The sequence below is a fragment of the Hippopotamus amphibius genome, chromosome 15 (assembly GCF_030028045.1).
Source record: "Hippopotamus amphibius kiboko isolate mHipAmp2 chromosome 15, mHipAmp2.hap2, whole genome shotgun sequence".
Classification (NCBI taxonomy): Eukaryota; Metazoa; Chordata; class Mammalia; order Artiodactyla; family Hippopotamidae; genus Hippopotamus; species Hippopotamus amphibius.
In genome coordinates, this window is record NC_080200.1 from 18,174,363 (window position 1) to 18,296,258 (window position 121,896).

Below are 121,896 nucleotides of genomic sequence, written 5' to 3' on the forward strand. Positions count from 1 at the left end.
CAATGTTTTGAGGTGAAGAAGAGGAGATACAAATAATTGAAGCTTTGCTGCTTGGAGGAGGAAGAAGGGAGGCCAGGGAAGGCGACGTGAGGGATGTGACATCCGAGAGCCGGGGGTTGCAGGGAGAGGTTGGATTTCAACAGGTGCAGGAGAGGGGGTGGGGCTCAAGCACAGACAGACCAGAGGGTGTGGCTGGGCAGGTGGCTTTCCCTGGCCTTGGGGTGTGAGAGAGAAAGAGGCTGGAGGGGTGCAGGACTTTGAAAGCCAGTCCAAGTGGCTGAGGGTTGACCTGGTGAACAATGAAGAGCCATGGACAGCGCTTGAGCAGGGGAGAAGCCCCCTGTGAGTTGGTTTATTTGGGGTCTTTTTGATCTTTTGCAGGGTGGGGGGGGAGTGCTGCACCAGGTGGCTTTTGGAATTTTAGTTCCCTGACCAGGGATTGAACCCAGGCCCTCGGCAGTGAGAGCATGGAGTCCTAACCACTGGACCACCAGGGAATTCCCTGTTGATTGGAGCACACTGGAGCTTACTTATTTATTTTTTAGGGACGTGGAGCGTGTCCACATTGGTGACTGTCTGGATGTGGGTTTCTAGTGAACAGAGGCGGAGAGGAGAGGGTGTTAGCCCAGCTTCTCTGCCCGTAGAGTGATGGAGACAAGGAAGGAGGAGCAAGATGAGGGGCCTGGGGGTGGGGAATCACTGAGAGTAGGCTTCCCGGCCATGCAAACTTGGGCAAGTGATGTGACCCCTGTGGGCCTCCATTCCCAACAGATAAAATGGAGGAGGTGACCATGAGATGAGATGCTGTTTGCAGTGTGCTCAGCCCCGTGCTTGGCACAGAGCATGGGCTGCACAAACGTCAGCACTTCAAGTCTTTGGTTTGATTTGGGCTATCCCAGCAGTTCTCAGCTGGGGCAGATCGTCCCCTCAGAGGACATTTGGCAACTTTTGGTTGTCACGCTATGGAATAGGAGGTGCTACAGGCATCTTTGGGGTGGAGGCCAGGGATGTTGCTCAATATGCTAAAATGTACAGGGCGGCCTCCACTGCAGAGAATGATCCAGCCACGATTGTCAACAGTGCCAAGGCTGAGAAACTCTGGGTTACCTTGGATCTAAAAGACCAGTGGGCCATTCAGGGAGACACCCAGGAAGGGGCTAGGCCCATCAGAAGAACTGTGTCTGTGAGTCACCTGTATTGGGAAGACAGTGGGTGCCAGCAGAGTGAGTCAGTGATGTTACTCCAGGAGTTGGACTGAGAAGAGGATGGGAAGACAAACGTGTTGATCACAGTTGCATTTAGAAAGAGGACAGGCATAGGCATAGAGCTGGAGGTGGAGATGGGTCACATCTGGGAGGTTGAGAAAGTGTGGTAATAAGTACCATCACTTGTGCCCATGGTCAAGGAGCTCAGGCTCTAGCAAGACATGAGACTGTGTGGTTACAAAGTCACTAGAGTCCTCAGCCTGGCCCAATAGACGGAGGTCAGAGTGAAAGGAGAGGAAGTGGAGGCAGTGGCCAGACAAGGGAGATGCACAGGATGGCCTTCTTTCTCCTAGGGAGAAAGACATCTGGAAGTGGGTAAAGGTGGAGTGCGGCATGGGTGTGGGGAAGGGTTTTTCCTGGGGCTCCAGAAACTCACAGCAGACTTTAAGGGGCAAAGATGAGAAGAGCGCTCCCCTCATATACTGTTGATGGAGATGTAAAATGGTACAGCCACCATGGAAAAACATTTTGGTGGTTCCTTTTTTGAGGAACAGAATTACCAAATGAACTTTCTAAGTTCCACTGCTAAATATATACCCAAAAGAACTGAAAACAGGGACTCAAACTCATACATGAACACACATGTTTATAGAAGCATTATTCACAATAGCCAGGAGGTGGAAACAGCATAAGTGTCCATCAATGGACGAATGAATAGACAATTATGGTGTATTTGTTCAATGGAACATCACTCAGCTATAAAGAATAAAGCACTGATTCATCAACAACATGATGAACCTTGAAACCATGATGCTGAACGAAAGGAGCCAGACACGGAAGGTGACACATTTTGTGATTTGACTTACATGAAATGTCCAAGAATAGGTAAATCCATAGAGACAGAAAGAAGATTAGTGATTACTAGGGACTGGTGGAGGGGCAATATGGAGCCTATACCCAGGGGGAATGGATATGAGATCTCCTTTTGGGGTGATGAAAAAATTTTGGAACTAGATTGAAGTGATGGTTGCACAGCAGTTGTGAATATACTAAAAGCCACTGAATTGTACACTTTAAAATGGTTAACTTTATATTTCATGAATTTAACTTCAATCTTAAAAAAAGAGAGCGTTCTGGCAGCAATCAGAGCAGTCAAATGGGGTGATATGAAAGGGGTTTGATAAAAGCACTATTTTCAAAGGGATAGTGCAGCACCCCAGGAGCTAGTGACAGCCAGGAACTATCACCACCCCAGAGACCTGGAACCTGGGGCCAAGGGGATAAGTGGTTCCTGGGACGCGGACCAGATGGTGCTATGTGGAGAGGATTGCCTGGCAGGAGCTGTGAACCTTTGCTCAAGAGACACGGCCAGCCTGCATGGACCACATAGGAAAGGGGATGTGGTATTAATACCCCGACCTCACTCTCCTGCCTCCCTCCCACGCCTGCTGTGGCTCCCCATTGGTTGAATCCAACTGCAAGCCACAAGGCAAAAGAGCCTCTTGAGCGGTCCATACAAGTCAGCCTCCCAGAACACAAAATGGGGGGCAGATGGGTAGAGAAGAGACCGGCAGAGATTTGAAGCAATGACAAGAGCAGTTCAGGAGTGCTGAATGAATGGGGTGGGGGTGGGGGGGCAAATGGGGGGCAAAATCCCCTTTCCAACTCATCACTCACCACTCTCTTGCTCACAGTCCACACACCAGCCACTTGAGACCATTTTTGCCAAATGGTCTCTCTCCCATTTCAAATTCTGTTCCCTCTCACCTGCTCAGCTAACTCCTACTTACCCTTCAGGACTCAGCTCAAAGACCATTTTTTTTCATAGGGCTTCCCCCGCTTCTGTTCTCAGTTCAAGACCATACTCAAGGCAGCCACAGCCCCTGTGCATCCTCAGTCACAACAAAATTACTCTTGAAATGATTTGTTTAGCAACTGTCTCCCCTTTGACAGGGCTGTGAGCTCCAATCAGGTAGATAGGGTCTTTTTCATTCCCTGCCTTTTCCCCAGCCCCAGCTGGCAGAGAGCACATGTTCATTCAACAAACAAGTTCCAGGGACTTCCCTGGTGGCACAGTGGTTAAGAATCCGCCTGCCAATGAAGGGGACACAGGTTCGATCCCTGGTCTGGGAAGATCCCACATGCTGCAGAGCAACTAAGCCCGTGCTTCCCAACTACTGAGCCTGCATTCTATAGCCCTCAAGCCACAACTACTGAGCCCACGCACTGCAACTACTGAAGCCCACACACTCTAGGGCCCACGTGCCACAGCTGCTGAAGCCTGCATACCTAGAGCCCATGCTCTGCAACAAGAGAAGCCACCGTAATGAGAAGCCTATGCACCACAATGAAGAGTAGCCCCTGCTCTCCACAACTAGAGAAAGCCCATGCGCAGCAATGAAGACCCAATGCAGAAAAAAAAAAGTTCCCAGAGAGTACCAGGTGTTGTTCTACAGTGAGCAAAACAGAGCACATTCCTGATCTCTGGATGTTATATAAAGCATGTGTTAAGAAACAGATCATTTAAGAAGGTATCCTATGTGATATGTTTCCTACGGAGGAAAAATCTGGTGAGGCAAGGAAAGGAGGAAGTAAGGAAAGGAAGAAGGCCTCTCTAAGGAGGTGACGTTTAAGCAGGGGCCAGAAGGGAGGAGGAAGATATCTGGAGGAAGAGCATTCCAGGTAGAGGGGACAGTCTGTGCAAAGGTCCTGAGGCTGGACTGTGTCTTAAGGAACAGCCAAGAGACCAATGGGGCTAGAGCAGGGTGAATGAGGGGGAGAGTTGGAGGAGAAGAGGGTTGGGAGCTGACAGCACAGATTATGTATGTCCTGGTGGGTCACCTGGGAGAACTTAGGTTTTTACTATGAGAAAGGTGGGAGCCATGGAGGGTTCTGAGTAGAGGAGGATAAGGCCTGACTTAAGTTTTAACTGGCTCCCTGTGCTGTGACTACAGGCCAACTAAAGGGGGGTCTGAAGGGATTTGCTGGATGTGGTGTGAGAGGAGAAAGTCACAGGTAACTCCAAAGTTTTTGACCTGGGCCACCTTTAGACTGGAATTTTCAACAGAGAATAAGAAAGAAGGTTTTTACAGTTTCAGTTCTTACATTTAGGTCTTAAACCACTTTTAGTTTATTTTTGTATGTGGTGTGAGGGAATGTTCTAATCCCATTCTCTTACGTGTAGCTGTCCAGTTTTCCCAGCACCACTTGTTGAAGATATTGTCTTCTCCATTGCATATTCTTGCCTCCTTTGTTGTAGATTAATTGGCCATAGGTATGTGGGTTTCTTTCTGAGCTTTCTATTCTGTTCCACTGATCTATGGGTCTGTTCTACCATGCTGTTTTGATTACTGTAGCTTTGTGGTATCATCTGAAGTCTGGGAGGGTTGTACCTCCAAGTTTATTCTTTTTTCTCAAGATTGCTTTGACAATTCTGGGTCTTTTGTGGTTCCATATAAATTTTAGAATTATTTGTTTTAGTTCTGTGAAAGATGTCATGGGTATTTTGATAGGGATTGCATTAAATCTGTAGATTACTTTGGGTAGTATGGACATTTTAACAATATTAATTCTTCCAATACAAGAGCATGGGATATCTTTCCATTTCTTTACATCATCTTCAATTTCCTTCATCAATGTTTTATAGTTCTCAGAGTATAGGTCTTTCACTTCCTTGGTTAAGTTTATTCCTAGGTTTGGCAGGGTGGGGATGGGGGGGATTGATGCAATTTTAAATTGGATTTTTTTTTAACTTTCTCTTTCTGATACTTCATTATCAGTGTATAGAAACAACACATTTCTGTGTGTTAATCTTGTATCCTGCCACCTTGCTGAATTTGTTTATTAGTTCTAAAAGTTTTTGGGTGGAGACTTTAGAGTTCTCTATAGAGAGTATCATGCTTTCCACAAATAGTGACAGTTTTACCTCTTCCCTTTCAATCTGGATACATTTTATGTCTTTTTCTTGTTTCTGATTTCTGTGGCTTGGACTTCCAATACTATGTTAAACAGAAGCAGCAAGAGTAGGCATCCTTGTCTTGTTCCTGAAATTTTCATCATTGAGCATTGTGTTGGATGTGGGTTTGTCATAAATGGCCTTTATTATGTTGAGGTATGTTCACGCTATACACACTTCAATGAGTGTTTTTGTCATGAATGGATGTTGAATTTTGTAAATGCTTTTTCTTCACCTATTGAAATGATTGTGTGATGTTTATCTTTCCTTTTGTTAACATGGTGTATCACATTGATTGATTTGAATGTTGAACCATTCTTGTGACCCTGGAATAAATCCAACTTGATCATGTTATATGATCCTTTTTACAAATTGTCAGACTTGGTTTGCTAATATTTTGTTGAGGATTTTTGCATGCTATATTCATCAAAGATATTGACCTGTAATTATCAGAGAATGCAAATCAAAACTACAATGAGGTACATCTCACACCAGTCAGAATGGCATCATTAAAAAGTCTATAAATAACAAATGCTGGAGAGGGTGTGGAGAAAAGAAAACACTTCTACACTGTTGATGGGAATGTAAGTTGGTGCAGCCACTGTGGAAAACAGCATGGAGTATCCCCAGAAAACTAAAACAAAATTACCATATGACCCAACAATCCCACTCCTGGGCATGTATCCAGATAAAATTATAGTTCAAAAAGATACATGCACCCCTATGTTCATAGCAGCAGCACTATTCACAATAGCCAAGACATGGAAACAACCTAAATGTCCATTGACAGATGAATGGATAAAGAAAATGTGGTACATATATACAGTGGAATACTACCCAACCATGAAAAAGAATGAAATAATGCTATTTGCAGCAACATGGATGCAACTAGAGGTTATCATACTAAGTGAAGTACGTCTGACAGAGAAGACAAATACCATATGATATCACATATATGGAATCTAAAATATGGCACAAATGAAACTATCTACAAAACAGAAACAGAATCACGGACATAGAGAACAGACTAGAGGTCACCAAGGGGGATGGGGTTGGGGGGAGGGATGGAGTGAGAGATTAGTGTTAGCAGATGTAAGCTTTTTAAATATAGCATGGATAAACAAGAAGGTCCTACTGTATAGCACAGAGAACTATAATCAGTATCCTATGACAAACCATAATGGAAAAGAACATTTTTTTTTTCGGAAAAGAATATTTTTTAAAAAGAATGTATATATATATATACATGCATATGTGTATATATTTATATATACTTGAGTATATGTATGTATAACTGAATCACTTTGTTGTATGGTAGAAATTAACACAACATTGTAAATCAACTATACATCAATTTTTAAAATATTGACAAAAAACAAAACAACAACCAAAACAAAAAGATATTGCCCTGTAATTTCTTTTGTCTTTTTTTTTTTTTTTTTTTTTGTCTTTGGTTTTGGTATCAGGGTAATGGTGGCCTCCTAAAATTTCCTGTGAAGCTGTCCAGTCCTGGACTTGTGTTTGCTGGGAGTTTTTTTATTTATTACAGATTCAATTTAACTTCTGGTGATCAGTCTGTTCAAATTGTCTGTTTCTTATTGAGTCAGTCTTGGCAGGGTGTATGTTTCAGAAAGAGGGATGGATGAAAGAGAAAGAACTTCCCAGGGAGGAGAAGGACTATAGCAATAAAGACCCAGGTGGAGATGCTTGCAGGGGGCGGGGGGGGGGGGGTGGAGGGAGGAGAAGCCCTGGTCCTCAGAAACTAGAGAAGTTGGAGAACATGTTCCCCCACAAATAGGGGTGCTGCTGGGAATGGTGGTCGGCTCAGAGGACCAAGGTGCGAGGACTTCACCCTCTGGGGGTAGGGGGTGATTCCTCTCCCACCTGGGCAGAATCTTAGTAATCCAGTTACTCTGGAGAAGGTGAAATGAGCAGTAGGGGAAAAGGTGTCCTTTCTGGCCTTTGCATAGAGTGACCCAGCCCCCTCCCTTCCTCCACACATATCTGTCTCCATTTCCCCATAGTTCAGGGAGTTAATCTCCACCTCCCTGTACCAGGGCCTAGGAATACAGGATTTGTGAAACAGAGGGTAAATGACGCTGCTGACATCAGCGGATACTTCATTCTGACCTCCTCTAAGTCAATCGGAGTCTATCCTCCTACACCTTAGCCAATTAAATGCTCTCCTATCTCTCAGCTGATCAAACTCCAATCTCCTGTTTCTCATCCAGTTAGATTCCACTGCCTCCCCCCCACTGCCCAGCCCTCAGCCAATCAGACTCTGCCCTCCCTGTCTTCAGCCAATCAGACACTCTCCTGCTTCTTAGACACTGAGACTCCACCTTCCTGCTCATTAGCTAATTAAAATATTCACCTAATCCTCAACCAGTCAGACTCCCTATCCTACTTCCCACCAATTAGACCTTTCCTGTCTGCCCACCTAACCAATTATTTCCATCTTCCTGTCCCTCAGCTAATCTGGCTCAGCACCCCCCTCCCCATCTCAGCCTATCAGAAATGACCTTTTTGTCCCTCAATCAATAGGAATGTCCCTTTAGATGAAGCCCCGCAGTAGACCTGGCTCTGCCAATTACCATCTCTGTGGACTGGAGTGCTCTTCTTAGCATTCTTCTCAACTGTAAAACGAGGGCAGTCATCTCCTTCCCTGTAGAGGTGTCCTGAGACTCCAACCTGAAAAGTGGACTCTCTCTTATATGTTGTATAAATGTGTATTATTATTGTTTCTCCTCCTTCCCTCAACTTCTCTAAAGCTGTTCCCTCTGCTGGAATACCTTTTCCTGCCAGACCAACTTCTATTCATCCTTCAAAACCCAGCTGCAGCAGCACTTCCTCCAGGAGCCTTTCTTTGCTCCTTTCCCAGGTGATACTCAAGTTTCCACTGTGGGCTCTCCTAGATAGCCCAGGACTAGCACTATGATTCTGGGAGATTCTCCCAGAATCTCCCAGCATGAAGCAGGGCACAGACTATTGGTGCCATTTGAATAGCTGCTGACCAACTGAGTCCATGAACAAATCAATTTTAATATTGATTATCTGGAGAGGAAACCCAGAATTGTACTTTGGGGGAATCATTAAACCCCTTAAAATCATGTATCAAATCACAAGTTCATTTTTTTCAGGGGAGGCTGGAAGCCACACCTTTCCCCAGATTTTGAAAAAAGAAGAGGGGGGAGGGACTTCCCTGGTGGCACAGTGGTTAAGAATCCACCTGCCAATGCAGGGGACACGGGTTTGATCCCTGCCCCAGGAAGATACCACATGCTGCGGAGTAACTAAGCCTGTGTGCCACAACTATTGAGCCTGCACTCAGAGCCCATGAGCAACAACTGTTGAGCCCATGTGGCACAACTACTGAAGCCCACGCGCCTAGAGCCCATGCTCTGCAACGAGAGGCCACTGCAATGAGAAGCCCCCGCTTGACGCAACTAGAGAAAGCCCCTGTGCAGCAACAAAGACCTAACACAGCCAATAAAATAAATAAATAAATAAATTTATAAAAAAAGAAAAAAGAAAGGGGGGTTAAGGACTTTGTTTTACAAATTGGAGGCCCACAGAGGGCCAGTGACTTGCCCAAAGTGACACAGCCTGGTGGTGAGGACAGAGTCAGGATTTTAATTTCTGTGACCCATCACAGAGTTCCGGAACTTGGATGCCACGTGTGAAAAAGGCCTTCACACTCATCATCCAATTTAGGAGGAAAGAAAATTCATATTTATAATAAAGAGCCAACTGGTCACTCAGTTGACAGACATTTATTGAATACCTGAATGCTGTGTGCAAGGCACTGGTCTCAGCCCTGGGGATGCAGCACTGAGCATGATAGGTCCCTGCCTTCCTGGAGTTTCCATCCAAGTGGGGAAGACAGCAATAAATAAACAAATGAATAAGACAATGTCTGGTGAGGATCTTATTAAGTAGGATGTGCTCACAGGGAAGGATGAGGAAACTAGTTTAGACAAGGTGGTCAGAGCTAGGCCTCTAGGAGGAAGTGTTGTTTGAATGATCCCTGAATGATAGGAAGACATGAAGAAGAGCATTCCAAGCAAAGCGAACAGCAAGTGCAAAGGCCCTGGGGCTGAATCAGTGTAGCATCCCCAAGGAGCAAGAGGCCAGTGGGCTGGAGTGGGGAACCCACTAGGAGAGGAGATCAGAGGAGGGGAAGAAGCCGATTGTGAATATTCTAGTGTATGAAAGGCAGAAATGAGAGGGAAGGGGGATGGGCACCTCAAGGCAGAGGGACCAGCAGGAGCCAATGTCTAGAGGCAAGGAAGTCCCTGGCCCATGCCTGTTTGGGGCACCGGAAGTCACCCTGCCTTTGGCTGTGCTGATATAAACTGTAGAGCAGGAAAAAAGAGTAAACAGTTTGGGGCAAAGGTGACCTCCTCCAGGGAACCAGTTGTTGTTCATGACCACAGGCCACCCCAGGCTGATTCAGCAAGATTCTGTGTTGTCAAAGGTCGGCTACCCAAAGAACAAAGCAACACAGCAGCAAACCCCTCCCCACAAAAGGACCTGCCTTATGGATCTCACCTCACTAGCTTCCAAAGGGGTTGCACTTCAGGAAACCTCAAAAATACTTGCAGGCTGGATCTAGCCAACCACTGCTACGTGACTTTTGGCAAATTACTCCACCCCTTTGAGCCTGAGTCGACCCCTTTTTGGTTTGATTCATCTCTAAATCGAAGGCTTAATACAGCCTTCATCGTCTGCCTACATTACCACGCTCATTTTCCACATGAAGGTAGGGACTCAGATTATAAAGAGAGATGGAGGTTCAGAGTGTAATTTGCCCACGTTGGGAGTGAACCCAGATCTGTGAGATTCCAGGGATGGTGAGGCTATGGGTGTCCAGCCCTAAGGTCCTCCTCAGGAAGTGTCTGGCACCCAGCGGTCACTAAGCAGATGGGAGCTCTCCTGTGATTTTTAACCTCAGGGTGATGTGGCACCACCTCTCCCAGCCTCAGTTTCCTTGGCTGCAAAACCGCGACTTGGAATTCTCTCCTCACTGGCTTCGGGAGGCATCAGAGTTACCAAGTGTGTAAAAATAAGTGGTGGGGTTTGGTGACATCTCAAAAAGCTAAACACAGAGTTACTCCCATGACCCAGCAATTCTACTCCTAGATATAGACCCCAAAGAACTGAAAACTGTACTCAAACAAGTGCATGTGCACACGTGTTCATAATAGCACTATTCGCAGTAGCTGAAAGAGGAAACAATCCAAAACCCCATCAAATGATGACTAGATAAACAAAATATTAAATATCTGTAGATTAGAATATTATTCGGCCATAAAAAGGAATGAAGCCCTGACACACCCTACAACGTGGATGAAACTCAAAAAGCAATACGCTGGGACTTCCTAGGTGGCGCAGTGGTTAAGAATCCGCCTGCCAATGCGGGGGACACAGGTTTGAGCCCTGCTCCAGGAAGATCTCACATGCCATGGAGCCACTAAGCCTGTGTGCCACAACTATTGAGCCTGCGCTCTAGAGCCCATGAGCCTCAACTATTGAGCCTGTGTGCCACAACTACTGAAGCCTGCATACCTAGAGCCAGTGCTCCACAACAAGAGAAGCCACCTTGATGAGGAGCCCATGCACTGCAATGAAGAGTAGCCCCAGCTCACTGCAGCTAGAGAAAGCCCTCGCACAGCAAAGAAGACCCAACTCAGCTAATAAATAAATAAATTTATTTTTTAAAAAAAGCAATACCCTGAGTGAAAGAAGCCAGACACAAAAGGTCACATAATGTATGATTCCATTTATATGAAATGTCCAGAGTAGGTAATTCTTAGAGACAGGAAGCAGATTGGTGGTTGCCAGAGGCTGGGGAGGGGGGAGGAGGAAATGGGGAGTGATTACTTAATCGGTATGAGGTTTCCGTCTACGGTGACGAAAATGTTTTGGAACTAGACAGAGATGATAGTTGCACAATATTGTGAATGTACTAAATGCCACTGAATCGTTCACTTTAAAATGATTAATTTGGGACTTCCCTGGTGGCGCAGTGGTTGGGAGTCCGCGTGCCAATGTGAGGGACATGGGTTCAATCCCTTGTCCTGGAAGATCCCACATGCCGCAGAGCAACTAAGCCCAAGCGCCACAACTACTGAGCCCGCACTCTACAGTCCGTGAGCCACAACTATTGAGCCCACGTGGCACAACTACTGAAGCCCACGTGCCTAGAGCCTGAGCTCCGCAACAAGAGAAGCCACCACAATGAGAAGCCCACTCACCACAACAGAGAGTAACCCCTACTCGTGGCAACTAGAGTAAGCCGTCATGCAGCAACGAAGACCCAATGCAGCCAATAAATAAATAACATTATTAATAATTTTATGGTACATGAATTTCACCTCAATAATAAATCAATTAGATATCAAAGGTGGGAAGCAGGTTGATGTGATTTTGTATCACCCATACCTATGCTACAAGCATAAGATAGAAACATTATTATTCTCATTTTAGAGATGGAAAAATCAAGGCACAGAGAGAGGAGGTGCTCTACCCAGGGAGTGGGGAAGCCTGAATTGGACCTAAGGTCTCTCTGGCCTCAAGTAGGTTCCACACCTCTGTCTAGGAGCCATGCAGGTGACAGACACCCAGAGTGAGATCATCACCCTGGGAGCACAGGTGATTCAGCAAGAGGGCAAACAGAAGAACCCAGGATACTGGCTAGCTTGACATGGTTCTTTTCCTCTGGGCCAAGAGAACCAAGCCAGGGAGGCCCAGAGCTAAGGGGCTGTCCTTTGTTCAGGCAGAAAACCATCTGCTATTGTCACCACTCTGATCCCAGAACTGTGCTGAATGCCCCAAGAAGACTCATCCCTGGGGCCAGCACTCAAGGAGCTCCCAGTCTGGAGAGTGGAGTTTGACACAGACACTCTCAGCCTCTCGGTGTCAGGGCTGAACCAGAGAAAGGACTCTGGAGCTGGGAAAGGCAAGAAGAGAAAGCCTGAGGAGAAAGGAAGGCTTCCTGGATATTGGGGATGGGTTTTGAAGTATGTATAGGAGTCCGTTGGGTCAAATGAAAAAGCTTGTGAGTATTTTACACACTCACATACTTTACTAGGGAGAAGGCAACGTGATATAAGCTGTGGAGAGGGGAAATTAGTAAATATCTGGCAAAATTGTATATGTATTTATCCACTTAGAGGAATATATCCCAATGATTTTCTTACAAAAATGAGAAAAGATGAATGAACAAGGCTTTTCATAGCAGCACCACTTAAACTTCAAAAGACTGGAAATGTCCATATGTCCAACAGCACGGAATGGCTGAATAAACCATGGCACAGCCACATGATGGAGTACTATGTAGCTGTAAAAAGGAATGAGGAAGAGCTCTGTAAACCAGTATGGAAAGATATCCAGGAAACATATATATATATGTCAAAAATTATCCACACTGTGGCTGTAGAATTTATAGAAGTCTTAATACAACCAGAATGCAGATAATTTTTGACTCACCCTCGTGTGTGTGTGTGTGTGTGTGTGTGTGTGTGTGTCTGTGTGTGTGTCTGTGCGTGTGTGTGTAGAGAGAGAGAGAGCAAACCATGAAACAATTGCAAATTGTTACCTGAGAGGAAGAGAAAGAACATGATGGAGAGTACAGGAATAGAAGCTAGATGTCTCTCTATATATCTTTTTTTTTTTTTTCTGCATTGGGTCTTTTTGCTGCACACAGGCTTTCTCTAGTTGCAGTGAGCAGAGGGCTACTCTTTGTTGCAGTGCATGGGCTTCTCATTGCAGTGGCTTCTCTTGTTGCAGAGCACTGGCTCTAGGCACATGGGCTTCAGTAGTTGCAGCACGCGGGCACAGTTGTGGCTCACAGGCTCTAGAACACAGGCTCAGCAGTTGTGGTGCCCGGGCTTAGTTGCTCCACGGCGTGTGGGATCTTCCCAGACCAGGGATCAAACCCGTGTCCCCTGCATTGGCAGGTGGATTCTTAGCCAATGCACCAACAGGGAAGTCCCTCTCTATATATCTTATTCTATAGATTTGACTTTGGAACAATTTAAGTATTTTACATAATTCTAAAATAACATTAGATTTAAAAAGTAACTTCCTCCCTTCACTCCCATTAGGATAGTTAATATAAACAAAGAAAATACGTGTTGGTGAGGATGTGGAGAAATTGGAACCCAGTGCACTGTTGGTAGAATGTAAAATGGTGCAGCCACTGTGGGAAACAGTATGGAGTTTGCTCAAAAAAGTGAACATACAATTACCACATGATCCAGCAATTCCACTTCTGGGTATACACCCAAAAGAAATGAAAGCAGGAACATAAATAGGTATTTGTATACACATGCTCATAGCAGAACTATTCACAATAGTCATAAGTGGAAACAACCCAAATGTCCATCAACAAATGAATAGATAAACAAAGTGTGGTATATCCATACAATGGAACATTATTCAGTCCTAAACTGGAAGGAAATTGTGGCATATGCTGCAACAGTGACGAACCTTAAAGACATTTTGCGAAGTGAAATAAGCCTGTCACAAAAGACAAATATTATATAATTCCGCTTCTACGAGGTCCCTAGAGTGGTCAAATTCACAGGGAAAGAAAATAGAATGGTGGGTGCCAAGGGCTGGGAGAAAGTGGAATGGGGAGTTAGTGTTTAATGGGGCAGAATTTCAATTGGGGAAGATGAAAAAGTTCTGAAGATGGATGTGGTGATGATGGTTGTACAACAATGTGAATGTACTTAATGTCACTGAACTGTACACTTAAAAATGGTTAAAATTGTAAATTCCATGTCATGTATATTTTACCACAATAAAAATAAAAAGGTAATGTGGCATTACCTTATTTGAATGACCCAGTTAGTCTAAGTTATATTTGTTATAGTACAATATTCAGAGATATTTTTAAATGGGGATGGTGGAATAGTGAGGTGAATTTTTCAATAACAGTAGCAGTTAATAATGATCATGATAATATAAATCCTATTTGAGATGTTTTCTGATCCCACATTATTTCTGGTCGCATAATTATAGCACACAATCTTATCATGTGGTGTTGTTTTTAATGTTATTACGGTTTTAAGAAAATAAAAACTTTCTGTCCTTAAAAATAAACTTCCTAAAAATCAAAAGCTTCAGGTTAGGGACATAACTGTGCAAAATGAAACTATTTCAAGTGACATTTTTTTTGAGGTACACCAAGTTCAATCATCTGTATTTATACACATATCCCTGTATTCCCTCCCTCCCTCGACTCCCCCCCACCCTCCCCGTCCCAGTCCTCTAAGGCATCATCCATCCTCGACTTGAACTCCCTTTGTTATACAGCAGCTTCCCACTGGCTATTTTACAGTTGGTAGTATATATATGTCTATGCTATCAAGTGACATTCTGGGACAGTAATTTGATGGCTCATTTCCAATGGAATATACCCAAAGGGGGAAAAAAAACAGAAAAAATTCTTAAATGGATTTTCAATAATCATATTGTTTAAGATACTGTTGGGACTTCCCTGGTGGCACAGTGGTTAAGAATCTTCCTGCCAAGGCAGGGGACGCGGGTTTGATCCCTGGTCCAGGAAGATCCCACATGTCACGGAGCAGCTAAGCCCATGAGCCACAACTACTGAGCCCGCGCACCACAACTAATGAAGCCTGCGTGCCCTAGAGCCTGCTTGCCACAACTATTGAGTCCAAGTGCCATAACTAGTGAAGCCCGAGTGCTCTAAGTCCCATGCTCCACAGCAAGAGAAGCCACCGCACTGAGAAGCCCACGCACTGCAATGAAAAGTAGCCCCCACTCGCCACAACTAGAGAAAGCCCACACACAGTAACGAAGACTGAATGCAGCCAAAAAATAAATGAATGAATGAATGAATGAATAAATAAATAAAAAAGATACCGTTGTTATATTATTCTGAGATGATAAGTGTGTATTGTGGAATAAAGGAAATATCTGTGTCATTGAGAATTTGAATGTTGAGTGTGGGGAAAAAACTACAGGTATAAGATTTATCTGGCTAAGTAAAAGCCATGTAACCCTAAAGATGAATTGGAAGTATCAGTATAAATTCATGATGTGTTTTACTTTTTAAAAGGTAGTGAGGAATTTCCTATTTCTGTCCAATGAAAAGACCTAGAAACAACAAATAACCCACTAGCCATAAGCACCCTTGATTGTGGTCTGTAGCCCACTAGGGCTCCTTGGAGAAATAGTTGATCCCAGGCTTGTGGCAGGAAATGTACAAGGTGTTCCTTATCTTGTTACATCATAAAGCAAGAAAGCTAAGTAAGAGTCCTGTCCAAAAGAACTCAGGAGTCAATGTGAAAAGCCTCCCACTAGCCAAAGAAGGGATAGTGATTTGATTATCAGTAATGATAAAAACTGCAATATATTTGACACATTTCAATAATTTAAATCCATACGTTTAAAAATATATAGGAAAAAAATCTCACTATTTACCTTTGGAGAAGGTTAAGGAGCCTAGTAATTCTTTTGAAAACTAGGAAAGGAAAAAAAAATCTAGCATTCATCTTGCCTTTTTCATGTGAAACGTACCACTGGATAACCACATGGTAAATGAGAGGATGTTTTTCTTTCCAGAGATATTCTGGTTAATAAATGAAGAAGGAATGATATCATTCCAATTTCACTCTATTATAACTGCTAATGAATTAATAGATCTAGGCAATGATCCTCAATGTCAGATAACATTGCAGATGAGGGACAGTAGGTGGAGACAATAGAAGAAATAAGATCCCTCATGAGTTGACACATGTCAGCTGGATGATGGACATTCACGGGGGTTCATTACACAATTCTCTCTACTTTTGCATATGTTTGAAATGTTCCATTTCGGAAAAAAAAAAAAAAAAAACATTAAAAAGCCCTATGCCGGGACTTCCCTGGTGGTGCAGTGGTTAAGACTCCAGGCTCCCAATGCAGGGGGCCTGGGTTCAATCCCTGGTCAGGGAACTAGAGCCCACATGCATGATGCAACTAAGAGTTCACATGCCACAACTAAGAGAAGCCCGCCTGCTGCAACTAACACCCGATGCAACCAAATAAATAAAAAAAAAAAAAAAAAAAAAAAAAAAAAGCCCTATGCCATGTGTCATTCTCTCAAAGCAGGGTGATGACAGCTAGGAGCCCATAGGTGCTGGGTAATGTTTCCCCCAAAGTGCCAACATCTGGCCCATTTACCACACACTCATTCTTGGCCTCTAGCATACCACCAAGGGCTGAGCTCACAATTTCACTGCAATATCCAGTGTCTTCAGTTGCAAAACTCTTTCATCTCCAATTTCAGGTGCTGAGAGATTAAATCTCATCTCTACTCCCCCAGAAAGATGCAACTGAAGGCAACTTCTGTCCACTAGGGAGTGTAGAATAGCACCAGCTGGATGCTGTGAGGTCGATCGTTCACACCATGAGTTGCTTTTCCCGGTGAAATAGGTCCAACCAATTCTTGGGGCTGGCCTGCCCTGGATTTAACGATTTGGCTGTGATTCCAGACTGGCTCCAGGCCCGGCCCTAAGGCCCAGCTGGCTACTGGGGGGCTGGGGCCAGTAGGGAAGCCTTGACTTGGACAAGTGCCCTAGATGCAGAAGTAATAAATGACTGTGAGTCTGGACTCATTCAGGACATGGGAGTCTGGCCATAATAATTATACTGTGGGCTGACCCTCTGCTGGGGAGGCTGAGGCAGTCGGGAGGGTGAGCAGAAATGACTCTACTTATCGAATGCTTCCCACACACTGGCACAGTCCTAAGCATTTTACATGTACCGCCTCATTTAACTCTCACAAAGCCCTGTGAGGTTGGTACTCTTCTCCCATTTCAGAGATGGACAAAATGGGGGCTCAAGACTAAGGCTCTTTCTCTAGCTAGTAAGAAACAGAGTGAGAATAGGAATGGGGCGGGAGAGGGCTGGCTCAGCAGGTGTCAGCAAACTTTATTTAAAAGTTTGAATTCGAACGAAGTGAAATCACTACCTCCTGAAAAGGTATCTGCACCTGATGTTCATTGACGCATTATTTACAATAGCCAAGACAGGGAAACAACCTAAGTCCCCCTCAATGGATAAAGAAAATGTGATATAGATAGATAGATATAAATATAAATATAAATATAAATGCAGTTCAGCAATAAAAAATAAGATAACTCTGCCATTTGCAACAACATCAATGGAAGTTGATGGCATTATGCTATGTAAAATAAGTCAGATAGAGAAAGACAAACACTGTATGGTCTTGCTTACATGTGGACTCTAAAAAAGAAAAAAAAATGAACACGTAGAAGCAGAGTAGAATGGTGGTTGCCAAGAGCTGGAGTTGGGGCAAATGGGGAGATGTTGGTCAAAGGGTATAGACTTTTAGTTATAAGTTCTGAGAATCTAACATACAGCATGGTGACTATAGGTAACAATTTTGTGTACTTGAAAGTTGCTAAGAAAGTAGATCTTACAAGTTCTTACCACGCACACACACACACAAAATAACTGTGGAATCGTACTCAGCCATAAAAAGGAATAAAATTGGGACATTTGTAGAGACATGGATGGACCTAGAGACTGCCACACAGAGTGAAGTGAGTCAGAAAGAGAAAAACAAATATAGTATATTAATGCATACATGCAGAATCTAGAAAAATGGTACAGATCAACCCGTCTGCAAGGCAGAAATAGAGACACAGATGTAGAGAACAAACATATGGACACAAACGGGGGGAAGCCGGGGGTTGGGGGTTGGGGTGGGATGAAGTGGGAGATTGGGATTGCCAGATATATATTACTAATAAGAAAAAATATCAAATTGTACACTTGAAATATATGCAGTTTATTGTATGTCAATTATATCTCAATTTCTTAAAAAATATGTGAGGTGAGGTGATGCATGTTAAGTACGCTTACCATGGTAATCACTGTGCGATATAGACATATATAAAATCATCACATTGCACACCTTAAACTTACATGATGTTATACGTCAATTATATCTCAATAAAGCTGGAGGTGGCGGATGCACATAGTAAGTATTTTCAACTTTTCAGGACAAATGGTCTCCATCACAAGGACTCAACTCTGCTGTAAGAGCATGAAAATAATCATAGACAATATGTAAACAAATGGGAGAGGATGCGTTCCAATTAACCTTCATTTTACATAAACAAATTGTGCTACATCCATAGAATGGAATATTATTCAGCCACATAAAGGAATGATTCATAATAAAATGCATTGATTCATGCTACAATGTGAATGAAACTTGAAAACACTATGCTTAATGGAAAAAAAGCCAGACACAAAAAGTCACATATTGCATGACTCTGTTTATATGAAACGTCCAGAACAGGTAAATCCACAGAGACAGGAAACAGATTGGCAATTGCCAGGGGCTGGTAGATGACAAGAAGTGACTGCTTAATGGATAGAGGGTTTTATTTTGAGTTGATGAAAATTTTGGAACTAGATTAGGTAGAGATGATGGTTGCACAAAATTGTAAATGTACTAAATGCCACAGAATTGTACTTTTAAATGGTTCACTTTGTGTTAGGTGAATTTTACGTTAAAAAAAAAAACAAGAACAAAAATTGTTTACAAAACAGACAGTCAATCCATAGGCTGTGGTTTGCCCCCTCCTGCTTTAAAACATCTCTTCACAAAACCCAGAGCTGAATTTGAAAATGTAGGCATATACAAAACATGGAAACGACCTAAATGTCCATCAACAGATGAATGGATAAAGAAAATGTGGTAGATATATACAATGGAATACTACTCACTTGTAAAAAGGAATGAAATAATGCCATTTGCAGCAACATGGGTGCAACTAGAGATTATCATACTAAGTGAAATAAGTCCGACAGAGAAAGACAAATACCATGTGATATCACTCATATGTGGAATCTAAAATAGGGCACAAATGAACCTATCAATAAAACAGAAACAGACTCGCAGACATAGAGAACAGACTTGTGGTTGCCAAGGGGGAGGGGGTGGGGGAGGGGAGACCCAGGAATTTCGGATTAGCAATTGTCAACTATTATATATAAGATGAATACACAACAAGATCCTACTGTATAGCACGGGAACTATATTCAGTATCCTGTGATAAACCATAATGGAAAAGCATATTTTAAAAAAAGAGTGCCTCAGGACTTCCCTGATGGTCCAGTGGTTAAGATTCCACGCTTCCACTGCAGGGGGCATGGGGTTCAATCCCTGGTTGGGGAACTAAGATCCCACATGCCATGAGGTGTTGCCAAAAAAAAGAGAGAGAGAGAGAGAGAAAGAAAGAAAGAAAAAGAAAGAAAGAAAGGGAAGGAAGGAAGGAAGGAAGGAAGGAAGGAAGGAAGGAAGGAAGGAAGGGAGGAAGGGAAAGAAAGAAAGAAAGAAAGAAAGAAAGAAAGAAAGAAAGAAAGAAAGAAAGAAAGAAAGAAAGAAAGAAAGAAAGAAAGGAAGGAAGGAAAGAAAAAGAAAGAGAGAGAGAAAGAAAGAAAGAAAGAAAGAAAGAAAGAAAGAAAGAAAGAAAGAAAGAAAGAAAGAAGGAAGGAAAGAAAGAAAAGAAAGAAAAAGAAAGAGAGAGAGAAAGAAAGAAAGAGAAAGAAAGAAAGAAAGAGAAAGAAAGGGTCTATATGTGTAACTGAGTCACTTTGCTGTACAGCAGAAATTGGCACAACATTGTAAATCAACTATATTTCAATTTAAAAAAAATTTTTTAATGTAGGCATGTGAAATCTTACCTCAAAGACCTGCACACAAGTTTTTATTATTAATATGAGTCCTAATTATTATTACCATTACTGTTACCAAAGTGAATGTTATTAACTCTCATCTTGGCCCCATGCCCAGTCTTGCCCCAAGTTCCTTTTCCTCTGGCCTCTGTCCTTGATCCCAGCTTCACTTCAGATCCAGAACCCAGGGCTCTGCCTGTTTGTGCCGACACTACGTCCATTAGAGATGGCCCCAGGCCCTGGGTACTCTCAGGAGACCCCTGGGCTGTCTGCAGGCTGAAGGGGCCTTAACCTATCCTGGCAGTGGGTCTCATGAGGTGGGAGGGAAGCAGATGTGGGGACTGACTCGTCATGGGAATCCCAGCCTTTGTGCTTCCACCCAGGCCCAGCCCAGACCAGGTGACTCTGTGTGTGGGTGCCTGCATGTGTGTATGTTTCAGAGCCTGACCTCAAATTGACCCCACATCCTCAGTCAGGCCTATCATGTACTCAACAGTCACTCCCTGTTTCCCATCTGATCCCTGACCTGTGGTGGGCATTTCTGGGCACCCCAAAAGAATTCAACATCTCCTAGTCTGGGGGAGATGGAACCAGACAGAGAAACTCTAGGCCTTGTACGGACAGGTCTGGGTCAAAGGTAGGGATCCTGGGCTAGGGAGCTAGAATGGGGAAAGTGGGGAGCCAGAGGTAATCAAGGAAGCTTCCTGGAGGAAGGGTCTTACCTGAAGAAAGTCACAAATCCCAGACAGACCCTGAGGGAAATGCTGGCTGGCCATGACATGTCCCTGGCTCCAACACAACCCACCTCCCACCAAACTTCAAGCTTTAAACGGATACCAAGTCTGCCTATCTGGCTGGCACAAGAATTACTGGGTGTGAAGTTGCTCTGTAGCCAGTCTGCAAACACTTGCCCAGCATGAAGGGTCATAATTACTCTGACTCTTACCTAGGCACAGGATAATGAAAACATGCACTGGGTTTGGAGTCCTCCACAGGTTCTAGCTATATGACCTTGGGCAAGTTACTTACCCTCTCAGCTCACCCTCCTGCTGGGTGAAATGAGCATAAATGGGTGTTTAAATAAAACTGCAAGAGTTCCTCCACAGCCACAGTCAGTGGCAGAATCAGAGGGACAAACCCAGGGTCCATGATGCCACATCAAGTTCATTCCCAGACCAAGCATGAGGATCTCGTGTGACAGTCACCCTGCAACATCCTGGGGGCTACCCCCTGGTGGGCGCAGGGTCTGGATGAAGATAAAGCAAGTAAGGCACAAAGACAGGATCAGAATTCCTGATTTTTCCTTGCACCTTTGGCGCCAATATGTCTCGGCACAGCACTGCCCTTGATCCTGTCTTTACTAAAATGTTGATAGTTTGTTCATCATGGGTTTTTTGCATTTCTTCTAGTCTTTTAAAACACTGCATTAACAGGATGACACGCCACACCTATTAGAATGGCCAAACTCGGGAACACTGACAACGCCAAATGTTGACAAGAGTGTGGAGTGACAGGAACCCTCACTCATTGCTGGCGGGAATGCAAAATGGTGCAGCCACTCTGGAAGATGGTTTGGCAGTTTCTTACAAAACTAAACATACTCTTCCTGTATGATTCAGCAATCATGCTCCTTGGTGTTTACCCAAAGAAGTTGGAGACATGTCCACACAAAAACCTGTTGTTTATAGCACCCTTATTCCTAACTGCCAAAACTTGGAAGATATCCTTAATTAGGTGAATAGATGAACAATGGTACATCCAGACAACGGAATCGTGTTACACCCCCCCACCCCCCAGATGATCTATCAAGCCATGAAAAGACATGGATTAATCTTAAATATATATTACTAAGTAAAAAAAGCCAATCTGTAAAGGCTACATACTATGTGATTCCAACCATATGACATTCTGAAAAAGGCAAAACTATGGCGACAATAAAAAGATCGGGGTTGCCAGGAATAGGGGGAAAAGAGAGGGATGGATAGGTGGAGCACAGAGAAGTTTTAGGGCAGTGAACATACTTTATTTGATACTGTAATGATGGATACCATACACATTTGTCCAAACTCATGGAATGCACAACACCAAGAGTGAACTGTAGACTGTGGACTTTGGGTGACTATGGTGTGTCAATGTAGGTTCATCAATTGCAACAAATGTACTGACCTCATGGGGAATATTAATAATGGGGGAGGCTATGCAAGTGTGGGGATATATGGGAAATCTCTGTACTTTCTTCTCAATTTTGCTATGAACCTAAGACTGCTCTTAAAAAAATATTACTTCAAATCTGACTTCAGATTCCTTATCTGTAGAATGGAGAAAATAATATTATCAACTTCATAGGATTGTTGTGATAATTAAATGAGATGTTTATTAAAAAACAAAAAACATTGTATTAGAATATTATTTATCTTGATGGGTGACATTCTCAGCACCGCCTTAAATTTTACACCCTCACTTTCCTCACCCTAGTCCTGCACCGCATGGACATGCAGCCCATATCCTCCATGTGGTTCTACCAGGAAGAGCCCCTGGCCCCAAATCCTCAGAAACTGGGACATGGAGGAGGAGATTTCCTCAGAATCTCCTGGGGGGCAGCCTCTATTCCCACTCCTCCCTTAGCACGTAACTCTGTGAGCCCCCACTGTATGCCCAGCTTTGTGCAAGGCCATGCTGAATACCCAGAAAGAGGACACTCAATATCTAAGTAGGCCCCCTGGGGAATCCCAGGCCTGGCTTAGCCGGGCATTCCCAGGCCCGCCCAGGGCCCGTCCCTGTGCTAAGTTCCCAGCCTGGTGGGTCTCCCGGAAATTCCCCGGGCTAGTTTCAAGCTGGGAGGCCCACAATGAAGCAATTTACACGGCAACCCCAGCCACATTGAGCCCGTCCCACCTGACGCTGGATAAAGAGGAGGAGGGCTGTCTTCAGCAGGACTTGGCCACGGGAACCAGAGGAAGAAGGAGGACCCCTCACTGCAAACCCAGGTAAGCCCAGAGGCCAGCTCTGAGGACAGAGCCAGGGTCCCAAACACCCCAGCCCAGTTCCTGCTCTCAGCTAATTCTAGTGGCTTGGGATCCGGAGCTGGAATGAGATGAGAGGTGACATCTCCAGGTCCCCCTACACTCAGAGCAGACTTCAGCAAAAACAATCCTCGGTCCCTGCACCCATCTTCTGCCTGAGGCTAAAATGCTGGCATCAAAGAAGGCAGGAGGCAGTGCTGACTTCAGGCCTCTCCTTCTCTCCCCACCCTCAGCACAGCCAGTCTTACCAGTCAGGCAGGCACCTGAGACTCCCCTCTGGTGGCCAGAAGCGCTACAGAACTATCATCATAGGAAGGGTGGATTGCTGAATTGGCCTCAGTCTACCTCTCTTGGGGAATGGGCAGAGTTTGCTGGAGTCTGAACTACCTGGTTTCCAGGCCACTCCTGCAATGGGCTTGGCTTACTGACCGTTGACCTCAGCCTGGGAGGAACAGGATAGGGTGCGGGAGCCCCTGAGACCCAGGTGACCTTGAGCCAGGGCACTCTGCACCCACACCCCCGCTGCCTGCTGCCCACAGCTCTGGAAGTGGCAGTTGTGTCATTCACCGCTGGACTTTGACAGTAGCCAAAGGCACTGTTCAGTTCTCCATTCCTGTCTCCTTCCAGCTCTGCCGAGGTCTCCGCTGAGATCAACCGGAGGATATGTCCCCTGGAAACTGGAAGCCCCCAGTGGTAGTCCAGGGTATCCTGTGGATCCTGTACGGATTGCTGCTGCAGCTGGAGCCAGGCACAGGTGGGTCAAAAGGCAGAGACCTGAGGCCAGGACTCTTGCAGCAGAAGTATACTGCTGCCCCTCTGTGTCCAGCGCTGTACAGGCTGGACCCAGGAGGCCCCATAGGATCAGGGCAAGGGTTGGGGGAAGAAACTGGGGCCAAAAAGTCAAGGAGGCTTTCTGGAGGAGGGGACATAGATCTAGGACAGAAGAAGAAGATTTTTACTTCGTGGTGAAGCGGGAAAGGACATTTTAGGCAGAGAGAAGAACAAAGTTATAGAGGAATTACTGTGTGAACTGTCTGGAGAAGAACCTGAATTCCAGCAGACAGTAGAGTGTAAGAATTAAGACTTCCTGCCTCTGCCACTTCCTAGCTATGTGATCTTAGGTAGGTAGTTTCACCTCTCCACACTCATAGCGTCCTTGTGAAGATTAAGTGGGTTAAGTTATATAAGTCACCTAGAATGGTGCCTGGCACATAGTAAATGTTTAATTAATGTTAGCTATTATTCAGCAACCCACCCCAGCTCTGAGCCCTGCACTTCTAACTTCCATGTTCAGCCACTGACATTTTTCCCACAAGGCACAGGCCCACCCTCCCCTGCGCAACCTTTGAGACACCTTTCCCTCTAAAATTCCCCAAATTCCAATCCATCACGAAAAACGGTCCATATTTCCCTGAAAATATCTGGGGGCTCTGCCCACTCTTGTCCATCACAGTGTCACCATCCTGGCTTCAGCCACCTTCACTGCTTACCTCCATACTCTCTCCCCTTCTCTACTCTGGTCCCTCCGAAATCTATTCTCCACACAGCACTGAAAGGAACAATCTTAGAATTCCAACCTGGCCAGGTGTTGCTCCTGCTCATGAACCTGCCATGGCTCCCCAGTGCTCAATCATAGTCTAAGCTCCTTAACCTATTGTCTGTGCCTCACTTTCCTCACCTACACGAGGACAGCATCAGACATCATAATGTTGTCCAGCAAAGAGCTGGGAGCATTGAGAAGACGTAGAAGCAGCAAGGGGTGGCTCAGGAACAGGTGGTGCTGGGCTGCTGGGCTAATGCCATCTCTCCTTCGGCAGCGACCCTGCCCCTGCTCATGGACTCTGTCATCCAGGCACTGGCTGAACTCGAGCTGAAGACATCAGTCACTGAGGCTGGCCACACTGCCTCTGCATGGCTGCTGTCAGCCCAGGACTCTGGTGCCCACAATCCCCTCTATCACTTCCTGCTGGAGGGGCAGAGTCTCAACACCACCAAGCTGGATCCTCCTTCACTGAGCCCAGAGCTTCGAGGCCTGTCCAAGGAGGTGGCAAGACATGGTGTGAGGGATGGGAAGGAATACGGTGTGGTACTGGCACCTGATGGCTCAACTGTGGCTGTGGAGCCTCTTCTGGCAGGGCTGGAGGCAGGGCTGCAGGGGAACAGGGTTGTAAACCTGCCCTTAGACAGCACTGCTACCCCTCCGGATGCTGGAGTCACCTTTCCAGACGTTGGAGATACAGTTCCAGATGTAAGAGCCACCACCTCCCCAGGACTCAGGGATGTGTCTCCAGATGTCACCCATGCAGATGCCGGAACTGTGTCTCCAAATGTTAGAGCCACAGATCTAGATGTCGGGGCCACTTCTCTGGATGTTAGACCCAGCTCTCCAGATGTCCAAGCCCCCTCACCAGATACCAAAGCCAAGTTCCCAACCACCGTGGACAGCCTCTTTGTGGTCACCCTGGCTAGAGACTTGGGCCTGAACTTCCTCCAGGGCCCCCAGACCCAGAGGCATTCTAAGCTGGGAACTGAGGGCTGCTGGGACCAGCTCTCTGTTCCCCGAACCTTCACGCTCCTGGACCCTGAAGCATCACGCCTCACCACGGCCTTCCTCAATGGTGCCCTTGATGGGGCCCTCCTTGGAGACTACCTGAGCCGGTCCCCTGAGCCCCGGCCACCCCTCAGCCATCTGCTGAGCCAGTACTACGGAGCCGGGGTAGCCGGAGACCCAGGATTTCGCAGCAACTTCCGACGGCAGAATGGAGCTGCTCTGACTTTGGCTCCCACTCTGACCCAGCAGGTATGGGGGGCCCTCATCCTGCTACAGAGGCTGGAACCAGCACACCTTCAACTTCAGGGCATGAGCCAAGAACAGCTGGCACAGGTGGCCACCCACGCTACCAAGGAGTTCACTGAGACTTTCTTAGGTGAGGAGGGCCCCCTACCCGCTGTGATGCTCCTTCTCACAGATACAGACATTCTCAGTGCCATATAGGTCAGGGGGGATCTAGGACTGGGGGATTCCAGAGGGGACAATAAGGACCTTGGCTGCGAGGCCAACAGAACCAGGATGCTGTTAGATTTAGTTAAGTTAGATCCCAATGGGGGCCTTTGTGGTTGTGAGATTGAACTGTCCCCAAATCTGGGAGGAGGCTGGAGGGATGATCCTTATGTGCGCTCCTATGTGGGAGCAGGCGGCAGGCAGAGAAAGGGTTGCTGACTCCCGCCCTGGACTCCCTTTCTCTCAGGGTGTCCAGCCATCCACCCACGTTGCCGCTGGGGCGCTGCACCGTTCGAGGGCACCCCAACACCGCTGCAGCTGCCACTCGGGTTCTTGTATGTACACCACACATACGTGCCCGCGCCACCCTGCACGGACTTTGAGCGCTGCGCTGCGAACATGCGCTCTATGCAGCGCTACCACCAGCATACTCGCGGCTGGAGCGACATAGGCTACAGGTGGGCGGCAACCTGCAAGGCGCTGACAGGGCGGACCAAGGGGCGGTGCAGTGTAGAGCCTGGGTGGGCGGACCCTGCCTCAGGGGGCGGGGTTTGGACCTAACCAAAGCTGGCAAAACAGAGGAGTTTCAGGTGGGTGGAGCCAAGGTGGAGAGAGGGCGTGGCATAGACTAGGGACAGAGCCTCAACTCGCACCAGAAATAGCTCAACAGTGGGACTCCTGAGTCTAGGGTGGGAACTAGGAAAGGAGTCCGGACTTGGGAGAAGAGCAGAGCAGGACCGGTGGTAGCGGCTGGGGCTGGGACGGGGCAGTGATGGGATATAACCTAAGACCGAAAAGGGCTCTGAATTAGGCAGGAGCTGGACTTGAGGCAATGGGGAGGGAGCTGGGTAGAAAGAGACAAGGCCGATGTTGGGGACAGATCCAGAGAAACGGGACGGTTTCTGGGGTGGCATTCTGTGGGAGAGTGGGACATGGCTGGACGGGGTAGAGTCAGCGCGACCTGGCGGGACTTGGGGTGTCGGTGGCCCTTGGCACAGGTGCGGAAACTGGGGTAGAGGGCCAGACGAGGGGCGGAGCTTCACGCTGTGTGGTGCGTGCTTCCCTCTCTCCGCAGTTTCGTGGTGGGCTCAGACGGCTACATGTACGAGGGCCGCGGTTGGCACTGGGTGGGTGCGCACACACTGGGCCACAACTCCCGCGGCTTCGGCGTGGCCTTCATAGGCAACTACACGGCGGAGCTACCCGTAGAGCCCGCGCTGCGAGCGGTACGCGACCAGCTTCCGCGCTGCGCTGTGCGCGCCGGCGTCCTGCGGCCAGACTTTGCGTTCCTCGGCCACCGCCAGCTCGTGCGCACTGAATGCCCTGGCGACGCGCTCTTCAACCTGCTGCACACCTGGCCGCACTTCGACAAGGTGAGTCCCAGGCACCCGCACTGCCTCGGCCTGAGGCCCATCTGTCCACACAAGATGATCCCTGCCTGCTTGCCTAACCTCAGCAGGCCCCTCACTCCTTCCTGTATCCCTGTGCCCACAGAGCCTCAGTTAGGACCCTGAACTCCCTTGAAGCTTGTCTGTTCAGGCAATCTAGACCCACACTTCAGTCATTCTGCCTGCAGCATAGCCTACCCACCCTGCCCCTCTGCCTGCACAACCTCATCCCAGCCACCCAAACTTGCCCTCATCCTTGCCCCCTACCCAAAGGCGCCCTATCCACACACTGATCCAGCCTGTGACCCTCTACAGAAAACCCTTTTGCCTGCACAGCTGCTGTCCAGCCCCTAACCCAGTGTGGCAATCCTTGGTTCAAACATTCTCAGAATCTCAAAGAGACAATCCTCTCCTGAGGATGCTTGCTCAGCCTCAGCATCCCTGACCCTTGATGACAACTCTTATGCTGGAGCCATCTAGGCCCGGTCAGCACAACCTCAGCCTGATGACTGCACCCTGACGTATGATCTTGGTCACAAAAACACCTCTGTAATCACCCCTGTACTATCTAGCTCTGCCTTCAAACTACCACTCCATTTCATTTGGCTGGCCTGCAGTTGAGGTTGTACCTGCCCCCTCACTTTGGGCCCCTGTCTGTTTACACATCTAGGGTGCCACCATGAGGAAGGCAGACCCCACTACACCGCACCCCCACCCCCCGGCAAACCTCACGCTCCCTTGTCTTTTTTAGAACGTGAAACCAAGAACTGCCAGGCAGGCCTCCAGGACATCCAAGAGGAGGCAACCTCCAATGATCCGGTTAGCCGCAGACCTCCAATAAAGATACCATGGGCAGAAAGCCTTTGTCCATGCATCATCTGTGTTTGTGTGTTCTGTCTTACTTTGGGGTTGCCCAGAAGTAGACCCTGGGACAAGAATCCCAATGCAAGTAGTTTGTCTGAGCAGTGATCCCAGGACATATCAGCTGGGGAATATGGAAGCAACACAGGGAAGGGAAGGCAGCTGGGACAGTGTACTTTATCGGGCATGTTGGTATGGGAGGCACATGGAGCTCCATCCCACTGAGGACCTCTGGGGGACAATGCAGCTCACACAACTCAGAGTCATCCCACTCAAAGGGCAAGGGAGCTGGAGTATTGATCCTCCAACTTCCATAGTCATTGGCTGAGGGCTGCTCCCAGGGAGGTGTTAATGTGCTGGAACTTTGGGGCTGCTTGTTGCATGGGCAATGTGGACTCCACCTGTCAGAGAAAGTCCTCCAGCAAAATGCAGGGAGTTGGAAGAGGGGCCAGTATGAAGTGAAGTGGTAAAGACTCAAAGATATGGCAGAACACAGGGAGGCTCTACTCGTGAGTGCAGTGAGTGGACTGAGCATGGTATGAATGAGGTGGGCATAGCTAAGGTATGTGCACCTACATGAACATGTCCAGCTCCAGGAGAAGGATTTTTGATCCTCACCAAAGACCCTCTTCTTCAGGACAGGTTAGAGAATGTTCGAGGCCAAGTGCAAAATGAAGACACAGGCCCCTTGTCCAAAAAAGCAAGAACTTCAAGACAACAACAGCAGAGCATTAAATCAAGTGCAATGAAGAGCCCTTCTGAGCATAGGGTCCTGGGTGACTGCACAGGTCACATGCTCATGAAGGTGGTCCTACTCATTCCACCCTGTGAATTCTGGTCACCCTTGCCTTTGCACAAGCTGTTCCTTCTACCTGGCATGCTCTTCCCATGACCAGCTACTTCTCATGCTCCAGGTCACAAACGCCACCTCCTCAGGGAGGCCCTCCTGGATTTTTCTAGCTCAAAGTGCATCACTTCTGCTCAGCTTCTACTCCAGTCTGTCTATTTTCTTCCAAGTCCTCCTCACCAGCTAGAAATGCCCTGCATTCATGTTCAGGATTTGTCTCTCTCACTGTACTGTGAGCTCCAGAAGGGCAGGAACCAAGTTTATTTTGTTCCTTGTAGCTTCTCCAGTACCTAGCACATAGTAGGCAATCAGGAAACATTTGTTGAATAAACAAAGTGTCCCATTAAGAACCTTCTGAAACTGATATTATCATCTTGTGCAAATCAGGAAACCAAGGCTCCGAGAGAGGAAGTGACTTGCCTGAGGTCACACAGTGAGAGAAGGACCAGCTGGTACTCAAACCCACTCCGCGGCCAGTGGACCAGGATTCTACTGACTCTCAAGTTAACTCACTTATTCAGCATTTGGTCACCTCTTTTTTCAAGTAAATACTTATTGTGTTGTAACAGAAATACAAGAAAGAGCATCAAAATGTGTGGTTAATGGATTTTCACAATAGAACACACCCATGTAACCAGCACTGAGCCCAAGAAATAGAACAGGTTAAATTTGTATCATATGAATTTCACCTCAATTTTTTTAATTAATTAATTTATTTGTTTGTTTTATTGGCCGTGTTGGGTCTTTTTTTGCTGTGAGCGGGCTTTCTCTAGCTGCAGTGAGTGGGGGCTACTCTTCGTTGTGGTGTGCAGGCTCCTCATTGCCGTGGCTTCTCTTGTTGTGGAGCATGGGCTTGAGGCACATGGGCTTCAGTAGTTGCAGCACATGGGCTCAATAGTTGTGGCTCATGGGCTCTAAAGCGCAGGCTCAATAGTTGTGGCACATGGGCTTAGTTGCTCCGTGGCATGTGAGATCTTCCTGGAGCAGGGATCGAACCCGTGTCCCCTGCATTGGCAGGCAGATTCTTAACCACTGCACCACCTAGGAAGCCCCTCACCTCAATTTTTTTAAAAAAACACCACAATCAGCTCTCAGAAGCGTCCCTCGTGCTCTCCCACTTCCCATCTCTAGCCCCTCCAAAGGAAACCGATATCCTGACTGGTTACATATAGTTTTGCCAACTTTGGAACTTTACATAAATAGAACCACACAGTGTTTTCTCTTCGTTGTTTGGGTTTTTTCTTTTTTCTCAACATTGTTTGTGATTCATCTGAGTTCAATCATTCTTATTGATACATAATATTCCACTATGTGAAGAGACCACAATTTATCCATTCTACAATAGATGCACACTTGCATTATTTTCAGTTTGGGGCTATTATGAATAGCACTGGTGGGCAGGTCTATTGGGTGTATACTTAGCAGTGGAATTGCTGGGTCAGAGGAGAGATGTATGGTCAATGTTCATAGATCACAACAGTTTTCCAGCTTGGATGAATCAGTCTACACTCTGACCAGCACTGGATGAGAGTTCCAACATTTGGTCAGCACGTGCCCATTTTGCAGAGAAGGCAGCTGAGGCTCAGAGAAGGGCATGTGCTGCCTCCTCATCAGTGAGAGATTCTGGGTCCTGCTCTGTTACCTCCTCTCCTCTTGCATCCTGCCCTCACTGTGCCCTCCCAGCTTGGCTGTGGGGTGGGGTTGAACAGACAGAGTCACGTGGAGTTGCCTTCAGTTGGAGGAAGCCAGTCAGTGTGCAGACGCCTGCTGATTCTGGGGCTGGTCAGGAAATCAAGGTAAGAGATGGAGTGCATGTGGCCCCCAAGGGGGTTCCCTGGGGGCAGAGCTGAAAGCGGGGAGGGGGCCAAAATGAAGACAGCATGTGGGAAGACACTAGGCAGAATTGTCACCCTCTCATCCCCCAGGAGAATCTCTGCCATGGACCCACCTTCGCCGAGCCGGGTCTCCCAAACCCAACCTGCAGCCCCATCCCCGCTAACCTCCTACCGCTGGCACTCAGGGGGTGGTGGGGAGAAGGGGGCTGGAGGGTTCCGCTGGGGCCGCCTTGCAGGATGGGGGAGGGCACTGAGCCACCAGGAGCCCGCAGTCAGCAGCCAGCCAGCCCCTCGCTCGCTGTTTCGTCGTGTCCTCTCTGCGCCCCCCAAGGAGTCGCGCACCAGCCGCCTCCGACTATCCAAGACCCTCTGGGGAAGGCATAAGAGCCCACAGCTGGAGTCAGAACCAGAGCCAGAGGCATCAGGTACGTGACTCCCCCACCCAGGCTGGGAGGCCCGGATGCTTGGGTTTTGTCTGCCTCCGGAGCATCAGCCTTACAGACACAGGAAGTTGTGGGGAGCGCAAAAGCCCAACAGGAAGTGGCTGGGGCCCGGCTGGCTGCCCTCTTCCCTCTTTCCCCCTCACCCAGGGCCTGGGCATGGTGGGAGTGGCTAGGGATCTGTGAGCTAGGGGTCCAGCCCTGGGAAGGGACAGGGAATAGACTAATGGTAACACTGTCCAGATGCCAAATGGCTCTTGGCCCCAGTAGGTCTCTCCTCATATTCAGTGGCTCAGGCTTATTCTCTCCTGCTTGGATACCCATCTCTGCTGCCTCCTGATCTCCTGTCCTCCAGCCTCCATGTCTTAGTTTCTTCACTTCCTTGAGCCTCAGTTTCCCCATAAGTTAAATGGGAATCACGAGTCCTACCTTGAAGGATATATTGTTTCATTTGTTCATTCATTCATTCAAACAGAGGTCTGTGAGCATTCACTATGTTCTAGGCCTGCCCTGATTTAGACACTGTGGACACAGCAGTGAACAACACAGATGAAACTGCCTGCACCATGGAGCTCATAGTGTAGTGGGTGTGACAGACAGTAAACAAGTAAACAAGAAAATGACAGATGGGGCTAAGTGTCACACTGAGAGATCTAGAAGAGCAAAAGATATTAGGAGTATTAGAGCTCATGAATGGAGGGCTAGCCTAGGACTCCACATTTTACGTGATTCGGTAACAAGTGGGAGTTATCGTTTATTCCCCTGGTGGTAAAACACTAGGACAGACAGGTAATCTGGGAGGGTTGATTCAGCCCTCCTGTTCCTGGAAGCTCATTTAATTCTTATCATTCATATTCTCATTTTACAGAGGCATCCCTTCAGTCCCCTCCAGGGTATCAGGTATTGCCCACTCCATAGGATCCAGTGAGGCTCTCTAACAAGCAGACGTGCTCCTTCCCTACTCAAACACCTCCCATGGCTCCTTAATACTGCCAGGATAAAACCCCAGCTCCTCTAACTGACACCCTGCACTAATCTCTTCCTGAAACCTCCCCTCCAGCCTTCAAGCCCTCCAAGCCCTTCTCACCCCTCCCTTTATTTCCCTGGGCCAGGCCACGTGCCATCTCCCAGCCTTTGCTCAAGCTGTTCATGCCACAATCTCCTTCATCTCTGTCAAAACCCAGTCTGCTATTCAAGAGCCATTGCTGGGGACTTCCCTGGTGGTCCAGTAGTTAAGAGTCCACACTTCCACTGCAGGAGGCCCAGACAGTGGGAGCGGGTTCTATCCCTAGTCGGGGAATTAAGACCCCACATGCCATGCAGCATGGCCAAGAAATTAAAGAAAACAAACAAACAAAAAGACCCACTGTAAACTTACTGTCTCTGGGAGGCCTTCCCACTGCACCATTACCTCTCCCAACCCTGCCCTTCTTCTGTTCCTTTCTCAAACTTTGAACACTTTTCCCTTTAGACCAGTTATTCATGTAAGGAACCAAGGCTGCTGTCCCATGTCTTAACCTCTTGGACCTACTCACTGTCTTGGTTAAGAGAAAAATGCTTGTATGCACACAACCCTTGGGCATGGGCTCTGTTAGTTCCAGCCAGGCCCTGGAACAAAGGCTTAGTTTCCTTGAAAGAAACTATGAAAAGGAAAGAAGCAGAATTAGCAAGTAACGTTATTTCCATTTTCGGTGCATTTCTCACAGTGAAATCAGACCACTGTAAGCTGAACTCTCTTGGAAGATCTGTTGCAACCATTATTTTTGTTCTTTATTTATCATGCATTTAAAATGAGATGCAGAAGCATTTAACATACTAAGTAAATGTGGACTTCTTAAAATTAAAATGTTATTGGAAATGCTTTCAATTCAGCAACATCTTAGCTATTTGTTAGTTCTTTTGTGTTGTCTTATCAAAGTTTAATGGATACAGTTCTGTAGTTGTTGATGTATTTGTGTGTATGTTCCATTTGTGTAAAGATGGTACTAAGTCAATTGAAAAAGAGAGAGATAGAGAGAGAGAGAATTCTTTTGTCCGAAGCCCGGCTCAATGGCTCACAAGCTGTGTGACCCTGGGCAAGTCACTCAATTTCTGTGGATTTTCAGTTTCCTCCTAAATAGGTGTTATAATAGCTCTTTGAATGGCTTTTGGAGGATTAAATGAGAGAAGTTGTGTGGAGCAGTAAACACAGTACAGGGCACATAGTCAGTGGGGCTTTGTCCACCACCCATCACCACCCATGGCGAGTGGGGATGAGGCCCAGGGAGGAGTGGAGGCTTGTCCAACACCTGACATGGCTGCTGGGTGGGTTGGGAAGAGAGGGCACTTAGGAGGGAACACTTGATGAGCCTTGGTGAGTGGAGAGATTGTTCTGAGGGAGAAGAAAAGATCCCCAGGTCTCCAGCACCTCCTCCTCTACCCAGAGCCTGAGCAGGAGCCGGAGCCACCTGCCCTACAGATCCCAGAGGCCCCCACACCCGACGTGCCCGTCTGGAACATTGGGGCCTTCACCCTACTTGATGGGAGGCTGGTGCTGCTTGGGGGTGAAGAGGAGGTAAGAGGGGGCACACAGGCAAGGAGAGGGAGGGAGAGGGAGGGAGAGAGACAGAATAGCTGTAAAGGGGTGGATGAAGGGGCATAACAGAAAGACGTCTGCCTCTCTGTCTGCCTGCCTCCCCTTTCTGACCACCCATTCCTGTTGGGGGACAGGGTCCTCGCAGGCCCCGGGTGGGGAGCGCTAGCTCTGAGAGCAGCATCCAGGTGGCCTTGGGGAACCTCAGGGATCCAGGTAAGCTTGAGAAATGGGGGCTGGGACATTTGGGAGCCTGTCAAGGTGGGGTAGATGATCCCACCCCCCAAACCTTCCACCCCTGACCACCCACAGATCGGATCTCTGGAAAGAATGAGCCAGAGGCTGGTGGCCCCAACCAGGTCCACAACATTCGGGTAAGTGGGGGATGAAGGGGAGAGCAAAGACTTTCAGACCTCTGGAGGTAAAAGGAGGACGCTTCCTGGGTGATCTTGGGCAGGTCACTGACCGTCTCTGGGCCATAGCATCCATATCTCAAATGGAGCCAGTAAGAGAAGCTCTTTCTTAGGGCTGTTTATGAAAAGCCCACAGAGAATGTAGGAAAGCATACGATTGGTGCTTTAGAACTGGGAGATGTTGATTGCCTTCCATATTCCTGTGAATATAGCCTGAGCTTGTGATCCCTCAAGACCAACAGATTTTCCAGGACACTCTGGGGGGAAAGGAGCTGAAGAAGGAGCACAGGGTTCTTCCCAGCTGATATCCCCTTCCCCACAGGGGCTGCTCAAGCGGCTGAAAGAGAAGAAAAAGGTCAGGTCGGAGCTAGGAACCAATGCTTCCCGGGATGGGTGAGTGTCTCTGAGGAGCCGAAGAGGCTGGGATTCAACATTGCCCCTCCCCTTCCTGCTGCCTATAATTCTGAGCTTCACCAAATATCCCCTGCGGCCCTCTGTGCTGCCCCATGATGGGCAATGCTGGGGCCACTGAAAGACCCTTAGAACTGAGCCAGCCCACCTGTGAAGGGTGGAAGCAGAGTCTGAAACAATAACTCTAAAACAGCACCTGAGTCAACACCTTGATCTGGGAGCATCAGGGAAGGGACAGTTGAGCTGAGATCTGAAGGATAGATGGAAGTTAACTAGGCCAAAAGGGGCAAGAAAAGCATTCCAGGCACAGGGAACAGCAAGTGCAAAGGTCAAGAAGATGGATGAAGTGACAAAAACAAGGCCAGTGTGACTGGAGTTCAGACGGTGAGGAATGTGTCAAAAGTGTCAAAAGTTAGATTCAAGTCCAATTTAGGTTCAAGTCTATCCCGGCTTCCTTCCACCCTTCAGGCTGTAGGGGATGGGTGGGGTAGGGGTAGTGGATTGGAATGACAGCTTGTTCACGTGCGCCTTCACCAGATCCCCCAGTGCTCTAGGCTCTCGGGAATCGCTGGCCACGCTCTCGGAACTGGACCTGGGCGCCGAGAGGGACGTGCGGGTCTGGCCGCTGCACCCCAGCCTCGTGGAGGAGCCCCATTGCTTTCAGGTAAGTGCAGGCAACCCTTCACCTCGCCTGACCCTTTGGCTCCACCCTTGGCCTCAACCGCACCCTTGGATCCCCCTCCTCAACAGGTAACGTGGGCGGGCGGGAGCCGCTGCTTCTCCTGTCGCTCGGCTGCTGAGAGAGACCGCTGGATCGAGGACCTTCGCCGCCACTTCCAGCCTAGTCAGGTCTGTAGGGCGCAAGGTCGGACCTGGAGGCCTCTCCCACAGCCCGGGCCCCGCCCCTTTCACCCACCCCAGATCCCACTCGGGTCAAAAAACCTTGCCCCTTGGACACACCTGCCCTCCTACACTTTTGCAACCCCTCCGAGATCCTCCCCCAGTCCCATCTATTACCAGCCCCTTGTACAGCTCGGACTGTACTCAATCCGAGCCCTATTTGCACCCCCAGACAGTCGCCAAGGCCCCATCCCGCGGCTACTCCTCCGTGCCCTGGAGCCCCGAGCTCTGTGCGAGAGCCCAGAAAAGCTAGAGGGTTTCCGCATAGCCATCTTGGCACCCCCATGGCTTCACTGTCTTCCCCCAGGGGCCCAGCGACCCCCTCTGGTGCCCAAAGTGGAGCACCGACGGCACCCTCCTACCCTTACTCCGGTCCGCAGGACAACGTGGAGCGGGAAGAGACGTGGCTAAGCGTGTGGGTGCACGAAGTGAAGGGGCTGCCCCGAGCGGCGGCGGGGGCGCCGGGAGTGCGCGCGGAGCTGTGGCTGGACGGCGCGCTGCTGGCGCGCACGACTCCGAGGGCTGGCCCCGGCCAGCTCTTCTGGGCCGAACGCTTCCACTTTGAGGCGCTGCCGCCGGCACGTCGCCTGTCGTTGCGGCTACGCGGAGCGGGCCCGGGGGACGTGGTGCTGGGCCGCGTGGCCTTGGCGCTGGAAGAGTTGGGCGTCCCCCGCGCGCCCGCTGCGGGCCTGGAGCGCTGGTTCCCGCTGCTCGGGGCGCCAGCGGGCGCGGCGCTGCGGGCAAGGATCCGGGCGCGGCGCCTGCGCGTGCTGCCGTCCGAGCGCTACAAGGAGCTGGCTGAGTTTCTCACTTTCCACTACGCGCGCCTCTGCGGGGCGCTCGAGCTCGCGCTGTCCGCTCAGGCCAAGGAAGAGCTGGCGGCTGCCATGGTGCGCGTGCTGCGGGCCACCGGCCGGGCTCAGGTGCGGCGCCGCGACGGGACGAACCCGGGTGACCAGGGGCTGACCGAACGCGCCCTCCAGTGGGGAGCTCGCGCGGACGGTACTAGAGAGGCACCTTCGAGGGGCGGGGCAGCTTGAGGGGCGGGGTCTGAGCTGAGCCTCTGCACTTTGAGGCCCAAGTTTTTGCTTTGAGGGTTGGAGGTTCCCGCCTGCTAAGAGCCCCAGCAGCGAGGGCTGGGCCTGGGTATCAGATATGAGGAGCGGGGTCTATGCCCCAGGTGTGAGGGACCCGCCAAGGGCAGGGATTCCCCCCGACTCAATCTGCGCCCAGCCCAATGTAACCCCACTATGCCCAGGCACTGGTGACAGACCTGGGCACTGCGGAGCTGGCACGCAGTGGAGGCCGTGAGGCGCTGCTGTTCCGGGAAAACACATTGGCTACCAAGGCCATCGATGAGTACATGAAGCTGGTAGCACAGGATTACCTCCAAGAGACGCTGGGTAAGCAGAGTGGGGCAGGGGTCAGAGGCTTAGCTGAGCAGGCTAGGGCACCCCAGGGGAGATCTGAGAATCCTTGGATAACTTGGATTCTGGTAGTGGGTGGTGCCCTGGTAATGCTGGGATCCTGGAAAGAATCAGGGGTTCCTCAAGATTTTAGGTGCCTGCAGAGTAAGTTGGAGATAGAATTGGAGGCCGGGTGTTAAGGGTTGTGGTGGTCATGGTCTGGCCCCTCTCTGGCTGTGCTGGACTGCAGGACAGGTTGTGCAGCGTCTCTGTGCTTCCACTGAGGACTGTGAGGTGGACCCCAGCAAGTGCCCGGCCTCAGAGCTGCCCCAGCACCAGATCAGACTGCGAAACAGCTGCAAGGAGGTCTTTGAAAACATCATCCACTCCTACGAGTGAGAATCGGGGCCCCGGCATTTGAATCTACCCTTGCCTCTCAGCCACTATGCTAACCCTGACTCCAGATTAGAGTTTCCAGATAAAATACAGGATACCCAGTTAAATGTGCTACCATATTTGGGAAATACTTATACTAAAAAAAAAAAAAAGTTCATTTTTTAAATCTGAAATTCAAGTTTAACAGTTTATACTAAAGTTTTATTCACTAAATTTGACAACCCATTCCCAATGTCATTCTACCTAACCCCAAGTAACCTGGGACCCAATTCTTTGTTTTCTAAACTACAGGTGACCCCATACCCTAATTCCATGTCACTTGACCCCAATTAACATAGAATCTCAATCCGATGAGCTCTGATTCCAGTAATGCCATACCCTGAATTCCATGATCCCTGACCTTAAGTAACCCTGTATCCCAAATCCCATGTAACTGGGATTCCTGGGATTCCTAGGATTCCAATTCCTTGAGCTCTGACCCTAGGTTAACCTGTATGCCTAATCCCATGTCACCTGGGATACCAATCTCATGATTTCTGAACATAGTTGACCCTGTAACTCCAATCCCATCCTATTTCACATCCTGTACTCTGTATGGCACCCCAATTTCATGTCCAGTTATAGCTACATCCGAAGCTCATGGCCCCTGTCCTCATGTGAACCTGTACCCCCAAATCTAAGATTACTGACTCCAGAAGTCACCACAATAACTATAGCACAAACAAACCCTGATCCCAAGCAGACCTGTAACCCCAAGCATCATTATCCCCAAGGTCTTCAATCGTGAAACCCAGAAGCAGGTGTCTCCTGACCCCTGATGTTAGGACTTTGATCGTTCATGAACTTCATGCCCATATCCTCCCCCTCTGACCACTGTCTCTTCTGTCCCAGCTGGTTCCCAGCAGAGCTGGGCACTGTGTTCTCAGGCTGGCGAGAAGCATGCAAGGCACGTGGCTCTGAGGCGCTGGGGCCCCGACTAGTGTGTGCCTCTCTCTTCTTGCGGCTCCTGTGTCCTGCCATTCTGTCACCCAGCCTCTTTGGCCTAGCACCAGAGCACCCGGCTCCTGGCCCAGCCCGCACCCTCACACTGATCGCAAAGGTCATCCAGAACCTTGCCAACCATGCTCCGTAGGTACTGGGAGGCTGGGAGGCCATGCTGGGGCCATGGGGGTGGCAGGTGCCTGAACTGACCCACTCCGTTGGGCCCTGACCCAGGTTTGGTGAGAAGGAGGCCTACATGAGCTTCATGAATAGCTTCCTGGAGGATCATGGACCTGCCATGCAACACTTCCTGGACCAAGTAGCCATGGTGGATGTGGACACAGCACCCAGTGGTTACCAGGGCAGCAGTGACCTTGCCCTCCAGCTGGCAGTCCTGCATGCCCAGCTCTGTACCATCTTTGCTGAACTTGACCAGGTATAGCCTGAGCCCAAAGCCCAGAGCATGAGGTAGGGAGGCAGAAGAGTAGGGAGCCTCTGGTCCTGGAGAGCTTGCTCAGCATCCTCCCTGCATGCTTTACCAGGCAACCCGTGACAGTCTGGAACCACTGCCCACCATCCTGCGTGCCATTGAAGAGGGCCGACCTGTACCTGTGTCTGTGCCAATGCGTCTCCCACCACCCTCAGCCCAGGTCCACTCCAGGTAACCTACCTGCCTTAAGTCTGTCCAGTTCTGATGGGTGGGAGAAGGGGAAGGACCAAAGACATCACAGAGACAGACTGTGGTCAGAGGTGAAGACGGGATCATGCCGGGTGTCAGAGACAGGGTCATGTTGGAGTCCGTGTCAGAGACAGTGTAGGATGGAGGTCAGAGGCTGAAGACAGGGCCAACTCAGGGGTCAGGGAGGGGCTCACAGTATGATCAGAGGGTGGGCACAGGGTCAGATTGGAATCTGAGGTGGGGATTAGGCATTGCATGGATCAGGGAGAGGTCACATCTGGGCTCAGAGAGAAAATGACATTGTGGTCAGCAACAAGGGGCAGGTTTCAGTGAGAGGTTGTGGATGGGGTCAAATCAGGGGTCAGAGTGGGATCAGATGGATGTTAAGACACATCATCAAGGGTCAGGGACAGGTTCATATTGTAAACAGGTCACCCAGGGCCCAGGGTCAGATGGGGTCAAGGGTTATGGGCAGAGTCATTTTGGGGGTCAGAAGTCAGGGACTATGTTCTTTCCGGAGGCTGAGACAGGGTCAGTTTAAAGTCAGAGGTTGGGGACAAGAGGGAGTCAGATGGGGAAGGAAGAGGGTACCGTTATGAGCAGAGGTCAAGTCCAGGCAGATTGGAAGCAGAGGTTACAGAGAGGCTCAAGTCAAGGGTAACACTGTGTCAGAGTTCAGGGACAAGGCTAGAGAGGAATCAAAGGTTAAATTGAGGTTGTGTCAAAGGTCACAGAAGGAACTATTGTCAGAAGTCCAGGACAGGATCAGAAGTCAAAATGTGATCCCTTCAGCGACAGGGTCACATAGAAGTAAAAGATCAGGGGTGGGGTTATTTCTGGTCGGAGGTAGAGATGAGGTCAGCTAAGGAACCGATGAAGGGTCTAAGCTCCCCCATCCCACCCCCAGCATCTCTGCAGGAGAGAAGCCTGGCTTTCTGGCTCCTCGAGACCTTTCCAAGCATACCCCTCTCATCTCCAAGAGCCAGTCCCTGCGCAGCGTTCACGGCGCAGGTAGTTGGGCCCGGCCACGGACTGAGGAAGAGCAGCCCCCGCGGCTGCCTCGGCCGGTACAGCGCACGCAGAGCGTCCCAGCTGGCCGCCCGGCTCGCCGCCGCCCATCTGCAGGGCCGTGGCCACGACCCAAAGGCTCACTACGCACTGGACCCGCGCCCCGCGGCCGGCCCTGGACTGGAGCCTCAGCATCGCTGCCTCGGAAGCCGTCGGTTCCCTGGCAGCGCCAGCTGGACCAGCCAAGGGACAGAGACCAGACGCTGGGCACTCACCGACCCGTGGGCAAGGTGAGGCACAGCCCAGGTCCGCAAACAGAGTGGGGAGACAGGACTGCAAAAAGACTGAAAGATGGGCAGGTCTCTGTTCAAATACCGAGCTTGCTGTGCTGTGTGACCCAGGCCTAACCCAACCCTCTCTGAGCCTGTTTCCTCTTCTGCACAATTAGAGCATCGTTCCGCAATAGGCAGGGCGGTGAGGAGGCAGAACACAGGGGACAGGGAGGTCAGTGTCCTTGGGGAGAAGGGGCAGGACGGTGGTTCAGGTTACTGTTCCCTCCCCACAGCTGGCGGAGCTGCAGTGCGAGGTGGCTGCCCTGCGCCAGGATCTGAAGACGCTGTCCATCCTTGTGGAGTCACTCAGCACCCACATCCGGGCCTTGAGCGACCAGCAGGAGCAGCTTCGGAGCCAGCTTCGGGACCTGGATACCAGACTCCGAGAAGGGTAAGCCCCGCCCTCTCCATTAGCTCCGCCCCCAGGTGGGCTTACTTTAAAGAGATCGGCTCAGGCCCCGCCTCCCAGTCAGTCCCACCCAAATCACGCCTGACACGGCCACGTCCCCTCTGCAAGACCCGCCCCAACACACCTAAGACCCGCCTCTTGGTCAGTTCCACCCACCCCAAGTCCCTGGGACGTCCTCTCGTCCAGTCCCTCAATCAGCCCCTCCCAAACAAGTTGGGATAGACCCACTATCTCTTAGTCTGGGCACTACCCCATCCCGCTCACGACCCCACCTCGGACTGGCCAAGCCCCGCCTCCAACGGTTGGTTAGTTGGTTGGTGCTTTCATCCCTGCCAGTCCAGGCGCTAATTCAGCAGCCCTTCTTCAGACTGATCTAGACCCCGCCCCCAGCCTGGACAAACCCCGCTTCCATTCGAAGCTCCGCCCCTGAGTCCCCGACTTTTCAACCAAGAGCCGGAGGGGAGTTCCTTAGTCTCTGACTTTTCCCCTACACCCCGATCCCCACAGAACCGCGAAATTGGATCCAGAGCGCGATCCTCCAACCAACGAGGGCCACCGGCTGAAAAGTCTGGTGAGACTCCTACCCGAGCGCTCGGGCAGATCTGGGCTGGGTGAGGGAACAAGAGTTGGGTGCAACCCTCCTCTGGCTCTGAGTCCACTGCCGCTGCCTCCCCAGGAATGCCGCCTGGACGAGATAGAGAGTACTCAGGCCCAGCTGAAGGATACTATCCAGAGCCTGCAGCTTCTTCCCAGGACATCGGTGTCCCGGAGCCAACCAATGACCCTCAAAGCACCCTGCATCAACGGAGACACCACTTGAGTTGCCTAATCGGCCCTAAGTGCTCTGGGAGCAGAGAGAAGCGGTCTTAGGGGACTCTCCGACCCCTGCCTCAAATCCACGTGGCCTGCAGTAGGGAGTGGAGCTGTAGGTGCCAACCAGTCTGGCATTATCAGGTTGCCCAGTAAAATGTTGATTTCAGTAAAAAAGTGATGGTTTTTTTGCCCCTGTTACCAATCAGAAAGAAATTCCTCTGGCTCAATTCAATTGTCCCAAACTCTCCCTTAATTGGAGGTCTCAGGGGAAGGGGGTGACATAGGAAGATTCTCACCAGCTGTGTGACCTTAAGCCCGCACTCTCTCAGATCCTTGATTTCCTCATTTGTAAAATGGATCTGAAGTCCCTTACACAGTAGAAGACCCATAGTTTAACGTGCTCGATGAAAGGTATTTGTCATTGTTAGGGGTAGCACTTGATTCTCAGTGAAGCACAGATCCCACCTCCACTAACTCCCAGATCCCAGATGACAGCATCTTCCTAGGGCCCCAAATCCCACACCAGCTCCCTCACACAGTGAGGGCATGGGTCTGGGAGGCAGGTGAAGGAAGGAGTGGGTAGGTATGAAGATGGTTAAGCTCTGTGGGTGGTCATTGGGAAAAGGAGTGGGCATTTGAATCATGGGTGGGTGGATGGGTGAGGGATAGGGTGCATAGGACAATAGGCAGATGAATAGGTTAGCATTTGCTGGATGTTTGCCCTGGTAGGTGAGTAGTTGAGTAGGTGGTTAGCTGGGATGGGTATGTCTGCCTAGAAAAGGCCTGGATCATAATAGGAAATAAATATTTGAATTAATTAAGTGGTTATATGTATTGCATGTACATTTACTGAGGTCTCCTGAGACTTGAGCTGGGCAGTGGGGAAACAGTAATGAACTAGACAGACAGACTCCTGTCCTCATGGGACTTACACTCTAGTGGAGAAGACAAACAAACATGCAATCGATGGATGGATGTTTGGGTGACTGGGTGAAAGGATTATCTGTAGAGATGGGTGGATGCTTGCTTGGTTGTTTGAATAAGTAGGTATTTACTTGGGTAGTAGATGGATGGGTAGATACACGGGAGGTGGATGGTTGGTTTGAGTGAGTGTTTGGATGGAGGAATGGATGGATAGGATGGACAGAGAGGTGGTCAGAGGAGTGGTTGGATAGGTGGTTAGGTGACTGGATGGGTAGATGAGTGGTTGATCGACTTAGTGTGTGGATGAATGGGTGAGGGGATAGATGGGTGGTTGGACATGTGGATTAGTAGTGGGTGGGAGAAACAGCTGTCCTATTACATGTGCATTATACAACTGTGATCCTGGGGGTTAGGTGGAAAAGGGTGTCTGAGCACTGGGGACCTAGAGTAGCTCTATGGGCATGGAGGTACTGAAGTCCAGTGTGCATAATGTGGAAGGAGGGAATGAGCTTATGGTTGGAATGTAGCTGATTGGGAGCAGGGGACTGAAGGCTAAGGACTGGCCATATGGAGTCCTCAATGACCTATGAGTGACCCATGGGGGAACTTCTCTGCCCCCTCCCCACTCTTCTGGTACTATTAACAGGCTCAGCATTGGAAGAACCAGTGGGGTGATGAAAAGCCATTGAGGGCAAGAGGACAAGAGTGTTGTCATGGTAACAGAGCCTCTCCCTGGACTCTCAGGCCGCGCGGGCCCTTTAAGGGTCACCCGTCTGGCCACTCCCAACATGGCCGCGCGCCTGCTGGCTGCCCCCCACCGGGGTGGCGCGGGGGGGCGCCCCGGACCTCCCCATCATGGCGGCGCGGCGGGGCTGTCGCGCTGAGGTCACGGCGGCGCGCCGGGGGGCGGGGCGGCGGGGGGAGCGATTTAAAGGGACAATGTCCCCCGAGCGGTGGAGGCGGCGGCGGCTGCGGAGGCCGCGGCACCGGCACCGGGAGCGGCAAGGGCGGTAGCGACAGCGACGGCCGCACCAAAGAAGGGAGCTCCGAGCCCCGGCGCCCAGCCGGCGGCGCCGCCTCCCCGGTGAGGCCCGGCCCGGCCTGGGGAGCCCGCGGGCGGGGCGGAGCCGGCACGGGGAGGGGGAGGCCCGGGCCGGGCCGGGCCAGGCGGGACCCCCCAGGGCGGGGGGCGGGGGCGGGGCCTGCAGGGGCGGGGCCTGGTCGGGGGCGGGGCCGCACAGGTTGCGGGGAGGAGCGGGGGTCTTGGGGCAGGTGTCCCCCCCCCACCTCCGCGCGTCCCGCGGGGTCTCCCGCCCCGAGGTGCACGGGCGGAGGGCGCATCTCCCAGATCCTGGCGCCCCGAGGGGTGCGCTGGCGCGGCGCCACTGCCACCCCTGCGACCCCCCCAGGGGCGTCCAGGAGGGAGCCCACCCCCCCCCCACGCTGCCAAAGTGCTCCGAAGTTGCGGTCCCGCCTGTTCCCCGCGGGCAGTGCCCACCCGGTGGGCACCCGCAGGTGCTTTCTCGGGGCCTGGGCAGGGACTTCCACCACAACGGCCAGTCCACGGACGGGCCCCCTGGGAGCCCCCAGGCCCCCGAGGGCAGCGCCTGCAGCCAGGCCTGGAGCCCCGGCCCCGCCCCGGTTGCCTGGGCTCGGCCTCCCCACCATCTCCCTGGGGAGGGCGCCTCATTCCTGCCCTTCACTTTCCGCCGTTACCTTGAAGGTATTTATAGGTGGAGAAGACAGCCCCTACCCCCACAGCTTCCCCAGAGTCCTCATTTCTGGACCAGGAGCCCCATCCTTCCCTTTTTGCCCTCAGACTAGAAAGATCTTGGGAGGGTGGGATGAAGTAACCTAGGCTGGGTATGCATGAGGGGTAATGTTGGGGTGAAGCAAGGGGGTTAATGCTGGGGTCACTTGAGGCTGAATGTGAGGGTGAAGGGGTTAATGCTGGAGAACCCTAAGGTTGTGTGTGGAAGGAGGGTTGGAGTGTGGGAAAAGTGCAGGGGTAACTGATACGGGCAACAGAAGCAAGAAAAGTGCAGGGGTAATGATGGGGGGACTTGAGACAGTGTATAGGATCAGAGTCTGGAAGTGGCCGGGATTCGTGCTGAGGCATGCGCACAGGATATGCATGTGCATGGGAGTGAAGGCACAATTGGGGAAGGTGCAGCAGTGTATAAGTGAAGGGAGGCATCTAGGAGAAGTGATTTAGGATTAATGCTGCAAGAAAAGAAGGTGGCTGAGTGTGCATATTGTAAAATGGGATAAACGGAGGCAGTGTGGGATCTGTGTAAAGAGAGGAGTCATGGATGGGGAGACTGAAGCATGCTGAGGTTAGGGACCTTTGGGATACAGTGTGTGAGGATAGGGCCTCAGTACCATGGACTTGCTCACCTGTGCTGGGAGGTAAACTGAGGCACTGAGCTGTAAGGGTGAGGACTGGGGCTTCAGGGAAGGAGAAACTGAGGCAGAGTCCCTTTCCTACCTCCCCTAAGCACCTGTCTCTCTCTGCCCCCAGACCTACAATGCCTCGCTGAGCCAGGTGGGCAGCTGAGTGGAGCCAAGCAGAGAGCATCTATGGATGGGCCCCTGGCAGGCGGCCTGGCCGCCCCAGATCGTCCTCGAGGCCCGGAGAGACTGCCTGGCCCAGCGCCAAGGGAAGACAGCGAAGGTGGGGCCGAGGTTGCTGAGGGGGAAGGTTGCATCTTCCGGTCCACCCATTACCTGCCTGTCACCAAGGAGGGCCCTCGAGACATTCTGGATGGCAGAGGTGGCATTTCTGGTAAGAGGGTGGGCCCTGTGGCCCTGGGGGAGCATCCAGGCAGGTCCCCAAGGCTCAGGGAGGGCCAAGTCACCTAGCCCAGCAGGGGCTGAGTTGGAATTCTGATTCTGCCTGGGTTCAGAGCCTTTGCATTCTGCCTAGTTTCCCATTTTACAGCTGTGAAAACAGAGGTCCTGGGAGCTAATGACCTGACCACAGCCCCCTAGTGGGTGGCAAGGAGCTGGGACTTGACTCTGATTTCCCTGGCTTCCTTCTCTGAGCATACTAATTGGGTCCAGGTACTCAGCTTAGCACCCCGAGTTGCCCTCCCTGAGCCCACTTGTTCCCCAGGCACACCACATTCCCATCAGTCTATCCCAGTTCACTCTTGCCGCACTGTCTTGGTGAGTCCTGCTCACCTGAGCCATGGGCCCAAACAGCTTATGCCCTCTAGTGGTTGGGGAGCTGGGTAGTCAGGGATGACAGCCACCCCTTTATGCCTCGGTTTCCCAGCAAAAGGGGATCTCACACTGTCCCCACCTCAAGATTTGTTACTCCTTCATTAAATACTCAGCAACTACCACGTGCCAGCCTCTGTTCTAGGTGCTGCGGATACGGCTGTAAACAAAAGCGGCAAAAATTTCTGCCCTCAGGAACCTGACATTCCAGTAGGGAGACAGACAACAAGCAACTACATAAATGACATACGGGCAGGTAGTGACAGGTGCTGTGAAGGTATTAAACAGAGTGTCAGGATCATGCCTGGGGGACCTGGGAAAGCCTCCCTGAGGGGGTGAAATTTGCGTGGAGCATGGAATGAATGGCGGAAAAGGCAAGCCAAGGGGAGGGAACAGCAGATGCAAAGGCCCTGTGTTGAGGAGGAGCCTGGCACGTTCAAGGGCCAGGCAGGAGCCTGGGGTAGCTGAAGAGTGGTGGGTGCAGTGCAGGCTGATGTACCTTCATCTCCTTGGCCTGCTCTAAAGGCCTTTGTTTCCAGGAATCTCCAAGCACTTTGTCTGGGATTTCCTACACACCAAGCCCATTATGTTATCATCTCATGTCATTCTCAAAAGAACCCTGTGGGGTAGCCTCAGTTATTATTATCCCATGTTAGAGATGGGGAAACTCAGACCCCATCTGAGGTGTCAAGTAGGTTGCCCAAGGGCCCACAGCTAGGCAGTAACCTGGCTTGACAGCCCTCATCTTTAAGCACCACCCTGTGCCAGGGCACCCTTGACCTGCCCCGGCTCACCTTAGCAATGCTCACGATGCTCAGATACTTACAGAGTACCTCTTCAGGGCCAGGCACTGGTGCACAGCCAGTGACCAAGCACATACACCATCCCCGCCCCCACTGGACCCTGCAATCTGGGGTCAGACAGAGCGGCCACCAGGTGTTAAGACACAGTCACTGAGGTTGCAGTGGAGGAAGCCCAGGCTGGGGGACAATCCAGGAGTCCTGAAGAACAGTGGGTCCGACAAAGAGGGCAGCAGACATCTAGTCAGGGGCTCCACACATGCAATGGTGTGGAGGTGACTGGTGGCACCTGAAGGTGTCACACAGGGGGACGAGAGGGTGAGACCCCTGCTCAGAGAACCTTAGCGATCCCCTCCTCCAAACCATTAGGCCCAAAGAGAAGCAGGACCATGTCCCAGGTCATGCAGCTGGCCAGGACAGGCCCAGGACTTCGACTTTGTGGGAGCACTAGGGAATAGGCTCTGGGTCCTGGGGCCCTCTCTGAGTCTGGTTCTGGTTCTGAGAAATTGGGCACTCTACTCTACCTGGTATAAGTCCCAGGTCTGCAGAGAGGGAGAAGGTAGGTAGGTGGGCAGATGTGTCCTCACTCCCCATGGGCAATCAACCAGTGTCCAGTGCATGTGCCTGGGGAGGAGGGGAATGTGGCTGCTGGCGGGGCCAGGTCTGCCCTTCATGGTGGCCCTGAGCATATGGGGCATGGGGTGAGGGTGACTTGACTTGGAGTAGGGTTGCAGCCTGGAAGCTGGAGGAGGGCCTGGGCTTCAGACACAGTGTCTCCCCCCCTGCCCTCTCAGCCCGTTCCACCCCGCCTTCCCTGAGGCAGGCACCTGCCCTAGGAGTCTTGTGATGCCTATAAATAGGAGCAGCCTCTGGGGCTGCTGTTCCACACAGAAGCCTGGGCCCTCCCTCATGCCCACCTAGTCCTTGGAGCCCCTCGAGAGCACCCCTGGAGTGGCTACCTCCAAACTCCTCCACCTGGACATGGATGAATCCACCGCCTTCCCTGTCCTCCATTATGGCTGTCGGCCTGCAGCCCCCGCAGCCTCCCTGTAGCCCCTCACCTGATGTTTGGGCTCTCTGGTTGGCCTCCTGGGTGCACCCAAAGTTTGGGGGGCTGAGATGGTCCACATGGATTGCTGAAGAGTCTGATGCATGCCTGGCATTGGGACCAGGAGGCTAGGGGACAAACAGTGTATCATTTCTGTCCTCAGTGGGGCCCCAGGCTGAGGAGGAAATCAGAGCATGGAGTGAGTGGGCCTGAGGATCTCCAGCTTCCAACCTGGGACATGTCTCAGCCAGCCCTGAACCCCCGAGCACACCCACCTCCCTTCCCTTCCCCCACCGTTGACTCTCTGGAACCAGCATTTACTGTGTGATCTTCCTTGGCACCCATCGCTGGCCCTTTGAGACTGGGATCATAGCTGTTCCCATTATATTGAGGAGGAAACAGGCTTGGAGCAGGAAAGCCATGCCCATCAGGTTCCCACTTGGCCTTGAACTGGATCTGTCTGACTCCAATGTCAAGATTCTTGGCCACTGTGCCAAGCTGCTTGACTTGGGGTTCAGCTGCTCATGGACACACTCCTCATTTTCAGTCTCTCATTTTCAAACTCTGTTGGGGACCCCAGATGGCAGGAGCCCCTTGGCACAGCCACTGTCGGGGGCTGCATCCAAGGTCCCTTGTCTGACCCATAGGGACTTCTGGACCCCCACCAGCTGTGGAGGCCTCTGGATGAGCCCCCAACCCCCAAGTGTCTCGAACATGGGGCCCTGCTTGGTCTGCTTCCTCCAAAGTCATTGCCACTAAAAATAGGAGCTTCACTGGAGCCGCTCAAACAAAGAGGCCAATACGGCCCCCTGGCTCGCGGAATTCTTAGACAACGGCAATCGCAGAATCATCGAATCTGGGACACTTGGAATCTCAGGAGCTTGGGGTCCCAGAATCTCAGAATCAGGACACCCGGACCCTCAGACTTGCACCTGTAGGCTGTGCTGGGGTTTGTTGCCTGTGAACTGGTTGTCCTCTCCCGAGAAGCTCACATCTGTGATTCTTGTGTTCTCAAGAGACCCATTTCTTGGGGTCTCGCTCCCTTAGCTGATCCAGGCCTTGATTTCCCAATCCTCGCACCCTCTCCAACACTCCACCCACTCCATCCTCCCACCCCGACACCAGCCCTTACATCTGAGCATACCCCTGACCTGGCCCTGCTCCCCATCAGTCTACCTCTGAGCTTCTCAAATGGAGGTGATTCTGCCCCAGGGGACACTTTGGCATTGTCTGAAGACATTTTTGGTTGTCATGACTGCAGGGCCAAGGGTGGGGACCGGGGGGTGGCTACTGGCATCTGATGGTCGAGGCCAGGGGTGCTACTAAACAGCCTACAATGCACAGGATGCCCCCTCACCACAGAGAATGACTTACCCCAAAGTGTGAGTAGCACCAAGGTTGAGAAACTATTCTAGATGATGCCAATTTCTGTATCCCCATCACCACCCTCACCTTCCAGAGGCCACATGACAGTCACAACCCTTCTCTCAGACTCAGCAGAAAGACCCTTGGCAGTAATCACAACTTGCTGACCCCTGCCCTCTGCCCTCACCAGCTCTTAATTTTTTGGCCCCTGACAGTCAGCTCTCAATTTCCTGGGCAAATTGGACAGTAGGGGATTTGAAAAAGTACTAACCCCGGCACTGGCCCTCATTCTGGACCATCCTCAAATTGAAGCTAATCCAGCAATTGCATCTGTTGGGCTCTGGATGGGGCACAAGTTCCCCCAGTGTGTTAACCTTGGCCCAGGCAATTGGCCTGTGCCCCAATTGGCATGCTCGCCTGCGTCAGGCGGGTGCGGCGGGCAGAGGAGGCACAGGCCAGGATTCCTGTGGTCGCTCCAGGCATTGGCTCCACAGGCAGATAATGGAGAGTTGGCTCTATCTGTGTGAGGGTTCCTAGGAGGGAGTGTGATTCTACGATGTAGGCCTGGAAGGGGGTCTGGGAGGCAGGAGGCAGGCATGGGCCCTCTGCAGCTCAAGCTAGAGGGCTCCTCACTCTTCATCTGGCAGGTATTGGTTGAGCACCTGCCGTGTGCTGGGCACTGAGATGCTGCAGTGAATGAAGCCCTGAGGTGGAGGTGGGTGGCTTATGTGCTAGCAGGGGACACAGGCAATTTCAGAGTGCTAAGAAAAAAAAAAACAGGTGACAGAGAAAATCATAGGGGCACAGTTTAGCAGGTGGCCAGGGGAGGATTCTCCAGACAGAGGGAATAGCCAGTGCAAAGTCCCTAAGACAAGAAAGAGTTAGGTGGGCTTGAGGCTTCACAAGGAGTCTGGGCAGAGTGAGTGAGGGGTGAGGAGGAGAGGAAGGTGAGGCTGGGAAGACCTGCAGAGGTCCAACCTCGCAGGGCCTTATAGGTGGTGGTTGGGAATCTGGCTTTTGTTGTAGGTATGATGAGAATCCAGGTGAGATTTTACCAGGGTGTGACTTAAAAAAAATCACCCTGGCTGCCAGATGGGGGCTAAGAAAGAAAGGTTGAAGGCAGCAAGCCCTGGTGGTCCCCTAGGAAAGCTAAGGGGACTCTTCCAAAGAAACCCCTTTCAGGGCTCAGGAGTGCAGAGGCCAAAGGCCTCTCAGGGGCAAAGGGTGGGGAGCCGGCCAGGCCCTTCCGAGGTGCCCGGCAGGGCTCCCAGAGCTGGGGTGCTGTGAAGGGCCCCAGCCAGGGGGACCCCAGCCCCTCAGGGTCTCCCCTCTCTGTTGCAGATGGGCAGCCCCATCCCGGCCTCAGCGAAGCCCTCCCCTGTGCCACCTCCGCCACCCATCGGATCAGCAGCTGGTGAGTGCCATGCTGGCCCTGACCTCAGGGAGGGCAGGGGGGCAAGCAGGACACACCTAGGCCCGAGAGAAGCCCCCAGAAGTGAGAAGGGGATAGGAGGGGATCTGGAAACCAGGCAGGAGGAGGTGGCTCCCTGCAGGCAAGCCCCTGGGCATTTGTAGGGGGTGGAGGGAGGACTGGGATGAACACAGACAGTCAACTCTCATTATCCCTGCCAAGAGCAGGGCCAGTGGGCCAGGAGCCTGGAGATTGGACCCTTGGAGTCCTGTCTCTGCCAGGTGACCCTTAGAATAATGTTTGGCTTCTCTGAGTCTCAGTTTCCTCATCTGTAAATGGAGTGCCTAAGATACATCTCACAACCTCGCCTCGAGGACCCAAGGGATGTTGGGTAGGAGCAGGAACTGACCGCAATGCTAATGGCAGCAACCTTTTATTAAATGGCTTGGCAGGCGCTAATATGTAAGAACATCCATAGCGGGATTAATAATAGCTTTCAGTTATTTAGCACTTGCTGTGTACTAGGCTTTCAGCGCAGGTTTACCCCACTGAATCTTTGCCATAGCCCTGGCGGGATGGTTCTGGTAACAATGCATGTCACTGATGGGGCTTAGAGAGGTAACCCTGTGATTTCCCCTCAGCTTCTCAGTGGAATGCGTTTCCGTATCTGTTCTTTGGGTGTTATCCATAGCCCCTCGTGGAGGCAAGATCTTGAAAATGAGGGGGATTGATCAGGAACAGTCATAATAAGAACCCACATTGGTCTTGGGCTTACTGGGAGCCAGACAGCAGGCCAAGTGAAGCGTTTCCCAGCATTGAGTTGTGTCATCCTCACCCTACACTTAATGGGGTCAGGGTTGTGGTTGCAATCATGTAAATAAACACCTGCAGTGTCTTAAGTTTGCTTTGATTACAAGTATGAGAATGCTCCCTTAGTCATTACATAAGGGCACGGAAGCTCCTGGTTCTTGGGACTCGTCCCCATTTTTAGGATTGGAAAACTGAGGCTCAGTGAGTTTGCCTTGCCTCTGCTCTCTCCCAGGAGGTCAGGGTCACTGGGGCCACAGGCTGAGCAGGGATTTTGCACGTCTCCTGACTCTGCCCTTCTAGGAGGGGAGATGCAGGGAGGAATGTGCATTCCCTTGAGTTGTTTATGCTGCAGAGTTTCAATAAATTTGATAGAAAGATGAAACTAAACAAACTAAATCACCCCAATTTGGGGAGGACCAAGACAAAAAAGCAGCCTGCAGCATTGGACCCTCCCAGGGGACAGATGAGAGTTGACTGTGCCACCTGACTTGGAGACACTACTTGTGATCCGCGCTGTGGTCTCTGCACACTCCCCCCACAATGCAGTGGGGCTGGACTACATACACAGATGTGCCCTGGGAGCTGAATCTAGTATTTGACCCAATAGCTCTGGAGGGTCTGCATGTACTCTACGTACTTCCCAATCCACACCCCAACACTCCCAAGCCTCTCTGAGGTGGCCCTCAGGCTGGGTCTCTGGAGCCTGTCTCAGATTGCCTGGGACCCTCTCCCCTGCCTGAGGAAGGGAAACTGAGGCCCACGGCTAACCTGTCCCCATTGGCACTTCCTTGCAGCTGCTGGGATGGAGGCAGCCTGGACTTCCAGTCGGGCTCCCCACCACCCCACCCCCTGGGCCACTTACCTGGCCCTCCCGATGGCCAGGGGCCCTGGGAGCACCCCCTGGTTCAGGAGGCCAGGGAGGGCATCCCATCTGAGCGGAGGTTCGAGGACTCGGTCATTGTAAGAACCGTGAAGCCCCACACTGAGCTCAAAGGCTCTAGAAGGTTCTTGTACCATCAGGGTGAATCAAAGCTCTTGGAGAAGGTCCCCCGGGGCCGCCCCAGGTTCGACTGGCTCCAAGACCCAGATGAGCAGGCCCCACTCCAGGATGCAGCGCTGCACCTGGACCTGCCACCCCAGCCGCCACCCCTCACTTCCTTCAGGACGATGCTCGTGCCGGTAGAAGATACCACTAAGACGTTGGATGTGCCAGTGATGGGCACCAGAGAGTACCTGGCAGACCTGGAGGGTCTGGCCCAGCCCCCTGAGTGGAGCTTGCCTAGGTCGGCCTCAGAGGTGGCCACGCAGACCTGGACAGTGAACTCAGAGGCATCTGTGGAGCGGCTGCAGCCACTGCTGACCCCCGTCCGGACGAGGCCCTATCTGTGTGAACTGCTGGAGGAGGTGGCCGAGGGGGTGGCCAGCCCAGAAGAGGATGAGGACGAGGAGCCAGCCGTGTTCCCTTGCATTGAGTGCAGCATCTACTTCAAGCAGAAGGAGCACCTTCTGGAGCATATGAGCCAGCACCGCCGAGCCCCGGGCCAGGAGCCCTCGGCCGAGTTGGCCCCACTGGCCTGTGGCGAGTGTGGCTGGGCCTTTGCCGACCCTGGTGCCCTTGAGCAGCACCGGCAGCTGCACCAGGCCTCCCGGGAGAAGATTATCGAGGAGATCCAGAAGCTGAAGCAGGTCCCAGGCGATGAGGGCCGGGAGGCACGGCTGCAGTGCCCCAAGTGCATCTTTGGCACCAATTCCTCCAAGGCCTTTGTGCAACATGCCAAGCTGCACGTGCGTGAGCCACAGGGCCAGGCTGCAAAGGAGCCCTTCGGGGGCAGCAGCAGGGCTGGCAGCCCAGGCCCCGATGCCACCTCCCTCACGTATCAGCCCTACGGAGACTCCTCGGGCCTCAGTGCCTGTGTGTTCTGTGGCTTCCCTGCGCCCAGCGAGAGCCTGCTCAGGGAGCACATGAGGCTTGTGCATGCCCATCCCCACTGGGAGGAGGATGGCGAGGCTTTCGAGGAGGACCCTGCCAGCCGGCCCGGCACCAGCCAGGATGCTTATGCCTGCTTCCCTGATGCCGCCGACTACTTTGGCAAAGCTGAGCCACTCTTGGCCCCCATGTGGAGGGAGAACCCTGCTGGATATGACCCCAGCCTGGCCTTTGGCCCAGGCTGCCAGCAGCTGGGCGTGAGGGATTTCCCACTGTCAAAGCCACTCCCACATGGCTCGAGTCAGAGGCCTCTGGGAAGGCCAGCCTTTCCCTCGCCGCTAGCATCTGCCCCCTACTCCTTACAGGCCAGTAGAAGCAGGAGTGCTGTCCACTTGCAGGGGCTCTCAGCCCAACTGGGGGACCAGAGGCACCCATGGAGCGAAGAGGAGGAGGAGGAGGAGGAGGACATACTGCTGGCCTCGGAAATGGACTTTTCCCCTGAAAATGGGCTCTTTGCACCACTAGCCACCCCCAGCCTCATCCCACAGTCAGCCCTGGAGCTGAAGCAGACATTCCGACAAGTCCTACAGACAGCTGAAGCCTCACGGGCACAGCAGCAGCAGCTCTGCGGGATGGTGCCAGTCGTGCTGGTGGCAAAGCTCGGGCCACAAGTCATGGCTGCAGCAGCCAGGGCGCCCCCGAGGCTGCAGCCTGAGGAGCTGGGGCTGGGGGGTGCCCACCCCCTGGACTTCCTGCTCCTGGACACACCGCTGGGTGGCCCTCTGGGGCTGGACACGTTCCTGGATGGGGACCCAGCAGTGGCACTGAAGCATGAGGAGCGGAAGTGCCCCTACTGCCCCGATCGCTTCCACAATGGCATCGGCTTGGCCAACCACGTTCGGGGCCACCTGAACCGCGTGGGCGTCAGCTACAACGTGAGGCATTTCATCTCCGCTGAGGAGGTGAAGGCCATCGAGCGCAGGTTCTCCTTCCAGAAGAAGAAGAAAAAAGGTAGGGCGGCTTCACTCTGGCACCCACCTCCCTCCGAGGCCTGGGAGATGCACAGCTGGGCAGCTGAGTTCTGAACCAACCGACCCTCACTCTAAATCCTCCCATAGTGCTGAGCAGGGTGAAGTCAGGGCCTCCCCTCCCAGAAGACATGGGAGCTGGGGGAGAGGTCACCACATTGGAGGAGGTGTGGGGACACCCCAATGCCCTAGCCCTTCCAACAGCTGGAGGAAGGAGTATGGGCAGAGGAGTCAGCCCCAGGCAGGGAATTTCATTGATGCCTTCATGCAACAAATTTTGAGTGGGGTCCCCTCTGTTCTGGGCACTTGGGAACACAACAGTGAACGGAACAGCAGTCCCTGGCCTCCTGGAGTGCACAGCCCAGTAACAGGAGTGGTGGGACCCTGGCTGACTTCAGAACCCCTGGGGCTGCCTGTGAGGTATGCAGATTCCCAGGCACCAAGGTTCTGATTCCGGGGGTCTGTCTCCAACACAAGTACCCTGGGCGGTTCTGATGCTGGTAGACGTGGAGCCTACATGGGGAGGTGCTGGTATGGTGTTTGAGTGTGTGTGTGTGTGTGTGTGCGCATTGTGGGGAAGGGGCAGGGGACGGACAGCCACAAAACCAGGCAGTTACAATGTTAAGTGACCAGGGCTGTGACAGGGGAAGCTCGGGGAAGCAGGGGTCTGGGGAAGCCGAGAGAAGGTCCCTGAATCTGCCTGGGGAATCCGAGCAGAATCCCAGAGGAAGGCGTCCCATCCATTTATCCACTTCTTCATTCAGCAAAGATTTAATTTATAACACTGGAGTGTATAGACATGAGCTCTAGACAAAATAAGGGTATTAATCAAACACTCATGCAAATGATTGCAAATCCACCCTGGAGAAGTATTTCTGAGGGTGGGGTCCCTGATGCTTTGAGCTGTGTGAGGGGAGAAAATGGAAGGTCAGGAAGAGAAGGCTTCTTGGAGTGAGCTGTTAGGGGCAGGAGCATGAACAACAAAGGACAAGGGAGGCATCCAGGGTGAGGAACAGCACTGGCTATGTGATCCGCTAAGGGTGAGCAGCCCCGGGAATGGGGAGAGCTGGGGCTGTAGAGTCACCCCCCTGCCCAGGCAGTCCATGTCCTTTCTCTCTCCGCAGTGGCAAACTTCGACCCAGGCACCTTCAGCTTGATGCGCTGTGACTTCTGCGGGGCCGGCTTTGACACTCGAGCCGGCCTCTCCAGCCACGCTCGGGCCCACCTGCGTGACTTCGGTATCACCAACTGGGAGCTCACTGTCTCGCCCATCAACATCCTGCAAGAGCTGCTGGCCACCTCAGCTGCTGAGCGGCCCCCCAGCCCCCTGTGCCGTGACCCTGGGGTGCTGCCTAGTGGCTTCCCAACCTCCCGCCGGCCCCGCTTACCTCTTACAGTGCCCTTCCCACCCACCTGGGCTGAGGACGCTGGGCCAGCCTACGGAGATGGTAAGGGGAGAAGGGGCAGGCAGGGCCGGAGCCCTGACCCTTCCCAGCTTCCTAGGGATCTGGAGGGATAGAGGAGTGGGAGGGGGCAGCCACTCTGCTTTCCTGGAAGTGTTTCAAGTCACTTTACAAAGTAGGTTGACAACTGTCCTGCCACCTAGGGGTAATTTCTGTTTTACTTAGGGGCTGGGCCCTTCTAGATCCAGATCCTCCTTGCCTTGCCTGACAGTGATGTTAACATAGGCTTACTGAGTCCTTTACTAGGAGCCAGGCACTCTTCTAACACTTTACAAATATGGACCCATTTACACCCTCACAACAATCCTTTAAAGGCAGGTGTTATTATCTCCATTTTACAGATTAGGAAACTGAGGCACAGAGCGTTTAATTAACATGTCTGAGGTCATACAGCTGAAAGCAGGTGGAGCTGAGATTTGAAACCCAGGAATCATAGGCTCCAGAACGCTTGCTCTTAATGATATCATTTATCTAGAGCAGCACTGTCTGGTAGAACTTTCTGAGATGATGGAAATGTTCACTAGATAACCATACTGTCCTACAGGATCACCACTGGCCACATATGGCTGTTGAGCACTTGAAATGCAGCTAGTACAAGGTTAGTGGGGATCCAATTGGACAGTGTAGATCTAGATTCTACAGTCTAGATTTTCCATGGTGCCTACTGTGTCCAGCAGCATTGATAACCCCTCCCATAACTGAGTAGTTGCTGTGTATCAAGGTTTCATCTCACTTACACCTCAAAACAATTCCATGGAGCTAAGGATTGTTGTGTTCCTGTTTTATGGATAAGGAAATTGTAGGTCATCTGCTTTGCCACAGTCACAAAGCAGTAGAGCTAGACTTCTGAATACCATGTCTAGTGGTCTCTCCAGTATAGGATGGCTTGGGAAACCCAGAAATAATAGTTTGGTAAAGGAGCCTGGGGCTGGACACCGTGGAGGGAGTGGAAAGGTCAAGGACCCAGCCTTACAAAGCCTGACTTTGTGGGAACCTTTACTGAACCTCAAAGCAGAAAACTCACCAGTGAGAAGAAGGTTGGCTCTGAGGAATAGAATAGGTGCCCAAAAAAGGTAATTGTCCAAGGGCTGCCTAGGGCTGAGGCTTCTTTCTCTGTTTCTCCTACCTGGAGTTTCCAGGGTCCTACCTAGATCTGTACTCTGGGTTTTGCTGGACCCATCCACAAACTCCCTTACAAGTGAAGGGCACTTGAGGGTCTGCAAAGGGAAAAGTGGGGCTATCCAAGCCCCCTCTCCTTCTTGGACAGGAGACTTGAGGCACATAGGACAGTGGTTGGTTGAGGTCACACTTCGGGGAGAGGCAGAGTGGGGATGTAATCTCAGGCTTCTTGCCTTTGTAAAGGCTATCCCGTAGGCATTCAGCTCACATACCTGGCTAGGTTTGTGGTGTGTCAGTGGTGGCCAGGAGGTGCAGCTTGCTCTGAAGATGGCTGGGGGGCACAGGAAGCAGTTTGTAGGCTCCAGCACTGCCCCCTTCTTTCTCTGCCCCTCCATCAGAGGCCTGAACGTCAGGCTTACACCCTTTACCTGGCACCTGAGCCAGGCACCTCAAATAGCAGCATGCATCCAGCAGCCAGGTTCAGCTCTGGCTAAGCTGTTTCGACTAGAAGACCAATGTACCAGCCCCCAGTTAATGCTAAGGGAGTTGGCCAAGTCATTGGGACATAGAGGTCAGCCTGGTAATGCTCTGGCCTGTCTTTGGGGGGAAGCTATGATCAGTGAACACGTTGGGGGCGAGGGCGTTAAGGAGTGGTTGAGAAGATCCTGGAAACCTTGCCTTGAGGAAAGATGTCCAGGATTAGGGCTAGGTCTGGGCACCGACCCTGCAAAGTGGCAATCATTAGAAGCTTCTCCTACGCCTCCCTAAGTGGGCGGTAGGGAGCCGATGCCAGGTTGGAGGCGGGGCAACGGTCAGATGCTGGCTCCACCCAGCTGTCAAGTAACAGCTGGGGGCAATCCGTTTAGTTTTGGGGAGGGAGAAGCGGGTTGTGCTTGAAATGTGTTGTCGGCCTTGTGGGGAGTTCCGTAGGATTGTGGGACAGCGCCGTCGGGGGACAGTTGGAGACCAGGATGATGTTGGGGGGTCCTCCTGGTTGGGGATCAGGTGTCTCCCAGGATTCCCGACCCAGAGGGGAGACTTCCAAGGAAGGGAATGGAACAGGGTCCCGGGGCAGGTCCTAGCTCCACCCGTCGGGTTCTAGGAGCCTGCATGCTGTTAAGGTGGATGCGTGTGGCCGCAGGATTCCCATCATAGTCTCAGGGATGTCCGGGGTAGGGAGAGAGTGTCCCGGCCCGCCGAGACCTGGGCTGGGGCAGCAGTTGGCAGCCGCTCGTAGAACTGTGTGTGTGTGTGTGCGGGACCTCCCAGCCAGCCGCGCCGTGACAAGGTTTTCGTTCGCCGTGCTCGGCGCTCGGCCGGCCGCCCTGGGCGCGCCCCGAGGGGCGGGGCGGAGCAGAGCGGGCTCCGCGGCGGCGGCGCTCGGCGGTCGGCTGCTCCCGCCTGGGGCGGCCGCTCCGCGTGCGCCGGAGCCAAGATGGCCGCCTCCACCGCCCAGTGCCGAGTGACAAAAGCGGAGAGCAAGGCGGCGGCGGGGCCGCGCGCGGGGGGCGCCCGGGAGCGCGCGCCCGCGGGGGCGCCCCCGCCGGGGCCCCCAAGCCCGGGCCCCGCGGCTCTCCCCGCGCCACCGCCGCCGCCCCCACCCCCGCCGCCGCCGCCGCCGCCGCCGCCGCGGGACGGGCGCAAGGCCGAGCCGGAGCCGGGGCCCGGGCCCGCGCCCGCGCCGGGTAAGAGCCCGCGCCGGGGAGGGTGCGGGGAGGGCAAAGTTGGCATCCCGCCCGCCCCCTGCCGCCGCCGCCGCGCCCGACGCCCGCCGTCCAGTCTCCGGGACTTCCCCTCCCCCCAGGCCCTCCAGTTGCGGGGACCCTGGGCCTCCTGTCGCGGCTCGCACGGTCCCGGCCTTCGGAAACACTCTCCGCCGCAACTTCGCGGAACCCTCATCCCATCTGACAGATGCCCTGTAAATCTCTTGGAGCCCCTGCATCGTCTCTCATCACAGTACCGGTTCCTCCAGCGCGGAAACCCACTCCAAGTCACTTCAGCCTTGACACGGTCCCTGCCCCATCTGACAGACGCGCCCACTCCACCCGGAGACTTTGACAAAGTCCTCGGCGTCCCGGGACTCGGTGCCCACCCCCCGACCCCCAGCTTGCCTTCCCCTTGCCTCTGTAGCACTCAGACTGAGCTAGGGACCTGCCTGCCCCCCCGTTCATAACACTGAGCCCCTCCAGGGGCCCATCTGACACACAGTTCCTTCATTCTCAGAGCTCTGTCCATGCTCTGAACGCTAAACCTGGGGCTCAGCAGGTTTCTCAGGCGCCTTTCTCTGAAACATTAGCCCATGAAAACTCATTTTTAACTCCCTGCCCTCGTATACACCTCACCTGGAGAAGCTCCGTGGCCTCATGGATGCCTGAGAAACTTTCTATAAAGTTCTGTGATTCCCATTCTCTGTCCCCAGTCAGGTCCCTGGCTGGTCCAGGCTCCAAGTTCTTACCTTACCCTACCTTGGGCTGGAGCAGTGGCCAATCGGCTGAGCAGCTTGTAATAAGTAAGACCACCCCAGGGTCCCCGCTTGTCTCTGCAACCCCAGACCCAGCTGTCTTGTCTGGTGGAGATTCCCCACAAGTTCCATGGGAGCCTCCTTCCTGTCCTGAGCTCCCCACCTCTGCATTGCCTCTCTGGCCTCTGATCCTGGCCTTGTCTTACTGAATTCCCCTTCTGACTGCCACCCACCCATCTCTAAGACTGACAGATGCTCCCCTCCACAGAGAGGAGCCGAGAAATTTCTCTGCCCAGAGAGATATTTTCTCAGAGATCTGCTAAGGTGGGAGTCTTGGCTCAGACTAGCCCTGCGTCCCCTGACCTGTCTGTGTTCTGGTAGGTGGAAGCCATTCCTAGTCTCTGTTGTCAGTTGGCAGCCTTGACATCCCTGCATCATATTGGTGCTTGGGGTTATGGATGGCGCCTCAGCTTTCATGGAGTGAACTGCATCCCAAAGTGAGAGCAGGCACCAAAGATGAGGAAGAAGGCTCCCACCACCACCACCACCACCACTGTACCCCTGGCCCTCAGTCCTTACAGGGGTATACAGCCCACATCTTGCCTGGGCTGAGCCTGTCTTCCCAACCTCACAGGCCTGGGTTCTGAGGAAAACGCAATGGTGGCCATGGACTTGGGCTCCCCCCCGCTCCCCAAGAAGAGCCTGCCTGTCCCTGGGCCCCTGGAGCAGGTGGCCAATCGGCTGAGCAGCAAAGTGGCTGCAGAGGTTCCTCATGGTAGTAAGCAGGAGCTGCCGGACCTCAAGGGTGAGTGGCACAGGTGGCAAGGGTACTGGCCAGGCTGGTCACACTCACAGGGAGCTTTTGGGCCCAGGTTGGCCGCAGCTTTCTCTCTTGGTATCTCAAGGCACCAAGGAGACACCTAGCTGTCTTCTCTCTTGAGCTTTTGCTGCCTCAGGCATGCGTGGCCTTGAGCCCTGGTCAAGGGAGGGGCATCCAGAGAAAGAGTGGGCATGGTCATCAAGAGCTCACACCCAGACCCAGTTCATTTGCTGAATTTGATTGTTGATAGCTCTGTGATATTCTGCATGAAACTGCCTTGTCTGTCCATTGATTCTCAGGTCATAATTGAGTAATGATGGGCACTGTGCTGGACCGTATGAATATGAGAGATGCAAAACAAACCTGGCCCTTGTCCTGGGGTGGGGGGGGGGTGTCACTGAAGTTGGGGAGCAGGGAGGCAGAGGAGCAGATATGCAAGGATAAGGACTCTGCAGAAGAGGGTGCAGGCAAGGCACTGCAGATATGGTGGCTGAGGCCTCCAACCTAGCATTTGGGGCATGAGTTAAGCTGCAGAGGGTGGCTAGGCCTTAGTTTTTGTCTGGCAGATCAACGTTTGTGTGACAGCCTGTTTCCAGGACACCATGGTATGTTAGGGATCCAAAAGGCATTCCCCTGGCTGGACCACAGAAGGGCTCTGCCTCCAGCTGTCTGCTTTTGAGCACAATTCTTCCTCTCTCTGAGACTCAGTTTCCTTATTTGCAAGCTGAACAGGCAAATTCCTGCCTCAGTAGGGTCATTTTAAGGATGGGAGGGGTTGACGGAAGCAAATCACTTGCAAGGAGCCTGGGTGAGTGGGGCTCTAGGGGAGGAGAAGTGGGAGAGCAGAGCCTGTGCAGCCTCACAGCTAGCTCTCCTGGTCTCCATCTCGCCCTCCAGCCCAGAGCCTGACCACCTGTGAGGTCTGTGGTGCCTGTTTTGAGACACGCAAGGGCCTGTCCAGCCACGCGCGCTCCCACCTGCGGCAGCTTGGGGTGGCCGAGTCGGAGAGCAGCGGTGCCCCCATCGACCTCCTCTACGAGCTCGTGAAGCAGAAGGGCCTGCCTGACACACCCCTTGGGCTGACCCCAGGCCTGACTAAGAAGTCCAGCTCGCCGAAGGAAATGGTCGCTGGAGTCCCACGACCTGGCCTGCTCGCCCTGGCCAAGCCCCTCGATGCCCCTGCTGTCAACAAGGCCATCAAGTCGCCTCCTGGCTTCTCAGCCAAGGGCCTGGCCCACCCACCCAGCTCCCCACTCCTCAAGAAGGCATCGCTGGCCCTGGCAGGCTCCCCTACCCCCAAGAATCCCGAGGACAAGAGCCCCCAGCTGTCCCTGAGCCCTCGGCCGGCCTCCCCAAAGGCACAGTGGCCCCAGTCTGAGGACGAGGGGCCCCTGAACCTCAGTGAGTGCGGGTCCTGGGAGCTGAGGGAGGTCCTGGCACTGGGAGGGGCGGGGCCTCAGGTTGGGCTGCAGGGCTCAGGGTGGGGGTAATGGGGACTTCAGCGCTTGTGTCCTGAGTCAGCTGGGTTAGAGTGTGTTAATCAAGGTGCTGCGTCTGCTGTTGGGCCAGCCACACTGCATAGTATCTGTTTCCCATTTCACTTTGATGTTCTTCCCCCTAGAAGCCTGGCGGTGGCTACTGAGCCTGCCAGGGTCACCCTCGCCACTTAGGAGCAGCTTTTGGCTTTCTCTGGGCCTAAGGGTTGGGGAAGTGAAGGTAACCAGGGCTCCCATGGGGCACCTTGGGTCCTGCAGGTAGACAAGTAGTCCACCTGACAGGAGGTCCCTTGGTTGGCCCTGTCTTCACGTCCTGCTGCTACTGGTGTCCTTTCCAGAGGTACCTCTGTGCCCAGAGATGGAGCCATACCTCCTGCCTGTGGGCATGGCAAAGAAGGGCTTGGGAAGAAACTCCCAGGTGTGGTGAGCAGATTTAACAAGGGCATCCCTTAGGAAGTTAGGCCTTCCCACACATTTGTGGGCATTGAAGTCTGGGGGTGACCCTAGGGTCTGGCCCGCTTCCCAACAGGGCATCCCAGTTGCACCTCATGTTCCAATGAAGCTGCTTCCATTGTCTGCTGTGCTTTCAGGAGCAGGGTTCTGAGCAGGTGTGCCCTTGGCTGTATGATGCTTGGCAGCCACTGGGCCCCTGCTTTGCACCCCCCACCCACCCTGCACAGCTCCCATAGCTGAGGTCCCTGGGAATAGGGCCTGGAAGCATCAGACTGTGCCATTGGAATTTGGCCACTGCCTCTGTATCCCACATCCTTAAGCTCTCTACACTCACCTTGATGCCAAAGGGCCAGCCATAGAACAGGACTTTCTGCTTCCCAAAACCTCTTAAAATAAATCTGTGGCACGAGTCTTGGACTTCCGCAGCCTGGGCAGCTGAGAATCACACCAGGCCCTCCCGCCTCAGTCCCCCAGGGCCGGCCAAGGTGACGGCCGTGAACCCCCCCCCTGTGTTTTGTCTCCGCAGCTTTAGATAGTGACGGGGGCAGAGAGCTGGACTGCCAGCTGTGCGGTGCCTGGTTTGAGACCCGCAAGGGCCTGTCCAGCCACGCCCGAGCCCACCTGCGCCACCTGGGCGTCAGCGACCCGGACGCCAAGGGATCCCCCATAGACGTGCTCCACGGGCTCATCAGGAGGGACGGCGTCCAGATCCGCCTCCCACCCGGGCGTGGCACCCTGGCCCTGCTGGGGCGGCCTCCTCCCGCCTCTGCGGCCCTCTCCTTGCTCCCCCCCCCACCGCCGGCCAAGAAGGCCAAGCTGAAGGCCGAGGGTATGGCCAGCCCCTGGGGGAAGCAGGACCTCTCAGCCGCCGCAGCCGCTGGCATTTTCTGGGCCTCTGATGTGGAGCCGTCTCCTCTCAACCTCTGTAGGTTCTCGCTTCAGCCGCCCCCTCCTCCCTGCGGGCCCTGGAGCCCCTCCCAGGGGGGGGTCATAGCCCTGTCCCTACTCCCTGCCCCAGCAGGGAGGGAGTGGACAGGGGCCCTTAGCAGTGAGCCAGTTCTGCCCAGGGAGCTTGTTGGCAGTCAGCTGCTGGGCCTTCTCTCTTGACCTTTGACCTCCATGACTGAGACCTTCCCTGAGAATGAAGGCCAAGGGTGGGGTGCTGCCTTTTGGTGTGGAAGGTGCCCATGGTTGCCCCTGGTCTGGATGACAGGGCTACTACTTCCTGCCCCCATCCTTGTTGGGACCCATAGAGCCATCAAGTCTTGGTTCTGTCCTTTTCCGCCAGGACCGAGGGCCCATGTGCTCTCTAGAGCTTCCCTGTGCTCCTGCCGGGTGTCTGGCCCCCCGCCCCGCTCCTCAGTTCCCTCACTTGCACTTTCACTTGCCCTCCACCACCACCCCTGCCCCTGGACGTGCTGCTGTCCATACCCAGCTGACCAGGAGACCCACAGGTGACAATGCTAACGGTGTCCACAGTGCTAACTGCCCCTTTCTCCTGCTGCAGCCTCGGGCCCAGAGCCAGCACGTGACATCCGCTGTGAGTTCTGCGGCGAGTTCTTCGAGAACCGAAAGGGCCTGTCGAGCCATGCACGCTCGCACCTGCGGCAGATGGGCGTGACTGAGTGGTACGTCAACGGCTCACCCATCGACACACTGCGGGAGATTCTCAAGAGACGGACCCAGTCCCGGCCTGGCGGACCCCCCAACCCATCAGGGCCTAGCCCAAAAGCCCTGGCTAAGGTGGTGGGCAGCGGAGGTCCTGGCAGCTCACTGGAAGCCCGCAGCCCCGCGGACCTTCACCTCTCACCCCTGGCCAAGAAGTTGCCGCCACCACCAGGCAGCCCTCTGGGCCACTCACCAACTGCCTCTCCTCCTCCCACGGCCCGGAAGATGTTCCCAGGCCTCTCCTCACCCTCCCTGCCCAAGAAGCTGAAGCCTGAACAAATGCGGGTGGAGATCAAGCGGGAGATGCTGCCGGGGGCCCTTCATGGGGAGCCGCACCCATCCGAGGGTCCCTGGGTGGCACCTCGGGAAGACATGACCCCCTTGAACCTGTGTAAGTGTGACCCTGGGGCAGGACAGGCAGAACAGGTAGAGGGGTTTTCCCTCACACTTTCCTCAGGGGTACCTAGAACACCCAGGGTTGAAGTGGAAGGGAACTACACCAGTCCAAAGGACAGGGGGCTAGCTGTGTGTTCCTGCTATGCAGACCCTCGGCTGAGCTGCTTTTTGATTATTCTTCATTCCTATGAGGGAGGCAGAATTGTGTCATTAAGGCAGTTGCAAAAAGATTCTATCTCTGTGCCATCTTTAATCGATTGTTAATGGCTACCATCCAGATTCCTAGGGAGAAAGACCACAGGGATCAATTGGTGATGTCTGCCATGGGCAAGAGTATAAGTATTGAAAATGGGTGTCTTTCTGATATTCCTGGTAACTAAGTGCTTGACATGTGGAGTTCAAGTTAAGGTCTCAGCTGCTCTGGAGTCTAAGAGTATGTGACCTTGGGCAGTTTCCTCTTTTGGAAGATGGAGATCAGTATGTTCCCAACTCAGTACAGTTTTCTGAAGTGATGTAAAGCACTTAGCTTTTTTTTTTTTTAATTAATTAATTTATTTGGTTGCACTGGGTCTTAGTTGTGGCAGCTGGCCTCCTTAGCTGTGGCATGCAAACTCTTAGTTGCGGCATGCATGTGGGATCTAGTTCCCTGACCAGGGATTGAACCCAGGCCCCCTACATTGGGAGTGCAGAGTCTTGTCCACTGTGCCACCAGGGAAGTCCCAACTTAGCTTTAATGCTTAAACAAAGCTCTGTGTATGCAGTAGTTGTAACATCCTTATTATAACAAGCATGTGCACTTCCCTCTCAAACTGTCACTTAGCTGCTGTGTGCCAAGCAGGTGAGGATGGCCCAGGCCTCTGCCTTAGCACTTACATGCATTTAATGTCTGCTTCGTACTACATGCTTTGAATTGCTCTTGCTTTAGGGTCCCCCCACCCCACTAACACAGGAAAGTAGTTTCCATCTCCATTTTGCAGAGGAGGAAACTGAGACTCAGGGGAAGTGGCTTGCCCAGCATCACACAGGGTCACAGCCAAGCTTGCATCTGACCCCAGGATCCAGCAAGTGCTTGTTCCTCAATACTTCACAGTGTCATAGGGAGTCATCATGAAGCCAGCTAGAATTTGAGGCTACAAAACAAGCAGAAGGGCTGGATGATGTACACAAGGGCCTCTGGAGGCAGATGAGGGAGCAGGTCATTCAGGTCTAGGGCTGCATGGATGGGACAGCAGGACACTTAACAGTGACCTTGAGCTTGGAGGCTTCCTGCCAACAGCCACCGCCTCCTTCTCCTCCCCTACCCTGACCCCCTGCAGCATCCCGGGCAGAACCAGTGCGTGACATCCGCTGTGAGTTCTGTGGCGAGTTCTTCGAGAACCGAAAGGGCCTGTCGAGCCATGCACGCTCTCACCTGCGGCAGATGGGTGTGACCGAGTGGTCTGTCAACGGCTCACCCATCGACACGCTGCGGGAGATCCTCAAGAAGAAATCCAAGCCATGCCTCATCAAGAAGGAGCCTCCAGTCGGAGACCTGGCCCCTACCTTGGCTGAGGACGGGCCCCCCACAGTGGCACCTGGGCCCATGCAGGCCCCCTTGCCGTTGGCGCCGATGGCTGGCCGGCCAGGCAAACCAGGAGCTGGGCCAGCCCAGGTTCCCCGCGAGCTCAGCCTGGCACCCATCACTGGTGCCAAGCCTTCAGCCACTGGCTATCTGGGCTCAGTGTCAGCCAAGCGGCCCCTGCAGGAGGACCGCCTCCTCCCAGCAGAGGTCAAGGCCAAGACATACATCCAGACTGAACTGCCCTTCAAGGCAAAGACCCTCCATGAGAAGACCTCCCACTCCTGTAAGCAGCGGGTGGCAGGGTCTTGGGAGGGCATCTGCCAGGGCCTGTAGGGCTGGGCAATGCCGTGCACACACTTATCCCCAGTGGGGGTCAAGGCCCCAGTGGGAGGCGGGACTGGCTCCCGACCTGGGCAGCGCCTTCTGGGTACCCTTGCTCCCTTTGGGCTGGGGCTCAGCAGCACCCCCTCTGCCTGCAGCCACTGAGGCCTGCTGCGAGCTGTGTGGCCTTTACTTCGAAAACCGCAAGGCCCTGGCCAGTCACGCACGGGCGCACCTGCGGCAGTTCGGCGTGACCGAGTGGTGCGTGAACGGTTCACCCATCGAGACACTGAGTGAGTGGATCAAGCACCGGCCCCAGAAGGTGGGCGCCTACCGCAGCTACATCCAGGGCGGCCGTCCCTTCACCAAGAAGTTTCGCAGTGCTGGCCATGGCCGCGATGGCGACAAGCGGCTGCCCCTGGGGCTGGCACCCGGGGGCCTGGCCGTGGTGGGCCGCAGTGCTGGGGGTGAGCCAGGGCCCGAGGCTGGCCGGGCAGCTGACAGTGGTGAGCGACCTCTGGCAGCCAGCCCACCAGGCACTGTGAAGGCTGAGGAGCACCAGCGGCAGAACATCAACAGTGAGTGCTGATGGAGGAGGGTCATGAGCTGCCACCTGCTGGGGTCCACTTGGCTGCCCCCTGGGCTCTCTGCTGTGCATCTGCCCTTAAGTCACTTTCCCAGTTGCCCTCCCATTCAGTCATTCATCCTCCATCCCACCTGTCCTGAGGTCCAGAACATGTCGAGTCACCAGCTGTCCTGACTTAAAATTCACCACAGCATCTGCCCCTTGCTTGCTGAAGGCAGGAATCTCCTCAGGGCCCTTGCCCTCTGGCTCATCTCCTGTCCCTTTCCCTGCCTCAGAATTTGAGCGCCGACAAGCCCGCCCTCCAGATGCCTCTGCGGCCCGGAGTGGTGAGGAGGCCAGTGACCTGCACCAGAAGCTGGAGGAGGTGCGGCAACCTCCGCCCCGGGTCCGGCCAGTCCCCTCCCTGGTGCCCCGGCCCCCCCAGACATCACTCGTCAAGTTCGTTGGCAACATCTACACCCTCAAGTGCAGGTATGCAGCCCCCGGGGGAGGGAGAGAGACAGCTTTCCCCGGGGCTTGGCTGTCCAGAGCCTCTGAACAGGACTGGGGCTGGTGGAGGCAGGTGATGAAGCCTCAAGGACTGTCCTGGGGTGTGGCCGGACCCAGGTTGAGGGTTCCTTACAGACAGTGGCACTTCAGAGCATCAGGCCGAGACCTTGAGCTTTATAGCCAGCAGGACCTGAATTCAGTTGCCAGCTCTGACACCAGCTTAGTTACCTTGAGCAAGGGTTTCCTGTTCCATGCCTCAAATTCCCACCTATAAAATGGGGTTGTTAACAGACTTACCCAATAGATTTGTTATGAGAATTAAAAGAGTTGAATATTTATAAAGCACTTGAACTCTGCCTGGCGCATGGTAAGCACTTGGCAAGGATTTGTTTGCTGGATTAAGAAAAAAATAGGTCTTAGTTCATTCTTACCAAAGTCCATGCATACATCAGAGGCCAGGAAACTGAGAGTCTGTGATGTGATGTGCCTACCTCAGACCACACAGGCCAAGTCAGAAATAGGATTCGAACCCAAGTCTCAGAGCCATGAGCTTGGGTTCTGGGCTCCTATGCCGTGAGGCCTTCTTTGGGGCCGAGAGGATGAGAAACTGATGAGTTGGGAGCATGAGTAGGATGCGTAGGAGTTAGTACCCAAACCCCCTTTCCCTGGCTCCCACCCTTTTCTCATGGGGCCTAGTGGGATAGGATCTGCTTCTCTGTGTTCTCCCATCTTAGATCATATGCTTCAGTCAGCTGGTAGAGGTGCTTGGGAAGCTGGATGGCCCAAATCCAGCACCTGAGCCAGGAAGGCTGCCCTGAGCATAGAAATGGGGGTCTCCAGGGGACCCTACTTTGACCCCATGATGGGTAGAGGTAGCTGTACATGGCAGAACATCTAGCTTCTGGGTCCCCCTTCCCTCAAAATCCTGGACTTACTCTGTTCAGGTGTGCCTGATGCTCACCGTGTGGCCAGGCCTACGGTTCTGCCTCCTCACTGCAGTGGCCACTTCTCCGTCTCTCTGTTCCCCCAACAGGTTCTGTGAGGTGGAATTCCAGGGGCCCCTCTCCATCCAGGAGGAGTGGGTGCGGCACTTACAGCGGCACATCCTGGAGATGAATTTCTCCAAAGTGGACCCCACGCCTGAGGAGCCCCAGGCCGCACAGGCACAGACAGCGGCGGCAGAGGCACCCTAACACAGAAGCATTCCAGATCCCCTCTCCTGCCACCTCTATCTCCTCTTCCTCCTTGGTCTCCTCCTCCCTCTCCTCCCTCTTTCTTTTCCGTTTCCAAAGGAGCAAGCCACAACCTCAATCCGGCACCTTTCAGGGGCTGGGCACACTACAGCCGGGGCACCGGAAGCCAGCTAGCCACCCTTCCCCTAGCCTGAGGACTCCGGGGCCACACACAGGGCATCTTCCTTCAGCGCACACCCACCTGCCCACTCAGTTCATCAGGGGCAGCGGCCAGGTCTCTGGGAGCAGCCAGTCTGTTCACAAGGGAGGAAGGCCAGCGCTCTCCCACGTCTAGCAGCCAGGCGGGCTATGTTTGCCATCTGTGGCCACTTGCAAAGACCCCAAGGACCCCTTTCCTGGTTCCCTCTTGCCCCTATGAATATCCTCTCACACATGCACGCACGCACTCACGTACCTCGTGAGACCCGGGAATCTGCCCCAGCCCTCCAGTTCCCGAGTCGAACGACGACCACGTCATGCCACGGTGCTTGCTCAGGGGAAGGCGCACTCCCTCTGTGGCCCGCTGCCCGGGCCTGGGAGCCCCCCACTGAGCCCACAATGCCACGGAAATCCTTGTTGGCCGCCCCCCAAGAGGGGCCTTCCCAGCTGGGAAGAGCTCAGAGCTGACAGCTGCCTCCTGCCATGTCAAGGCCCTCTAGAGCCTCGGGGGCTCCCGGGCCTGGGAGGGGGTGGGGGTGGGACTCTCCTTCCCCACCCTCAACCCCCTCCCTCCTTTCACTTTTGCTTTCTATGTATAGCTCCCTAGACCCTTCACTTTTTTAAAAACGCGTTTTGTGTAGAGAATAAGGAACGTGGATCTTTTTATTTTGCAATCCTGGGCCAGCTAGAAATTGGGAGCTGATTGACCTTTTAACTTTTTTCAGTGGCCACATTTTGGTTATCGATGTACCTAGAAGTATGTAAATTAGATTAAATTTCTCTTCTGGAAACACCCCGGGGCAGGCAGCCAGCGTGTGTTTTTCTGTCGAGTGGACAGGCTGGCATTGTCTGTCTGGCAGCCGGGGCTGGGATCGAGCCACCTCCGCCAAAAGCCCCTGGAAGCCCTGGGTTTTCCTGTTGGCCGCCAAGCCCACCAGACCTGTCTGGGGATAAGCCCAAGTTTCCAGCTGTTGGCCCTTGATGGCATGGCTGGTGGGGGGGCTCTGGCCAGCTGGTGAAGCAGCTCCTGTGAGCTGAGGAGAAGAACCAGGGCTCTGGGGCAGCTTGTCTGGGAAGGGAGCCAGGATTGAGAAGTGGTTGAGCCCTGAAGGGCTCTCCGAGGGCAGGAGCTGTCCAGTGAGGGTTTGGGGGACTCGCTGGGGGAGGGTAAAGTGCACAGCTGCTGGGACCGGCCTGCTTTCAAGACATGCGACTCGTCAAGAGACACATGCACCCTGAACGTGACTAACGTGAGGGAAAAAGAGAGCTGCTGGCTCCTTTTCATTGTTATTTATTTTCTCGTCCTGCAAATGTTTATTGAACATTTCTGAGATTTTAAGAGATTTTGTTGGCTGCTCCTTGTTTATTGCATGTGGTTTTTCAGCTCACCATTTTCGCTTCAATTAGCCAAGGGCTGGAAAGTGGGAATGACCTCATGGGGCAGAGGCCTCCTCTGCCCCAACCCTATTATCCTTGGCCCCCTGCTATGCCTCTGGCTGGGAAGGAGGGGCTGACAAGCTGTGATAATATGCCCACAAGAGAAGTCCTGGCCTGCACACTTTGCTTTTCTGCTCGTGTGAGATCAGGACACACTTCTTGCCTGGTGGAGGAAGACCTTTACTACTTACGACTAACCAACGCTGTAGATGGGCATGTGTGAGACTTTGAAAGCTGGTAGGGCATCTCCTGGGATGAGAGCAACTCCTCTTTCAACTTTTTATAAATTAGTTTAAAAAAAAACTAATAAATTAGTTTTTAAAAAGTGATGTAAGTTGAATGTAAAAAAATGTTCAAACTATACAAGAGCTTATAAAGTGGGAGGCCCCTCCCCACGCACAGTCATGCCATGATAGCTGTATCAGTTCTTTAAAGGGCTGAATGCAATTCTTGACACAGAGGGATCTTTTCTTAAAACTTGTGAGTGCACCCCTTCTCTTAAGCAGTTCTACTGCCTCTCTCAGAGGCAGAGCATTGGATGTTAATAAAGTCATCAAATGAGGGTAAAGTATGGCTGTGGTACATACATCCCATGAAGGAAGCTATGGGATCCAGAAGAGGTGTCCTGGGGCCCTGCCTTAGTTTGGAGGGCAGGCTTAGGCATCCCTGAGGGTGACACTGAAACGAGCCCACAACGGGAGTGCACGTTAATCAGAGCTTTATGTACTTCGTATATGGAGTTTCTCAGTGCATCCTGAACCTTGTCCCATGTGGCAGTAAGTTCTGCATAAGGCCCATTTTTGGAGGAGTTGTTAAAACATTTTATCATGGAGAATTCTAACCACACAAAAGTGGAATAGTAAAATGAACCGTCATCTACTCATCATTTATAAACTCATGACCAATCTCTTTGACTATAAGCCCTCCATGCTCTCCTTTCTTTCCTCCATCTGAATTATGAAGCACATCCTGGTCATCAGATCAATTAATCTGTTAATGTTTCAGCATATTTTTCTGAAGGATATGGACTTTAAAAAGTGCCATCTTTAAAGAAATGAGCAATTCCTTAGTATCAAAATATCAACAGGAGGATACATTTTAAAAAAAACTTTTCTTAATTTTGGCCATGTGGTGCAGCATGCAAGATCTTAGCATGAGGGATCTTAGTACCCTGACCAGGAATTGAATCCATGCCCCCTGAATTAGGAGCACAGAGTCACTGGACCACTAGGGAATTCCCAGTAAGAGTATACTTTTTTTTTTTGTTTTTGAAGAAAACATAATTTATGACTTTTTCCCATTTATTCTTAGTTTTCCAATAAAATACCCTACATATAATACACACACACACTGAGAGACCAACTGAGAAAAATTTTGCTGGCTAAAGCAACAGTATAAGACAAACTAAGTAAAACAGAAAAAAAATATAACTCATGGAGCTTGATGAATTTTCACAAACACATTTAAGTATGATTTTCAGTGTCTGCAGGTCTGTCAAGTCATAGAAGTTATGAGATGTCTCTGATAGTGGATTTCACACATCCAGTGAGGGTGCTGAGGACAGAGCTGGAGTCAAAGTCCAGAACAAACCGAGAGGGGTTTAGAGGGGTAGTTCCAGCTTTAACACTTAAGTGTTAAGAACCCTGACCAAGTCATGAATTCCAAGCCTCAGTTTTCTTATCTTTTAAGTGGGAGTTTAAAAACAAAACAAAACAAAACAAAAACCTTCCTCACAGATATGAGGCGGCATTTGAAATGATAAGACAAATATATTTATTACATATATATAAACATGCTATATATTTGTTATCGTGTGACGGTGGATAACAAAATGTAACATTTCTTTAGCGCGCCCAGCACCGGGCTGAATTCTTTGCATACATTATCTCGCATATTTGAACGTGTGCCCAGTATCTTGTTTGGCGCTTAGTTGTAATTTTCATTCCAACATGGCTTTCCCGTGTTCGTTTTGGAGCTGAAGGCCAGAGAAGTTAGGAAAGAGCATAGGTTGGCACAGCACCCCTGTGGCAGTGTCGGCATTGGAGGAGCGCCCTGCGCTGTAGATCCGGCTCCCTCTGGCGGGCCTCCAGGGCACAGGCCCTGCTCCCGTCCCGCCGCGCTTGGGCCTCAGGTCTTTCCGTAGTGCACAGCTCCGCCCCTTCGAACTCCACAGGATTCCACCTCCAGGCTGTCTCCTCTCAGCCAATCACCGTGGTCTCGGGATAACGGGAGGCGGGAATAGGGCGGGGATATGATGAGATTGGCAGCATCTTCAGCCACTGGCATAAGGATGCTCCGAGATGGACAGTGAGATCACCCAACAGGCGTGAAGCCAGGGTCCGGCGCGAGCCAATGAGGCCGGGAGGTGGGGCTCAGTTGTGTGTGGAAGGGGCCCGGGGGGTTGTCGCCGCTTTCGCGGCGTCGGACGCGTGGAGCAGCTGACGGAGTCCTAGGGTGCAGTGTTTGCCGCTGCCATGAGCTACACAGGTGGGCCCAGCAGGGTAGGGGGGGAGGTCGGGATCCGGGTGGGGAGGGACAGGGATGTGCCAGAGTCGCGCCGGGCTCGTCCGTGCCTCCCCTGGGGCTTGGACACTGCCCTCTCTGCGGTCACAAAATGGCGCCGCGGGCCCGTCGCCTGTTTCGCGCCCCTCATGCCTCCGCGCCTCAGTTCTCTGTGCTGGCAACCTTGGGTCCCGGCTCCCGGCCGCTCGAAGTCTTGGCTTCTGTCGTCTGTGTTCGTGGGCTTTGGCCTCGGCGCCTGAGTTGTCGCCTCCGTTCCTGGCCCACCCTCCTGGGCCCTCGCCGCGTCAGGTCGCCCTTTCTCAGGTCTCGGCCCTTCAGGTCAGTCTGCGGACTCGGCTGCCGTCGCCACTGCCATACTGTCCCCCGCGTAGTTTCCCTGCAGGTGCCGCAGCTTCCCGCCCCACCCCCCGCTCTACCTGCTCCAGGCTGGGAGAGGCGCCAGGCCCAGGGCGGGGGCGGGGTGCGTAAATGAATATGTGAAGGGTTGGGGCTGAGTGGGAACCTCGCGTCCTTAGGGACTGAGCCTCAGCGTGGTGAGGAACGGCTAGCTTCCACGTTAACTCACTCCCCACCTGTCAAGTTCATCGTGCCGGGGGCTGAATAGACCCTGGAATAGTGACAACTCCTCAAGCGTTTTATAGAGGAGGGCAGGCATAATTAGCAAACAAACGAACGTAGTATATTATGGTGGGGTGGTCAGCACGCTGAGGGGGTTGCTCTATTACAGGGAGTGGTTGGGGACCTCTGAAGAGGTGACATTTGAGCAGAGGCCTGAATGGAATGAGGGAGTTAAGAATATCTGGCCCAGGGGGCCCTCGACATAAAAGACTCAGTGATAGGAACTGCCTTTCTTGTTAAGAGATCAGTCAAGGAGATCAGTGGGACTTGAGCTAAGGGTGGGTGGGTGGGGGTTGATGAGATTAGAGGAGGGGCCATAGGATATGCTTGGGTGATTGCAAATCATCCCTGGATGAATTCAGAGGCTGCCTGGGTTTGCCTTGGGAATAACTGATGAGGCTTGTCAGCCAAGAGCCTCCCTTGTAGTGGGGGTATTACAGGCTTGAGCTTGTGTGGTTGCTAGGTAACCTGCATTATACTTGGACTGAGAATGGAACCTGAGCCTCTGGGGATGCTTCATAGGCTGCTTTACATGGGCCTAGACAAGAAGGTAGTGTTAGCCGTCCCTTCTCCAGGTCAGGAGCTTGGCAAGAACTCCAGTTTTTTAAGCAACCATCTCTTAGCCCAGTGGTTCTCAGCCAGGGGCGGTTTTGCCTTCCAGGGGGCATTGCCAATGTTTGGAGACATTTTTGGTTGTCACTTCTGGGGGTGGGAGTGCTACTAGTGCATCTAGTGGATAGAGACCAGGCATGCTGCTAAACACCCTGCAGTGCACAGGATGGCCCCAGCATAAAGAATTATCTGGCCGCAAACATCAGTAGTGGCAGGGTTGAGCAGCCCTACCCTAGCCTTTGTGTACCTTTCCTGGTTCAGGAGGAAAGTCAATAGAGTTGTTACTGACATATCTGGAGCTGAGATGTTATCCTTTCCACCAAATCTTATCAAGAAGTGGAAGACAGTTCTGTGGTTATTAGGGGCAGAACTGTTGAAGAAACTAAGGATGAATGGTTGGGTGCTGTGGGGTGGCTTAATAATTAGCGATTTATTTCTATAGACAAAGAAACTGAGACAAATCGCCAAGTCTCAATTTAAACTCCACATCTTACAGGCTGTAATTCTTGGTTTGAGTGGACACTGAGGTAGCCAAGCTAATGAGATAATGATTGGTTTTTCCTTGATCTTGAACAACTGAAAACTACAGTAGCTTTATAATGTGAGTCTTTTCCTTTTAGGAAGCAGATCACTAAAGTCAGAGGCATGTAGGGACTTCCCTGGCAGTATAGTGGTTAAGACTCCGCACTTCCACTGTAGGGGGCACAGGTTCAGTCCCTGGATGGGGAATGAAGACCCCACATGCAGCGGGGTGCAGCCAAAAATAAAGTCAGAGGCATTTTAGGTCACATTTCAGACAACTGTTTGCCTTTAAGAAGAACTTCTGGAGGCCTTGAAGCAAATGTTACCATTATTAGTAAGCATAGAAGGTGATTAAAATGATTTATTTTTTTTAATAACTTGTCCAGTTTTTGAACCTAGTTTCTTTATGTATACTTGAGAAAAAAGGTTCCGTCTCTAGCACTGAAGGGGGAGGATTGGAGCAGTGGGAAAACAGGACAAAAATCCAGAATCAGGTCTTCAAACAAAGGTCTGAAATGCTACCAGTCTTTTTATAGGAACGTTTATTATGTCACATATTTTCTGTGTGTTAGGAATGCACAAGTGGTTTAGCTGGATGGTTCTGGCTTGGGATTTCTCATGAAAATCATATATTTTGGATGTTAGTTGGGACTGTAGTCATCTGAAGGCTTGACTCAGGCTGAAGGTGACTCAAACTCATGTGGCTGACAGGTTGATGCTAGCACTGTTGGTTCCTATACCGTCTGGACCTCTCCACAGGCCTGCTAGAGGGTCCTCACTATTTGCTGGCTAATTTCCTGCAGAGTGAACGATCTAGGAGAGAGCAAGGTGGAAGCCTCAAAAGTCACACTCAGTCGTTTCTGCAATATCTTTTTCGTTAGACTGGCTACCTCTATTAGTTTGGGAAGAGACAACATAATGTCAGGAGGCAAGAATCACTGGAGGCTGGTTGTCACCAGATAGTAGAGGTTGGAGGCAACCTAACCCAGTTCCAATTGTCCTCTAATTTTTGTCACTTAATATCATTGCTTCAAAGAATCCCTTTCTTGAAAAAGAAGGAAAAGAAAATAAAATTGAGAAGCATTGTGTGTTTTTGAGTAAAAAAGATGTCAGAGAGGCTGGCCCAGAGGGAGGGGCTGTGATACACAGTTGTAAGTCCATGGTCTGGCCTTTCACTTTATAGGACCAAAAACTTGCTTATTTTATTTTTCACTCAAAGCTTATTTTATTTTTTCACTCAGAGCTCATCAAGCTGTTAAATTGAAACAAGAAGAGAATGATAGCCAGGCAAGAATTTGTTCGTAATTGGAGCATAACTGGCTAAAGAAGGTCCTGCCCTGGAGACAGTAATTGTGGAAAAGAATATTAATGTGCAGAGGACAGGACTAGAACAAAGTTTGCCATTGGATTTGATGGATTGTCTTTCCTTTTTTCCAGGGAAGAGTCAGGGCCCCTCTCCCCTGAATGCACATAGATCTTTTGCTCTGTAGTTTTTGTACTGTGTTTCTAGTGTGTATTCCTTTCAGCTTGTGGTAGGTTCCAGTTGCAGCTGCATTACATACAAACCACATTACCTAAAGTCTGGAGCCGTTTTGCCAGTGGTGCTATTGCTGAACAAACAGGTTTCCAGAAGCTAACTGAGCAAACAGTGGAAAAGGCCAATGCAGGGTGCTTTTTCCACTGTGAGCCTTCCCCACTGGTGAACCGTCTTTAGAATGCTTTCAGTGTTTCTTGTGTACAGTTATTGAGTATCAAGGGTTACAATTTAGGTATCTCAGGAAGGTCCTGGGTCCCTGGAAGGAATCCATTCCAGTGTGCCGTCTTTAATTAGGGAAGATAAAAAATGTTGAATTTGTGTACTTCTCTCACTGGTTCTCTCATTCCTCCATGCCCAGTCTCAGTTCCTTCCTCTGGGAAGTAAAGATAAAGTGTGGGTCCACGGATCATTATTTGAAACCCTTGGAGCTGGGTATGTTTTGGAATTTTAGCTTGAGAGGACATTCCACAGCACCTGAACTGGGGTCTGGGGCAGCACCTTGTAATTAAATGAAGAAAGATCAAAAATGTCCTCACAGGTCAGTTTTGCCCCAGATGAGTGTCGACACTGCATTTGAGGAGTGATTTTCAGACCTTTTTGGAATTGCAGGGTAAGGGAGCTTGGTCTGGTGCCTTTTGTTGGGTGTGGTGAGAATGAAATGAAATAATACAAATAAAGCTCTTAGCACCCTGCAGGGAACACTTGTTCAGTGTTGGCTGCTGTTGCTGTCATGTTTGTTGCTATGGTCTTAAGAAATGAATTAGAAAGAGTGTCAACAGATACGTGAATACCTGCCCAGGGAAAGGGTCTTGGTATATACTTCTGTTAGTAAATAAGCTACTGGAGCTGCTGGCTTTAATTTTTAGGTCATGAGTTGACTCTGATGGGAACAGGCCTCTTACGGTGTCTGTCATCATTTCAGGGCTAAGGATAAGTCATTTAAAAAGTATTTTAAAAGTGTAGTTTTAAAGATAATGTCAGGGTTCATCATAATCTGTTACAATAAGCATTTGAGAGCAGTAGTTTCTGGTAGAGGTTCAGATTTTCCTTACTTGGTACTAATTTACTTTAATTTGAGAAATAGTATGAGAGTTGAAAAGATAAGAAATTATGCTTATAATCTATAATACTTTTTCCATATAAACATGCTAACCCCAAGTAATTACATTTAAGAGATAATTGTAATACACACACTTTTTAATGGGAAAACTAAAAAATACAAAGCCATTTCAGCTTCAGATTTGGGGGATGGAAGAGGTGTTATTTACCTTAACCTTGTTAAGAACTAACCCTCATTGTTTTTTGAGTTGGAGCTCACCTTTCAGTGATTTGATATAAATATTTTCCTCATTTAACTGAATAATTTGGGTACCTATTTATCAAAACAGGATACTAGTTTAAAGGTTTAAAAGTGTTTATCCAATTCTTCTGACATAGCAAATTAAACATAGCCTGCCTTTCCATTGGTTAATATGTCTGGAGATGTAATTAAAGTGTTCAGAAGCTAGAGATTTTGGTGACTTTCCAGTGAGGGAAGGGTCTGCCAGCCAGTCTCCACTGAAGGTAGTCTTAGATCATTTTCATGTGGCTTGTTTGGGGAAATTAACCACACTGTACATATGTTTAGGCTTTGTCCAGGGATCTGAAACCACATTGCAGTCGACATACTCAGACACAAGCGCTCAGCCCACCTGTGATTATGGTAAGTGTGGGCCCCTGGGAATTGGAGGGTGCACGCTGGGCCTTCTTTTAGTGGCAGAGCAATCCACTGTTTTATTAGTTGCCTTTAACTTTGCTGTCCCACTGTCTTTTCCAAACTCAAACTTGTGTGAAATGGTATAGTGGGCTCTTAGAATAACTAGTGCTTACCTTTGGTGCAATTATGGGAAAGATGTCTGTGTTATTGAGCGAGCTAGAGTTCTTTGTACTGTAAATGATTGGTTCCTTTGACCCTTTGACATTTTCTTAGAAGTACCTGTGGTCTGTGACAAAGATCTGGCTTCAGAAAATCCTCTTGAGGGTCTGGGAAGGAGAGTGGCCAAAGTCCAAAGAATTGGTCTGAGCAGAAATCAAACCATTAACTTAGTAGTGCATGAGACTCTAGCGCGGGAGAGGCTGCCTGTCTGATTCTAGCAGGCCTTTAGAGACACAGGCTGGCAGGCTCTTCACAGCACAGGGTTGAGAGGTTTCTCATTGATTTCTCAACTGTGGACAGACACACTAAATCTCTAATTCAGAAGAAGACACCTGACAGGATCCATAGATGTTCTGTTGGTGTCTGTCAGCAACCCAGAACTGCCAATAAAGCTGTCCTGTGATCTGTGACCCTAGTGGTCTGTCAAGAAGGAGCCCTCTTTAAAGGATTTTGCCTTGATTACTGAGACAGGTAATTGGTTTTATTGCCAAGGTCTAGGGAAAGACTAAGCCTACACAGTCACACTCCCTCAGGAGTCACTGATTAAGTGGACATAAGTAGGGTCCCTGAAGTATTAGCAGATAGTCCCAGGGGGAGAGGGAGACTTAAAATGTTCTGAAAATGAGTAAGGAGGTATCAGATAGTTCATAAATGAGGAGAAACTTGGTTTGCATGGCTTCTCTGTCCTGCCCTCCCTGCCTCAAGCCTTTTAATCAGACATAATTCCAAATTACACATCTTTTTTGGATTATTTTCCCTCAGGTTTATATATTCTAGGTACAGAGTATTTTATCAGATGTGCCATTTGCAAATATTTTCTCCCAGACTGGGGCTTATCTATTTATTCTCTTGACAGTGCCTTTTTGTCTTTTTTTTTTTAAGATTTTATTTTATTATTTATTTTTTACTTTTATTTTTGGCTGCATTGGGTCTTCATTGCTGCACATGGGCTTTTCTCTAGTTGAGAGCAGGGGCTACTCTTCCTTGCGGTGCATGGGCTTCTCATTGCGGTGGCTTCTCTTGTTGTGGTGCATGGGCTCTGAGCGTGCGGACTTCAGTAGTTGCAGCGCGCAGGCTCAGTAGTTGCAGCACATGGGCTTAGTTGCTCCACAGTGTGTGGAATCTTCCCAGACCAGGGCTCAAACCCATGTCCCCTGCATTGTCAGGCAGGGGGACACTGCATTGGCAGGCAGTTCTTAACCACTATGCCATCAGGGAAGCCCAGCAGTGTCTTAGTGTCTTTTGAAGAATACAGATTCTTCATTTTGATGAAGTCCAATTCACCGATCTTTTGTTGTTGTTGTTTGTTTTTTAAATCTTTTGGCTGCGTGCAGGCTCTTAGTTCCCCAAGCAGGGATTGAACCCACACCCCCTGCATCAACAGCGTGGAATCTTAACCATTGAACTGCCAGAGAAGTCCCAATCTTTCCTTTAATAGATCATGATTTTGGTGTTGTATCTTAGAAATTTGTGATTAACCCAAGGTCACAAAGATTTTCTTTAAGTTCTCTTTTAGGTGCTTCATAGTCTTAGGTCTTTTTTTTTTTTTTTTTTTTTTTTGGCACACGGGCTTAGTTGCTCCATGGCATGTGGGATCTTCCTGGAGCAGGGATTGAACCCATGTCCTCTGCATTGGCAGGCGGATTCTTAACCACTGCGCCACCTAGGAAGCCCTTTAGGTCTTATTTTATGATCCATTTTGAGTTAATATTTCTACCAAGTGTGCAGTATAGGTCAAGATTCTTTTTTACCTTTGTTGAAAATTAGTTGAACATATATGTGTGGGTCTGTATCTGGACTCTGGTTCTGTTCGGTTGATCTGTGTGTCTAAATTTCCTCTAGTACCTTACTGTCGTGATCACTATAGTAAGTCTTGAAAATTGTGAATGTTGAGTCCTCCAGGTTTGTTCTTTTTCCAGAGTTGACTTGGATATTCTAATTCCTTTGCTTTTGCATATAAATTTTAGAATCAGTTTGTCAATTTCTATAAAAATTCCTACAGAGATTTTGAGTGGAATGGTCTTGAATCTATAGTTTAGTTGGGGGGAATTGAAATCTTAAAAATATTAAGACTTCCAGTACATGAACACACTATGTCACTTCATTTGTTCAGGTCTTTGATTTCTTTCATTAGTGTTTTGTAGTTTTTTACACGCATCTTGCACACATTTTTTTTAAATAAATTTATTTATTTATTTATTTATTTTATTGGCTGTGTTGGGTGTTTTTTGCTGTGCATGGGCTTCCTTTCTAGTTGCGGTGAGTGGGAGCTGCTCTTCATTGTGGTGCGCAGGCTCCTCATTGCCGTGGCTTCTCTTGTGGAGCACGGGCTCTAGGCGCGTGGGCTTCAGTAGTTGCAGCACGTGGGCTCAATAGTTGTGGCTCATGGGCTCTAAAGCGCAGGCTCAATAGTTGTGGCGCACGGGCTTGGTTGCTGCGCGGCATGTGGGATCTTCCTGGAGCAGGGATCAAACCTGTGTCCCCTGCATTGACAGGCGGATTCTCAACCACTGCACCACCTAGGAAGCCCTGCACACATTTTGTTAGATTTACAGGTTTTAAGTATTTCATGTCTTTAGTGCTGTGGTATGATAGTTTTCAAAAATTCAGTTTCCAATTATTCATTGCTGGTATGTAGAAATTTTATTTATTTATTTTTTGTATATTGACCTTGTAATAAACCTTGCTAAGCTCACTTATTCACTAATAACTCTTTTTTTTGTAGATTTTTTTGGAGTGGTTTTATGTAAACAGTCATGTTGTGAAGGAATAGGAATAGTTTTACTTTTCCTTCTGGCTTAAATTGCAAGAATAACATAACAGCATTTAAATAACATTTTGAAAAACAGTCAACCAAGATCCCACTATTTTATATTTAACCTTTGTTATTTTAGGTAGTTGAACAACTTACAGGTGGCTAGAATTGTGTGTACGGTTTTGTTTTGCTTACTGTTAGAAGCATTTCCTGTGCAACATAAGACTTAGTAGATTCATTTTTGATGCCTATGTGATATCACTGAGTAGGTTGGCTGTAATCTGATTATTACCTCAAAGTTGAACTTTTACATTGTTTTCTAATTTTACTCTTTAAGTATCATTTACTACACCTGGCTCATTTTCTTTGCTGTTCTCTCTCTTTCTCTCTTTTTTTTTTTTTTTTGGTTTCTTTTTTAAAATAAATTATATTCTTAAAATTCTCTTTGTCAGCTATGGTTGATCTCATCTCCTCTGTGGGAGGGAAGTGAGTTCTGATGTTCTTTTGCAAAGGTCAGGTCTCAGGGAGTCGCCAAAGAATATAGTGTAGACAGATTCCAGGGACCTGGCTGGAGAGCCAGTCATGAAGTCTGGGTTGCTCCCGGCATAGCAAATAGCACATAGGGAGTGCTTGCCTGCCTTGTCATAGGCGCCACTGACCTGTCCTTGTGTTCAGAGTTAATGCTCACTCCTGCTTCCATTCCTTGTGCTTCTTCGGTCTATTCTGTCAAGTCCTCAGTAGCAGAAGCCTGGGTTGGAGCAGGGACACCTTATTCTGGCCTCACAAGCGTACCCCCATGGGTCTGCCTTTGCCTTCCAGTCCTGTCTCTTTTTGAATAGATAGTATCCACTGTCCTGGGTGCAGACAGCCATGTGCCCAGGCTCTTAGCTAGCTGCTGGGACTAAGAGTACATTATTCCTTGTTTGGCTCTGCCAGCCTCTCTTCTTGCCTGTAAGAATGCCTCTTTCACCACTCACTCCTTACATGATTTCCAGCTGCAATCCCTTGCTGCTCTCTAATTATTTAGTGTCTTCTTTAACACACAGTGTTCTGGGCCTGAGGAGTACCCAGGACTGCCAGCCTCTGTTCTCTGTGCTCTGAGCATGATATTTGTTGAATAAACAAAGGAATGAGATGCCACTGCTTTGGTTTCCCCAGCTGAAGAGGATTTTTGCTTTGTGAGCTCTAGCATGCCCACGGTTCTTTAAAGTAGTGTTTGTCTAAAGTTTCTTGCTAGTTTCCAATGTCTCCCCATTCATTTGTGCAGTGGATTGAGGAGGAACCTGAGTGTAGGATCTCAGCCTGCCCCCCACCCCACCCCCTGCTCCTTCACTCTGATTCATCTTCTCAGTGTATGCACTCTTAACTTTCCTGTGGCTAGATTCTGTTGTTCGTCACACTGCCGTCTCACTGAGGTTTGGTCCCCTACCCTGGGATGAGCATGACCTGTCTGTCTGCTGGGTGGACAGTGTGGAGTAGGAGGTAACTCTGAGGTCCCACCAGAGTTACTGGGAAAGTGGTCACCTGTTCTCATGGACTACCTTGGGGAAAAATCATGTCTGCTTGACTCAGAGGTCCCCCTTGGCTTTGCACTTTGTCAGTTTTCAGTGGCTTTATGTTTCTGAAGAAATGAATTTTTCTTATGTGCTGTAATAAAGCCCAAAGCATACTTAGTTTATAATCCAGATTGTTTTCTCAGCAGCTTTTCTCAAGCTGGGAGTGGTGTCTTGTTTTTCCCTCTGCTTATGTGTTCCAGCACAGCACACTCAATTCAAGGGCTTGGTGGTTCTCCCTGTTAAGATAGACATTTGAAGGACTAGGGCAGTCAGTTTCTCTGCTCCAGGTGGCTTTGTTGGGTGATTTGGTTGACACAATTTCAGAGTGGATGTGAGCTCTGTACTGAGCTTCTTGTACAGCATAGAGTTGGTGTGAGGCACTGGAAACTGCTCTCCTCTTCCTCTGATTGGTGCTTAGCCAGGGGCAGGAGTCATCTTCCAGTACTGGCTTTTTAAGGAAGGCGTATAGCAGCCAAATTCCTTAGCTGAGAGTGTTAAGAATGGGAGGTTCCTTAAATAGTCAGTGGTCGGAGACTTGAAAGGTCAGGTACTGCGACAGCAAGTGGCCTGGGTCATTTATATAGTACTCTCAAGCTCAAGGCTTCTCAGTTAGGGGAGGTTCTCTCTCCTGTAACCGTTCAGGTTCTAGGAATCATTGTGTTTGTGCTTGAATTAAACTTACTGTATTATAAGCAATTATAGATTTAATTGCCTTTTTACTTTTTGTAGGATATGGAACTTGGAATTCTGGGACAAACAGAGGCAAGTATTATACCCATGATCACTCTCCTCTCCCTTAGGATTGAACTGGTTGAGTCTTTCTGCCACTGCCCAGCTTAGCCAAGGTTTTGGGGTGGGGGTTGCCTTTGGGGGTCCCAGGTGTCCTGGGGCTGGCTACTCCTTCACAGGAGGCCTTATGAGTATGACTAGGGCCCACCCAGCCTTAGATGGCTAAGATCCAGGCTTGTCTCTGTGACCGAAGGTGTCCTTGTCTCTGTGTTTGTCTGTCTCTCCTCGCCCCCTCCATCCTGTCTGTCTTTCTGTCTCACTTGTTTGCAGGCTACGAGAACTATGGTTATGGCTATGGCTATGGCCAGGATAACACCACCAACTATGGGTATGGTATGGCCACTTCAAACTCTTGGGAAATGCCTAGCTCTGACACAAATGCAAACCCTAGTGCCATGGGTAGTGCCAGTGCTGATTCCGTTTTGTCCAGAATTAACCAACGCTTAGATATGGTGCCGCACTTGGAGACAGACATGATACAAGGAGGCATGTACGGCTCAGGTGGAGAAAGGTGAGTGGGCACCTGTCTAGGGGCTGAGGCTCTGCAGGGTCACCTCCTGCCTGTTGTCTCCTATTGCCCCCTCTTCTGAACTGCCTCTTATTTCTGCTTTCTCCTTCTTTGTTCTACTGTTGGGGCTTCTCAGAGACTGCTTGGGGTCTGGTGCACTTCCCTTCTTTGGCCTATGTCCCCTCCTCCCTCCATCCTCCCCCGTTGCTTGGGGGAGCTTGTAGAGGGAGGAACAGGCCCACACTGGGGTGGCTTCACTGTACCCTCTGAGTGGCTCTTCTCAGGAGCATTGTTAAATAGCTCTTCCCACTGGAGACAGCCATTTGAAGTTCTTGCAATACTTTGCATCCTGTGTTCTTTCAGGGCAGGACAGGTTGGGTTGGTTGTGAAGGGTGGGATGAGCCCTTGGGGCTGACCACTGCGAGCCAGGCCATCCCACATAAGGGACAGGGAAGATGTGGGCATGTCCTGGCCGCCTTCAGTGCCTGAAAAATGTGTACCTGTTGAACCTTAGAAGTGCCGCTATAAGGAATTGTTGATGTCCTCACTTTGCAGATGGGGAAAGTAAAGCGCAGGCAGGTCACACCTCTTGCCAAAAGGCACCCAGGAGTAAATAGTGGATCTGGGCCTCCCACTCAGATGTGCCCTACCCCACACAGCATCGTGCTGTGGGTATTTGTCATTGTCTGAACTGGTGCTGGTCCAGGATTTCTTATGCCCTAGTGAGAGGTTTCAGTGAGGAAGGCACATGCACTTCGGGCACAGGATGGAGTGGAGTGGCCTAATGGCTCCAGCTGACAGATGGGAGAAAGCAGAGAGTAAGGAAGGATCTGGCCAGGCACTGATGGGGCCAAATGAGGCCCCAGGACCACTAGGGGGCAGAGGGTGCCAGGAGGACTTCTGCTCGTATGGGCTCTGTAGCAAGCAAAAATGCTGGGGGATGCCCAACACATCCTTTGTCCTCATGCCTGACAGTCATGGTGCTTGGAGCTGAGGCTGCCAAATGGGGGCAGGGGGAGTTGGACTGGCATTGCTGTTGGTGCCAGCTGCCTGTGTACCTTCTTGCAGCAACCTGGAGCTGAAGGGTAGGATTGAGGGATGGAGTAGCAATTGGGTAGCACTGGCCTCTCCTTTCATGCTGCTGGTGCCTCTTGACTACCCAGCTTTGACAAAGAGACATGTGGGGTCTGGACCTGTGGGCTGCAGCCATGGTTAGAATCGCTCTCTCTGGTGCCCTGTCTTCCACAGGCAGAATGTTTGGCCTGCCTTCCCAGTTGCTACGTAGGGTGTGATGCCCTGTCCTGGGCTCCAGGGTTAATATGAGCTTATAAGAGCTCTTTTTCTTGTCCCTGGGCAAGCTCACAGTGTCTTCCCTGGCAAACATTCCTTGTTTTAGCTTCCTTTTCTTTTCACATGGTGAGGGGCTTTGGAGGGTTTGGCGGTTTCTCATGGGTATTATCAGCCCCAGTGGACAAACATTGATGTTCTGGACTGCCCATGTACTGCAGGATGCTGGGGTACTTGGCTCTGCCCCTTGAGGAGCAGCCTTGGGCATTGTTTGGGAAATGACTGCCATACGTTTCCTGTGGGCTGTGGGCTGTCTCTTCTCCTGAGACCTACTTTACCCTAGTAGTCAGTCCTTCTTAGGGTCCTCAAGCTGGTACGTGGTCACATGCGAGCCTTGGGACATCAGCTGAGAGGCCCTTCTGGCTTCTAGAAGTCTGCCTCTGAGAGGCCTTTTAAATTGGCATTTCCAAACATTGGTCCTCCCTGATGGCATGGGGTAGGTGCTGGAGTGGGTCTTCTGTCCCCATGACGGGGAAATTTGGTGGAAGACAGGAGCAGAAGGGTGATGGGACCTGGGGCTTTCCCTGATGCTTGCCACCTGCCTCTGCAGATATGATTCCTACGAGGCCTGTGACTCAAGGGCCGTCCTGAGTGAGCGTGAACTGTACCGGTCGGGCTATGACTACGGCGAGCTTGACCCTGAGATGGAAATGGCCTACGAGGGCCAGTACGATGCCTACCGCGACCAGTTCCGCATGCGTGGCGGCGACACCTTTGGCCCACGGGCTCAGGGCTGGGCCCGGGACTCCCGGAGTGGCCGACCGATGGCCTCGGGCTATGGGCGCATGTGGGAAGACCCCATGGGGGCCCGGGGCCAGTGCATGCCTGGTGCCTCCCGGCTGCCCTCCCTCTTCTCCCAGAACATCATCCCTGAGTACGGCATGTTCCAGGGCATGCGTGGCGGGGGCACCTTCCCGGGTGGCTCCCGCTTTGGCTTTGGGTTTGGCAATGGCATGAAGCAGGTGAGGCGGACCTGGAAGACCTGGACCACGGCTGACTTTCGGGTGAGTAGAGGAGACCTTCCTGGTCTGTGACTGAGCAGAGCAAGGGACCTGGAGCCATCCACCCTGACCCTGCTCCCTCTTTCTGACCCAGACCAAGAAAAAGAAGAGAAAGCAAAGTGGCAGTCCTGACGAGCCAGACAGCAAAGCCACCCGGACGGACTGCTCTGATAACAGTGATTCAGACAATGGTGAGTCTGGGCACTGGACCCATGACCCTTGCCCTCTGCTCCTTGGGGCTCCTGGGCTGAGCTTGCTTCGTCTTATCTTTCAGATGAGGGCACCGAGGGGGAAGCTGCAGAGGGCACTGAAGGCGGTGAGGCTGTGGAGAAAGGCTCCAGAGCAGTAAGTGGCCGAAGCCCTGCACTTTCTGTAGGTGAGGGCTGTGAACAGTGGGCTGCCTGAGCCCCTGTGCCATAGAACAGGCCTCTCCACGGGAGCCACAGGCCAGCCCGAGTCATCTCTGCATGCACACATGACTAGCACAAGGAGGTACTAGTCTGGTAGAGAGCACAGGCTGCCGAGAGGCTGCCTAACCAGGGGCTGGATTTCCTTATCAGAAAAATGGCAGACTGAGCCCTCTGTGCAAGGGCTGTTGGGAGGATGTGAGGCTTCTGGCTCAGTGCCTGGCCTGGAACAGGGCCTTGTCATTTACAGCCGTTATGAGCAACTACACATGCTTTAACATAGAATTTTTGAAATTGTGTCTTAGGAAGGAGAAGACGAAGAGGGAAAAGAGGAAGGGAAGGAAGAAGGCAAAGAGGATGCAGAGAAGGGTGAGTTTTCTCAGTGGCCTGGGTGCTGGGGTGGCTCTTCCGGGGGCTTGGGGTGGGGGGATGGGTGGGGGGGGTGGTCCAGCTGGGGGCAGGGTTTTAGCAAAAGTGTGTCCAGCTTGGGTCCTTCCTTATGTGGCTGGGTATGTGCTGGTGGGGAGTAATTTGTCTTCATCCACTCCCTTCCCATTCTACCCCTAATCTTCCCAGACAGAGGACAGAGACTGTGGGTGGCGATGGCCCCTGCATAGCACACTGATTTTGCCTTCAGGTGGGGGCAGCAAGCAAAAGTGTGAGAGAACCCCAGGCATACCCCCTGCCCTCAGGCCCTCAGTAACCATGCACTTCCGAGTCCTCAGTGGCTGGTGTCCAAGCTGGGACCTTGGTGCAGTTTTTACGGCTCTGGTTTGCGTGTCCTTTCCCTTAGCGCCTCTACAGCCCCTGTTGGGAGTCCGTGTCCCCCTATTCGAGTGATGAGCGCCAGCAGGTACCTAACCATAAATCCAGCTTCAGCCTACTGTTGCCGCGGTGCCCAGTGTGGGGTGGGCAGGGCCATGTGAGCTTTGGGGCCTTTACCCTTGGGGGCTGTACTTAGGCCCCAACTGAGGCCTTCCTGCATCCTGCCACCTGGGCCCTCTGAACTTGTGCCAGTGTCCCCACTGAGACAGCCTCTTTGCCTTCCAGCCTCCCTGCGGCCCGCTCTGCAGAGTGTGGATATCCTGGAGAGTGGTGGGGTTAGCACGTGTCTTCCCCTCTTCAGGGCCTAGGCCAAAATCACTCCCCACCCATCCCAGGGTACCCAGCCCTGCTCGCAGCCAGAGGCCTTGCTTGGACAGCTGCTTTCAGAATGGACCCTCTGGAGTAGAGTGTGGATGATCCAGCTAGAGGCCACAAACTGGTAACTGTGCCCCTCTGTTCCCACAGGGTCCCTGAGCACCCAGGATGAGAGTGGCCAGACCAAGCGCAAGTTGCTGGCTGGCAAAAAGAGCCAGGACAAGCAGAAAAAGCGGCAGCGAGACCGCATGGTGGAAAGGTAACCAGCTACCCTCCACCCTTTTGCCTCTGCCTCGCTCCGGGGCTACCTCCAGGAGAGCAGGGCCATAGCTCTGCTGCCTCACCGCCCTCTGGCCTCCCTTGGGAGCCGCCACCTGCTCGGCCGTGCATGGACCCTGCTTTCTGCCAGGCCCAGCTCCCAAGGCCTGATTCGTCCCCTGCCCCTCTGCGGCCGCCTGGCGACCGCTCACGACTTTGGCCTGAGATCTGACACTGCTCACCACCGTTGCCCAGAAGCTCCGGCGCGAGGTCACTCGGCGCACGAGCCCTGAGGTGCACTGGGGGCCTGATGCCCCTGCGGGAGGGGGCCAGCTCATCAGAGACTCGAGGTCCAAGGCGCCTGTGCCACCCGAGCTAGCTGCCAAGAGGCCATCACCACACTCAGGAGAGATGGCAGCACCTGTGGGCTGTGGCAGCCTTGGGCCTGCCTCCTGCCCTGCCCGCCGGCCCTGTCAGGCCGGGCCTGTCTGCGGCTGAGCCCTTCACGCCCCTTGGTCGGGTCTGTCTGCCCTCAGGGCTCCCGCACTGGCGCTTGCCTCCTCCTCCTCCGCCTCAGACTCTTGCTCTTGCTGGACCTTCCTCAGCCTCGCCGGCGCCTGGCCCCTGGGCTCTCCAGACAAAGCTGACCCCGTGGCCCAGATAAGGACGTCCGGCAGAGGTAGGGACCTGCCCCGAGGCCTCGGTGGCGGCTGGCCTCCTCCGCCCCTTGCCACGGCGGCCTGCTCCGGCCCAGGCCCCAGACCCCGGGCTTCTGCTGTGGACACGAGGCCCAGACAGAGCACCTCGCTCAGGTGACTCCAGGCTGCCCTCTGGCAGGCCAGGCGGGCGCCCTCCTTCCAGCTCAGACTGGTCTCTTCTCAGAAGAGGAAGATGAGGCAGCAGGTGCCCAGGCCTGCTTGCCTCCCATCCCTCCCGACACCACCCCCAAGCATTCTGAGCAAAGGATGGGCTGGGCCTTTCAGTCCCTGAGACCCCAGAAGGAAGATGCAGCACCTTTTCGGGCCCTGCCTCGGGACTGCGTACTCCACTCTGCACCTCAGGGCCACCTGGCTCACGCCAGGGCATCCTTCCTTCCGGTCCCCAGCTGGGCCAAGTACACAAGCTCCTGCCCAGCCTTGATAGAGATGCCCTCCGGCAACCTTCCAGCGACTCCTTGCCTGTTGCAGCAGCTGCTGCCTCAGGCTTCAGCCTCCTGCCTATGGGAAGGAAGAGTTCCTCCCCTGTCCCCTACGTTGCAGTAACTGCAGCCTGCAGATGTTCTGTCCCTCTCTACTCCCAACCCCACTGGTCCTAGCCTGTCCCCCTGCTGGGACCGCACTTCAGAGGCCCGTGAGCAAGGCCTGTTTCAGGGCTCGAAGCTGGGTTGGGTGAGGCAGCAGCACTGTTCCCTGGGACCCTCTTGGTCTCAGTCCCTCATTTCCCTCTTGTGGCAGGATCCAGTTTGTGTGTTCTCTCTGCAAATACCGGACCTTTTACGAGGATGAGATGGCCAGCCACCTCGATAGCAAGTTTCACAAGGAACACTTTAAGTACGTAGGCACCAAGCTCCCGAAGCAGACGGCTGACTTTCTGCAGGTGAGCCATGGAGTGGTACAGCTGCTCTTACCCTCAGGACATAGAGCAGCCCACACAAACCTTGATGTCTTCGTGGTATCTCTGGCAGGAGTACGTCACCAACAAGACCAAGAAGACAGAGGAGCTCCGAAAAACCGTGGAGGACCTTGATGGTCTGATCCAGCAGATCTACAGAGACCAAGATCTGACCCAAGGTGAGGAGGTTCCATCCCAGTCCTGCCAGGCAGGGCCTCAGCCTTCCCTCCTCTGCTTCTCAGAGTGGGGTCACAGCACCCCTCTGTTCCCCCAGGGAGGGTCAGTGAGAACAGCCTCAGGCCCACATGGAAGTGGCAGGGTGAGGTGAGGAGCTAGTCTGGTGTTTTCCCCAAACTCCTGGGTCTTTCTTAGGTGCCTTGGACCAGTGGCAACTCTCCTCCTTCTCCTCTCTACAGAAATTGCCATGGAACATTTTGTGAAGAAGGTAGAGGCAGCCCATTGTGCAGCCTGTGACCTCTTCATTCCCATGCAGTTTGGGATCATTCAGAAGCACCTCAAAACCATGGATCACAACCGGAACCGCAGGGTGAGTGGCCACCAGTGCCTCCCACTATGCTGTGGGTTGACTGGGTAAGGCCTCTGGGGAGGTCCTGGCATTATAACCCCTGCCTGCCCATGAAGAACTATAGAAGGCAGGAAGATATAGACATTTCCAGTCCAGGGCAGTCAGCAAAGCTACAGAGAGAGGGGTGGGAAATGGGGACTCTGCCTGGCAGGTGGTGGCATCAGAGCTAGATTGTCTGTGGGATATGGGAGCCTCCATGTGCATAGGGGCCAGTGGCCAGATTAGGTTCAGAAACCAAACAGGGAGAAGTGTATGGTGCAAGTGTTGTTGGAGAAGGAATTGGACACAGGGTTCACAAGGGCTGGGCTGGGGGCCCTGGTCATGCTCCTATAGGTAGCAAAGTTTTTAAAGTGGGTGATTAGTAGGATTAGAGTTTTGTTGGACTAAAGACTTCGGGCATCTTTTGTGGGAGGGAGGTGGGAGATCAATGAAGGGCTGCTGCAATATCAAGCCAGAGGTGTGCCTCCACCTTGGAGATGAAGAGACAGGCAGGATAGAAGAGCTGTTTAAGGCAGTCAGCGGGAGGTCGGCATGAGGGAGTGACCAGAAGTCTGGGGTGTCACAGATTTGTGGCTTGTTTAACTGGTGGACAGTGGTGCTGCTGAGATGGGGAGGGGTGTATATGGGAAAGGGAAAGGAGTGAATTTGGCAAGAAATTGAAAAAATTCTGTCTTGCACTCCAGTGTATTCCCAGTGCCTAGCACAGAAGCCAGAGTAGGTGTTTTTTTGTTTCCTTTTGTTTTGGCCATGACACATGGCATGTGGTATCTTAGTTTCCCTGACCAGGGATTGATCCTCATCCTCTGCAGTGGAAGTGCAGAGTCTTAACCACTGGACTACCAGGGAAGTCCCCAGCGTAGGTGTTTGTTTTGGTTGAACGGGTGACATCCTGGGTTAGAGGTTGCTGTTAGAGATCAAGTGGGAGTGGGGGTGGCGGGGCTTTGCTGTTGGAGAGAGCTAAGAAGCCGAGGACCAGGTCTGGGCTAGAAAGAGAGGCTTGGCTGCCATCATCTTGGAGGAGGCTGATGGGATTTATGAGCAGATGATAGCAGCCAAGGGGAGTGTAAGAAATATCATTTCTCAGCCTTTTCCCATGCCCATCAAACTCATCTCTGGTCTTTCTCAGTGCAGTGATTCTCAGTAATGGGATGGGCTTAGAGATCTGGCTTGGGTGATTGAGCAGATTCAGGATTGGCATATACCATTGAGAGATATGGAAAGATGAGGAAAATGTCCATTGGCTTTGGCAACAGAGAAGCTGTAGGGATCTTGCCAAGGTGGGATTCTTGGGTTGGGAGCTGATAAGCGGTAAAAAGAGAACAGAGCAGATGGTAGAGGATGGACAGTGCATGGTATTAAAACTTGGAAAATCTAGGTGAAATGAATGATAGCCAGCAAAAAATAAACTCAAAACTGATTCTAAATCAAGTTGAAAAAAGAAGGAACAGCTGTAACAACCAGCAACCGCAGAGGGGATTGGACGGGTGGTAAAAGATACTTTGAAGACACCAGAAGTAGTTGGTTTATAGAGATAGTTTGACTATAAATACCATATTTTTTAAAATTCCAGGCTTAGAAGTGAATAAAAATCAGCTGCTCCTCCTCCTCCCCCTCCTTCCCCTCCCCCTTTTCCTCCTTCTTCTTGTGACAGCTTTATTGATATACAGTTCACATACCATACAGTTCATCCATGTAAGGTGTAGAAGTCAGTAGTTTTTAATATATTCACAGTTGTGCAGTTATCAGTGCAGTCAATTATAGAACATTTTCATCACCTCAGAAAGAAACCCATACCTTTCAGCTATCACTGTCCGGCTCATCATGTTCCCCCAGGCTTAGGCAACCACTAATCTACCACTATCTGTCTCCATGTACTTGCTTATTCTGGATATTTCATATAAATGCAGTCACATAGTATGCGGTCTTCTGTGATCGGCTTCTTCAACTTAGCATGTGTTCAGAGTTCATCCATATTGTAGCATGTATCAGAACTTCATTCCTTTGTATGGCCTAAAAATATTCTCTTGTATGGATATATACTACATTTGGTTTATGCATTCTTTAGAAATTGGATTGTTTCCACCTCTTGGCTATTGTGGATAGTTCTGTTATGCAAGCATTTGTATGGACATGTGTTATCATTTCCTTTAGACAGGAGTGGAATATCTGGGTCAAAGAGTAACAGTTTAACTTCTTGAGGAACTGCCAAATTGTTTTCCAAGGTGACTGTGCCATTTTATATCTGCATCAGCAATGTATGAGAGTTATGATTTATTAATATCTCACCAACACTTGTTATTATGTGACTTTTTGATTCCAGCCATTCTAGTGGGTGTGCAGTGGTATCTGTTGTATTTTTCATTTGCATTTCCCTGATAACTGACTAATGATGTTGAGCATCTTTTCATGGGCTTGTTGGCGATTTGTCTATCTTCTTGGAGGTGAAGATATGTCTGTTCAAATACTTTATTTTTTAATTGTGTGGTCTTTTTGAGTTAAGCGTTCTTTATATATTTTAGATACAAGTCCATTATATAATTTGCAAATATTTTCTCCCATTCTGTGGGTTATTTTTTTTTCACCTTCTTTATGTATCTTTGCAGCACAAAAGTTTGATTCTGATGAAGTCCAGTTTATCTAATTTTTTTTTCCTTTGTTCCTTATGCTTGTGGTATCATACCTAAGAATCCATTGTCAAATAAAAGGTCACAAAGATTTACCCCATGGGTTTTTTAATTAATTAATTAATTAATCTGTCTATTTATTTATTGGCTGTGTTGGGTCTTTGTTGCTGTGTGGGGGCTTTCTAGTTGCAGTGAGCAGGGGCTACTCTTTGTTGTGGTGTGCAGGCTTCTCATTGCGGTGGCTTCTCTTGTTGCGGAGCACAGGCTCTAGGCGTGCAGGCTTCAATAGTTGTGGCATAGGGGCTCAATAGCTATGGCTTGCAGGCTCTAGAGCACAGGCTCAGTAGTTGTGGCACATGGGCTTACTTGCTTCATGGCATGTGGGATCTTCCAGGACCAGGGCTTGAACCTGTGTTCCCTGCATTGGCAGGTGGATTCTTAGCCACTGCGCCACCAGGGAAGTCCTACCCCTATGTTTTCTTACAATAAGAGTTTTACGGTTTTAGCTCCTATAATTTGGATCTTTAATGCATTTGAGTTAATTTTTGTATATGGTATAAGGTAAGGTTCAACTTCATTCTGTTCCATGTGATTTTCCAGTTGTCCCAGCACCATTTGTAGAAGAAACTATTCTTTCCCCATTGAATGGTCATAGCATTCTTGTCAAAAGTCAGTTGACCATAGCCACATGGATTTATTTCTGGACTCTTTGTTCTATTGTTCTCTATATTTATCCTTATGCTATTACCACACTGTAGCTTTGTAGTAAGATTTACAATTGGAAAGTATGACTCTTCCGACTTTTGTTCCTTTTTTTTTTTTCAAGATTGTTTTGGCTATTCTGTGTTCCTTGAGCTTCCAAGAATTTTAGGACCAGCATGTCAGTTTCTACAGAGAAGCCACCTGGTATTCTGATAGGACTACCATAGTCAATTTGTATATCAGTTTGGAGAGCATTGCCATCTCAGTGGTGTTATTAAGTCTTCCAGTCCATGAATATGGGATGTCTTTGCATTTATTTAGATCTTCTTTAATGTCTTTCAACAATGTTTTGTAGTTTTCAGTATATAAGTTTTGCACTTTGGGGTTCTTAATTCATTCCTAAGTGTTTTATTCTTTTGATACTATTATAGATGGAATTGCGTTCTTTAATTCCATTTCTGGGTGGTTCTTTGTATGTGTATCAAAATACAATTGATTTTTATATGTTGATATTGTATCCAGTAACTTCACTGAAGTTGTTTATTAATTCTGATAGTTTTTTAGTGGATTCCTTAGCATTTTCTGTATATAAGGTCAGTCATCTGCAAATAGACATAGTTTAACTACTTCCTTTCCAATCTGGATGCTGTTTAATTTTTTTTTTCCTTGTTTAATTGCCCTGGCTAGAACATCCAACACAATTTTGAAGAGAAATATCTTCTTGTTCTTCATCTTGGTGGAGGAGGAAGCATCAGTCTTTGACCATTAAGTATGATGTTAGCTGTGGATTTTTCATAGGTGCCGTTTATCTCATTGCTAAAATCTCTTCTGTTCATATCTTGTTGAGTGTTTTATGCTGAAAGTGTATTGAATTTTGTCAAATGCTTTTTCTGCATTTATTGAGATGATCATGTGGTTTTGTTTTTTATTCTATTGGTATGGTATATTATATTGACTTGGGGTGTTAAGCCACCGTTGACATTCCTAGGAAGAATCCTGCTTGGTCATAGTGTATAGTTATCTTTTTTAAATAAATTTATGTATGTATGTATTTATTTTTGGCTGCACATTGGGGCTTTGTTGCTGCACGTGGACTTTCTAGTTGTGGTGAGCACGGGCTACTCTTTGTTGTGGTGTGTGGGCTTCTCATTGTGGTGGCTTCTCTTGTTGCAGAGAAGGGGCTCTAGGCATACTGGCTTCAGTAGTTGTGGCTCACAGGCTCTAGAACGCAAGCTCATTAGTTGTGGCGCGCGGGCTTAGTTGCTGCACAGTGTGTGGGATCTTCCTGGACCAGGGAGCAAACTCGTGTCCCCTGCATTGGTAGGTGGATTCTTAACCGCTGTGCCACCAGGGAAGCCCCTATATTTCTTTTTATATGTTGTTGGATTGGCTTTGCTAATATTTTGTTGAGAATTTTTGCATCTGTATTTGTAAGAGATATTGGTCTGTGTTTTTTGTGATGTTTTTGGTTTTGGTATCAAGGTAATACTGGCCTCAAAAAATGAGTTGGAAAGTTTTCCCTCCTATTGTTTGGAAGTTTCGGAAGAGGTGGTATTAAACTGGTAGAATTTGCCCCTGAAGCCATTTGGATCTGGGCTTTTCTTTGTGGGGAGCTTTTTTTTTTCTATTACTAATTCAATTTCCTTACTTGTTATTGGTCTATTTAGATTTTCTATTTCTTCTTCTCCCTCTTCTCCCTCTTCTCCTCCCTCTCCTTTTTCTTCACCATGCATCTTTCAGGATCTTAGTTCCCCTGCCAGGGATTGAACCTGGGCCCTGGCAGTGAAGGTGCTGAGTCCTAACCACTGGACCCCCAGGGTATTGCCTCTGTTTTCTCTTGAGTCAGTTTCTGTAGTTTGTGTCTTTCTAGAAATATGTCCATTTCATCTATTATCCAATTTATTAGCATACATTTTTTTCTAGTGTTCCTTTATAATTCTTTTTATTTCTGTAATGTCAGTAGTCCCCTTCTTTCATTTCTGATTGCTGTAATTTGAGTCTTCTTTTTTTTTTTTTTTTTTTTTTGGTCACTCTTCTTAAAGTTTTGTTAATTCTGTTGATCTTCAAAAAGAACAAACTTATGGCTTCATTGACTTTTTTTTCCTTTTTTTTTGTTCTCTGCTTCATTAATTTCTACTCTAATCTTCTGCTTGCTTTAGTTTCTTTTCTATTTTAATGTAGGCATTTATAGCTATAAATTTCCTCTGAGTACTGCTTTCATTGTGTCCCATAAGTTTTGGCATATCACGTCCTCATTTTCACTCGTCTCAAGTTATTTTCTGATTTCCCTCTGATTTCTTTTTCTTAGACCGATTGGTTATTCAGCTGTGTGTCATTTAATTTTCACATATTTCTGAATTTCCCAAATTCCTTTCTGTTACTGATTTCTGGTTTTATTCATTGTGGTCAGAGAATATACATTCTGTTATTTTGGTCCTTTTAATTTACTGAAGCTTATTCTGTGGACTAGTATATGGTCTATGCTGTGCCTTGTGCATTTGAGAAGAATGGATGTTCTGCTGTTGTTGTGTGGAGTGTTCTATAGATATGTTATGCCTGTTTAGTTTTATATTGTTGTTCAAGCCTTTTAATTCCTTGTTGGTCTTCTGCCAAGTTGTTCTGTGCATTATTGAGAGTGGGATATTGATATCTCCAGCAATTGTTGAATTGTCTGTTTCTCCCTTTATTTCTGTCAATTTTTGTCTTATATATTTTGGTGCTCTGTTGTTAGGTGCATCTATACTTATAATTGTTATATCCTCCAGATGGAGTGACCCTTTTATCATCATAAAATGTCTCTTTCTATCTTAGTAACATTTTTTGTTTACACTCTATTTTGTCTGGTATTAGTATATAGTATAGCCAGTTAATTTTTCTTATGGTTGATGTTTGTATATCTTTTCCCTTCTATTTATTTGTATCTTTGAATCTATTGGATCTAAAGTGTATCTCCTATGGATAACATATAATTTGATCTTATTTTTCTATCCAGTTTGACAGTCTCTGCCTTTTGATTGGATTGTTTAATCCATTCACATTTAATGTCATTATTAGATTTACATGGTTCCTCTATTCTCCCTTTACTGCTTTCTTTGTATTAAGTATTTATTCAGTATAACATTTAATTTTTTTAATGGTTTTTTTGCACTGCATTTGGGGGCATTATTTTCTTAGTGGTTTCTCTAGGCCTTACTTTATGCATATTTAACTTTTCAACTTTTACTGTAGATACAATAACTTACTTTCAATGAGATTGTTTTTCCTATGTACTTCTCTCTATGTAGGAGGTTTTTGTCATACAAAGCAGTACATCTGTATGTGTTATAAACCCAATAATGTAATACAATGTAATTATTACTTTATATAATTTGTCTTTTAAGGAAGCTGACAGAAGAAAGGAGAGGAGTTACATATTTCTAGCTTTTGTTATATTAGCCTTCTTATTGCTCCTTTCTGGTTCTCTTCCTTTGAATTCTTCCTGTGGATTGAAGTTACTGTCTGTAGTCATTTCCTTATTAGCCCAATACAGTTTTACTCCCTCAACCTTCTTTGTGCTGTTATTGGCAAATATATTACATTTCTCTATGTTACAGGCCAAATAATACAATTATTTATATATATTTAGAGCTGTATATATATTTTTAATGTTTAAATATGTGTACAGTTTTATACAACTCCTTTTTAAACCAGTTGAGAAGACAGGAAATATTGCATTTATAGTGTTTTTTGTAATTACATAATTACCTTTATTGTTCTTTCATGTGGATTTGCATTACTGTCTGGGATCACTTTGAGCTTGCAGAACCTCCTTTGGTATTACTCATAAGGTGTGCTACCAGCAAACTTTCTCAATTACTGTTTGTTGCAGAATGTTATTATTACTTCACTTTCAGTTTTGAAAGATAGCTTTTCTGGGCACAGGATTTTTGGTTGACGTTTTTTTCTCTGAGCATTTTACGTATGTTATCCCACTGCCTTCTGACCTCATTTCTGATGGGAAGTCAGTTTTTAATGTTATTGGGGTTCCATTTTAAGTAAGGATTCATTTTTCTTTTGCTGCTTTCAAGATTTTTCTCGTCTTTGGCTTTCAGCATTTTTTATTATTATGTGTCTTTTTGTGCATCTTTTTGTGTTTATTTGGAGTCTTTTGAGCCTCTTGGATGTGTAGATTAAAGTTTTTATGAGATTTAGGCAATTTTCAGCCATTACTTCTTCAGATATTTTTTTCTGCTCCTTTCTCCTCTTCTGGTACTCTCGTTATGTGTATACTGGGTCACCTAAAGGTGTCCAGGATTGTCTGAGACTATTCATTTTTCTTCATTCTTTTTTGTCTCTGTTCTTCAGATTGTATGATCTCTGCCAATCTACAGATTTGCTAATTCTGCCAGTTCAAATCTACTTTTGAGCCGCTCTAGTGAAAGTGAATTTTTCATTGCAGTTGCTTGTATTTTTCAGCTCCAAGATTTGTATTTGTTTCTTTTTTATAATTTCTGTCCCTTTACTGATGTTCTCTATTTGGTGAAACAGTGTCATCATATCTTGCATGTCAAGCATGGTTCCTTTTAGTTCTTTAAACATATTTATAATGGCTGCTTTGAAGTCTTTGTTAAATCTGACATCTGGCCATTGGCACAGGCAGTTTCTGTTGTTTGCCTGCCTTTTTTCCTGGTTGTCAGTTTCCTTTGCATGTCTCATAATTTTTGTTGGAAACTAGACATTTTCGATAATACATTGTGGCAACTCTAGGTACTAGTCCTCCCCCACTCTAGGTCTTGTTGTTGTATTTGCTTGTCAGTTTAGTGAACAGTGAAATTATTTTAGTGAAATCTCTTTCATCCTGACAGTGTAAAGCCTCTGATACTGTGCCTTGGAAGAGGAAGCCATAGGCAAGTGCACAGACATCCTGGGATGATGGTAGTTTTTATATGGTTCTAGATGTCTTTTTCCCATACTACACCAAGCTGTTAATCTCCACAAGTTGTTGGCTGTTGTTTTCAACAATGCCTAGAGGCATTAAATTGCTCTAATCCAATTAAATTGCTTTAATCCAATTAAATTGGGCTTCTTTACAGGGATGGTTTTTTGTGTTGTTATTTTGTTTTAATTTTTTAATTTATTTTTGGCTGCACTGGTGTTCGTTGCTGCCTGCAGGCTTTCTCTAGTTGTGACGAGCAGGAGCTACTCTTCTTTGTGGTGTGCAGGCTTCTCATTATGGTGGCTTCTCGTTGTGGAGCACAGGCTCTAGGCATGTGGGCTTCAGTAGTTGCTATATGCAGGCTCAGTAGTTGGAATGCACGGGCTTCAGTAGGTGGGGTGCATGGGCTCAGTAGTTGTGGCTCATGGGCTCTAGAGCGCAGGCTCAGTAGTTGTGGCATACAGGCATAGTTGCTCCGTGGCCTGTGGGATCTTCCTGGACCGGGGATTGAACTGCGTGTGGCAGGCGGATTCTTAACCACTGCGCCACCAGGGAAGTCCAGGGATGGTTTTTTTTGGGTCATTGAGATTTATCTGAACCCGGGAAGGTTCCTCTTACCTATTTTACTGATTCTCTCTGGAGACAGCTGTGGGTTAGTTTGTGTTGCTTATCAAATATACCTTCCTTTTAATTGCTTTTCTCCACACCTTCCACTGTTTTGAGAGCCCTTAGTCTTGAACTTCCCCACACTCTTAGAAATGACGTAAGTTCCTTTGGGAAGAGAGTTGAGAGCTCATTGTTTTAAGGTATGCCTTTCCCCCTGGGCAAAATCTCTGAGCCCAGGCTTCTGAGCTGGGAGTGGGACAGAGTCTCTCTTGACTCTGCTGCTTTAGAAGAGATGGGATGTGGAGGCACCTGTAGTCTCTGGTCAGTTTGGTTTGGTTTGGCTCTCTGGGCATGGGACTTCTGCTTTATGAACAAGCCAGCGCAAGAGCAACGTAAGGTTAAGTCTCCGTTCCATGAGTAGGGCTAGATAGAAGGGAGCCCCCACCTCTCAGCTGAATTTGCCCAGAACTTAGCCTCAGCAGCAGGCCGTTTGGGGCAGGATGAAAAGTGTTAGCATCCTGCTTCTTCTGGGAAGATATATCCGTCAATGGTGATGAGCTGAGTAGAGAGGAAGGCCTGTGTTCTTGGCAGCACTGTCTAGAGGGGAGTTTCTGTCACATTGAGCTGGGGAAGGCAGGGAAGCAACTGGTCATGTTTTAACCACCACAATTCATGCTCTTGTTACTGAGTTTTAGTAGCTTTTCCTCACTAAATATTTTCTTCATTTGGTGTGTGTCCTTAGTACCATTTCCAAAGATTTTAAATAGTTGTGGGTTGTTTTTTTTAATAGTTTTTATCAGTTTCACTAGGGAGCAGGTCCATGGAGCTTCTCAGGCTGCCCTGCCAAATTCCTGTCCTCTAATTCATTTTTAGGAGCTCTTTTTAACCTTAATTCCAAAAATCTGGTAAGGATAATAATGAAGTGAAACTGTAGGTTAGTTTATTAAAGAGTAAAAGTGCTAAGTAAAATATTAGTAATTATCAATCTAGTAATGATTCAGATGTGTGACACTAAGTAAAATTTGCTTCTGGAATACAAAGATGGTTCAATAAGAAATCAGCAACATTATCAGTATAAATACTGGAACTGAAAACGGTTTATATGCAAATAATGTGATTATATTCCTAGAAAAGCTGAATGATTCCAGCAAAAAATGTTCTTAGAATTAACAGAATTTGGTAAGGGGTTAGGATTCAAGATGACATACCAAAAGCAGTAGTTTTTCTCCATTTTAGTAGTAATAACCAATTAGAAACATAAATGGGGGAAAATCTATTCACAATAACCACAAAATGTGTGAAATAACTTGGAATGTAAAGAAGAAATGCATGGGATCTTAAACTTCAAGGATATGAAACAAGACCTCAGTGAATGGAGGGAAGTACTGAGTTCTTAGATGGGAGATTTAATAGCAAAACAAAACCATTTTATGTTAGACAGTGCAACATAGTGCAATTCCAGTTACAATCTGGAGAGGGGGACTGGCTGAAATTATTTTAAAGTTATATTTGTAGAGTTAAGTCTAATAGCCAAGGAAATTATACAAAGTGCAGTGAGTTCAGGGACTTGCTGTAACAGATGTAACCTATACAGGGCCACTGCAATTGAAAACAAGTGATAGTGTCATAGTGATTAAAAAAAATAAAAAGAGGAGAACCAGAGTAGTCTAATGAAAGATGTCAGTATGTTTTGGAACTCAGTATTAATGTCAGTTACAGGTCCCTTATCAGAAATGCAGATATTTTTTAAATACCTTTTGGATTTCAGAACAGCTACATGGTATGATTCTAACATCCCCAGCAGGCTCTGGGAAAGTGCGAAGACGGTATAAAAATATAATGTCAGCTCATATTTTGCCACCAAATTAATTTTAGGAGAAAAGCTTTTCCTTTTGGAGTTCAGATTTGTGGATAAGGGACTGTAGACCTCTATGTCAATTCAGTGGGAGGAAACAATGGTTTATCTTATACATTTCTGGAAAGGAAAGTTGGATTCCTACCTCATACCATATATTAATTTCTCAAAATCTTAAGTGGGGGAAGAAAGAACACAATTTAGAAGATTGTTTATCTTGACATTAAAGGAAGCCTTCCTGAACAAGCTAGGAAACCAAGAGACCATAGAAGAGATGACTTCATAGAAACGCTGAGCAGGTGGCCCAGTGTGCATATCGGATTGCTGGTGGGCAGGGAAATGCCCCAAGAGGCAGCATACATTCTTTCCTCTTTCCTTCTACAGTAAAAGTATCCAATAGTGCTTAATATCTAATGCTGATGGAGAAGCAGCGGACAAGTGCATTGTTTTAGTGCAGGTGGAAGAAACACAACCTACTATGTTTTTGCAGAGTACTCAGGCACTATTACTTTGGGGAAGCTCTTTAGTAGCATTAAAAGCACTAGCATGGAAGAGTTTAAGTTTATTCTGGTGGTACGTGGTTATAACTTTTTGTTGTGTTGGTGGTGGTGTTGCGCTGGGTCTTAGTTGTGGCAGGTGGGCTCCTTAGTTGCAGCTTGCCGGCTCCTTAGTTGTGGCATGAGAACTCTTAGTTGCAACATGCATGTGGGATCTAGTTCCCTGACCAGGGATCGAACCCAGCCCCCTGCACTGAGAGCACAGAGTCCTAACCACTGGACCTCCAGGGAAGTCCCAGTGTGTAGTTATTGTAGCAATCTAAAAATGTAAGTGTGCCTCAGTTGGGAGACATTCTGGTGTGTCCATCTGTGCACCTAGAGGAAGGAGGATAATGTGTTGGCAAGTGAGTAGTATCCTAATTGTGCATCTTTTTTTTTTCCATTCATAAAACTTTTATTCCACTTAAATGAATTTAATACACGTGTCTTAACAATTATGCTTGGATTGTTCCTGAAAATCTCATAAAACAAAGCCAAAATCTCGTTATTTCCATGTTAACTACTTTTACAGCACATGCATGTTAGGCAAGTATCCAAAAAAAAATCACATAAGCTAAAAAAACTAAAAAGTTAAATATATGGGTTTTTTATTTTACTCTTATGCTTGATATACATGAAGTAATGGATATCAAGCAATTCATTTTTATTGCATCTTGTACATTTGTTCTTAAGTTGCCTAAAACATTTAAATACAAATAAAATGAGTGTAGCAAAAATAACAAAAGCAAACAGCAGGTAACTTTACAAATAATGGAATGTGAACCGTTTCTGCCCTTATGCAGAGTAAATTGGGTCACAACTAAAGGAACATTTCTGTAGCTGTCGTCACGTAGTGTGCACATTGAGACAACTGAGCATTCCACAGACAACACGTTTTAACACATAATATCCATGGGATATCCATTTCTACTACAGCCTTGTAAGTGCTCCAAACCTTAAGGTATCCACAACTACACCTGTGACTGGAACCAATTATCCCTTTTATTCCCTACAAGGACAAACCAATATGTAGGCAGTTTTCTTTTGTGCATCTTTAATTTGTTTCATTTTGAGCATGCATGAGAACTATTAATATTTTCCCCAAGTAGTAGAGAAAAATGTGTAAAGAAAAAAGATGAAGGTGGGGAAAGGGAGTAGAAACAGAAAGTGAGATAACTTACTGAAACATGATGTAAAGAGTTGGCTAGGGCTGAGTAGAGGTCCTGGAGGTCAGCTTCCCCACCCTTCCAAAAATAGCTTTACTTTTTTTTTTTTTTTTTTTTTCTGTTTATGGCTTTATACTTGCATTACCATTACTTGCATTAATGATGGAAGTAAGAGTTGTCTTCACTCTCACCACGGAGAAAATCATGGTAGCATTTTGGTGTAAATCTTCCCAGAAGAAAAGGCTCTGGCATGCCATGCACTGTCCCATCACACATCTTTCTTATGCCAAGAGAGAGATAAGCCCTATTTTAAGGACCGCGTGGTGTTCTTTTGAATGTCTGGTTTATTTAACCACTTTTCCACTGAACAACATTAAGGTGCTTTCCAATTTTTCACTACTGAAACCAGTGTGCATGCATGTTTCTAATTTTAAACTTAGGCTAGACTCTAGGAAGGAATTAATGAAAGAAATTTCTACTTTTAATACATTCTATCAAACTGATTTTCAGAAAATAAACAGTTGAGCCCCTCACAAACAGAGTATAAGTGTCTCTTTTCAGCCTTTACATTTGGGGGTATAATTCTTCATCCTGGGAATCCTATGGATTAAAAGGATGTGTATCACTTAAATATACTGTTTGACATTTGTATTCCTGCTTTTATATCCTCCCTGTTTATCCTAAAGAGTTCTGTGCGTTTTAGGGCAATTGCCCCCTTGTTAGGAGTTGCACATTTTGGTTTTTAGTAGGTTTTTTGATTTGTTCACTGCTTTTAATTTTTAAGTAAGCAAGTCAGATTTCTGCAGTGCAGCTGTAAAGACATATATCTTTAATCAGTTACATACAGTAAGTATAGGGTGGAAAGATGGAGCATTTAAGCAAAGATCAAATCGGGTCGTGGCTCCATGCTTGTAAAGTGGACCCACTCTTGTACCCAGGGGTGCACTTACAGACCTACGCAATCTGGTTGTAGTTTTTGGCGGTGCTGGGACCCCAGGTGGAAGGTGGATAAGTGTGCGGTGGATAGTGACTGGGCTCTGCCAGATCCGGCGGGGTGGGGGTGGGGGGCTTTTGGATGCCTGGGGCAGCCTCTGCAGCCCTGCCTGCCTTGCCCGCAGCTCATGATGGAGCAGTCTAAGAAGTCCTCGCTCATGGTGGCTCGTAGTATCCTTAACAACAAGTTAATCAGCAAGAAGCTGGAACGTTATCTGAAGGTGAGGTGCACGCCCCTGGCATACCGACCCCGTCCCCAGCCCCGGGTTCTGGTCCTCCCTTCTTCAAGTTTCCCGCCCCTCTCCGCAGGGCGAGAACCCTTTCACCGACAACCCAGAGGAGGAGAAGGAACAGGAGGAGGCCGAGGGCAGTGCGCTGGATGAGGGGACGCTGGTCGAAGCCGCAGGGGTCACGGAGGGTGCAGAGGGCGCGCCGGCGCAGCCCCCCGTGCCCCCGGAGCCGGCCCCCGGGGCCGCGTCCCCACCCCCACCGCCGCCCCCGGAGGAGGACGGGGAGGAGCCCGTGCCCCTACTGGGCGGGGCGCTGGAGCGCCAGATCCGAGGCATCCCAGGCCTCGACGTGGAGGCTGATGACGACGAGGAGGGCGGAGGGGGCGCTCCATGACCCTGGTCCGGGGCGGGCAGGGCCCGCGTGCCCGAGGCTGGAAACCGAGTCTAATAAAGTTCTTTCCATCCTACCGCTTTCTTACTCTTTTGTCTGTGCGCTATGCGGTCCGCGTTGGCGGGTGTCCGTTCCTCGCCGCTCGGTGGTGCACGCCTGCGGGTAGAACCCGGGGGTGGGGGGCGGGCGGCGGGCGAGTTGCGCCTGCGTACTGGCGGGGAGGAGGAAAAGGGACACGCCTGCGACGGATGAGGCACCGCGGTCCGGACCAAAACTCCCAGGATGCTACGAACACCGATCCGGAACAACCGGAAGGCCGGCTGGGGTGATGAAGGCGGGCCCGCCGTGAACTCCAGCCAATGGTAGGCCGTGGAAGGGGTGACGTATGTGTCTCGGCTACACGGAGAGGACGGCGGGAAGTGCGTTGAGCGCATGCGTCCTGTGGTAGCCTAGAAAAAGGGGCTGCTGACGGGCCGAGCTGAAGACATGGAGCCTGGCTACGGAGGTTAGTGTTGGCGACTCAGTGCGGGGTGCGGCGGGCAGGTGGTGCCCGGGCGGCAGCACCGCCGCCATGCAGAGGGCTGCGGGGCGGAGGGTACAGCAGAGCGCGGTTACCGCAGTCTGGCCCTGCGGAGAGGCGGCTGGGGCGCGCGCGCGCACGCAGCTCATTGGATCTCGGCGCCGTCGCTCCCGGGGCGCTGCGCGCGGATTGGCCGACGGGGCCTAAGGACGTTGACTGAGTTCGGCGGGCCGACGCTGCGGCGGGCTTTGGGGGGCGCCTCGGGCCGTTGGGGCTGTTTCAGTTCCTCAGCGCCGGCGGGCCCTGCCGGGCCCTGCTGATCCCCGCCACTCGCAGGCTTGCTGTCCCTTTTGAAAGACGCCACAAAATGGCGGCGCCGGGGGGCGGAGCTATGGCGCAAGTTCGTGGGGCGCGGGGTCTGCGGCCGGGGGTCGAGGCGGGCCCGCAGCCTCTTTGCGGGCCGTCTGGGCTGTCCGGGGATTTGCTGGGCTTGAGTGGGGCCCCCGCGCGGCACATGTGGCCTGGGTGTCGGTCCCGGAAGCCGTGTGGGCGGCGCAGGTTCGGACTCCTCACCGCCAGCCCGGCGGTGCAGAGCAGTGCGGCCTAGTGCGGCCTCTGCGGTGGTCAGCCTCACTGGGCGCCTGCCGAGGACCTGGCTCGTGCATACCTGCGACGAGACACTGAGGGTCAGATGCTTGGTATATTTTGGTCAAAGTCTGGTAATCCGATGTGCTCTGGGGTCGTAACAGATTGGTGGATCTCCTTGAGGCAGTCCCTTTTGGTGGTCTGGAGACGTCAGAGGAGCTGTGTGAGAGGGAACGTGACCTTTACTCACTTGGGTTTGAGGGCCCGGGTCAGGACGGACCCTCTCGGGCGACCTGCTCTCAGTCTCTGGAATCTGAGCCTCCTGGGAGGCTTTTGCTTTATGTTGGAAGCCGCGTTTGCCCGTAGGGAACAGTTGGAATATGCGGGGTTGGGCTTAACCGGCGCAGATCCCAATCCAGGTATATGAGATTCGAGACGCAAGCGATCTGATCTTGGCTGCAGCAGAGAAGGATTATGTTTTGAAAGGTGGCAGCATTAGCAGGCCAGCGGCAGGAATTGCAGAGAAGCAGAGAGGTCTTCAAGTGCATGGTGTGCTTGGGTGGGTCAACCTGGTTCTACGATCTTTTCTGCGATCTGACTGGATCTCACTATTCTTTGCTTGCATTTCTACCAGATTTTTCAGCTAGTAGTAATCCTGCCTTACGCATGCCCTTAGAGCTTGGAGAGGTCAACCCCAATCCATCTTTGTAGCTGCTAAAAACCTTTTCAGACTCAGTGTAGATGCAGCAGCCTCCCAGAATCCTTCTGTAGCTTTTCCATCTTAGAGCTATTTATTAAGACTTGTTGAGGTTTCAAAGTTATCCTTTGGTGGCTGTAGGAAGCACCTCGATGTGGGTCTGGGTCCTTGTTGTTCTGTTCCTCAGCTCCATGTTCTTGGGCAAGTAACTTATCCTCTGGAGCCTCTGTGTACAGCAGAGTAAGTAGTAACTATCTCAGGGGTCGTTGTGAGGTTATGTGAATAGCATATGCCTCTTAATTAGATCAGTGCCCCACAGTTGGTTAGTTGTTGTTAGAAGCACTACTCTGCTTTTCTGCTGTGGAAAGCTGTGTGACATGGGGAGATCATAACCTTCAGCAGGGTGACTTCAGATCAAGTCCCCTAACCTCTGATCCTTGGCTCCCCTAGCTCCCTCGTCTCTGAATGGCATTCAGGGTCACCAGCTAATATGTGCTGAGTGCCTGTCATGTGTCAGCATACAGTAGGCACTCAGCTAGTCGTTTGAGTTGTCCTGGTAGGAGAGAAAGGATGTATTAGAGAGACAAGAGGCTTCGTAAAGGTGAAGTCATTTGACAGGTGTGAATGGTTGCCTATGCCCAGCTTTGTGTCAGGCTCCAGGGACACAGATGAAGAGGGTCCAGACAGATGCTATCTTGGGAGTGTCTGGAGGGGCAGAGGAAGCCACCACAGAGAGGACTGCAATCTGATGCCTTAGGGCCAGGTTGAAGCCCTGTGATTTCAAGGCCCAGGGGAGCATTGGAGGGTTCAAAGTCACACAGAAGTGAGGCCTAGAGAGGCACAGTTGTTGTCGCCAAATTTTTGAAGTTCGCAATTGTGGCATACTTATGGCTGCTTGGGAGGGTAGGGGTGGGGACTGTGTCCTAATGGTGGGCTAGGTGGTGGCTAGTCCTGTGTCTTCCTCAGTTGTGAGTTGAGGCTTAGGTCAAGGTCCCTCAGCAGGCTGTGGGCAGAACTGGCCTGGAAGCACATTCCCCTCCTCTTTTTTTCTGGTTTGACTTCAGGCAGTGGAGTGTGATAGTGCAAAAGCCAGCTGTGGGATGACTTTTAGGGGGACATTGTGGTTGTGCTGCCTTCTTGTAAGGCTGGCACTGAACTCCTTCAAGAAGATTCCTTTATGCTCCTCAAAGCATCTCAGAAGCATTTGTTCTCTGGTATGACAAATATGACTCTAACTCACAAGTCTTGTGTTCACAGGCTATGGGGCGTGGAGTGCTGGACCTACCAACACCCACGGTAAGTGGGACCTGCTTTTCAGGGAGGCATGGGCTACCCATGCCTCCCGTCGCATCATCATGATATAGCTGGGACCAGGAAACCTTTTTTGTAAAGGGCCAGATAGTAAATTTTGGGGGGCTTTGCAGGCTCCATGGTCTCTGTAGTGCAAAAGCCACCATAGACAGTTTATAAACAAGTAGGTAGGACTGTGTGCCAATAATATTTACTTAAAGACACTGGAATTTGCATACCATGTAAGTTTCATGTGTCATGGAATTGTCTATTGTAACAGTTTTTGTTGTTTTATTCTAAGTAAATAGCTGAGTGTGTAACCAAAGATTTTTATAATCAATAGTCTTTATGTTTTAGTAATTTTAGATTTATAGGATTGAGCGGATAGTACATAGAATTCCGTATGCTCACTCTATCTTCCCCTCGGCACAGTTCTTTTTATTACCATCTTGCCTTAGTATGTTATGTTACAATTTATAAGCCAATGTCGATACATTGCTATTAACTATAGCCCATAGTTTACATTAGTATTCACTCTTATACAGTTCTGAGTTCTCACAAATACATGTAAGTGATATTTTTTTGTCAAAATTCATATGTCATAAAGTATTCTTTTGATTTTTTCCTTTCCCTTTCCCAACCATTTAAAAACATAAAACCCATTCTTAGCTTGCAGGCTCTACAAGAACAGGGCTGTGAACTAGATATGGCCCCTGGGTTTGTTTGCTGACCCTGCTCGTGAGTCTGTATCATAGTGCTAAGTGTGTTTGAAGGACCAGTGTGCTCTCTGTGGGTGAAGTTTTCTGCTTTTTGCCAGCACCTGTTCCAGGGGATGGGATGCGGGTTTCCTTTGTTTTCTGAGCCTGGAGCTTGGCCCTAGCACCACTGGGAGCAGGGTGACTTTTCTGCCCATCACCAAGTTTCCCAGGAGGAGATCTTCTTTTACTCAGGCACATGATGTCCCCTTGCTCGGTTGAGTTGGGGCCTTGATTTTCCACTAGTGCACTCCCCGTGTTGTTGGCAGTGCCTTAGCGCTGGCTCCTGGTGAGAACTGGCAGTTTAGAAGGGTTCTGCCTAGGGACCTGGCCTGGGCAGCTTCTTGGGTGGTGGCCACACTGGATGAGCTTCCTGGAAGAAGGCTGCAGTGTCTTTTCTGTTGCCCTAGTGGAGGAGATCAGGCTTGCTTAGGAGAGAAGCCCTGATTTTGCTTAGCCGAGTACTCTGTAGGAAATGAGTTTTACAGCTAGTGGACTCCAGCCTTTCCTGGCCTTATTGGGCAACCAAGGGTGTCTCCTGGAGCACTGACATAGCCACCCTCGACCCTGGCCCTATGGATAGTGGAGTGAGGTGACACCTGTCTTTCAACATCCACGCTGGCGTGGGGGTGAGGGGATACGTCTCAGATGCCTTCATGTTGCAGACAAAACTCTTGTGTGTTTTTGTTTCTTCTAAGGTGCATATGGAACTGGTGTGGCCAGTTGGCAAGGTAGGCCCTTCTAGGGGTCTGTGGGTGGGTGGGTGGGCGGGTGGGCCTCTGATCAGCTACCTAGAGAGGCTGGGATGCAGGTACCCCCATATCCCATCCTAGATGTGCTCACAGCTGTTCTGAAGGCTCAGCAGACTGGGCCTGAGGTGTTGAGGAGGGCTGGGAGGCAGGCCTCCAGGGAAACTTGTTGGAGGAGGGGCAGGGGATGGTTGTAGTTGTATTCTGGGAGCAGCAGCTCTTTGGTGTGTCCGTCTGTAGTCCCAACTGCTGGCTTCTGGGCTCTCTGGCTTTGGATGAGAAGCAAGTCTTAGGATCTGGTATAGAAAACCCACTGCTCAGAGTTGAGGCCATGCCCCTCCTTTCCTCCTGCTGCCTCTTGGCAGGTGACATGTGCATTGTTGGGGTAATGCCAGGAGCACTTGGTCCCATGACCTTTTTCCTTCTCCATGGGCAGTGGGTGCTCCTCCCCAGACTTGTTCACCATGGACTGGTCTTGTGGCTGCTGAGATCTGATTGTGCTCTTCCTTTCTCTTGTCAGGTTATGAAAACTACAATTATTATGGTGCCCAGAACACCAGCGTCACCACAGGAGCAACCTACAGCTATGGCCCAGCTTCATGGGAGGCCACCAAGGCCAGTGATGGCTTGGCACCTGGGGGCCCTGCCATGCATATGGCTTCTTATGGCCCAGAACCCTGCACCGACAATTCCGACTCCCTCATTGCCAAGATCAACCAGCGTCTGGACATGATGTCCAAGGAAGGAGGCAGGGGCGGGAGCAGCGGCGGTGGGGAGGGCATGCAGGACCGGGAGAGGTGATTATAGACCCAAGCCCTTCCCAGGGGATTCCGCATGCCCAGCTTTGTGCAGACGGGAGTGGGCACATGCTCTTCCGGGGAGGGCTCTTCCCCAGCTCCCTCCTGAGCGTAGGGTAGATAAATTGAGCCATTGTTGGGACAGAGGCATGTAATAGGACTTGCTTGTTTCCTGAGTGGTGGGGCTTAGGGTACGACTGTTAGCTAAACTGCGCCAGACTCCTTATTTTAGCATTGGGCACCTAGCAGATTCTCCCCGTTCTTGTGGCCAGGGCTTCATGCCCCTTATTCAGCAGTGTTTGAAAGGGATTTTGGTCTGTTTTACTTTCTGAGCATTTAGGAGGGATGCATGGTGGTTTGGTGTTGCTGTTCTGAATGTAGGGAAGTCAGCTTTTCAGGAGGCGTTGAGGTCGTGCCTGGACAGTGTGGTGATAGGTTGTGCTTTCTTTGCAGCTCCTTCCGCTTCCAGTCGTTTGAGTCCTATGATTCCAGGCCTTGCCTGCCTGAGCACAATCCCTACCGCCCCAGCTACAGCTACGACTATGATTTTGACCTGGGGCCCGACCGCAATGGTGGCTTTGGTGGTCAGTACAGTGACTGCCGGGACCCAGCCCGTGAGCGGGGCTCCCTCGATGATTTCATGCGGGGCCGAGGCCAGGGCCGCTTCCAGGACCGGAGCAACCCCAGCACCTTTATGCGCAGCGATCCCTTCATGCCACCTGGAGCCTCCTCTGAGCCTCTTTCTGCTCCATGGACTGAGATGAATTATGTGGGTGGGCGGGGCCTGGGAGGCCCCCCCGCCAGCAGACCTCCGCCTTCCCTCTTCTCCCAGTCCATGGCCCCTGACTTTGGCATGATGGGCATGCAGGGGGCAGGTGGTTATGACAACTCTATGCCCTATGGATGTGGCCGGTCACAGACCCGGATGAGAGATCGGGTAAGCCCTTGCCAAATTCTAGCTTGCCTTGTTTGCTTTTCTTTTTAAATAGCTTTATCTGTAAGATTCACTCATTTTTTAAAGTGCAATTCAATTTTTTTAGTCTTTTAGTAAAAATATATGGAATTGTGCAGCCTTCACCACCACGTAATTTCAGAGTGTTTCCATCATCCCAGAAAGAAACCTCTGTTGTTGGCCGTCATTCCCTGTTCCCTCCCCCAGCCCCTGGCAACCACTAATCTACTTTCTGTCTCTGTAGACTTGCTTCTTCTGGACACTTCATATGAACGCAATTATATAATACGTGGCCTTTTGTGTCTGGCTTCTTTTCACTCTGTATAGCATTTTTGTGTTTTGGTTGGGGGGTTTCTTTGCTTTCTGAAGAGAATTTTTCTGTCCTTGTTCTCAGATCTTTGTTCTTCATTTCTCTGGGCTGTGTTAACAGTCCAAGTAAGCAATACATTGGGATATGCTTCTGTCTGTAGCCTAGGCGGAGAGAGTTTGATCGCTGCGGCCCAGATAGCTTGGGCAGGAAACGGAAGCAGTTGCAGATTTACGATGAGCCAGACACCAAGCAAGCCCGGGCCGACAGTGAAGGAGATTTTTCTGAAAACGGTATGCCCTGGGGCCAGTAGGCCCAGGTGGGTATATGATGAGTCAGTTGCATGCTTGGTGTTATGCTTGCCTGTCTGGACAGTGGACACACGGGAACTCAGGGGTGGCATGTGTCACCCACACCCCCACACTTGTAGTCAGGACAAGCGTAGTCACTTTGGACAGGGAGTGTGGGAGGTGAAGCAGAGTGGGCCGGCTGCTGAGGTGCTGACTTTACCTGTTCCTCTGTGTTTGCTAGATGATGGAGCTGGTGACTTCCGGTCAGGAGATGAAGAATTCAGGGGTGTAAGTTCGCCTTTACTGATCAACTTCCAGTGTCTCTAGTGTGGGGTTTCCTCCTCGTTTTAGTGTCTTCCTCACAAAGAGGCAGGAACAGCTGCTGTGGTAGATTCCACTTTAAGTTTTCAACTTGCAACAATCCTTCTTTTCCTGAAGATGTTCCTAGCCCTCTCTCCAGCCATACTTGTATTCTCATAGTTATGTGCTTAGCTGCACAGATGGTAACTGCAGTGGCTGTGTAGGCTGAGGCTTTCAGACAAGTGCTGAAGACTCATTTGCTGCCAGCTCCGTGCTGGTGCTGAGCTGCATCCTTGTCATTCAGCTCTTAAAACCAGTCATGGGAGGTGGGTGTTGAAAGCTGGCTCTTAGCCAGAACCATGCACAAGCGCCTGAGGAGCAAGCCTTTGCCACCTCCTGCGAATTCTGATCCAAGTCTGGGGTGGGGCTTGGAAATCTGGGTGTGTGAAGGCTTCATCCAGGTGCTTCTGATGATCAGACGGGTTTGGGGAAGGGGAGGAAGGGGCAGGATACAGTGAATTTTCAACCTTTCTGAGGGTCTTGATTGCTACCTCATTAGGTTGCTCAGGTCTTGAGTCTGAGAACCTCTGCATATCTGCTGATTGCTAATTTAGTCTTCAGCCTGATGTCTGAGGAATGGGCTGAGTTTCAATTTTCAGTTAAATGAGTCGTTTTTATCTATACCTGACTTATAACCTTTGGTAGACGTAAACAAGTAGCTGGGAAACTTCATAAAGCCCATTTTCATTAAAGAGTCCTGGAACTAGCTTCCTGCAAATTGGGTTTCTTGACACTGTTGGTGGGTGGGCTCTTGGTATTCCCAGGTGCAGAACCATGCCTTTTGCCAGAGGTTGTTGTCTAGCCTTAGAACTGAAAGCTGGTCTGTGTCTTTAATAAAAAAGCAAGTTAGTCATCATCACAGAATCTCAGAAGGCAACTAGGACTAGTAACAGGACACTCAGGCTCCATCCCAAGGCCCTGGGACTTGTCCTGATACATTGTGGCTGTGTTCCTGGTGGCACAGTGACCACCACGTGGTAGCGGGGTGCTGGGCTGGTTGTGGAGAGTTCTAGAAATTCCACCTCACAGTCTGACGTTGTGCCCTTTTCCAGGAGGATGAGTTCTTCGACTCCGGGAGGCAGAGAGGTAGGCGTCACCCACCATCCCTTTGAGCTTTCCTGTGTCTGCCCAGCTACCCTGCACTCACTGCCCAATGCCCAGGTGGGCTGGGCTTCTGAGCAAGCCCAGGGCCTGGATGGAGGGGCTGGCGCCTCAGGGCAGAATAGGGGCCACGGCTGCCAGGTGGGCCTTGGCCTCGCCACTCACCCTGAGGCTTTGCCTTGGTGTTTGGAGCAACATTTGCTGGAAACAGGTCTGTTTGCCTCACTCAATGCAGGCTGCAGAGGCAGGGGGAAACTCATCTCTGGGTGTCTGCAATAGCTCAGAGTAGGGAAGGGAGTCTCAGAAATGCAAGAGAGAAACAAAAAGGCACCCTCCAGCCTGTCTTCTCTGTTCCCCTCTTGACCAGTGCAGATCCCTGTACTATTTTCTCCTGGGCTTCATTCTGTCCACAGTTCCCTTGTTTGCCAGGCCAGGGCCATGGTCTCAGCCTTTATGGTGGGGACACCAGCACAACATGGGGCAGAGTTCAGACCCCTGCCTGGGTGGGGAGCTTGGGGCTGGGGAGGACTGTTGGGCATACTCAGGCCCACAACCTCCAGAGGCAGTCACTGCTCAGCAGGTCTCACAGTTGCAGTGAGGGAGACCTAAGAGCCCAAAATAAGCTGCAAGAACAGTAATGTTAAACCCTTCAGGGGGACATGGAGAAGCAGCCGCTTCTTTTCCTGTTCCCATGGGTCTGTCCATAGCTGGTTTCCCCCAAGAATCACAGGCTGGCTCCTTTGTGACTCTACTCCCATAAATTCTGAAGGCCCCTGGCTTAGATGCTCCTTCTGATATGTTGAGCTTTAGCCAACCCTCTGAGGTCCTCCTGCCCTGTGTATTGAAGCGATTACGTCTATAGCATGGGACCACACAGAGCATTTAGCAGCTCGTGCAGCGGGGTAAATGCTAAAGCAAAGGTGACATGTTTATTGCGCGCAGGTCCTGCTGCCTACCCGGGATGACTTTGCTATTAAACAGCAGTAATAGTTTCAGGCAGTGACCTCTTGCCAAAAATCCCACACGCCCTTTTGAGAGGCTTCTGAGCAGCGCACGCCGGTCGCCATCTTCGTGGGACAGTCTCGTGACTGGCATCAGGGGTAGGGGTTACAGTTCAGATGCTTATCCAACCTTTTTTCAGTGTCTGGCCCTGGCCCTGAGCCGCGGTGACCTGGCCTGGCCTCATGCTGGGACTCTGGGCTGCACGGCTCCCAGAGGAGCTCCTGCACTGGCCCCACGGGATGGACGGAGGACCAGTTGGTCTCTTCCCATTTTTACTTCCGGGATTGCTTCCCACGTATCCCTGGGAAAGCCCTAGATTGATGGTTTTTGTGAGTGGAAGATAGAGTTCGGGCCACCAGGGATTGTCAGACCTGCTGAGGCCCTAGTTCAGAGAAGGCCAACGGGACAGTTGTCTTGGTCCACCTAGAGGTGGGACGGAGGGCGGTAGAGTGGCTTGCTTTCTTTTCTGAGGCCTTCCAGTTGTTGCCTCTATCTGGGAAGAATTGCTTCTCTCTCTCTCCTTAAGTAACATTGGGAGAAGACCCAATGGTAGGGTGCTGGATTGGAAAAGCAAGATAGGGAAGGACAGAGAGAGCAGGTGGGCCACAGTGTGAGTGGGATGGGCGGGCCGTGTCCTTGGCCCTTCCCAGCCTTATCAGGCCATGGGGCTAGTGAGGTGACTCCCCTGGGAACTACTGAGGGTTCTCATCAAAGGCCCACCCCTGTTGGGAGCCTTTGACAGCCCTTTGGTGCCTCAGGGTGTCCTGACCCTGCCATGCGTGGAGGCCGTGGCAGGGCATGGGGTATGGTGGCTGAACTGTGGCCCCCATGAAGGCCCTGGTGCTCAGCTCCTCTGCAAGCTCCTCAGAGTGTCTCGAAGGGACTTCTCTGTTGCAGGAGAGAAGGATGATGAGGACGATGAAGTGAAGAAGAGGAGGGAAAAACAACGGAGGAGAGACAGGATGCGAGACAGAGCAGCTGACAGGTGAGGAGGCAGGTGAGGTGGGCACTGTCAAGACTCCCCTGAGTTCATCTGTCCTCACTCCACAGTGCAGGGGGTGGGGGGCCTGGTTTGATCATCTGACTCCAGGTGTGTGTCAGGAAATCCTAGTCAGGTCAGTGGGAGACAAAACTTGGGAAACTCATTGAATCTTATCCTTGCTGGGTGTCTGTGTGGCCCTCCCATTCCCAGCTGGGGGCTCTCTTGCTTGCCCTCCTGCAGGCCTGTGAGGAGTTCCCTTGCCCCTCATCTTGTGTCTGTCGTCCCAGACAGGTGAAGTTCATTCAGCTGCTAAGAAAGTGCTTTGGGTGCCTTATAAATAAATAAGGAAATAAATCCAAACCACCTGTGGACTTTGACATGGCAGTTATATATGTATAGTTGCTACCTTCAAGATTTTGTCTCTAAATAGAAAAAAATGCAAAAGTGCAAAGCCCAAAGAGCATTGGTGTGATCACACCGTGCACCTCTCTGTAAACCACAGATGGCCATGTGAGTGTGTGGTTGATGAGGCCTTGATCACAGGTGGCTATGTCTCTTGGTGACTTGAAAAGGAATCCTTGCCCTTAGGACTCAAATGGGGGTAGTGGTTTCCCTGTGCAAAAAAAAATGCTTACCAAAAGAGTTAACAGTAGAGGCTGGAAAGCCAGGAACTGAAATGTAGGAGTTCCAAGTGTTACAGAATTCACTGAAATCCTTGTTTTTAAGCAGATGAAGAAAATGACAGCTATATTAAATCTGTTTTCATGCCATATGGGAACTGAAGTGACTTTTTAAATTTATTTATTGGCTATGTTGGGTCTTCGTGGCGAGTGAGGGCTACTCTTCGTTGCAGTGTGCGGGCTTCTCGTTGCAATGGCTTCTCTTGTTGTGGAGCACAGACTCTGGGCACATGGGCTTCAGTAGTTGCAGCACACGGGCTCAATAATTATGGTGCCCAGGCTCAGTAGTCGTGGTGCACAGGCTTAGTTGCTCCGTGGCGTGTGGAATCTTCCTGGACCAGGGATCCGGCCTGTGTCCCCTGCACTGGCAGGTGGATTCTTAACCACTGCAACACCGGGGAAGTCCCTGAGGTGACTTTTTTAAAGGAATCTTTAGGCTGCCCTAATGACTGAAGATCCTCGAAGAAGCTTGGAGAAATTGTCACGGAGGTAAAGATGCAGCAGGGAAGTAGGAACCCTGTATTTCTTTGGTAGCTTCCCGACAGTCCTGCACATAGGGCCTGGGAGATTTCCCTCTTCAGTCCTTTTTTCAGGGGTATCTGCAAAGGCAAGAGTGTCTTGTGGCACTTGTCCAGAGATCAGAAGGCAGGCATTGGGGGCCAGCAGAACTCTTAGTTGGCAGAGGAGAACTCCTGAGTGCCGCAGGGCCTGTGCTTTTACACCATAAATGGTGCTCTCTCCTTACCATACAGTATGCATGCATTTGGTGAGATTTAGAAAGCACACAACAAAGAAACCTCAATTTTCATCCATAGAACATGATATGATGTGTCTTTACGTTGAGTCCCACTGAAGAATTGATCTTAGGTTATGTGAGTTTTGAATTGTGTGAGGTCTTCAGGAATCCCTCTGTTATATTAAATGGGATTGCCTTGTATCTTCTGAGTGGCTGCACAGAGAAACATCTGAGAAGCTGTGAAGTTAGGTACTAGGCCCTCAGAGCAGTGGGTTGGAGACTTAGGGAGTCCAGAGTTCTGAAAAGTCTTTGGGCCAAAAAGAGTGGTATGGTAGTAAAATGCTACATAAATCATTTTCCTGAAATACTCGCAAGGTTGTACTCTCATCCTTAAGATGGGGAAACTTGGGGTAACTGCTACCCTGACACCTGTGACAGGTCAGAAGACTTAATTCAGAAATCGCTTTCCCATTTCCATTTCAGTTCTAAGCAGAGGCGAGCTGGTTATCTGCGCATCACTGCTTTTCTTTTTGTCTTCCTTCTCCAGGATTCAGTTTGCCTGTTCTGTGTGCAAGTTTCGTAGCTTTGAAGATGAAGAAATCCAGAAGCATCTGCAAAGCAAATTTCACAAAGAGACACTGCGATTTATAAGTACCAAATTGCCCGACAAGACGGTGGAGTTCCTCCAGGTAAACAACACTCGGCCTCCATCACAGCGTTTCCCAGTGATCCTGCAGGTGTCACATCGCTCACAAAGAAGGGAAGGGAAATAAGAGGCCTAAACTTGGTCAAGAGGCCTTAAACTTGTACACTTGTAAGCATACAGGTCAGAGGGACATTTGAGAGCTCTGGCCATTGTAGTTCCCACTGATTCTGCCCACAGAGCTTCTCTGATAGTCATCTTCCCATCCTTGGAGCAGCTAAGATAAGGCTGGCACTGCTGTCCATGGACTTGGCAGCCACCCTTGGTGAGCTGCCTCTGGTGCAGTTGCAGAATATCCACACAAGTCACCCTCTGCTCATTTCATTTTGTGCCATCTCCCAACCTATCTAGGAATACATTGTAAACAGGAATAAGAAGATTGAGAAGCGGCGTCAGGAGTTGATGGAGAAGGAAAGCACAAAACCAAAACCAGATCCTTTCAAAGGTGAGTTGTGATCCTGGGGTGTGTGCTATTCCAGATCACAGCCCAGTTCAGGGTGGTTGAGAATGTGACTTGAAGACAAGTAGGGGGCGGGGGGCACTTAGCAGGGGAAAGAAGCCTTCAAGTGTGGTATAATGTAGCTGACAGCTCTACAGGCAGCTTATTGGAGTGATATTAAGCACTCTTTTTTCCTCCTTTGTATGAAGAGGAAGGACCAGAAGGATGAGAAGAGTTAAGTATAGAGTTCCCAGGTGTAGAGGCCATTTGTTCTGTCTCTGTACTCCTGTTGGAGAGCAGGCAACGCCTGTGTCAGATTCTGGGAGGAAAGGATCACTTGCATGCTGTCCCAAAATCCCATAAGACTTGGGTTTCGTCAACAGGGATTGGCCAGGAGCACTTCTTCAAGAAAATAGAGGCTGCTCACTGCCTGGCTTGTGACATGCTGATCCCTGCGCAGCCCCAGCTTCTCCAGCGACACCTGCACTCTGTCGACCACAATCACAACCGCCGGGTGAGTGCCCGCTTGGTGCTGGGTGGGGCAGGCAGCCGTGGCCGCCAGTGGGAGGGGCTCACAACTTTCTCTTCGAGGGAAACAAACATCCTCAGGGGCTTTTGTCATATTCCATCAAGTCCTTCATTTCATCAAGTGATTGTAAAATGCACCCCAGTTTCTGTTAAAATGTGTTGCTTAAGATTGACTGTAGTAGCTGGAATTCTCCTGGGTTGAGAATATTCTCTGTAAACCACTTGGGTAAATTCCCCAGTTGCTGAAAAACTAGATTTCTTATGTGTTGAGGCTGAGGGCCACTCAGAGCAGCAGAATGGCCATGGGGAACCAGGATTAAGGACTGGTTTGATCCTTACTAGCTGATGGGGTCTGAGGCTAAATGTTTATTAGCTCAAGGCACTGGCAGTTTTTTTTTTAATAGAGTCAAATTTGTAAATATTTTTGGCTTTGCAAGCCATCAGGTCTCTGCCTAACACCTCAAGTCTGCCGCTAGTGGGCAAAAGCAGCCACAGGCCATCAGGAAAGGAATGGGTATGGCCGCATTTGATCTGCGGGCTCTAGCTTGCTAACCCCTGGTTAAGCATCTCTATCTATCGTTAGCCCCAATTTGGTAGTCAGGTAAACTGCTTGCCCACCCATCTCCTGGTGTTATTAAAGATCAGCCAAAAACCACTGTACAAATAAGGGATTATCATATGAATGTCAAGTTCTAAAACAGTCATTTGGTTGTAGCATTCAGACTTTTGCTGTAGAATTTACTTGTAAAGTCCATAGAACAAAAAACTGAAAAGAAAAAGCTTGTCCTTTTCCCATACTAAGTCCACATTGCTTCTGATCTGTAAATGTTCTTATTTCATCCTCACTTGTGCACATGGTACCTGGACATCAGTGGTGTGCCTGTGCTTTTGTCTTTTAAGATTATCAGGCTTCTCTACACTATTTCACAGTCTGAGTTTGTATGCCTCTCCAATGCTGTCTTTCTTTCATTATTGGAGCGTAGCATTTGGAGATGTGCCTTAGCAATGAAAGATGTTAGTTGTCTCTTTACATAGAGCTAATCTCAGAGCAACTCAGTGTAGCCAGGCTGGTTTGTTCTCATGCTCCTCTGTGCCCGCCATTTTTAAAAGCTCATGTTTGATTCCTTTTGTAGTTGGCTGCTGAACAATTCAAGAAAACAAGTCTCCACGTGGCTAAGAGTGTTTTGAACAACAGACATATAGTGAAGATGCTGGAAAAATACCTCAAGGTTTGTGCTTAGGAGTCCAGTAGATGGAAAAAGGTTTTGAAATGGGGGATGGGTTTGTGGGTTTGGAATTATATCGAGTGAGGTATTTAGCATATTTGAGTCTTTTGAAGAATTGAGAGACGCTGGAATCTATCAGGCTTGGGATTCCACAGCTGCGTGTTTCCTGAGACTCACTGCTTGCCTGGGAACTCTGGGATGTGGTCCTACTTGATTAATCTGTGCAATGGTGCTGACTCTCACCATGAGAAACCCTGACTATCCATAAAAATACCAAGCAAAACGATGGTGCAGTGCTTAAAACAAGACAAAAGACCAAAGTGGATGATAATTGTCCAGGTAGAAGCTAAAACAAGGTTTTGCTGGCAGGGACAACCAACAGTGAGATGGGGAACGAGGAGGAGGGAAGAGGCAGTGGTGCTACACTATAGAGCTGTAGTAACAGGAGCAGAATGATGAAAAATCCCAGAGAGGGTGCCCTAGAGAGGAGCTGGTTGAAAAAGTCTGGTTCCTCCTTGGGAAGCCCATTTTGCTAAGTGGTCGGCCCCATGACTTCAACATTTGGGGTTGGGAGTTAAGATTCAGCATAACCTGGCTAGGATGTGTTTGCCCTCTCAGTTATTAACTGCTTCAGTATATGACAATTCATTTCCTCCATAAAGGGATAGAATCTAAATAACCAGTTTAAGAACCATGACTGGTCAGTATTTTACCTTGTGGCTTAAACAGACTTAAACAGTTTCTGGAGTCAGCTGTAGACCCAAGCTTCTAAATAAGTTTTTTTTTTGTTTGTTTTGTTTTGGCCACACCTCTCGGCTTGCGGGATGTCAGTTTCCTGAGCGGGGATTGCACCCAGGCCATCGCAGTGAAAGCCCAGAATCCTAACCACTAGGCCACCAGGGAACTCCCTAAACACCACATTTTATAATGTTTAGTTTACTTAGTTTTAGCATGTACTCATGAGAAATTCAGCTTCTGAGAAAGTCACACTTGGATTGCATCCTGACTGATGTTTAATAGCTGTGTAACTTGGCAAGTTACTGATCTTTAAGTCTCAGTTCCTTTTCTGTAAAATGGGGATAATCTTCATGCCAGGGCTGAGTGCTTAAATGAGACTTAAGAAAGAGCCTTAACTTCCTATTAAAATGAGGCTTTTTTTTTTTTTTTTAAATTGGGTTAAGAAAACCTAGGTCTTTTTAAACCTTTCCTCACCATTATGTGTTTGAATAATAAGTGCAGAATAGTATTGGTGAAGCTTTTCTGAGATGTCTTTTCTGAATCTGTAGGCTCTGAGCACCTATAGGATTGACTCACTTTGTGTGAGTTAAAATGCTTCTCTTGTTGACTCTGCCCATCATAAAAACATAAACTCCCAGCAACCTGAGCCTTAGTCTCTCATTTGGACAGTTCTTTAGACTGCACTAACCTGTGTTTCCTCTTTTTGGCCAGGGTGAAGACCCTTTCACCAGTGAAGCCGCTGATCCAGAAATAGAAGGAGATGACAATTTAGGAGGGGGTGAGGTTAAGGAAGAGACACCTGAGGAGGTAGCTGCTGAGGTCTTAGCTGAGGTGATTACGGCAGCAGTGAGGGCAGTAGATGGGGAAGGAGCACCTGCTCCAGAAAGTAGTGAAATGCTGGCCAAAGGGGAAGGCCCTGTGGACACAGCTGAGGCCACTAGTGGTCCCCATCCTGAAGAGCTGCTGGAAGTGGAGACATCCTGTGGAATGGCACCTGAGAAGGGCAGCAGTGAAGCAGAGGCTGGAGGTGAAGCTGCTGAGGCTGGAGGTGAAGTAGAAACCCTAGCAGCAGAGTCGGAAAGCACCTTGACAGTCAGTGCTCCTGACCCAGTTGCTGCGGGAGCTGAAGTGGAACAAACTGAGGCAGAGTCCAAAACTGCTATTCCCACAGAATGATCCTCCTTTCCCTGTTTCAAGGGATATGTTATATAATGCCTTGTTCTTTCTCCTTTGATTTATAAGCAGTACTAGGGTATGTGATACTGGAATATTATTTTGGTGAAGAGACCTCAGCCATTTCCTTCAGAAAAGTGTACCTCACAGGCTTGTCTTACAGAGTTGTGTGGTTTTCTGCCTTGATTTGAAGGCTGCTGAAGTTGTACATTCCCCCAAGTGGCTGTGACATCTCTCTTTACACTGTAGTTGGAATAATAAAAGTTGGATAATTAGATTTTGGTGATACTTTGCTTGTTAAATACAGCCACTGGCTGAATGCACCACCACCAACCCCTTTATTATTTTTTCATCTAGGAGCAGTTCAGTACTAGGATGTATCAAAGGATTTCTTTTCTTTTTTTTCAAAGTTTAAAGAATTTGCTTTGGCTTCAGTTTTTGATCTCTGCTTTTGTGGTACACTGTATGGTATGTGGTCCTCCTTCACAAGGTATAGCAGAATTTTAATGTGTGATGTTGATTCTGTCACATCAGTGAACTCGCAAAGGCCTGATCAATCTGACATACCTGCACCATTGGAAGCATACCTACTTACCCCTCAAGAATGAGAACATTTTGCCTAGGGCATTGTTTCCCAATCTTTAGTCCTTGGTGAATCACCTTTACAATGTTTTACCTCATTTGTGTTCCACCTCTGCATTACTTCAGGGTTTTTTTGGTTTTTTCTTTAAATTGAGTTACTTAACTATATTTAAAAGGAAAATTTGATGTCTTGTGAATGGAAAACCAATATAAATTGCCATAGATAGATACTATCTGTGGAAAATCAATAAACATTTTATTTTAGATAAATACTATTCCTTTGGAAGTTTCTGAACCTGTAAGAAAGAAAAGCTAGCATGTGTTAAAAAGGGGTAGTAAGCAACAGTTAAACTTTCTTATAATCAGAAGAATTGGAAGATACCTCCCTTTTGAAGTGATACTGCTGAGTCTTTTCCTATAAACCTTAGAACTGTCACATTTGGGGAAGCATTGGCCACTGGGAAATTAAGAGAGAAGTAGTAAAATACTTGATGAGCATCTGTTGTGTACCAGGTGCTAATTCATGCTAAAAATTAGATATGGGCACTGCTCTCAAGGATCCTTATTGGAGATATGAAATGAATATTTATGGAAAAGTCAATGTCAGAACTAAATACAAATAAACTGCTTAGTAAGTAAGAAACCAGTGCCTCTGAATCTTTTCTACTCATCATGCCTTAATACTGCATAGATGTGGCTTAGTCACAGGTTATGCATGCCCTTTGAAACATTCTCTTCAGGCAAAGATGGTAGTAGCATTGACCGTCAGTATCCTGAAAAAGGATAACAAAACTCTGAAGCTACTTTTTTTTTTTTCCTGTCATGCCATGTGGGATCTTAGTTCCCCAACCAGGGATTGAACCGGTGCCCTCAGCAGTGAACACAGAGAGTCCTAACCACTGGACCTCCAAGGAATTCCCTTGCTTTTCTTGTAAAATTAATCCAAGGCCTGCCATTGAATCTGAATTTCAATTGAAATTTCAATTTCACCACCACCCTCATCCCCACCCCCCCACCAGGATGTGAAATGACATGAATCATTTTTCTAAATTTAGGTTAAACCAGGCCCTCCCTCATTCCCCAAGATGGGGAGTCATTACTTGGGCTGCACAGAGGGATGCCCTAATATTATTTCCCATCTGTAGAGGATACACCTGAGAGGGAGATCAAGTAACTTAGGGCCCCACATTAAAGATGTGG

The 121,896-nt window shown here is 50.0% G+C and overlaps 5 protein-coding genes across 15 annotated transcripts; all 5 read left to right on the top strand.

The window, feature by feature from the left end:
• The first annotated feature begins 22,813 nt into the window (after positions 1-22,813).
• Positions 22,814-28,167, top strand: PGLYRP2 (peptidoglycan recognition protein 2). Of its 2 annotated transcripts, XM_057709399.1 has the most exons (6): positions 22,814-22,877; positions 23,541-23,667; positions 24,731-25,840; positions 26,162-26,372; positions 26,990-27,287; positions 28,054-28,167. In XM_057709399.1, the coding sequence occupies exons 2-6, from the start codon at positions 23,577-23,579 to the stop codon at positions 28,141-28,143; spliced, it is 1,800 nt and encodes a 599-aa protein (XP_057565382.1). In that variant the 5' UTR covers positions 22,814-22,877; positions 23,541-23,576; the 3' UTR covers positions 28,144-28,167. The 2 variants fall into 2 exon arrangements, with proteins under 2 accessions (XP_057565382.1, XP_057565383.1); XM_057709400.1 differs by lacking the exon at positions 22,814-22,877 and having other exon boundaries at positions 23,429-23,667.
• Positions 28,168-30,948: 2,781 nt separating this feature from the next.
• Positions 30,949-43,374, top strand: RASAL3 (RAS protein activator like 3). Its single transcript, XM_057709266.1, has 17 exons — positions 30,949-31,263; positions 33,669-33,839; positions 33,995-34,073; positions 34,170-34,231; positions 34,593-34,663; positions 35,219-35,345; positions 35,432-35,530; positions 35,962-36,504; positions 36,840-36,984; positions 37,238-37,382; positions 38,275-38,511; positions 38,599-38,800; positions 38,907-39,025; positions 39,951-40,341; positions 40,617-40,774; positions 41,300-41,363; positions 41,469-43,374. Exons 1-17 carry the CDS (start codon positions 30,949-30,951, stop codon positions 41,610-41,612), a joined length of 3,072 nt encoding a protein of 1,023 aa, XP_057565249.1. The 3' UTR covers positions 41,613-43,374.
• Positions 43,375-43,474: 100 nt separating this feature from the next.
• On the top strand, positions 43,475-70,346 carry WIZ (WIZ zinc finger). Of its 7 annotated transcripts, none has more exons than XM_057709260.1 (12): positions 43,475-43,613; positions 45,051-45,314; positions 50,306-50,378; positions 51,980-54,123; positions 55,265-55,588; positions 60,901-61,404; positions 62,479-62,877; positions 63,460-64,011; positions 65,333-65,860; positions 66,057-66,476; positions 66,760-66,955; positions 68,007-70,346. In XM_057709260.1, the coding sequence occupies exons 2-12, from the start codon at positions 45,110-45,112 to the stop codon at positions 68,164-68,166; spliced, it is 5,505 nt and encodes a 1,834-aa protein (XP_057565243.1). In that variant the 5' UTR covers positions 43,475-43,613; positions 45,051-45,109; the 3' UTR covers positions 68,167-70,346. The 7 variants fall into 7 exon arrangements, with proteins under 7 accessions (XP_057565243.1, XP_057565245.1, XP_057565244.1 ...); XM_057709261.1 differs by lacking the exon at positions 43,475-43,613 and adding an exon at positions 44,851-44,964 and having other exon boundaries at positions 62,479-62,781; XM_057709259.1 differs by lacking the exon at positions 43,475-43,613 and adding an exon at positions 44,853-44,964.
• A 1,808-nt stretch (positions 70,347-72,154) lies between these two features.
• AKAP8L (A-kinase anchoring protein 8 like) lies at positions 72,155-103,578 on the top strand. 3 transcript variants are annotated; one of them, XM_057710338.1, is made up of 15 exons: positions 72,155-72,288; positions 77,241-77,315; positions 82,569-82,601; positions 82,899-82,956; positions 83,059-83,139; positions 85,034-85,487; positions 85,579-85,675; positions 85,759-85,829; positions 86,197-86,260; positions 87,182-87,290; positions 88,744-88,885; positions 88,974-89,079; positions 89,317-89,447; positions 103,009-103,104; positions 103,193-103,578. In XM_057710338.1, the coding sequence occupies exons 1-15, from the start codon at positions 72,276-72,278 to the stop codon at positions 103,505-103,507; spliced, it is 1,845 nt and encodes a 614-aa protein (XP_057566321.1). In that variant the 5' UTR covers positions 72,155-72,275; the 3' UTR covers positions 103,508-103,578. The 3 variants fall into 3 exon arrangements, with proteins under 3 accessions (XP_057566321.1, XP_057566320.1, XP_057566322.1); XM_057710337.1 differs by having other exon boundaries at positions 82,899-83,139; XM_057710339.1 differs by lacking the exon at positions 83,059-83,139.
• A 335-nt stretch (positions 103,579-103,913) lies between these two features.
• AKAP8 (A-kinase anchoring protein 8) lies at positions 103,914-121,332 on the top strand. 2 transcript variants are annotated; one of them, XM_057710335.1, is made up of 14 exons: positions 103,914-104,009; positions 106,564-106,602; positions 108,050-108,082; positions 108,621-108,897; positions 109,351-109,834; positions 110,320-110,449; positions 110,688-110,734; positions 111,859-111,892; positions 113,807-113,894; positions 115,855-115,996; positions 116,362-116,455; positions 116,833-116,963; positions 118,111-118,206; positions 119,653-121,332. In XM_057710335.1, the coding sequence occupies exons 1-14, from the start codon at positions 103,991-103,993 to the stop codon at positions 120,115-120,117; spliced, it is 2,079 nt and encodes a 692-aa protein (XP_057566318.1). In that variant the 5' UTR covers positions 103,914-103,990; the 3' UTR covers positions 120,118-121,332. The 2 variants fall into 2 exon arrangements, with proteins under 2 accessions (XP_057566318.1, XP_057566319.1); XM_057710336.1 differs by lacking the exon at positions 103,914-104,009 and adding an exon at positions 104,751-105,168.
• The last annotated feature ends 564 nt before the right edge of the window (positions 121,333-121,896 follow it).

What these genes read in the sequence shown, in the direction of transcription:
- PGLYRP2 (XM_057709399.1), top strand. Translation starts at nt 23,577, where the DNA reads ATGTCCCCTGGAAACTGGAAGCCCCCAGTGGTAGTCCAGGGTATCCTG. An exon ending in GCAGCTGGAGCCAGGCACAG is followed by an intron (nt 23,668 to 24,730) that starts GTGGGTCAAAAG and finishes CTCCTTCGGCAG; the next exon opens with CGACCCTGCCCCTGCTCATG. An exon ending in TGGAGCGACATAGGCTACAG is followed by an intron (nt 26,373 to 26,989) that starts GTGGGCGGCAAC and finishes CTCTCTCCGCAG; the next exon opens with TTTCGTGGTGGGCTCAGACG.
- RASAL3 (XM_057709266.1), top strand. Translation starts at nt 30,949, where the DNA reads ATGGACCCACCTTCGCCGAGCCGGGTCTCCCAAACCCAACCTGCAGCC. An exon ending in ACCAATGCTTCCCGGGATGG is followed by an intron (nt 34,664 to 35,218) that starts GTGAGTGTCTCT and finishes CGCCTTCACCAG; the next exon opens with ATCCCCCAGTGCTCTAGGCT. An exon ending in TCTTTGCTGAACTTGACCAG is followed by an intron (nt 38,801 to 38,906) that starts GTATAGCCTGAG and finishes ATGCTTTACCAG; the next exon opens with GCAACCCGTGACAGTCTGGA.
- WIZ (XM_057709260.1), top strand. Translation starts at nt 45,110, where the DNA reads ATGGATGGGCCCCTGGCAGGCGGCCTGGCCGCCCCAGATCGTCCTCGA. An exon ending in CCAGAAGAAGAAGAAAAAAG is followed by an intron (nt 54,124 to 55,264) that starts GTAGGGCGGCTT and finishes CTCTCTCCGCAG; the next exon opens with TGGCAAACTTCGACCCAGGC. An exon ending in GCCGTCTCCTCTCAACCTCT is followed by an intron (nt 62,878 to 63,459) that starts GTAGGTTCTCGC and finishes CTCCTGCTGCAG; the next exon opens with CCTCGGGCCCAGAGCCAGCA.
- AKAP8L (XM_057710337.1), top strand. An exon ending in TACGGCTCAGGTGGAGAAAG is followed by an intron (nt 83,140 to 85,033) that starts GTGAGTGGGCAC and finishes CTGCCTCTGCAG; the next exon opens with ATATGATTCCTACGAGGCCT. An exon ending in CGAGACCGCATGGTGGAAAG is followed by an intron (nt 87,291 to 88,743) that starts GTAACCAGCTAC and finishes CTCTTGTGGCAG; the next exon opens with GATCCAGTTTGTGTGTTCTC.
- AKAP8 (XM_057710335.1), top strand. An exon ending in GGCATGCAGGACCGGGAGAG is followed by an intron (nt 108,898 to 109,350) that starts GTGATTATAGAC and finishes CTTTCTTTGCAG; the next exon opens with CTCCTTCCGCTTCCAGTCGT. An exon ending in CGACTCCGGGAGGCAGAGAG is followed by an intron (nt 111,893 to 113,806) that starts GTAGGCGTCACC and finishes TCTCTGTTGCAG; the next exon opens with GAGAGAAGGATGATGAGGAC.